This window comes from Varanus komodoensis, unplaced genomic scaffold, assembly GCF_004798865.1.
Source record: "Varanus komodoensis strain SLA01 unplaced genomic scaffold, ASM479886v1 scaffold2, whole genome shotgun sequence".
NCBI lineage: Eukaryota > Metazoa > Chordata > Lepidosauria > Squamata > Varanidae > Varanus > Varanus komodoensis.
Window position 1 is genome coordinate 22,151,841 of NW_025335568.1, and position 144,179 is coordinate 22,296,019.

The 144,179-nt window shown below is 41.5% G+C and overlaps 1 protein-coding gene across 1 annotated transcript; it reads right to left on the reverse strand.

The window, feature by feature from the left end:
* Positions 1-44,031: 44,031 nt before the first annotated feature.
* On the reverse strand, positions 44,032-96,601 carry PAPSS1 (3'-phosphoadenosine 5'-phosphosulfate synthase 1). Its single transcript, XM_044429220.1, has 12 exons — positions 96,177-96,601; positions 86,797-86,911; positions 85,474-85,709; positions 83,950-84,088; positions 80,348-80,466; positions 71,917-72,030; positions 70,320-70,431; positions 66,863-67,068; positions 63,570-63,705; positions 61,143-61,411; positions 53,089-53,318; positions 44,032-44,725 (listed from the first exon to the last, which is right to left on the reverse strand). Exons 1-12 carry the CDS (start codon positions 96,234-96,236, stop codon positions 44,587-44,589), a joined length of 1,875 nt encoding a protein of 624 aa, XP_044285155.1. The 5' UTR covers positions 96,237-96,601; the 3' UTR covers positions 44,032-44,586.
* Between the last annotated feature and the right edge of the window lie 47,578 nt (positions 96,602-144,179).

Consider the following 144,179-nt stretch of genomic DNA (forward strand, 5'->3'; position numbering starts at 1 on the left):
GCAGGGAACAAGGGGATTCCCACTGTGGATTCCCAGCTATGAAGTCAGAGCAATTTTCGAACCTCATAGCTGGCAATTCGAAAAATCCCATGGTCATCTGGGCACTGTCACACAGCTATGAATGTGCTGCACAACTAGCTTATTAACTTCATTTTCCCATGTGATGCAATTCCTTTAGATCTGGATAACCACATAAATGATCTTCTGCTATACTATACTCATCCAAATAAACAATGTTTCTCTGAGAGCTCATCTTCGCAAAATAGACTCTACACAACATACTGAAGAATCTGAGCTTCCATGACTTCTCTGCCAATGACTCACTCCAACAGGAGAGGACATGACTTTCCATGGGGCATTAGAATGGGCATCACAAGTACAGGTTAGGGGACAAGAGCCTGGAGAGCGGCACTTGTGAAAGGGATCTTGGGGTGCTGGTCGACTGCAGGCTGAACATGAGTCAGCAGTGCGACATGGTGGTCAGGAGAGCAAATGCCATCCTTGGATGCATAGTCAGAAGTGTGGTTTCTAGATAAAGAGAGGTATTACTGTCACGCTATATGACTCTGGTACACCCACAACTTGAGTACTGTGTTTAGTTCTTGGGGCCACATTACAGGAGAAATATAGCCAGGATGGAATCAGTGCAGCGTAGGGCCACAAGGACAGGGACCAGTTTGTGGAGGAAGCTGTATGCGGCGAGACTGAGGGAACTGGGTCTTTTCAGCCTGGAGAAGAGGATACTCCAAAGGATGACATATAGTATATGAGGGGTTGTCATGGGGAGGTAATCAAGACCATTTTTCTCCTGCGGTGGAGTGTGGGACATGTTACAATGGAGCAATGCTCTGGAAACCAAGGTTCAATTTGGATGCATGACAGAACTCCTAGGGCAGTGATGGCGAACCTTTTAGAGACCAAGTGCCAAAACTGCAACCCAAAAACACTTATTTATCGCAAAGTGTCAACAGTACGTTGTATTGGCAAACACTGCCATGTCATGCAAACCCAGGCAGCAGGCTTTGCTTGAATTAGACAGTCCTCAGAGAACCTGTGGCTTTTTGTAGAATTGTTCAAGCTTTTGCTACAAGTTTTGTCTTGTAGGACCTGTGGATGCCCAGCATGGCATGGCAGCCTCTGCAGATAAATTATGCCATGTCGGTTGTCTAAGATACAACCTAAGCTGATGAACATTTTAGCACATGTTGCTAAAAGCACAAAGCAGGATCAAGCAGTATTTCCAATATGCAAATATTATATTTCCGAAGGAATGCAATCTCTCGTAAAATAGGTCCTCACATCATCTATCCATAATGTTACTATCTTATCAGGATTAAATTTCAATTTACTGACTCTTATCTTATCCATTACCAAGTTCAAACAATTGGTTGTATCAAGCTTAAGCCCTGTTCATTTCAATGGTCTAAGTAGGACTAACATTTAATACAAACCAATGATTCAGTTTTCTTCCATTCAACCTGATTTAGATAATATCGAGAAATAGAGTTGAGTATCAACAGCATGCTGATAACACCTAAACTATATGCCTAGATGGATTCTGAAAATCATGCTCAACAGCAAAAACAGCAATCACTTGGCCGTAACATTTTCACACCCCCAAGATATATGAGTTGATCAAGCCTGTCTCTTCTATTGAGACACATTGTAATGCGTCTCATGCCATTGAATGGGACGCAGACTTCAAAGCTTTAAAAATACATGTGTCATGTTAATGACAATCTGACTTTTATTCATGCACAGCTGCTGATACGTGGGTGGATTGACTTCTATGATGACATGGAAGATGGTCCTGCAAGAGGTCCAATGGAGAAATAACCCTCAGGCAGAGCATAATTGGATTAACATCCTGAGTTAGTCACTCCTTCCTACAAGTGAGATCTTGCTACACAAGGCTTGCTGGAGATGATGAGTGGGAGCCAATCCCACCCCCAAAGCCTACAGCATTCTAACACTTAGAAGCCTTCGGAGACACTCCCCTGATCCTCTAGCATCTGTTTTTGTTCTCCAAAGTGGCCAGAAATTCCACAATCAGAAATAGAGTAACTAAAATAGCTTGGTGTTTTGTTTTGTTTTTCATTTTATTTTTCATCTGCCTCTGTGATCTTTCTTCACAGCATATGTCCTAAGCATGTGCGGGAGATCTTACCACCCACCCACCAAAAATTGTTTTATAGATTTGAACAAGAGTTGGGGACAGACACATTATTCCCCTGAAGCACAAAAATGGAAACTGAAAACAGACACAAGCTGTTTGCAGTGATTTCATTCAGAATAATAGGTAGGAGGTTGTCTTTCCTGGAAACAGTTAGAAAGTCCTACAGGCAAATTTCACCTCATTGTAGCAAAATGAGCAAAGGAGGAAAATCCTAGCAGTAGAACCTCTTCTCACATTGCTGGAGTAATGTCTTTTCAATACCGACATTAGTGGAGCAGTAGATATTGACACACATTAATAATTTGTGTTAAGTCACCCACTTAACCATTTTTGTAGTAATAAAACTATTTCCGCAAGACTCTCCAGAAGTCTAGACTTGATGTACATTTTGGAATTTAGGTTTCTTTATATAGCAAACCATCTGATTTCAAGTGGAAACATTAAATTGGTAAGTAAAGTAAACATCCTGGCTGGGATGGAAGAAGAAGCATCCTTTCAGCAGCATGACATGCAATTTTTAATGTGAGATGTCAACTCTGTTTGTGCAGATCAACACACCACTGGCGAGCAACATTGGCTAACACTGGTTAGCTCACTACACAGAAAGGCAATTTTCTGCATGCATCCTCAGATGGTCAGCCCTGAAAAGAGGGGCAGCACCAAAATTAAGCATGATCATGGAGGCAGAGAAGGGGCAAGTCCAAAGTGCAAAGTCACTTTCCATGCCACTCCATGAGACACACCCAACAGGCTCCGGAACTGAACTGGATCCTACCAAGGTTGAGCAGAGTGGTGGCTTTGGTGGAGCCTACCCAGATGACCCTAGGAAGACCTACCAATGACCCTCAGTTTTGGAAGGTCACTTTCCAGTTGCAACAACTAGTCCTCTCCACCTGAGGAAACCCATCATCTTCCTCTGCTTGAGGAGAGTTAGGGTTAGGAACAGGCTGGAGTGGGCAGAAAGTCCATTGTCAGTTCATCTCTCATCATCTCTGGCAATTGGTCATGCTGTCAAGGGTTTCTTGGAGCTGAAGTTCAAAATATCTAGGGATTACATTCTGCTCACCCCTGCCATAAGCACACGTGCCAAAAAACCACATCTTCCAGTTCTTCTGTTCAAGGCAACAGGAGCTTCTCAGTTTAAGCAGTGCCCTCCTTAGCATGGCCACTTATACAACATCAAGAAAGAGTAAATTAATCACTAAAAAGAAGACAAAAAGTCACCAATGTGCATAACATTTTGCATGTGTTCATGTATATGCATACATGAAAATTAAGACATAAAATCTATAATTATACAACTGTAGTAACTCTGATTTAAATAGAAATGCTATACAGCTCACTATTGTAAGGAAGATTGACCAGGTGATCTGTATGCCTCCTCAGCCTACTGTCAAGGTGTTAACTTTAAGACCTCTGCTGCTCTGCTGCTTGTTACCTTTTAACTGGAGTTGGGCTGGTGCATCTTCAAATGTAGGATGCATTTAAATAAATAACTGCCTCCTTGCAGAAATTCAAACACTTCAGACTCCTTCACAGTCCTCTGACTACCCTAAGCAGCTTCCAGAACAGGCTTTGCCCCTAGAGTTGGAGAGCCGTTCTCACAACTTGCTCTGTAGAACTAGGAAATGAGCAAGTGGGGAAAGGAAGCCTAAAAGGTGAAAAAAATCTGTTTTGACCTGGGTAATCCAGACATATATATACATACAAAATAATCTTGCAGGTCCCATTCATTTAGCATTAATTTGGGACATGAAAGGCACTATATCCTTTGTAAAAACAAAGGATAATATTAAACTTAATCTACCAGGTGTACAGCCTGTTGAGTAAGATGCTGAGTGAAGCAACAGATTCAGACAATAAAAAATCGGATTGGATCAGGATCAAAAGTTGTTCATGTTCAGGAACAAGCAGCCCCAAAGTTAAACTTGGATCCATCTGTGATTTCAAGCAAATGAGTTGGCCTGTTCAATGATGCCGCACCTGTTCCATTCACAGAGTGTTTGCTTCTTAGCAATCTGTAAAGATGGGCTATAAAAGGTCAGTGGTTTGTGAGATATACTTGGCTTGACATGAAAGTGGAAAAAAGAAGGTGAGCAGGAAGGGAAAACACAATATTGCATTAGTTTCCCTAAGAGGGGGAAGGGGGAAGCATGCCAGTCATTCCAACCTGCACTTTTCATATGGTTTCCACTATGTTCTCCATACTTGATCACATCCAGAAACAAAACCATCAGGAGCATTATTTTCTGCTGCCTTTGGTATCCGATAAATTGTAACTTTACCTAGCTGGAAGAAGAGAAATAGTTGATTCAACTTTGCAGCAATCCTTTCTCTGCAATTTCAGTGAAAACTTCCTTATCCAAGTGTTTCTCAGGGATCTGTTAGACTCTGAGTAGCCAGTGATGACTGACCAAAAAAGAATCATAGAATCATGCAGTTGGAAGGGGCATAGCAAGCCATCATGTCCAACTGCCTGCTCAATGCAGGACTCAAGTGACCCATCCAGATGACAGCTCAGCCTGACCCTGATTACATTTCAAAACTGGGCAGGATCAGGCTCCAGAGATCTTGTGGTTGTGGTGGACACCTTGGGGAAAGCTGTGTGCTTGAAGGTTTTGCATGGGCAACAGTGCCCAGAAAGCTGGACTAGATGGATTCTTGCTCTGATACAGCATGGCTCTTCTTAAGTCTCTCTCACTGCCATCATGCCCAGGCAGCACAGCCAGTGGTCAGGATTCTGGGAAATGAACTCCAAAACATCTGGAGAACACCTAAGTGTGGAGGGCCAGCACAACTGCACATTTATTTTTCTACCACAAAGTACTTTTGCCTCTTATCCTGCACTCAGATGCATGTGCATCCTGAATAAATAATCATGAGAATGGAGAAAAGGGAGAGTTAAGGACACATACTATGCATAGAAGGTGAAGTTTAGATTCTTTGGGAACAGTGCTATGCAAGAGTCAACCTTTCAAAAGCTATGAGGATGTGGATAGATAGAGAGAGAAGAGGCAAACTGTTTGAGACATAGAAAAAAATATACTGGAAAGCTCAGAATTAGAATGAGAGGTGGCAGAAACAGGGGGCAGCGGTCCCTATGGAGCAAAGAAACTAAAAATTAAAGCAAGGGATGTGGGGGACAATTTATATGCCCTCCAACTTCTTTGAATCCTGGTTACCATGATCCACTCTGATATTCCTTCAATTACATCTGAAGTTTGCTTGATGCAGGTGCCTATTTAATTGACATGGACCCATGATAAAACTTGAGGTAAATCAATGTGATGTAACAGTGGTCCAAAGAGGCACAGTAACCACATTGTGGTTTGAGCAACAATCAGGACAAAACCGCTACATATAATGACTAGAGAATATAAGAGAGGGGAACCTCATGCCCAGGACCCAAACCTGGCCTGCATTTGAGGTTTCCAAAATTGAAAGCAGCCCTTGGGCAAAAAGAAGTTAAACACACCTGCTCTAATAGTTAGATAGTCCTTCCACTGCATGATGCTCCTGTTTCAAGACAAGTTATGAAGCATATGGTAGGGAGCTTCTGCAGAGATTTCAGAATAAAGGTAATGTGACTATTTTAGAATGTATTTATTTATTACATTTATATCCCACCTTTCTTCCACTGTAGATCTTAGGGTTCCCCCATGGTCTACCCTCTGAGCACTGACCAGCCCAGATCTCTTAGCTTCAGCAAGGTGGATGCCTCGTGAGCATTCCCATGGCTTGGGAATTTAGGTTCTGAACTGACTGCAGCAGAGTAAGCAAGATGTGATCAGGACAGGTCCCGGGCTTTCAGCCATGGCCATAATGTGCAAACAGTCAATTATGAAGATGTTGCAGAAGACGTTAATAACTCTTGTATTTGGAAAGGTAGGAAAACGAGGACTGAAACATGCCTGAATGTTGTGAGCCTGAAATATCTCCAATAACAGTAGATACGTGTGGAACAAATGGTATCATTAAAATATTTGGACCCAACTGAATTATTTTTTCAATATATTCCATTTTAAAATAGAGCTACAAGAAATTTTAGAGAGAGTGGTAGATGATTAGATTCAAGGTAAGAGGTCAGAGGTATAAATATGGATCACAAGATTCTGAAAACCTGAAAACAATTCACACACTTGAGGAAAAAGTATTCCTGCCACAGTATTTAAAAACAGCAAACTTTCCTCATGTATTTGATCTTGCATGGTTGATGGATCCTAATGATGTGTGAGATAACTAAATGAGGTCACTTATTAACATTAATAAGTTATTCATTACTTACTGACTCTTGATCTAGCCAGTAGCTAGAACAGAACTTTTCCATGGACTGTTGCCACAGGGGCTGCGGTGTTCTCTCTCTCTCTCTCTCTCTCTCTCTCTCTCTCTCTCTCAATCAGGGTCCCATTTCCTCTCTTGAAAGGTGTGGCTCTTTGATAACTAGCAGAACCTGCCTTAAATTTGTATCATTGACATAGACTTCCCAAGTGGCTCCTACAAATAGGCACTAGAGTGTAATTAAACTGACAAAATTGCAGTGAGTGGAAAAGTTGCTTATCTTGTACTTGTCAGCATGCATATATACAACTTTCCTTTTTCTGCCAGGAGACCCTAAAGCACCACAAAATTGGAACCTCCTGCTTCACTTGATAGTTCAGCAAATAATCCTTCACTGTAGCTAAGCATTTTTTTTCCTGGCTGCAACTTCTTTCGAAACGGTCTCGGACAGCATGGTCTGGATCATAAATGCCAGTGTGATGTGGGGGTTAAGAGTGCTGCACTGCAGACCTGGAAGATCTGGGTTCTAGTCCCTACTCAACTATGAAGCTTACTGGGTGACTTTGGTCCAGAGGCAGACTCTCAGCCTATCCTACCTCGTAGGTTGTGGCTGCAGTGATAAAACAGATCTATGTAAACCCCGAAGGATTCCTCATAAGGGAAAAAAAAGTGGGATAGGAAGGCAATGTAATAATAAACTGATGTAACAACTGTTCTAGGGGAAAAACATTTTGCATTAATTAATGGGTGCCACATTTCCTTCCAGACTGCCAGAATAAACATTTCAGCAATTGCCAAAAATAAAAAAAAAGTCCCCAGTCCCCAGCTCTGCTCTCATGATCACTGAAGAAAATAAGCGATGGTGGCTTCTTTTCCACAATCCCTTGCATGCCAGTTGCTCACCACACAGTCTGCCTCACAGTGCATGGCTTGTCGGGTTGTCTGAACCCAGAGAGGCGCATGGAGGAAGTGACTTCCAAACCAGCTCAAAGCACTGCCATGGATTCTGGGTGGCTTGGAAGCCATTCCCACCGCATACCTCACCGGGTTTGGACAATATGACTAACCACTTGCAATTTGGACAATATGCCACCAGCACATGTGCGGTAGGGCTAAGAGGTCACATGGCCATACAAAGCAGCCACATCCATCCAAAGACAGCCTCTAAAGGGTAGGACAGTCTTTGAAACTTCTTACCACTTGGGTAAATGGAAAACATGCAACGCTGTGTAGTGTACCACCACCATACCACAAACAGTGCTACAAGCTCCTCCCTTTCTGTTTTCAATTCTTCGGATGCAGCCCAGACAGCTCTTTCACCTGAAGGCTGACGCTCTCAGTTACACAAAAGAGGTACTGTATCCATCACAAATAGAAATACCAAGAGTAAAGGAGGAAGGACTGCCCAATAAGAGAAGTTCTCTGTACAAGTTTGCTGTAATGCCTTAGAGAATCTGTAGCGCATGCATAATTTTGCAGGAATCTTGCACAGGTGCAGAGTTTTTAAATGAAAGATTAAAGCATTATGCATCTTGTTATGAATGCAGCACTAAGACTGCCCTACAATGGTACACTGTATAGCAGCACAACCAGTGCTTCTCATGTAATGATATTTGCAAAACTATAACAGTGCAGCCTAAGTAACTTGACAGGGTTATGTAAGGAAAGTCACAAGGAAGAATAAATAATTGACTCCAGAGCTCTTTCATTACTGCATAATCCAGTTATGATAATGAAAGAGGTTGATGTTTACAAGGTACATTCAGCTTCTTTAATGACTTTGGTTAAGTCCCTATCAAAAGTCATGAGAAAATCCTTTTAAATGTTAAAAAAACATTTATGCAAGGGAATAGTCCAACTTCTTAACAATGCATCCAACTCAAGGTCATCCATTTTTAAAAACAATTGCACAGTTTGTGATCTGCCAAGCCAAATACTGTTGACCACCATCTCAAGGCAATCCAGGTGGAGTCAGGAGCCAAAGTGGACAAGGCTGGCCACCTGCTGTGAGCCCACAGCTCTGACAAGAAGCCCCTCACCATTAAAACCTGCTTATTCCTCTGCTACTTTCTCTGCTCTGGAAAATGGCAGTGGCGGGAAGAGGCAGTGGGGAAAAGAATGGCCTGGTCTCCCAGTTCACTGACTCTCTGCTTCTCGACCATGCAAGTGGGAGCAATGACGAGAAAGACGAGAAGGAGCAATAGCAACAAGTGATGCTGGCAGTGAAAAGGTAGGATCCCTGAGGGAGAACGTCTACTGAGAGGGTCTTGCCCAAGGGTCCTCCAAAGAAATGAGGGGAAATAAACTCATGTCTGGTCTCATTAAAATAAGGACTGTCAAGCACCTGCCAGATCGCCCAATAAAGTAACAGCGATCAATTCTATTGGCCACTATGGATGGGAGCCCTCATTCCGCCCTAAGAAGACAAGAAGATGATTGGACTGGCTCTGCTCCATAGAACTAAAACACTGCCCCCACTCCCTTTTTCTCTTGACCCTGGAAATAGGCTGGGCAATAAATTTCATTGAGTTCACATGTTACTCTGTATGGATCTCCATGATCGTCCCCATGGGGACTGTCCATAAAGTATGTCATCCCTTTAAAGCTTGTTTCAACCCCTTTCCTTTTGCCTTGTCATAACTCATCACTGTAATAAAAATATTCCCACCCTCAACCCCAAATATATCATGCATGTCATGATCTAGGCCTAAGCATTCGTGCTGGTAATATATAGCACCAATTATTTGAACTAAGGAATGCCTTTTTTGCAAAATGTACAGCATGAGCAGCGCTCACTAGAAATGAGGCAAGAAGTAGCTCACACTTTGAAAATACCACTCTCTTGTTGCTTTGCTAGTTCAGCTACATTGTACATCATCTTTTCCTAACAGAGCATTTCCCAGTGTATTGTTCATCAAAAACTCTTGGAACTAACATACAGAGAGAATAACAAAACTGACATTCTGATCTCAACTCTTTAAATGGGGAACTTCTGTCAGCCCAAGGGAAAGTTCCATTTCAGAGAAGCTTTGAGGGACCACATGACTGAGAGGAGCAAGGCTGAAGGCAAAAGGGCAGCACTAATGGGGTGGGGACAAAATTATAAAAATTTCCAGCATATCGTAGAGTAAAGCTCTTACTGGTACTGCTCAGGCCTTCTCTACAGGAAGCATTTCTTGTGCATTCATGGTGCATGAATGCACAAGAAATGCACATGGTGCACCATCCTTCATGGCATCTCCTATGCATTGCAATCATTTCTGCAGCTCTTGTTTTAATAGAGGAAAGTTGGGTATTATCTGCAAATTACTCTATGAAATGCTGTTGCACCATCTTGTTGTTGTGTAATGGAATATAAAGAAAAAAGGAGGAAAGACAGACAGACAGACACATGTGCTCTCTCACACACAAACAACATGCAAATTAGAGCCAATCATAATCCTGTGAAGAACCCCCCAGTCTCAGTAAAATGTCAGGTTTACAGCCTCATATCGGGAAGACCTAAGGGAAAGGCATGACACCCATTTAGAATGATGAGGGTGTTGCACAACGCCTGGAGAACCAGCAAATGATCTGTGATTAATGGAACCGGGACCAAGGGAAGGGGGCTTGATCATCTGAGGAAGACTGAGGACTAGATTAGAACTCCAGCACAGACGAATTGAACCCTCTGCCTGAGGCTCTCCAGCCATGCTATAAAAACTAGACAATAGAGAACCAAGGGAAGAAGCATCCTCTACAGGAAGTGGTTGCTTGTTCTCTTTTACTGTCAGATAACTGCCCTGTGTTTGAAGAAGCATCCTGTCTAAATCTGGTTTAGAGATAGAGAACTGTAAGAACAGGTACCCTTCAACAATCAGCACCTGTACAGCAGGCTCCCAGGTCATGAGATCACAGTCTTCCACACTATAATGTATAAATAACAATTTATACATAGAAATAAGTACATACAAATTATATACCAATCAGTGTCTTTTCCAATGCATTTCTATTCTTTTTGCAATTCATAAATGGTCATGCTGTTTAGCCACCTTCTATTTCTCTGTCTTCTGTTTGCATTAAGCAGGAAAATCAGATTCTTCTTCATGATATCTTTCTATGATCAAATTCTGTCTCATGCACCATCAATATTAGTTGACCATGAAACCCAATGAAGGGTTCATGAAAGAGTTAACAAGTACCTCAGGCAGGATTTGGGAAAAAGGCCTCATAATCAAGCTGATTAGAACTTTTGATATCTTATCCTACTGTTCATTAGACAAATCTGTACAAATTGTTACCTCACTGAGAGACCAGCAGAATTAAAGGGAGCCTTTTACCAATTTTACAACATGCTCTCTCTCTCTCTCTCTCTCTCTCTCTCTCTCTCTCTCTCTCTCTCTCTCTCTCTCTCTCTCTCTCTCTCAGCTGATTCACTTGGATAAATTCTTCCATGTAATGTATGTTGCCAAACAAATTTGGTGGTGGAGGTGGGAATTAGTGTGAACACATTTCAAAACACACTAGGCTGGTACCCATTTCTATGATTGTAACTGCTGCAAAAGTTATAACCAAGACCCTGAAATTTGCATAATTTCTTCATTTATTGCATTTCTATACTGTCCAATAGCTAAAGCTGTCCGGAATATGTACAACTCTAAAATCCTAAAATGCAATAGCATAAGAAACATAATATAGAAACATTAAAATCATTTAAAAGTTTAAACTTTATTCAAATTTGACAAGAACACAAAGGAAACAGTTGTGCAAAGACCGTAAAATACAGCAATATGCTAAAAACAAACAAAAATGGAAAGATTAAAAAACTGGGAGGGTGAGGAAGTCTTCACCTGATGCTGAAAAGCTCACAGTGTAGGTATCAACAGTGTATCTACAATGAGCCTCCATTCCACCACTGAAAACAGCTTTCTCCTTGGTAGCCACTAAGGTTTGTGCTCGAGAGCAGCCTTTCCCTCGTTCTACATGAAACCACTGGGGGAGGTCATCAGGAGGTGTGGGCTGCGGAATCATCAGTTTGCTGATGATACCCAGCTCTGCCTCTCATTCTCTACCAATCCAGGTGAGGCAGTGGCTGTAATGAACCGGTGCCTGGCCGAGGTAATGGGCTGGATGAGGGCCAATAAACTGAAGCTCAATCCAGGCAACACAGAGGTCCTGTTGGTTGGCGGATCGGGCTTCAGGGAAGGGGACCTGAACCTAGTCCTGAATGGGGTTGCACTCCCTCTTAGGGACAAGGTCCGCAGCTTGGGAGTGCTCCTCGACCCAGAGCTTTCACTGGAAGCTCAGGTGACAACAGTGGCAAGGAGTGCTTTCTTTCAGCTTCGACTGATCCATCAGCTGCGTCCCTACCTGGAGGACGACTATCTGGCGACAGTGACACACGTGTTGGTGACTTCCCAACTTGACTTCTGTAACGCGCTCTACGTGGGGCTGCCCTTGAAGACGGTCCAGATAGTTCAATTGGTTCAAAATAGAGCTGCCAGGTTGCTGACGGGGACGGGGCGTTATGCTCACATGACACTAGTTCTCCATCAGCTTCACTGGCTCCCCATTGAAGTCCGGGCCCAATTCAAGGTGTTGGTTATGACCTATAAAGCCCTTAACGGCTTGGGTCCTGGTTACCCGAAGGAGTGCTTACGTCCATACATGCCCGCCTGCTGTTTGAGATCAGCGGGAGAGGCCTTCTCCAGGAACCCTCCGTGAAGAATATTTTATTTATTAATTTATTAATTAAAACATTTTTATGCCGCTCCATTCGCCAAAGCCTCGGGGTGGCTTACAACAATAAATAAAACCAATAAGTTAAAATATACATATAAAATTAGGAGGGTAAGTACTCGGAGGAGGGCTTTTTCTGCAGCGGCGCCCAATCTATGGAATGCGCTCCCCAGAGAGGTCCACCTGACGCCGTTGTTATTTGTTTTTCAGTGCCAGGCGAAGACCTTTTTATTCAAACGCTATTTTAATTGTTAATATAATTTATTTATTTTATTTTTCGGGCCAGGTCGACTCAGATTGTTTTATTCTGTTCTTATTTATTTATTATTGTGAGCCGCCCCGAGGCTTCGGCGAATGGGGCGGCATAGAAGCCTTCTAAATAAATAAATACTTCACCTTATTTGGTGGGAGAACCCAGTGAAGAGCTTTTGAAGATGACCTGAAGGTACATTCAGGAACAGATGGAAGCTTCCTGAGGAAATACGGAATGAGACATACCAGTGCCATTATTCAGGGTCATCGTATGCAGTATTTTAAAGAGTCCAGTGGAGCTAGTAGGATGATTGCTTTCCTTTCTTCTGAGGTAGTTCCTGACCTTCTGGAGACCCAGAAACTTAGAATCAAGTGGCAGTATAGCATCTCCTATTATTGCCTGAAGATCTTCGTTATTAGAGAGAATTGCTGATCTTTGCAGCATTTATACTGCATACTTATGTATGTCTAATAAACTATTTCTTCATTTGCACTTGCTAAATGTCTTAAAGATTGATTCTTTAGGCACAGTGCCATTCAATTAAAATATAGTAATGATCATAATAATAAAATAGTCATTCAATAAAATATAAAATGGTATAAAACTCAAACATAGCATTGAATGGATTCAAATACTAAAACCATCATCAGATATAAGACCTGGAAACTGTATCAAAGGTACCAAAATAGCAGGTTGCCGATATTAAAATGGTGAAAGTGCCTGAAAGAACAGAAATTTCTTAGCCTGTTGCAAAAAAATAACAATGACTAGGTTCACATGATTGTCACGGCTTGCTGTGGCTTATCTAAGCCATGAAAAGTTGCAGTGCCCATGGTTGCCAGGCTGCAGCTTGGTGAGGGTGGGCTATTGCCATGCTTAACTACCTCCCCACAGCCATAAAAGAGCACATGATTTCTGGGTGGTTTGTTAAAAGCTTCAGTCTGGTCTCACACCTGATAAGAGGAAATCTCTGGGGTGCTGCAACTTCTGGCCACCTTGGGCCTGATACGGAGCCCTGTGGGGTCCGCTGAGATGTCAGTTCAGGCCTGGAGATTTAGCTGCAACCTGACTTACATTTACCTGCTAAATACAGGTAAATACATTGGACTCAGAACTGCAGAACTGAATCTTTCTGTCGTTAATTTAAGTTAATAACTGTTGTAGTTCACATTGGTTTTTTATGGTTTCATTTTCCTGAACCACTTTGAATGATCTGAAAAATCAGTATAAAATGTTTAACAACAGTGCACAAGGGAAAAATACCTTTGCACGGGCTGTTTTTGAAAGAAAGAAAAGGAGGGAGAGGTTGGGTTTTTTTTTTTTTCTTTTTAAAAAATCAGGCATGATCTAGACATGAGGGGCACTTAACTAGCGGTTGCCAAAAAAAAAAAAAAAAGACAACCGTACATAGATGCAATCCTGTATCTACCCAGATCTACCCAGCAGCCCAATGGTATTGATACTTACTCAATAACACTGAGCACCTGGACATTAAGCCAAGCACACAGTTCTCCTAATCAGCGTTCTCCACTGCTGTACAACATTTTGTATTTCTGTTAAAATTGCAGTATTTCCAAATGTAGCTCTATGCATAAAAATGAGCACAGGAAAATTTTATACAAGTCTATGCCCTCTTCTTTGTTGATGCATAAATGGCCACTCTAGTCAGCTAAATGGATAAAAATGAAAGCCAGCTCTGAACTATTTAGCCTGATACGGTAATAAAGTTCTTGCTCATCTCATGCATATTTCTAAAGCATTGCTTCAGGACTCGTCTGATGTGTTCAGATTTATTATTTATCCATTTCCTCAGCAACCCCTTTGAAGTGATCCTGGGTTTAATTCTGTTATTCATAACATCTAGGTTTTCTGTAGCAAGTATAAAGTTGCTTGTCTTTTCTTTTGATCCTTCTTTACCTACTTGAGGGCATATCTGTGTGGATCCCTTGATCCAAGCACAAATTTATTTATTATGTGGGGCATAAACATGTGTTCAGATGAGAAGTCATTCACAAAGCTGATGAGCTGTCAGTTCATTAATACTCTAAATTAATTGTTTTAACATCCAGTTGAAGAAAAACATGCACATAAAGCCATTTGCCTGACACAAAAACATCAAGCTTCCAAACAACCCAACATAATGTTAAATAAGAACATTTCCAAATATCTCAGCTAAATATGGAAGGGGGCAAGTTAGTTCACATTACAGATACATGTAGCTGATTAAGTAGCTTGGATGCCCTCTGATGAATATTCAGACAGGAAAGAGAAATCTCAGAACTCCTAGTGTGCCCCACCCAGCCATAGGGCATATTGGTAGTTGTGGGACTTATTTCGCCGTAAGCATGCTTAGGATTGCCCTTTAGGGCAAAATCTTACGGTTGCCAGACTGACTGGTTGGTCATAGGAAAAGATGGATGGGAAAGCCGTCTGAAGCAGGGGTGCCTCTGGGCAGTTCACACATAATAAGGCATACCATGAAGCTACCTTTCTTGCCCTGTGTGCTGTGTTCACATATTCAGGAAGGGACCGCACATAAGCATTCTCCACACACCTCCATCTTCCCTCCAAATAACAGTGTGTATCCCATCAGCCCCCATGGCTGGGAACCAATCCTGCCTGTGTCACCTGCCTCTCCCCCATTGGCCCACATGCTCCCTTGGGCATGTTCTTAGCCAGCTGTGACTCCTTATTCCCTCCCCCTGCTCTGCAGAGCACCCGTCTACTCCTTAGAGTAGCCCAGCTGTTCTTCAGTTGCTGTTCCCTGTCTTTCCTCCTGGCATGGACCCTCATGCCTGGCCGGACCACCACCTGGCTGGATCTCCACAACGCCTGTCTTGCCCACCAGACACAGCCTTCCACACAAGTGTGCTGTCCCTTCTCATGAAAGGTCATGGAAACATGGCAGTGCAACCCACGAGGCCGGCAGGATGGGCACCTCAGCAATTCAGACAGGAGGTGCGTGGCCAGGCAAAAGGTAATCCGGCTGTGCGACAGAGGATGCAGACCAGGAGGGAAGACAAGGGGCTGAAAGGCAGCCAATCAGCACCCTGTCTGCTAGCAACTCAGCCGTTACTAGACAAACAGGGCACTGAAGAATGCCAGCTGGAGCAGCCATGGCTGCCAAGGCCAGTCGCTTCCAAACTCACTGTGGGAAATGGGAAACTATAGAAAAACACTGTAACCAGCTTCACACATAACAAGAAGCAATGCTGAAATGCGGAAATCTTAGAAAAAACTGTTAGTTCTCCATGGTGATTCATGGTAACCAAACGTGCCACACCTCACTATGCTTCTGATATTCTCACATGACAACAAATCATTCCTGCCATGACATGATGTGGGTGATTACAGCCTCTGTCCTCAGAAAGGCTGCCCTGTGCTCCTCAGCTGGTACAGTTCTTTCTGCAACTGCTGAAGGTCCAAAGATGGAAGACCATCTTTGGGACAGGAGGTGAGGAAGTGTTATGGGAGTGGAAAGGAAGGAGCAAGGCAACCCTGACTTCTTGACAAATCCAGGCAGGGCTTCAGCCTCTCCTCCTGCTGAGGAAGAGGAAAACAGAAAGGTTGAGATGCTTGTCTGGGTTTTTGAGCAGGAAGGCATGTGGAGGCAACCCTTCCTTCTTCACTCCTCCCACACTTGATAGGATGTGAGTAACCTTCCAAGCTTCATAGGATCACACCCTTAGTGGTTTAATTTTCAGTACTGTTCTCAGTGTTGGTTTTGTTAAGCATCTTGTGGGCTTAGGGCCCTGAAGGCAGGAGCAAATATTTTAAATAAATAAATGTTGCTGTTGTTTACTCATTCTGGGATGGAATTTCTCCAATCCATTTCCCCCATTTTGAACATCTGGCACTGATGTCGAAAGAGAGCAAGGCAGAACACTTTCATAGTCTTCCCAGATCTTGTCTAGGTTTTGGCATATGTTCCAGTGCTGCTGTCAGAGAAAGGAGAGAAAGGATGCTGGCAATGGAAAAAAGCACAGCACCCAGACTTCGCCCGGGTTCAGCATCCTCCAACCTGGTGCCTTCCAGATATATTGGCTATTCTGGAAGCTGTAGCCTAACGCTGCTGGAGAACACCAGGTGGGAGCAGTCAGAACTGAGTCCAGTACCTAGGTAATGCCAGGGACTTAGGGCCAATAGATGCAGAATGGCATGGCATGAGGTTCAACAATGAAATGAAATTTAAAAGCTAGCACAAGTACTCAGGAAGACGGGAATGCGAGAAGCTGCCTCATATTGAATCAAACCACTGGCCCACTTATTCCATATTATCAGCACTGTCTGGCAACAGTCTTCCAGCGTTTGCCTCAAGTCTTTCCCAGTCATACCCAGAGGTTTGTTTCTTTGATTTATATTCCAGCTCTCTACCAAACATATCACCACAGGTGGCTTAAAAGAAATCATAACAAATAGAATATTTATGTATTTAACAAGCATAACAACGCCGGCTGGTGCCAGAGGTCAGACTAGATGGCCCGGGAGACCCCTTCTGACTCACTCTGTTTCTCTGTTTCTAATTACAAATAACAGCACCCAACTCACAGGCCCCCTTCTAGGCCAATGGCCTTCTTGAAAACAATAGCATTTTCCTGTAATCAAAAGGACAGCAGAAAGAGAGTGAGTCTAGCCTCTTGGAAGGGGATCCACTGCCAGCAACTCTTGGTGATGGTAGGTCTGAAAAAATAGCCTCCCCAGAAAATCTTAAAAACCAGACAGAGGCAGACTGTTGGATAGCCCAGGTCTGATCCTGGACTTTGTACCTGGAAGACAGGAGCTCTTGATGGATTTATGTGCAGAAGTCCACTTCCGTATCTTCACAGTCCCTAACTGATCAGAGCATTTGCCTTTAAGGGATTTGCTATCTTATGAAAGATGAGAACATTGACTCACGGCTACATCTTGCTTGTGTGTTGAAACATTCCCAGTGCAAATGGCTATCTTCACTTTTGAACCCGTTTCAGGTCAAACTGTTTCGCACAAACATAGAATCATAGAGTTGGAAGGTGATATTAAGGCCATCAAGTCCAAGCTCCTGCTGTGTTACACCATCCCACTCAGATGGCCGTCCAGTTTCTTTTTGAATGTCTCCATTGTGGGAGAGCCCAGCACTTCTCTAGGCACCTGGTTCCTCTGTTGTATTGCTCTGATAGTGGGGAAGCTTTTCCTGATGTCCAGCCTGAATCTGGGCTGTTGCAACTTGAACTGATTGTTCTGTGTCCTACACTCTGGCGTTAGCAAGAAGAGATCTTGACCTTCCTTTTTGTGACAGCCTTTGAGGTACCTATCTTATCATGTACCCCCTCAGTCTTCTCTTCTCAAGGCTGAACATTGAACAAAGCACATTAGAGATTCCTTTCACATGCTTCCCCCACCACCCCCAAAGTAAGTTATTCTATGCACCATGATGGGCAAGTCTTCTAAAACATGGATGGCCTTTTTCTAGGCAAGGGATGTCCAGTTATTAATGTTATAGGAAAGACCAGAAAAAAAAGCAAATATCACATACATTAAGGAAAAGCTTCATGAACCATTTATCTTTAAACGCATTATCTGATGTAGTCTTCTAGCCTTCTAGACTGCATATATCTATCCCCCAACCCCTTTCTTGGACTTGCAGTCCAAATAAAGTTTTCTTGGCACTCATGATGCTTCTTGTATGGGTCTGACCCAGGGCTCACAAAATCCTGGAGCCCATGAAAGAGCTACTCAGAGACATGGAGCAGGCAACAGAAGGACTGTTTCAAAGGTTCTCCATCTGTGCACTGGGACAGGAGGGATCATGACAAATACACCAGCCTTCAGAACCAATGCAGGTTTCCTGTCTGAATCAGATGTTACAAGACTGTAGCTAAAAAGAGCAGAACTTTAATAATGCAAATTCAGTGTGGGCAAGTTCCAATTCCCCTCCCTAAGTTGTACAGGAATATGGAGTGATTCAACATGAACACTAAATCAAAGCAGTACATCGATTTCTTGAATATACTAATAAATGTTGGATTGAGACCAAACTGCTTAGCTTGTTGCTTTCAAATTTCATCTGCCCAGTATTAATGGTGACTCAGGGACTCGTTAGCTTATAAAATACTGAGAACATATGAAGAAATATTATAACAGAGCAGGAGGACACAAAGAAGGAAGGATTAAGTAGCCTTCCTTTGTATAAACAAGAGAAGTCATCAGCAGTCATTAAATGTTAGGAGTATCTTTTATGCATTTATATTAAAATAGCATTTCAGTTATATGCAGCTATAGAGTTGGAAGGACACCATGGTTACTGGGATATCTATTAATGCAGCATGTTACACATTCCACATTGTGAAATAATCAGACCTGCATGCTGACAAAACCAAAAGAACACATCTGCTGCTCACATGACTCTGTGACATGCATCCACAGTCATCAAGGAGTCACCTTCTTAACCTCTTCTCAGGAGGCACATCTGATTTTCAAGACAATCTGTTCAGCCTTTGAAAAGGGTAAAACCTGGAACAAGTAGGAGGAAAAAAAGCAGCTTATGGTTCTGAAGGCAGAACATCTTGGGAGACCATTAGAATGATGGCTACAGATCCACTGATGACTCATGCGATGGCTTCTTGACTGTGCTCAGTATATATGTTCTATTACAGTATATTGTCCTTTTGGGATTCTTTTGATAAAGCATTTCTGTTACAGGTCTGGAGCTTTCTATAACAGGGCCCTAGGAAAGAACGGCTTTCTTCCTCTCTGCCCTGTTTGCTCTGATTTGATGGACAAGTCTTTTGCCTGGACTATCTAGTAGGGCGGAGCATATTTATCAAATCCCATAAGGCAGCTACTGGTCCTCAGCTTTCACCAGTGGTCCTTCTGAGGACCTAGTCTCTACTTGGAGGAGATGACATGGGCCATGGATCTAATAGTTCTCCCATTTGCAGTCAATCAGCAGGTATCAACAGGGTTATAAAACACTGTATACAATATCCCTCAAAGTTCTTCCTGGTAGTGAACAGGAAAATGAAGGTCAAATATTAATAACCTGCCTTTCTCTGCTCTATCTCTTGTTCTTCTCCAAGTTTTTCTGAAGGTACTTCCCAGTACTCATAATGGTCATTTCTGGTCAGGTAACGGAAGATAGAGGTAGTCCTTTCCCAGCTCCCCACGTCACCATCTCTCTCTCTCTCTCCTATGCCTGATGTCAAGCTCTTGTGCTGGCAGTTCATAAATGACAATGCATTGGTGTAAAAAGAGAAATTATCCTGGCTGGTGTTTGCTGTCTTTGTCTCTGCTGTTGAATGATCTACCTCTGCAGTAAGTCTACTGTGCTTCAAGCAACAGGAATCCATTAAGCAGCCAAGGAGTTTGGTGGGATCTCAGGGACTGGTAAACAGAGCTCTCCAAATACTCCCAGAATCTTCCATCAAGTTGTACAGTCAACCTGACTCCTTGGTATCTTGGGGACCAGAAGACAATGAAACAATTGGGTTGATAACTAAAGTGCAAGCAGGAGAAGAGTAAAAATGCATGTTTTCCTAGAGCAGATGGGACTATGTCTACATAGTATTGCTCACTGGTGAGTCTGTGGAGGGAATTCATTGTTGTTGCCATATGTGTAACCATATTCCAAACGGTTTTTCAATTTGCATTAGTGCTACTACTGGCAATGTCAGGTTGTTTGAGAGAGCCAGCTCACATTGCTTCTAAACATGACTGGCAGAATTAGCATTTTTATGAAGGCAGCACCCACTTTAGTCAGCATTTCTCACTGGTAATGCTTTATTTCCTCAGAGTATTGTAAGTTTTACACAGGACAGTTGTTAAAGCACTTTGACTTCCAAAAATGTGAGTTTTCCTAAATCATTACAAAAATTGACCCTTGGTGATGTGAGCTGGCGCTGAGGGAAGTTGCTGCCCAAAACACGTGGCGGGACGGCTGGCAGCAGCATTCGTGAACGGCAACCTGCTTCTGACGAGGTGCATCTGATGAAGCAGCCTGTATTCCACTAACGTTTATACAATAATCCACAAGTCCACCTTTAAGGTGCCACAAGGATCTTTACTGTTTTTTTTGCATAAAACATCTTATGCAGCAGATTCACTGGCATTGCAGAGGGCATTGTAACGAAGGCAGGTGTTGACAAGTCAACTCCAGGAAGTGACAATGTGACAACCATGCATCCAAATTGCCCTTGGCATGGACGAATGTAAGCACTGGAGATGCATGTTTCTGCTGTCTCGATTTTCTTATTGGAAACATATTTGGTTAATAATTAGCTCAATATCCCGTTTGAATTTAAGACAGAAGGACAAATATAAACATCTGGAAAGTGAGTCTGCTCAGATTGTTAGGGGGCACATATTATGTTCCCAGTGTTTACTATACTTTAGTGTATTATATTTTGATGTTTTGTGAGCCGCCCCGAGGCTTCAGCGAATGGGGCGGCATAGACATTTTCTAAATAAATAAATAAATATAATTATATTTACCACCATCAATCAGACCCATTTTTAATGCACAATGAGAAGGGTGCATGAAGACTTCCACAATGGAATGGTATAGTGCGGAGCATCTGCATTTAAAGAAGGTGAAGAGATTTTTAAGGAGTGTATAAAAGGGCGTGAGTGAGGACACTGCCAGTCCCAGGCTTCTGAGGGGAGAATCACTGGGCTAAACGTCTTCACTGGGCCACCTCGCTCAGCAGCTCTACCTTCTTACTGCCTTGTCACCAGCTGCTACAGCTCATCTTCCCCTTCATCATCATTGCTACCACTTGCTTGCTTGACGGAAGAACAGTGAGCAGGGTAGCAGCAGCATCCAGTGCTTCTTCTCCGCTCTGCTTTTGTCTGGGCCAGAGCAAAGGGCAGATGAGCAAGCAGGCTGCAATGCTCAAGAAGAGCAGCCATCCAGGGTCTCTTGTCAGCAGGCCTCTGTCTGAATTTTGTTCAGCCATGCCTGCCTTTGGCATCATTCCTGAGCAAGGATTAAAGTGTGCCATTCATCTTCAAGAACATCACAAACATGCCCCAACTGGTGACAGTGGCACTATCACAAGCACAACCCAACTGAGCAACATGGTATGCTCCAAATGAGATTCTAGGGGTAAGGGATTCACATTGGATCTCATTTCAGTCAAAAGATGGGTCTTCCAACAACTCAAGGCATGCCCACTGATATTCCCTCACCTGCACCACCATTGCATATTGGCCCTCCTGCTTTACTGTACCAGTCAGCTCTTGAGCACTGGTTTCCATTCTCTGCCCACCCTGTCTGCTTCAGGTATGCTGCATTCCCAGTGCTCAGTAAATTTCATTCATTCAAGTTTTAAGTTTTGCTTCTTGTGTGCAGCTTTCACCTCCCTTCAACAACTACTAAAAGTGGAGGAAACTTGTCATCTTCTGCAATTTCCTTGCACAAGAAACCCCCTGCGACAACTGAGGTAACTGCAATATCTTTCACTTAAATATGTGAAGCATTCCTTTAACTAATCTGGAGGCCAAAGAGAGTGTAGTAAATGCGGCAAGGATGGAGCAACGGCTCCCCAGTCACACCCATCATGGGTTGTACTGGCAACAACAGCTGGACTGACAAATCTTACTCCAACACTACTGGCACATATGGCTCGCCTTGTGCCTCTGAGCACTCAGTGATGACTGCCAGGGTGGCAGAGTCAACTTCTGGAAAGATTTGGCTGCCTCAGCATCTGCACCCAGTGCAGCAGCAGCAGCAGCAGCATGACATGGCATGTGAGCAGGGCAACAATGGTACCATGCCTGCTGAAAAGCATGGGCCTGATCAGCTGTTCCCCAGACTGCTTGCTAGGTCAAGGGCCTGTCCCAAGAGCACTGTCTGTGGAAGGCTGGGAGAAGGTGGCTTTTGTGATATGAAGCTCATCCAGATCAGGTACACACAGCAATGCTTCGTGGCCACCAAGGCAGCATCTCAAGCGTATAGGATCCATCAGAGGTGATGGATTTGGTTCCTGTGAACATGCACGTCATTGCACTGCCCTTCAGGCTGTCTTGATATAAATTCCAGTTCAGTATTTATGCAGAGTCGAGTTGATTTGTCAACTGACGTGCTCTAACAATGTGGTACTTCTTATAAAATGAGGTTCTAAGATGGATTTCAAAAGAGGAACAATTCTGAAATAATTGAAAGAAACAGACAGACATTGGAAGCCATGTGCTGCCAAGAGAGGATGCCAGCTGCTAGAGAGCATTAGTGTGAGGGTGCCATTGCACTCCTGTTTTCCATGAGCTTCCCAAAGGCATTTGGCCGGCCACTGCGAGATGGGAATGCTGGATGAGACAGGCCTTCAGTCCAATCCAGCAGGACTGCTTTTATGTTCTCACCACCCTGGTGCAAACCGCACACACATTAAATACAGTCATATTGACACATTTGCAAAATGGAGGGGAAAATTGAGCAGGAACAGCCATAAGATAGCTCTGTGGAAGTAAGAACCCACTATAAACCATGTAAAATAACATCAAGGCAACCCAGTGGTCATGGCATGCCACAACATCTTTGTGAAATTATCTTCCACTGGGAGGCTGAAACACCTAAAGTCGCCCTCCAGCAGAATCTGTTGTGAAAACAATGGTGCTCTCAAGCACTGTGCTTTTGTTTTTGTAATCTTTATGCCTTGATTTGTTGAGGTGAAAGATATTTCTACCATGGAGCCAATTCACAGAACATCCCTCCTGCTTGTTCTACTCTTCAGATGACTTTCTGGAAGAAGAAAAGTAGTACAATAGCACCAGGATGAGGCTTGACTTTCAAAACAAGAGAACAATGCACTTGATACAATACACCCCTCTTTCCAATGGCTGTGTCCTACTTTGAGGAAGAAAGCTTCTAGTAACAGGCACCCTCTATATGAAGGATGTTCTAAGATCCATAAGCAGAAAAAGCCCTGCTTCCTCAGAATTGTAGCCCCTGGAAGTCAGACTGGGCCGGCAGGCAGCTCACAGGACCCACTACAGTAAGATGTTTCATAGGTCTATTTGAATTATTGTAATTATTTCCAATGTGCGTCTATGCATTAAAGTTCAGTCATGCAAGGTCAGTCTTACTCTGTGACCAGCAGGGCTCTCCAGGGGTTCAGGCAGGAAGTTTCCCATCCCCGTCTGGAGATGCTAAGAATCAGACCTGGGACCTTTAGTGTGCAAAGCACGCAAACACCGATCAACAACCTTTTTCTAAATTTAACATTCTCTTGTGCATAAGCACCTTCTCCTTTTCGGATCAGTTTAGAATAGCCAGAAATAGAAGAGAGTAAGCCAGGGTCCATGTGCAGAAGAGGGACGCTGGGCAAGGGTACCTTGAGGAAAGCTGCAGCGGCTGCCAAAACCAACTCCGCTGTACATTCTGAATGGTGACAGGAGCCAGTCCTCTTTCATAGGTCACTTAGAAGCATTGCTGAACCCCAAAGCCCTCCAGACATTCACGGATATATGGTTCCATAGTTTATGTTTTTGCATCTTTAGCAGACAAAGTCATCCATCTCACTGTGGAACTCTACAGAAAGGTGTGAAAATATACCAGGGCTATTCTGCTGCCTTAGCATCATGCAATTCAGCCACTTCAAGATAAGTTGTATAATAGCCACCTTGCCTTCTGGGTTAGGTCTGGGTTATTGGATGCATGAAAAACTATTTTGATAGGTACCAATGGGACAAGAAAATCAACTTCCTTTCTATGTACCCAGTGTGAATGACATCATACTCCAGGTGATTAGGATACGGATGCTAATAATGAGTTTTCTTTTTCTCTTTACTTTTTTTTTGCAGACTGGAAGAAAATCCTGCAGATCTCTAATATTCCATTTCAGATTTCCAATTCCCATGGTCATCAGCAGTAGGAAGAGAATTAATACTTGCTAATCAGAGCCGCATTCCATTGCCTTAAGCAGCACAGGTGCCCTTGCTTTACTTAAAAAGCAGAGACTGTGCACGCTCTCCAGCAATGGCCATTCTTCTCTCCCCCCCACCCGCCCCCACGATCTATACTACTGCTAGCTATAAATTCTTCCTTCCCAGCAGCCACATGGCATGATTTCACTGGCTATTTTTATTCATTAAGACCAGCTGCTTAGCAGTGCCTGAAGGTAAAGGTAAATAATAAATACATAGAAGCGCATGGATGCCTTAACCATATGGTTCATTAAAAAGAGGAAGAGCTTTAATGTTCCAGAGGAGCTGCTGACTCACACATGGTGCATTTCACCCACAGTACGACACCACACATGGGGCAGAGGGGCATGTGTAAAGGGGGACTTCAGCAAATCCTCCCGACATTAACTGGGCCTCAGTTTATAAGCACAATGCGAGTTGCTCTTCTAAAATTGCCTGTTTACTCTAACTGAACTAGGAGAAATCCAGCGTTTTTTCCACCACAACTCTTTAGGATGTAATTCTGAACACAACACAATTCATGATGAAAGAAACGCTATCAGAGCTTTAACATATTCCTCCTCTGTACATCCATTGTGTTCGCACATGCCCAAGTCTACAGTGGACCATGTAGTCCAAGATACTAGAGTGAAAGAATATTGTATACTAATTAAAGACACTTTATCCATTGATGCTTTTGTAGGAGTATACCCCAAGTATGTCCTCTGTTAAGTTTACAGAGGGCGGGGAGGAGAGCACAAAGCATGCCTGCATTGCATTTCTGTCATATATCATATGGATACACAAGGCAGATAGTCACATCTGGCTAGACCTCTCTGGGGAATGGCATTGGATCTGCATAATGACTGGGTTCAGACAACACATTAATCCACATGCAAGGGTCGAGTATTGGTTCAACATGGGTTGTTCAATCATGGGTTACCAAGTTGCCTGAACCCATCTGTACCAAGTCATGGTTTGCTAACCATGAAAAACCCATTATTTATTCCCATAACACTGTGACGTAGGTTAGACAAAGAATGACTGGTCCAAGGTCAGCCAACAAGCTTCTGGACTGAGATTGGATTTGGGTCTCTCCAGTTCTAGTGTAGTATCTTAACCACTGCATCACATTACCACTCTATAGAGTTCTTTCATGCTGTGTGGTAGCTGGCCAGGCAAAAACAACTTTATTTTTCAAACACTGTAACAACTGATTCTATTCTGTATAATTTAAAAGATATTTAGTTTTGATACAGTATTACCGTTTTAACACATCAACCCTTAATTCTCAGCTGTATATTATCATTACATATTGTCACTGTATATTGTTATATGTTTCTATATATTCCTGATTTACTGTCATTATTTTATTGCTATATTGTGTTTTACTGTTTTTATTTTATAAATAGCTTTCCTGTAATCACCTTAGAGAATCTGAAGGGACCAGCATTGCAGAATATAAATTTAATAAATTAATTAATAGCCACCTTGCTTGCTGCAGAGTCATATCATAAGTGCCTCTTGGTAGCACTATATGTATCTGCCTGGAGCCTCTGGAAATGATAAGCTTAAAATCAGAAGATTTTAAAATAAAAATGAACAATGCATTTGGGTGGCATCATATCTAATGAGTACTACATCTGCATTTTGTTATTCTGAGCACTGCAGATGCTTATAAAAGAACTTCATGTGCTGAAAGCATCACCTTCCTACTCCCACCTTTCAAAACAGAGACAAACATCTTGGATATTCACCATGGATATCAGGGCTCTGATATCAGAGGGTGCACCGAATTGCCCCATTTCTTCCAAAGAACTGAAAGCAGAAGAAATGCAAGGTGAATCAGACCAATGGCCTATCTGTCCAGCACCATCTATCCTAATGGCTAGCATTTCTGCAAGTCTCAGATAGAGGTTTTGCTAAAACCGGCTATTCCAGTTGACAACTGAGCCTGAAATTTGATCTGTGGAAAATATATACTCTACCACCCAGCTAAGACCTTTTTGCCAAGTCTGATCCCTCACTTGGGTGGCTCTGTGTCTTACTTTACAGAACACTGCTCTGTATTTGACTGGCTGTGAGGCAACTATCCTCTATCTGAAGATTTTCTCTGTTTGAAGGAATTTCCAGGGCAATAAAGAGTTCTAAGAACTGTTGCCCAACAAGAGGTAACACTCAGCACAATGAACAGGCCTATCATCCATCCACTTTGTGGTGAGATGTACTATATTTTATATTTAAAATATGCTAATTATTTCTACATATATATTTATAAATAAGCCCATGTACATTTTATGCAATAGCAGCCTTCTATTAGCCATGCTTGTCTTTTTTCTGATTCATCTCTTCTGGCAATGTGTAAGTGACCACCTCATCTTCCACCAATATTTAGCATAACTGCAGAGCTTCCTGGAAGCTTGCCACTGATTCCAGGTGGACTGATCCTGCTGCAGGAGAACTGAAAGGCAGTGTGCCTGGCATGAGCACAAGACTCTTATCCATGCCGGTCCCGACAGCTTGCAGGTTGTTGGGTCAGCATTCTCAAGCAAGTGGAGAAACTCATCTGCTGCATCTGATCTTCCCAGGTATTCTGTACAAAGTGGAAATGGTAGCAGGTAGGGCAGTGAGCCCTCTGCTGCCCTTACGGCCCCGGCAAATGCATTATGCAATAGTGGCAAGATCTTGGTGTCTGACCCTGTGAACTATTATGGGAGGGAGGGAGGGAGGGAGGGCAGCAGCAGTGGTTCCAGAACTGCCTAATCTAACCAAGGAAACTGGAATAGTTGGCATGATTGGAACAGCATGGAAAACAGCATGAAAAAGAGTGACATTATTAACATCACAGGTTGTCTTCAGTCTCCAACGCACTCTTTTCCCTCATTTTTTCCTCTACTCTTTTTCTCTTTCCCTTTTCCTGATGGATAAGGGATGTGGCGGCGCAGTGGGTTAAACCGCTGAGCCGCTGGGCTGGTTGATCGAAAGGTCGACAGTTCGAATCTGCAGATGGGGGGAGCTCCTGTACTCTGTCCCAGCTCCTGCCAGCCTTGCAGTTCAAAAGCACGCAAACGCAAGTAGATAAAAAGGTTCCACTTTGGTGGGCAGGTAACAGCGTTCTGTCCACTTCAGTGTTTAGTCATCCCGGCCACATGACCACAGAAACTGTCTGTGGACAAACGCTGGCTCCCTCAGCTAGGAAACCGAGATGAGCACCACCCCCAAGAGTCAGACATGACTGGACTTTAATGGTATGGGGAAACTTTTACCTTTTTTTTCCTGATGGAGGCAGTATGTTTTCCCCAGCAGAATGCAGTTAATCTCAGAGCAGCTGTTTACATGGGGAAAAAGCCACAAGCAAATCTCCATTCTTTCCCACCTCCTTGTTGCATCTCAGGGCATAAAAATCCCTCTCTCACACACACCACATGTGCAGCAGGGATATGCATACTCATATATACGCAGAGTTCTCCTCCTGGGGAACAGCTTCTTTCCCCAGAAAACTGATTTGAGAAGGGGAATGTATACCCATAGAAGAGCCACTGTTTTCTTCCCAGTGCTGTTCAAAAGCTTTAAAAGGCATCTCCACCTTGGTTGAAAGAATGCACAAGGTATGGAAGGAAGGAAGGAAGGAAGGAAGGAAGGAAGGAAGGAAGGAAGGAAGGAAGGAAGGGTCGGTGACATCTGGATGTTTTGCACTATATTCTGCATAAATACTAGTGTTATCTCAAACCATTATTGTACTTGAATACACAGTATTTGAGGAGAGGAGAGGAGAGGAGAGGAGAGGAGAGGAGAGGAGAGTGCCCTTGATTTCAAAATAGGCTTTGTAAAGGTTTGAACAATAATGAAAGCCCAGAGCAATTAACATTTTTAATCATCACAGGCCTTACAGGAAAGCATTTGTCATTTGTATAGCTGCAGCAAGAATGGCTGTCACTGCTCTGGAAGACATCAAATAAAAATTAGGACTTGCAGAGGTTGCTCTTCTAATTGCCCCAGAGACACTATGCCATTTGAAGAAATGTTTTCAGAATCGGAGGGGAAGCATATGCAAGATCCAGTCCTTGACCCTGTAAGCAGATGATGGAAGGAAATATTAGAGGGTTTTTGCCTTTCCTGCTGCCTTGCCCACAAGCAGCCAAAGCCACCCTGAGATGGAGTCAAAAGCATGACTAAAAGTGAGGTACAGAGCTGTTTCCGTTTGTGTTCAACACTTCACATGGGCTGATGCTTCTCCCTCAACTGGTAGAAGGCCATTTAGAGTTCATACTGTTCTGCAATCTGTTAAGTTTCAATAAAAGAACTGCAATTCAAAGGGTTGCCTTGAGTTAGATAACCAAAAGAAAAGGGGCAAAGGACCAGCTTATGACAGTAGTAAATCATTATTCTGAGTGATGCTTGCTCACAACTTAGGATCAATAATGCAACAAAAGGTGAAAGTCTGTTTATGAAAGCCAAAAGGAAGTTGGCTTGTGTCATTGCTAGAGAACATGATTTAATCTCATTTTATACCCTTTTAACCTTTTATACTTATTGAAAATAATCATCTCCAGACAGTTATCCATACAAATACTTCTACCATTGCGAATCTACTCTCTCTTGCAGAATTGTGAATTAAAGTATATCTTAACATGTCCAGTGTTAACTGAAAGTTATGCATTAAAACTCATCGAAGTAAAAAAAGTAAGCACATAGCAAATTCAAGAAGTCAACAGATTTGTCTTCCATGAGTGAGTCCCTTTTGACCATATATTGGTCGACCATCTTCCATGGGGAAACGAATAAGGAACAGCCCTTTCATTAGGCAGAGTAGTTTGAGTCAACAGCTTGGACAGCATGACCTTTCAGGTAAAGGACATTCCACTTTAAAAGCCAACCAAGAAAGGAACGTGCCCTAGAATACCTATGGGAGAAAAGCTACCGACAGTCCAGGTTTTTCAAAATGTTTTTGCTCGCAGAGTGTGGAATGATTAGGCAATGTTTTTAGCAACCCATTTTGCAGCCATTGTGTACTAGCAAACGGAACTATTTAATCTCCAAATCATTTTTCCAATTGGAAAATACTTGGTTTGGCCCTGGCAAAGGAGCTGCGGAATACAGTCCAGCTGGCTTCCTCACTGCTCTACCAATCTGGAACGCCAACAGAAGTAAACACTTGGTTTTTGAGAAAAGAAAACAGATGAGAGTCAAAGATCCCATGAGAAGATGCTGCCTTCACATCACTTCTCATTAAGACCAGTGCTGTGCTTTAAATTTAGCCATGAACAGTGCTGTGCTTTGAATGTAGATTTAAGATGAATGATGTGCTTGCTGCCTTCCAACTGCATGTTTTGATTTACCCTTTCACTAATTTGCATGGTCTGTGGTACAGAAATGTATTTTCCCAGTGACAGTACTCTGGATGGCAGAAGGAGCTGGTTTTCTTAGGGCAAAATAGGCTAGTCCCTGTCTGCAAGCTTGGTGCCTGAAATGACATGAATGGCATTCCACACTATCTAGAAAGAGAAAAATAGCCCATGGCATTTTGGAACCTGAAATGGCAAATCAAATGGCGCTCCCTCCACCAGTTTCATAGCACTCTCGAGGATACCCACAGAATTATCCAATTATAAACATCATGCTTTTTGTTGTTGTTAGTCGCATCGTGTCCAACCCATCGCGACCCCATGGACAACACTCCTCCAGGACTTCCTGTCCTCCAGCATCCCCCAGAGTCCACTTAAGCTCACACCAACTGCTTCAGTGACTCCATCTAGCCACCTCATTCTCTGCCGTCCTTCTTTTGCCATCTATTGTTCTCAGCATTAGGCTCTTCTCCAGGGAGTCTTTCCTTCTCATGAGGTGGCCAAAGTATTTGAGTTTCATCTTCAGGATCTGGCCTTCTAAAGAGCAGTCAGGGCTGATCTTCTCTAGGACTGACCAGTTTGATCGCCTTACAGTCCAAGGGACTCTCAGGAGTCTCCTCCAGCAGCACAATTCAAAGGCCTCAGTTCTTTGGCGCTCAGCCTTCTTTATGGTCCAACTTTCACAGCCATACATTGCAACTGGGAAAACCATAGCCTTGACTATACGCACTTTTGTTGGCAGAATGATGTCTCTGCTTTTTAGTATGCTAGATTTGCCATAGCTTTCCTCCCAAGGAGCAAGCGTCTTTTAATTTCTTGGCTGCAGTCCCCATCTGTGGATGTTATTCAGCCTTCCCTAATTCAGTCTCCACCTGATGTTTAGGGCTACAACTCTCATCAGATCCAACTAGTGTGGCCAATGATCAGTGATGCTGGGCATTGTGGTCCAAAATATCTGAGGGATGCCAAGTTGGGAAAGTCTGATATATTAGGTGACTAACCATTGGTTGGATCCAAAAGTCCAAGGTTGCTAATTTTCTACAATCCCAGCAGCAAATGCAAAGTAGGATAAACCATAGAATCTTAAACTTGGAGCAGGCTGCTGAGAAGGTCAAGTACTAATAATTTTAAAATGGTTTTATGTTGCATGATTTGAAAACACATGGGCATTACTTGAAAATACTCCTGAGTTTCAAGGATGGATTGAATTTCAGTGCTCTCAGCACTGGATATCAGGACTTGTACCTACTTTAGGCTTAAATACCAGCAAGATACCTATGTTTTACACTCATTATAAAACAATGCTTCTCTTCTAAACCTCTAGAATCAAGATTGCAACTTGAGTTATTGTTACACACAGTAAATGTGCCAAGAAAAACATCAGAATTTTAATAGTTTCATGTAGAAGCATCTAATCCATGCACAGATGCACACTGGATTCTTAATGCAATAAAGCACGAGCCATTTATGGCTGGATTTTTCAAAGAACATCTCTAATCAACATATAATTAAACTCCCTTCAGCTTTTACTTTTCAATTTTGGGCAGGAGATCAGAGTAAAAAGAAAGAAGTGTGTCACATCTGAACAGCAGGTCTGGTTGTTGTTTGAAGATGGGAAAAAACCATTACCATTCTGCTCATTCAGCACAAAGAGTGTGGTGGAAAGGGGTGGGGGAAGTTTATTAGTTCAAGTTATATCTTTTACTGAAAATTGTATAGCTTCAACTAATACATAAAGTAAAAGCAGTACCAAAAAAAAAAAAAAAAAAACTTCCAAGAAAAGCTTTGTTCAGATATTTGGGCACTCTTCCAGTTATCTAATCAAAAAAGACATAGATGGTAAAAAATGTGAACTTTATTCTACTGTTATTTCATTTTAAAATAAATTAACATATACTGGCCCTATAAAACAAAAGAGAGAAACATACTAACCAATATTTAAGACTTTGTCTTGATCCAAGAGAGAATTCAAGGTGGGATAAAGAAAAAAATCAATATTTGACATAATAGAAAAAGTATAGAATGTAAATGGAGAGGAACTCATTCCTATCTCCTCTGCATTAGTCAGACCTCACCTGGAATACAGCTTTCAGTTTTGAGCACTCAGGTTTAAAAATGTTGCTGATAATCTGAAGAGGGTTCACAGAAGGGCAACAAAGATGATACAGGGATGGGAAAATAAGTCTTATGATGAGAGGCTGAAAGAACTGGGCCTGTTCAGCCTTAAGAAAAGACGACTACAAGGTGACATGACAGCACTCTACAGGTATCTCAAAGGCTGTCCCAATGGGGAGGAAAAGACCCACTCATCCCAGATTGCAGAACGCGTTAACAATGGAACTACAGTACACCAGGTCCAGGCTGGACACAAGGAAGAATTTCCTGACACTGCAAGCAGCAGGACAATGGAACAAGGTGTGCGCTGTTCCACACTAGAGTCTTTCAAGAAGCAATCAGACAGTTATCCCACTGGGATGCCTGACTGGTGTCTTGCACTAGCAGGGGGTTGGACTCGATGACCTCCTGGCGCCTTCTCACCTGGCTGTAAAGAGAGTAAAGGTGTAACAAGGTGCCCTCTGCTTCAGATGCCCCCAAGCCTCTCCACTTGGGGGCTTGCATGTATCCTATGCATGATGTAGGGCACACTGGGGTGGACTCCACCGCTGCTGCTGTGCTTCACACCATGTTATCAAGATGGCCATTTTCAGCTGTCTAGCTTAATTCCCCAGAAAGGGGAGGGAAGGATGCTGCTGGCAGTGATGCCTTCAATGTCATGTGTAGTTCAGCCATCAGGCACAGCTGCATTGCACCTGAATACAGCTCCAGTGGAGAGGCATTTCCACCCTGCTACCAACTGTCCCTGCTGAGATAAGCATAGGAAAGGAAGCAGCAGCTTTTCTACAGTGCCCATGACTGGTGAGCTTGCAACAAAAGAACCTAATGCTTAATTTGCTCTTTTTTTCCTCCTTCCTCCCAACAGTCTTTCCTTTTGTGCTGTTATTTTTAATGGTAAGTCTGCAGGATGGGGATTGTCTCTTCTTATCTTCATGAGCTACCTTGTAAGCCTTTTTGGCTAAACAGCAGGATAAAAATGGTCCAAATAAATAAGACAGTGTGATTGTAAAACCATATGCTGCCTTGGCATTTGGTTTGGTGGTTTTTGAAAGCTGTGTTTCCAATGCATGTGAAGTTGATATGGGCAGATATATTTGCTTTCCCTTTTCCTGTCATGCTGCAGGATGTGAAGACTTTCATATGTGCGATAGAGGTGAAGTCAGGTCAGGAGTTGCCCCATATGATTTTTTAAAGATTTACATTCTACTAAATTTGCATTCTACTAAAAGGATGTTTTAGCTTCCACACCTCACAGTTTTAATGGGAAGTACTAACAATTGCTTTGGATATGGTTCTTAAACTATATAACACTGATGTTGCAGGTTCTACTTTTTAAATAAACTTAGAGCTACTGGTTAATTTTAGTGACAGAGATTTCTTTCTTTATGGATTTAAAAAAGGCATCCAGTGAGGCTAACAATGAAATCTACATTTATCCCCCCAAAAACTTATGGCTTTAAATAAAATCAACTCAAAACACAACAATGAAAGGCAGATTGCACCAGCCCATTAAAACCCCTGCAGCGACATGCCAAAAATTTGCCAGAATTAAGACACCTTTTTCTGCAGGCCAAAGCCAAGCCAGCTTCTCTTGGCAGGGAGTTCCAGCCTCTGACAACACCTTCCCCATAGTTTCAAACATTGTTTAGATTGTTCCAACAGAGGAAGTGCCCTTCTCTTCCTGTGAAAGGTATTGCAGGCACTGGCCTGAATGGGAGGAAGAAGTGCTAAAGCGTCTATGCTAAGGTCTCAGGCCAGCTTAGGGCCCTGCACCTTCTCTAGGGGACAAAAGCGGGGGCAAGACAGCTGCAGCTGCTGGCTACTTCTTTGAAGGGGACTTTGCTCTGGCCCTGTGCAGTTCTTGTGAGGTCAAGATGCAGAAGTAATAGACTCATAGAGCTAGAGGGGATCTTGTAGGCCATCCAGCAAAAGCTGCTGCTTTCTTGACGCAGGAAATCCAGAGTTAGATGGAAGGCTGTCAAGTCTCTCTGTTTGAAAACCCCCCAAGGAGGAGGAGAGCCCACACCCACTGGACAAAACGTCTGTTAAACATACCAAATGTTTCTCCTCATGTTCCATTGAGATCTACACTCCTGCAACTGAAGACGTATAAAAACTTGCTGCCCTTAGGGCAACGTTCAAAGAGAAGGACCCTAAGTCTCCAGACTCTGAGGATTATGGGCATCCTATGCATCTTTGCATCTACGAACCCTGCAAATTAGCTAGGTGGTCAGTTTCAGCTGTCAAGTTGGAGAGCTTTGGAAGGGAATGAAAGGAAGTTGAATTGCCCCCAAGATATGTTGCAGCCTGGCAGACTCGGTCTTCTCCCCTTCCTGCCCCTGAAACTCCTCAAAACCTCTTTTCCGAGCTTTCTCTGAAGCAATTCTTTCTGCACCAGCTGTTGGTAGCACCTGTGATCCAAGCATGGGTTCCCAGCTCCGAGCTCCTCTCTGACCTCTGACCTCCCTCTGGATTCCTAGGTGCTGTTTAGCGGCCATTGGATTGAACACTTGAATGATTTTGTAAGGTAAGCACTTTTCACTCTTCACAAATTTCTTGGAAATGTATGAGGATGGGGGAAGGCAGCAGCAGCAGGGATTATGCTTAGTTTCTACCCAACAGTTCATGAATTCAGCTTCCTTTAAATCAATGTTATGCAAAATTGAAGACACCAGAACTTCACAAAATGTGAAACAATATTTAGTGTTAAAAGTCTCCACCAAAACATCAACTTAATTTATAGGAGGGGGGAGTTGGCGGTACGTGCATTGAGTGTGCGCAAACATGAGACCTAGCTATTTTTAAGTTATAATATTTTTAATGGAAAAAAGTATTAGGAGATTTCCCAATCCACATGCTTTCTCTGCCATAGTCCAAACTCTTCTCATAATTGAAAAATGATGTTGATTGAAGGGGGGAACACACCCTGAATGCTGTGTGAGTTTAACTGAAAACCAAGCAGCCTTAGAAAAACAAAGTTCTGACATTAATGGCAGGAAAAAGGAGAGAGCCCCAAGCCAAGGGGTCAGATGCATGCAACGCTGTCACTGAAACCCATCATTGCTTGTTCAGCGATTTTTTCTTTGATTCCAACTTGTTTCAAGTAGCCTTGACCCCACATAAAAATCAACAGCTGATATCAACATACATGGCCCTTCACAGAGTCACAACAAAGAAAAGGTTGCTTTCCGCAGAAGCTTAAAATTACAGCTAAGAGAAAATCACATCCTAATTTTTATGCCCACGTGTGCAAACTGTGAAAATGGGGGTGTCCATTTCAGGGCAGAAGTGCAAAACTCACCAGTTTTCCTGCTAGCTCTTCTAGCTGCTGCACATTGTTTGGTTTTCCAGAACATCCTAGAATAACACTAAGTCACAATGTAACAATTCTAGGGTTACCAAAATGGTGGGTCACAGCAACAATGAGCGGGGGCAAGCACCAATGAGTTTCTCCCCACCCTTGAAAGTCACCTTATAGACCCAAGTGCAAGAGGCAGATTTAGTCCTTCTGACATGCACATCTCACACCTTTAACATTTAAAGTAAGGACAAAAGTTCTTAACACACATAGTAGGTCTAGCTCTACTTACAATCTAATGCTCAACAAGGAATGGTGGCAGAGCAACACAGAAGATGGAGACAAGGAAAATATGAGTACATTCGTAGTCATGCACAATTTCACTTTGGCCCCACTGGAGATGGTGACCAGAGGGTATTCCAGAGACTTCACAAAGCAGGTGAGTTTAAGAGAGCCTTCAAGTGTGAGTGAGAGCATGTACACCTAACATAGGTGCTTTGTGATAGAGTTCTGTGAATAACAAGCTGTATGCATAATAATCAGCCAAGAAGAAACAGTGGAATTGTTGTTTATGAGAACAGAAAATCTTTGAATGATACAAGAGAGTCGAGCTAGAGGAGTAAAGGTTCCAGGCAAGGAAAGGAACAAACATTACTGTTACTGACATAAATGTTAATTAGTCAAAACATGGAAAAGTATTATTTTAAAATGAAACTGTTAATATAAAAAACAGCACTTTGAAAAGGTCAAGGGCTCTTAGGCATGCAATTTCACTGTTCCTTAAAACTGTATCCTTCTGTATATGGTAAAACTCCGATCAAATTATATTTTCCTCAGGATCTTCTAATAATAGATGAACAAACGAAAGTGAGTATTTTAGAAGATACAAATTATTCTGTTATGAAAACAACGAAGATTCTGAGATACTCCTGTAAGGAAAACAGCAATAATTCAGTTGCAGAAGAGATTGATAACACCAACTTTCAGTTTCGAATAAGCCACATCTTCCTGTAACATTCCAAACTGAAAACTATGGTTTATTTTAACCATGGTTTACATCCTGGTTTAGAGAGGAGTTTGGTTACACCTACGTCAGCAGGACTCCTCATTCACTGCAACCTCTGTGTTAAATGTCATAGGAGCTATCCATAGTGCTGAACACCAGCCCCAAATTAGATTTGCCGCCATGGATAACTCCTATGAAGTGCAAAATTATACACTTTATTATGCCACTGCGATTATGCTGCCCCACAGAAATAGGGGTCACTAGGCTCCCCTTGCTGTTTTGTTAACTGTTAAAATAACCAGGGGTCTCTTGTGTCCCTTGGTCTCTAATGGAACTCCACTACCACTTCTGCTCCACCAAAATTCATCATTATACCACCAGCCAAAAAAATATGGTACCAGATTTAAGCTCCAAGCTACAATAAGGGCTTATACATTTTCCCCACCACACTGCCAAATTTCAGCAGAATGGTGGCAGCAGTAGCAGGAGTGCAGTCCACAGAGGACTCCCCAGAGTTGCCCTCTCCAGAACAAACCATTTCCAAGTTTGGATGTAATGGGAAACTGGCTTTTTCAAAATGAAAATTTGGTGTAACCTATCTAATCCACATGCAAAGAAAGAAGAGGTGAACGGTGCACAACCGTAGGTTCATAGCCTCTTGATCATGTAACAGTCAACCATGCTTACATGGTATAGTATTTCTCATAAAATAATTCAGGTTCAAATAATAAATCAAATTCAGAATGGCAGAAATTCAGTTTAAGGAATTAAACATTGACAGTAATGGCTTGCCCAACCCCATTAACAGCTCCCCATAGGAAGATCCAATAATCCAAACCAGTGACACCTTTACAAGCTTAAGGGAGCAATTATATTCAGGTTAACAGAGAGACAACGGCTGGCACTTGTAAGATTTTCCTAAGCCAGAACTTGTCCTGGATACAAAAATGGCAAAACTGAGACTGTTGCACTTTGGGCACAGCATGAGAAGGCAAGACTCAATGGAAAAGACAGTCATGCTAGGGGGAGCCGAAGGAAGAGGACAAAGAGGAAGACCTATTATGAGATGGATCAATTCCAGAAAGGAAGCCACAGCCTGGAGTTTACAAGAGCTGAGCAGAGCTGTCAAGGAAAGAATTATTTTGGAAGGCACTCATTCATAGGATAGCCCTAAGTCTGAAACAGCTTGGCAACATCCAACAACAACATGCATAAGACTGGACTCCTGGGCAACCATCCTCAGGTCATCACCGCCCCTGCTAGAAATTCAGCCATGGCTAGAATGCTCTGCACATGTCATGAATGTTGTATTTAACCTAAAATGTATCAAATGTGTTGTAATTTGCAAGGTAAGCAAGCACAACCGGAAAAGGCTTCTTGGAAGTCCTTGCAGTAACAGGAAGATGAAACATTTCTAGCAAAACAGAGAATTGCTTTTATGGTTTCTTAAAATGGAAAATGAAAATAGTTGCTGAAAATGTGCAGGACGAATCTCATTAGCACACAAGTTTTCGTGGAATAGGCATGTGTATTTCACACCTTGCCAGTGTCAGTTCTACAGTGAATATCACTACAAAAGTCAGGGAGGACTGTAATTCACCCCTCAGTCCCTCAAACCCCATGTTTTTCTAGAGGACAATTCAAGCAGATTTCTTGATTAAATTTCCAAGGGCATCTCTCACCATCTCAGGTCCTGGAGCCTCCCTCTGGATTATTAAGTTCCAGACAAGCACATCAGAGTCTTTCTGATTAATCTTAATTACATTTGAAGCAACCATTTCTCTTGATTACACTTTAACGGCAATAATCAAGGGAATTGAAAGGAGGGGCACCATCCAAATAACCATCTGTGAGAGACACCATTCAAGACACTGTGTTCTCAACCTAGCAGACGGTGGGAAAATGGAAAAATGCAAGGCTAGGGTTTCACATGACGTAGCTGCTCTTTAAAGGCTACATGAGTATTGAGGGTGAAATTCTTCCTAATGAAGAGATTCAGCTCAAGGCTTGAGTACTTCTTTAACCCCCACTGGGATTTACTTACTTACATTGGGTGAGGTGTATTGCACATAGTTCACCACAATGGTAAATTTGGAGCATAAGGAATTTGGAGAAGGATGCTTTGATTGTACCCAAGCCTCAAAGAATTTTATGGGGAGGAGGTGAACTCAGTGGTTTTAACTAGGAGATATTATCGTCTTTTAGGAGTTGCAGATGTGACTTTAAAACCTGAGGGTAGTTTTCAGGGGAATTGCCTCTCCCGAACTGCTCCACTCAAAACTTCAAGAAGCATAAATCTGGAGTTTGAAGGACAACCATTTCTGACATTATAAAAACAACCTTGACACAACTGCCACCCTGTCTCCAATTGCCTCCTTTTCTCCCCACCCCCACATTGCAATAAAGAAAAGATAGGGAAAACCAGCATTTTCTATGGAATGCCATTGGAACTTCCAGTTTGAATCTCTACTCTACTGGTCAGCAACCATTTTGCCCAAGGGCCTCTTTCAAAATGAAGTGAGGTAGTAGGGCAGGAACCCACTCGAAGAGAGTACAGCCCCTTGCATGGAAGAATGGCACTGGAGACATCACTTTCGCTTGTAGAATAGAAGTGCTTTTGCCTAGAAGCCTCCAGTTCCCCATCTCATAAAACCATAAGAACTTAAGAAGAACCCTGGGGCAACTGACCAAGAGCCCATCTACTACAGTGGCCTGCCAGCTGCATGTGGGAAGCCCACACGCAGGACAAGACTGCTGCAGCTCACTCTTCCTGCTCCTTTTCTCCAACATCTGGTAAGCAGAGGTATACTGCTTCTGATCCTGGATATAACAGATCGTCAGTTGCCACCGATGGCCATATCCTCCATAAATCTGTCTAATCCCATTTTAAAATTATCCAAGTTGGCAGCTATTACTACATCATGCGGCAGCAAATTCCATACATAGTCTAGTAAGCTATGCATTGGGTGAAGAAGTACTTTTTATGTGTCTTGAATCTCCTACCATGTAGCTTCATGGGGTGGACCCAAAGACTAATATTGTATCTACAGCCTGAATGATTTTGTACACCTCTCTCGTGTCTCCCCACACTTACCTCTTTTCTAAGCTAAATTGTTACAAACTTCCTTGTAGGGAAATTGAACCAGTCTATTCATCATTTAGATTGCCTCCCACCACCAATACCAATTCACACACCTTGTTCTAATTCTTGATCTCCTCTGCAAATGTACAGTTGATCAAGAAAACCATATTGTGAAACAGCACAAACTTCTAGAGTTATGCACAATTCCATGCATGCCTACTCAGAAGTCCAGAAGTGCTCACCCTCTTCTAAGTGCAATTGGAATTGCGGCATCAAAAAAGCAGTATTTTTCACCATTGTTTCATTTCCATGAATGAACACCTGTCAGGCCTGGTGCACAGTTGGAGTGACTGCATGGAAGAATGAGCTATGCAGACCTAACACCAGAGAAGGAACTTCATATCACCACCTGGCAGAATAGTACTTTCCAACAGATTCACTTCACGTTTGGTTGCAACTCATGTTGGGTATATAAACTGATAAGAAATAAACTAGTGTCGGGGTATGTCCAAACTAGCATCCAATTCTCACTCTTATCTTTCTGTTATTCCAGTCTGATTGCTCCCTTTCTTGCTCTCATTCTGAGGGACTCAGCAGCTATCACTTTAACTTCTGTTGGATTCTCCACTACACATCCCTGCTTGTGATCGGTCACTCTTCATCCTCTCCCATCTTTATAATTTAGATGTTGAGCTTTCTGGACTGCTATCAGTTCCCTTCCATGCAGTGGCAATGTAACTGAAACAGAAGGCCCATGGTTTTGAAAAGCCATTCAGAAATATATGAGGGTATTCCTCTGGTCCCTGGAGAACATCCAAGGCAACATAGGATTCTGTGGGGTCCCCACCACCTCAAGGATGTCAGCACTCCTACAATCCCAAAGGAGAATGCCTGAATATGATCCTTCCCATACCCCTTTTGTTGCCCCCTTACAACTCCTGCAGAAAGAACTGTGGTTGCCTCAGTTGTGGTGGCTGAAAGTACAGCTTCGGTCTACCCTTCTTTATATGTGCCAATTTGAAATTCAGCTTCCATGCTGGATGCACATTAATAATGCACACTCTCAATACATGTAACTTCAACAATCTGGAATTTCACAAATGACTGGTACAAACAGTTCTTGATCTGGAAACTATGATTACATCTCCAATTTGAAGCTAATCGTCATAAAAGTGGATTCTCTAACTGCAGCTGGAACTAATAATAATTCCTAAGCAACTGATATTAGCTGCAGTTGGCTCTAAAAAAATGAAAGGGTAAAGAGCAATGTCCACCATTAAAAATAGTATAGTGGGAAGGATACAACTGTTTGGGCTACTCTTATTCTCATAAACACAGTTAGCACTTGAGGAAGGGTAATATTTTTCTGCATGAATCTCTAAGCAACACTGACCAAAATCCAGATATATGTAAAACTATTTGCATTACCTTGCTCTACAGTTTCAAATTATCTCTTGCATGATCTCATATAAATACTAAACTACTTGGAGGACGAGATAAAACCCTGTGGGTAGCTGGAGTCAAACAGCTCCTGTGAAGTGGTGGAGTCAAACAGTCATCTTCAAGAACCACCTTCTGACCATCACCAAACAGAAAGGACCAGGGACACTATAAAATAAGCAATCCAGGTCCCAGCTATGCCAAGTGGTCCAGGATATCATGGTTGGAGGTGCTCAAGACTACTGAGAGTCCTAAGAGACCTAATAACCAGTTCATGGTACTGGTCATCCACCAAGGCAACAAAAGCATTTTCAGTCTTATAATCCAGCCAAAAGCCCAATTGAAATGGATCCAGACCATCAGTTTCAGCCAAATTCATCTGGAGTTGCAACACCACAACCTACTTGATCAACTTAGCCAAGAAAGGGACATTTGAGACCTATGTATAGTTAGCCAATTCCTGGGCATGCACAGGTTTAATAAAGGTCTTATCCCTCTCCTACAACGAGGTTTTATTTATTTATTTATTTATTTATTTAGAAAATTTCTAGGCCGCCCCATTCGCCAAAGCCTCAGGGCGGCTTACAAATAAATAAATAAAAATACATGAATAACAATATAAAATACACATAACTGTATAAAATAAGTCATCCTGGCCAAAAAACTTTAAAATAAAAATAACATTAACAATTAAAATGATGCTTGAATAAAAAGGTCTTCACCTGGCGCCGAAAAATAAATAATGACGGCGCCAGGCAGACCTCTCTGGGGAGCATATTCCATAGATTAGGCGCCACCGCAGAGAAAGCCCTCCTCCGAGTACCTATCCTCCTAATTTCCTTCACGGAAGGTTCCCGGAGAAGGGCCTCTCCCACTGATCTCAGGGGGCGGAGGGGCATATATGGACATAAGTGCTCCTTCAGGTTTAATACTCCTTCAAATTAATACTCCTTTCAGGTATTAATCACTTTCCTTAACCACAGCATCACTCCCTCTTGCCAATTTAATCAGCCAAGAAGGTCAGGGACTGAATGCACTGCTTCAGACAGCATATTCACATCTTCAAGATCCAGAAGCTGAAAATAATTCAAAAAAATTGAGCAGGGAGGTGCCATATTTACAACATTCTGAACTGCCCTCTGATCAATCAATCCAATCAATTTTAGCCATGTTTGCCTTCAAGCTCATATCAAAAAGGAATTGTGCCATTTTGCCAGCAAAGTATCAAGACATAGTATTTCTTTGAGCTTTCTTCCTAGGAAAACATTTGCTTCCCAGAGTCTTTATAGCACACACTTTGTGACCCTTAAAAAAGTGAATGAGACTGATTGTAATGCTTTGCTTGCAAATCTCCTAAGACAATCAAAGATAACAAAACTGAAACCCGCAAAAACATCAATTGCGGTTTCTCCTTACTGATTTTTATTGGTGGTATTATTTGCAACGTAGACCTCTGGACTGCATCCAGGTTTTAGTTTTACTAGCTTTATGAAACAATTTCATGTCTGGTAGTACTTACTGAGCAATCCAGGGTTTAAGATCTAACTGAGCATCACAGATCTAAGCCAGCATCCTTAATCTTCATTAAGCAAGCAAATTCACCATCCAAGTTCAGGACCCCAGATTCTGAATGTGAATTTATATAGCTTTAAAAATAAACAATTTGGAGCCTCCATCTTGGAAAAACAGTCTATAGCTAACCTTTTGCTTTTTTTTGTTGACCCCAGAGGAATAATTGACGTCACTTAAAGTAGGTTAGAGAAGAAAGCATCATCTGGAATAGATATCTCATTGATGAACTGTAATGGTTTTATAGCACTTATTCAACTCCTCACCCCAAGATTTAGTAAACTCCATCCACCTCATTAACTTCAGTTTCAGAGGAAAGGAAAAAAGCACCCCCACCTTTGCTTCATTTATTTTAGGGTTCTTCAAAACCAGCAGGAGATTCTTTTATTAGTTTCTACTCAAACCCTGAAACAATTGAGCTCCATGTGTCAAAATGATTTCTGATAGGGAAGAAGAAAAGTTCCAAGGTTACACTAGGATAAGAAGAGACATATGGTCCTTCTGAATGAGATTAAGAAGTGGCGATTTCAGCACATTGGTAAGGAACACAGACTGGCAAAAAAATGACTATTGTGAAGTCAGTATCTAAATTTAAAGTGAGCAACCCAAAACTGTTATTTGAAAAGATATAACATGATCCCAGAGGAGAGGGCCTTTTGATAGCTTATTATAAATCAAACAGTATTGGGAACAATTCCAAGGATATTCAGATTCAGACAAAAAGGTGGAAATTTTTGTTGGGTTACAAGAGACACTCAGGAACAGTAAAACTTGCAGGGGTAACCAGAAGTGCAAAAGCTTGTTCTACAACGCTTGCAGTGGGGTAGAAATATGCGTCTGTCCCATAGGAGAGATATTCTCTCTCTCGGGCAGATGTGCAAGCACTTTTATGCAATGCAGAAGTAATGCAGAAACTAAAAACAAAAGTCACTTTTTCTCTTGAGATATAACATCCAAACATGCTGTGGGTTTTCAATTGGAAAAGGTAGGTTTTCAATTGCTGGAATTAAGTGCCCAGTGATATATTTACTATAGTTTGCCATCATTCTGCACTGAGAAACCCTTTTTAAGGGCTAAAGTATCTTAAGAAGTTCGTATAAATATATGAAATTGCTTTAGAGAGAGTCAGGCTACTGACAAATCTAGTCCATTACTGTCTGGCACCATTCACAGGGGAGTAGCTGGAGTCTGACAGAATGAGGTTTCATATAGACTGCTTTGCACACAACTACAAAGGGCCAGGGAAGAAACAACAGTAAAAGAAAGCAGGGCCCTTGTCATGCAGTTCAGAAGCACCAACAATAAGGAAGGGGAGCAAGGCAAAGGCGATTAGTATGCCAGCCGGGAGGAGGCCTTAGCTCCGCCTTGGCAATTGGATCTTCTCTTTTTGTCTGTCAAACTGAGGGCAGTCTTCTCTTGTTAATTGTCCAGTATGCTGGCTAGTCCTCATTTATTTACTTACTTACTTACTGGATTTGTTTAAAAGCTGCCTGTTAGCATCATGCTCTCTGGGCAACCATTACACATTACACATCTCTGCTCCATCTGACAACTGAAATATACAATGGCACTTACCAGACAAGACTAGATATATTAGAAAGCCATAAAAGCACACATGCAAAAGGCTGACAAAAATAATCATCAGAAATTATGACCCCAATGTGATGTTCTGATTTTTGATGTTCCAGTCAAATAAAATGATCTCCGTTTCAAAGTGCCTTTTTGGAACTGGAATAAGGGCAAGATCACTAAAGCAAACACAGGTGTTTCTGCCATTTTTGCTGAGCAGCCCTGTAACCAATCATCACAGTCCACAATAACCTGAAAACCACTATTTTCTTGTATATTCCAAAGAGACTAGATAAATGAAACATGCATTCCTTAAAGAAAGTTTAATTTGTAGTATATGGAAGTCTGATTTGGAGATTTCGTACAAGAACGTAATAGACCACTAACAGAAAGTACAAGTGTAGTACCTCTTAAAAATGTATTAAATTTAGCACCTATTTCTAGTTCATATAAATCAAGACTGCCATATTTATCTTGGAAACGAGGAGAGGAGAGGAGAGGAGAGGAGAGGAGAGAGCTACATTATATTATGTGAAAGGAAGAAAAACTGCAGCAACACAGAAAACTACAGCGCAAAGAAACATAAAAAGAATATTAAAAAGGTTAGATTTAAAATTTTTACTGCAAGAATATTAATTGTAATAAAAGGGAAAACATTAAAACCAGGAGTTTGCTAGGGCCAATATGTAATAGAACCCATAAGACAGGCAGAGAATGATGCTAAGTTAAGGAGAAAAGGATTTTATTTTAGGGAAAAGGTTCCCAATAGACACTACACAAAGCAGTGCCAAACAGTGACTGTGTGGTCCCCCTTCTTGTTAATAAATCAAGCGTCAAAGATCGAGCTGAAGTTAATAAGCAGTCTAAGCTTTTTCCAAGGATTTGTAATACTCTGTCAGCACAGTCCATGCTTTAGGAGCCATGAAACCTTCAGGAGGATTCTGCCCTTCTCGAGCCAGCCTGCGCATACGAGTTCCTGAAATGAATTCAAAATCTTCATGGCTGAAAGAGAAAAGAACAGTTTCAGTGAAAATTTACTTCTATGTAAAAATAAAGCATGGTGCTCTGAAAGGGCACCTGCTGAGCAGAACAGGCTCTGTGGAATTGGCTATGCACACAGCCACACAAGTAGAAAAATCATGCCAAGATGAATGGGATATGCCACATGTAGCCATGTAGAACACTTCCGTTTAATGCGCCAGCCCCACCTCCTGGCCTCCTGTGCCTCTAACAGTCATCCTGTATTCCAAAAGGGAGTGGACAGTAGTGGTTACCTCCACCTGTGTTTTTTCCCAAAAACATTGTATGTACTTGTACAAACTCTGAAGTTCCCTCTGAACCATCTTGTGCCTGGATGGTGCCATGCTGGCTACCATAAGGGATGGTATGCAGAAAATGGAGTTCAGTATAACTATTAGCATCTTGTGTTTCATAGGAATAGGATAATTGCCTTCTACTAAGTCAGACCATCTAGCCTAGCACTACTGATGCTGCCAGATAGAAGCTCCTCAGCATTTCAGGCAGGATCATTTCCTAGCCAGGGACTGAGCAGGTGTTCTGTCTCTGACCAATGGTCTTTCTGCTGCTGGTATACAAGTTGCCAAGTATAAGCAGGAGAGGCAGATACTGCATAATCAACTTAGCATATTTTATTTGCTTCCCTTCCAGTCTAACTCCAAGAGTAAGGATGCAGAGCAACAAGCGCCCTTTACCACTCCAAAGTACCTGTGATTTATCCAAAAATAAAATGCACCACATTTGTTAACTCTATTTATTCAGCTTACAACATCTCTTTCTTACTCATTCTCTGCTGCTTTGTTTAAAATAAAAGCCAGTTGCTGACTTCAGATGGATATGGCTTGAAGAGAGAGGGAACAACTAAAGACAAATGCATATGTGGACAATGCATTGTTTGCCTGAATATTATACTACATTTAGCAAATAAAGAACTGCAGTCTTTTTACAGTATATGCAACAGACTGGTCATATAACACTTGATTGTTTTTCAGAATATGAATTTGCAATGTCCAGCACTGTTATCCTGTACTCAAATCTATCTTGCATTATTGTAATTGTGATTGTAGATTTGCCTCTATCCAATGGAAGTGTTTAGCTGTGGTCTTGAAGAAATTAAGATAGCACATATGATGGTGATGCTTGGCTGATAACAGGTTCAGGATGGCACGGTCCTATTTAATCTGTTCAGAAACTTCTGTGCTACCAGTTCATTTCTGGGTCCAATCCCAGAAAACCAGCTAAGCTGCTGTTGGGAAAATTATACACAGCTTGATTTGGGACCTTTAGAGGTTTGTTAAAAAGCCATTACCATTGCAAAGACACACATATTTTAAGTCTACTACCTATCATGCAATGATCTGAAGATCTAACTGGGCTTGCCATAATTGACCATAGCTTGTACAGTCAGCAATTTTGCATGAATACTTATTTATTTATTTATTTATTTTTATTAAAACATTTTTATGCCGCCCCATTCGCCGAAGCCTCGGGGCGGCTTACAACATAGATTTAGACATATAGGCTGCTTATATTAATGTATCAGTTTTAATAGATGTTAACCTCCTTCCCTGCAATTATCTTCCTTAATTCCTTTCCTTTCATTCATCAATGATGTTGTAAATTATTATTGCAAATGGATATGCTTGTTTTATTGATTGTTTTAATCTTGTAAGCCGTCCTGAGATGCGATAGTGAAGGACAGCTTATAAATGTTTTAAGTAAATAAATATGCTGTACATTGTTTCTCCCTCCCCTCCCATTTTCATGCCCCCCCTTTCTTTTGTTGTTATTTCATTTTCAAAGTAAAATAGCTATATAGCTTGGTTTGAGCCAAGTTGCATTACAGAAACCTTTAAAAAACTGCTATCAGTTGTTTTTGCTGCATCCTTTCAGAAACAGCCAAAAGGGAGTCTAATACATATTAATAAGGAATAATTTATTTTCACTTATCCAGCTCTTCAAAATATGTCTTAATGTGAAGGGGAGGAGAGTAAAGCTAGAATAGGAAACATAAAAAGCAGCTTCATGGAAGATCTGAGTCAGCACTGAATAGTGCAAATTAATGCTCCCCTCTGCCCAAATAAAACCCCTAAAAATGAATCAAGCAGTACACAATACTGTTAATATTGACATTATTAAATTTTGTATACACCAAAAACAATTATTTACTATCTGGCTGCTATCATTGGTATCATTAGAGTATTTGAAGACAAACACATTTTCAGATTAACGGCAAAAGTACAGATCAGTTTTAGAGCCTCTGAAATGGCAAACAAGGTATAAAGAACAAGTCATAAACAGGCGGTCACAATTCTGCAGAGTTCACCATGGGGAATAATGGCATTCTTATTCCACTTTAGAAATTTGAACAAGACCCTATTTTAAGCCAATTTTGAGAAGTCCCAACCAGTACCAGGAATATTATTTTTTATCTGTAAAATCCAGATGGACTAAATAGAGTCATTTGAGTTTTTGGGCACTGCCTATATCCTATACATCTGTACCGATGAATGGTATCATGTGCTTAATGTTTTTTGGATTAGATCATTATCCAACGTGGAACAACATATTTGAATTTCTAATTAAATATGCTCCATACACAGCTGGAGGATGAGCTAGCTTTTCACTTTGCTTGTGAAGAGTTCTGTAGAACTCAAGAACCTAAACACCTAATACCACTTACTGGATCAACTCCAATGGGTAATTTCTTTCAGATGACTTGCACATATGTTTCCTACTTCAGGGTTTGCAGTAAAACATGTCTGCCACTTTCAACAAGGAGAACTATGCAAGATAACATAAAAGTCCTTGGCTATAGCATTTGAGCTGGGATCGCCAGTACACACACATAATCACCATTTGTCATTAGAAAGCAGGATGCTGCCTCATATTGGGTCAGACTATTCTCTTTCTCATGTGATATTGTCCACTCTAATAAGCAGTGGATCTCCAAGATCTCAGGCAAAGGTCCTTCAATCACCAGCTACCTGCTCCTTATATATTCTACCAGTAACTTTTCTAGGACAGTCTATACTAGTGATTTGCCCAAAGGCCAAGCCAAGCAGAGTCTTTTGGTCAGTTTCTTGCACTTTCTTGCAAGCACCCTCCTCTCAGAAGGAAAGTCATGTCATCTGAACCTGAATAACCAATCCCATGGCCAAGGCCCAACAACCAATGAGTTGCTCAGCAAAAGTAGCAAAAACCCTTGCCACATTGACTGAGCTTTCCCTAGTCACCACCAGAGGCAACTGACCTACATGTTTCCAAGCAGCACTTGGGAGTGGTTGGCACTGGCTTGGTGTCTTCCCTGCCATAATCAAGATTCCTGGCATCTCCCCACACACCAATTTTAAGTCTTCTTTTTCCAAAATCATGAAAGCTGGCCTTTGTGATCTGTGTTTTGACAGTCACTGACAGATGACTCCCCCTCTCTATAAACCCCAGTAACTACCCATTTGAAATTCTGCAGCTCTCTTACTTTGGGCCACCTCTGGGGCATGCGTCATTTTCAGAAGAATGTTTCACCTATGGGGAAAAGCACATCCTTTTTGGATGTCCTTAAGTATGGAAAGCTCCTGCTGCCATTAATCTGATATTTGGTGGGCTTGACCCTGTCAAAAAAGATTATTAGAATTCAATCCAATTCTGCCAAGAAGTAAAAAGTTATTGGCAGTTCCCCTACTAGAAAATTAATCTATTAAAGTGAATAAAGCAAAACCTGCTGCACTTGTTTCTGAAATTAGGTAGGCATAATTCCCTCCGAAGGGAGGGAATACACTTCATACACATGAAGAGGGAAAAAAAGCTAAACCTGCTTTTTATTTGCCATGGTAGTCAATAAGAGGTGTAAAATTTTGGATTTTCAAATGCATTTGCTAATGCATAGGGAGACATCAGCTATCAAAACTCATTCAAAGGGATTTCTGAGCATCTTTTCCACATTCATTTTCATTCTTAATAATAATTATTCTCAGCAACACCATGTGGCTAACTTTTACAGAGGACTTCCAAATAAAAACTTACACATTGTTTTGAACAACCTAAACAATATGGTTGACTTGCCCAACTTTCCCTTGCGATGCTATACACCTCAGATGGCAATATACAAATCTGTTTAAGTGACCCAGATGGTCTTTCATCTTTAATCATTGTGATGCATGGCCAATTTTGTGTGTTTGTGTGTGCATGTGCGAGCATTTCAATTTCATTAACATTGCCAATACTTCTATAGCACTCTCAATGTACATTTAAAATAAAGTTCAGTAGTCTAGATCGTTTCCATGAACACTTGGCAAAATGCCACATATAAAATCTAGGAACAGGCTAACCAATGGTTTAAATAGCAATCCAGGACCAAAGAATGTATCTCTTTGCATGCATTCCTTGCACATAGGCTTAAGAAAAGTTTTGGGTATTTTTGGTTATAGCTTAAGAAATTTTTCAGTTATACACCTAAATGTGTATAACTTCTTTCAGATTCAGATGGTCAGGGGTTAAAACTCTGCGGTAGAGCAGATGTTTTGCAATCAGGTTGGTGCTTGGCCTTTCTCAATAAGGAGAGAAAAAGCCATGTCTGAAATTTCATAGTCTGGAGTGCCAACAGCAGGCTAGGACGACCAATGGCCCGATTCAGTATAGGGCAGCCTCCAATGTTTTGAAGAAAGAATGATCAGTTCACTCGAACCCTAACTTGTTACTCATCCTTGCTCTGTTGTATCTCTGCCTCCCAGCCCTGCATGAACAAGGCTAATATTATCTCTACAGGCAATACACCATTCAACTTGTACTTCATTCAATCAAGGGTTCCTCAAAGTGATGATACCCATATTTATGGAGAAAATCTGAGCATGGGAAATCTGGCAAGGGAAAATGGGACAACAAAAGCCTGCGAGTTTTTCTGGTCTGACATTCTGATTAAAAGAAAAAAGCAGACCAATTAAAGCCATACATTCCCCCAGAGCACCAATCCCTGTGTGTGAAGTCTGGGCAGCTTGCAAGCCTTTCCTCTGAAGGGGAATTTAAAGTACAGCTCCCTCAGCACCTTTTTCTGACAACGATTCACCCGACATCTGTGCTGCATGCTACAGACACCACAAAAAGTGACAGCTCTCTTTCACATGTTGCCAGCCATCTTCCTTCCAACTCAGCTATAGTAAACACATCTACAGCCTAATTAATTAAGGAACACTTGGAAGATTTTGATCAGAAAAATACTTTTCTGCCACTAGGCCTCATAGTGGAAAAGGCCAGTGCACACGGTGGTTTATTTAGACACAAAGGTAATTTTTCTACATTTCCAGACCAGAGAGACATGCTCTATGTGCAAACTGAACTTGCAGCATGTCCGTGCTTCATGACAAAATGCTTCTAAAATAAATTCTAGAAGGATGGTTATGTTAAGCTGCAGTAGCAAAAACCAGCCCAGTGAACTCTTTGTTTTTCTCCTCCTAATCATTTAAACTAAGCCAAACAACTCATATCATCTTCTTAAAGACAAGCTCCAAATATATTTTGCATCAGTTATGATCAATTGGCTAAATCCAAAGTTTCACTTTTTCCAAAATAAAAGTAAGGACTCTTTCTGGAAGAAGAAAAGACCAGTATACCCTCTCATAAATTCCCAGTTTTACCTAGAATATTTATGAAAATAGGGGCCAAATATTTTCCTTATTATCTCTATATTTACCAAAAATAGTTTGCATTTTAAATGGATGTGCTATGCACTGTACAAGGTTTCTGCTTTATACCTTGTATCTGTACTTAAGTACAAGTTAGATATTAAGCATTGTCCCTCTTTCATGATCCAAGAAACTGCAGGTAAATCAATGGTCCCTTGTTTAATAATTTGAGTATCCATCTTTCTAATTATATTTTCATAAGTATCCATATTTGACAGAGGCAAAGCCCATTCCATCAGGTCAGCTGGAACTAAAGAGCATTAAAGTTCCTCCTCTTCCAGAACTGTCTCCTCAGTAGTAATTTCCATAACTTTAAAAACTGACATCTGAATTTGCTTTCTTTCTTCTTCCTTCTCTTCTTCCCATTCTTTTTTTCCTCCTCATCGTATCTACTGGATTGTAAGCTAGTCAGCAAGGCCATATTTGCATTGTTCTGTAATCACTATACAAATTTAGTAAAAGTTTGGCATTTTGTAAGTGATAATTTTTATTCAGCCAAGTTAAAGTTTAGTGATTTTTCAGAGTTCTGGATTTATTGGGATGGCTACTTCTTCAGAGAAAGAATTGAAATAAGATGGGCTTTTTCACATTTAAGCATTTTGTGTTTTGCTCTAAACAAGACTATATAAAAAAAAAATGTTCATTACTATTGAGAGCTTGTGAGGCCTTTAAACAATGCATTGCTCCAGTATTAGAAAGATCCTTCTGCTTTCTTCTTACACAGCATGAAGCTTACAAGCCACCCAGGGCTCAAATGCTGTTTTTTATCAACGGTACCTTCAACAAGTCAATCAGCCCATTTCAAAAGTAACTAGCACGACTTTAATCTTTGCCTGTGGGAGTACTTAATTAGTCAAATATGAAATGATAAAAATCAGTGATTATTCAATCTTCCTAGCATGATTTCTGTTATTCAATCATTTTGCAATTTTCATATGCACTTAATTAGCAGCTGTGCTTCTTGAATACAAATTTCTGGCTTGCTAACCACAAAGCTTAATCTACTGTTGAGCATAACCTAAGTGATTTCCTTCCATTTGAGAAGCTAAATGTAAAAGCTTTTGAGAACTGAAACTCAAAAGACTTCCCTCTCTCTTTTAGAAAAGCAAGCCACACATTCTAGAAGGTAAGAGCTACGAGCGGTCATGTATGCCGTTTTTGTAACATTATTACTGAATGCATTATTGCCAATTCCTTTTCCCTGTGAACGGCCGTGCTCTGCGAGCTTTGCAATGGAATCTACAAGGCTGGTTTTCACCACACTGCAAAAAGAAGCAAGAGCCGTATTGTACCCCCTATAGTGTTGCAGGTTCCAGTAGACACAAAGCAATAGTTATTGCTCAATAAGATCCACAGATACAACAGATCCACTTATTAAGCATTTTGTGGTGGTGACCACAGATGTTTCTCAAATTCCCAGATGTGCCCATGGGTCCAAAAAGGTTGGGGACCCCTGTTTTAAACCTTGTGTGACATAGAAAATATAATTAACATAAATTAAAATATATTTTTAAAGAAGGAGAATTTAAAAGCACAATAAAAGCAATATGGGTAAATGTTCATATGAGTTGGAAAGTGAAAAAGCTAAAGGGGAACAAATAGATTTGTCAGCTACTTATCTAAGACCCAGTCCAGGGTTAAGTACCAAGATGAGACTGGGATGATCATTTGCCTAAAGCATGTCAAACCACAGAATCAGCATAGGGACTATTAATTTATTATTACATTTACACTGTTAATTCTTTCATATAACTCAAAGTAGCATGTAAAATAATTGCCAATCCAGGTACTAGCCAGATGGATCTTGCTTGACTTCTGAAAATGCACAATATAGCTAGATTTGCTCAGTGACACTGTAACTTGTACTACTAGAAAATATATTTTCTTCTACACTGTACATAAAAAGCAACACATATAAAATCATCCCCTTTTCCAGTTGTGAAACTGTGCTGCACTGCAGAGTATTAAAAGGCAGTATGCTTACCAAATGCAAAATAAGTGTTCACAAAATACTGCACCACTCCCTGAAATCAATGAAAGGGTGCTCTACTTACACATTCCATGCACAAAAATATGCCATTCTTATAAAAGATGCCACATACAAATAGCAGCAAAGTGGGCATTTGTCAAATACAGGATTAATGACATATCCAGAAGGGATTCAGACAAATATATACTTATCACAGATGGAGAAATTTCTGTAATTATACAATAATGTAAACACACATCTAGAAACGTGTCAAGTTATACAACAGTATCAAATGTAGCATGCAAACTCTCAAATGAAGAGACTTAAAGCAAAAATTGCAACATACTCTGTGGTATCATGAGTAGCAATATTTTATAGTATCAATACAGGAGCACGTTTTGGCTCCATTCCAAGGCCACCCAGAGAGACAAAAGCTTCAGAGCAGTGATAGCCAATTTGTTGTTTTGGCACTGAGGTCAGAAGGTACAAGCAGCTGAAAATTACTAATGGTGAGACCAGGGAGTGTGGGTTCACAAATCAGACAAAAATGAGCTGAACACTGGCCCTGAGAAGCAAGAATTTACTTGGAAGCAAAGTAATGTCTGCTGAGACGTGCTGGCATGCAAAACCAAATCCCAAACACCACCCCCAAAGTATGTTGTGGGACATTCATCAGTTTTTAAAAGTGAAAAATAACTTACTGATCCGAATCATAGTAATCCATGCATTTCTTTTTCTTGTTATATGCCGCCACTCTAAAGGGTACAATTTCCAGCGTTATCAGGCCTGGCGCCATAGTCAGTACTTTGGCACCGTGGGTTGGATCATAGAGATCTTTTCCAGTCTCGGGATGAGGCATGCCGGCAGGATCTCGGCCCACAATGTAGAAATTTGCTCCAGCTACCATTCTCGACCTGCAGTGCCACTGAACCTAGAACGAGAAATGAGACACAAAATTCAAAGCAGCAATAAAAAGGAGCAAGCATAAAAGCAGGATAGTGCTACACAAACGAAATGTTTTAAAATACAAATATTTTGTATCTCTAAACTAAGTTGCAGGGTCAGATGCTCACCAAGAACAGAGCTACCACAGCCATCCGCTTATTTATTCTTCACTCGTGCACGTGCACACAGTAGATGAAAGGGACAGGGTCTGGGCATACACACGGTGGCAAAAAAGGGTGGTATTCCGTAGCAGTGAGCCTGGAGCAGCTTTGCAAAGAGCAGATCAGTTAACAGTCGGATTCTTCTGCTAACAGCCTGAACAGACTATCACTCCAGAGGGAGGATAAAAACTTGCATTACTTTTGATCGTGTGAACATGAAGGATCTCATGCTCCTAGACAACACGGCCACCACAGTCTGGCAACAAGGATGGCTACTTTTCCGTATTTGAAGGCAGCTTCTATCTGAGGCATGTCTGGTCCAAAACGAGAAGACCAGGCACCTTGTTGTTGCCCATTAAGGGTTAGCACTTGGCCAGGAGAGCGAGCAGGCACACAGGTCACCTGGTTACAAGCCTCCCCACTGTGGTGAGGGCATAATCAGAGCACCAAGCAACAGGCCTTTTTGATTAATCTAACCTATCAATTAAATACTGCAGCATGAACCATGAGACTGACATTGAACAGTATTCAAGATTTTTTATTCATCTCTGAGTTTCAAAGGCACCCCTATTGCCACAGAGGAAAGAGAGGGAGTAAGACCCTCTAACTTTTTCCAGAATCTCTGCCCAAGAAAAATTGCCTGGTTCAATCTAGCCAAGAGATTTCAAAATTCATACCTTTTTAACATAGTGATTTGTTTTACTAATAAAAACTGTCTTAAACGAGAAACTCTTTATTTTAAACTGGATGCCAAGAAGATCACTCCCAGTAATAACTATAAAAGAGATGCAAACAAAACACACTTATGAAAGTTTTATAGCATTCGTTCTTCTCTCCCCCTTGCCCATTTGCTTGCAAGCACTTCTGATATTCAGAAATAAAAGAATTCCTTTCCCCAGATAAAAGCACAAGCAAAAGATATTTCATTAAGAAGAGATGTAGTTTTAAAAAATCAATTTCTGTGTCTGGATAGTGTTATTGTATGGTTTACCCACTAGCAGTACAGGATTTAGTTGTATCCTAAGGAGCATCTCACTCTTCAAGCCCCTGCCCAGTATCTGCTCTTGGAAGAGGGAGCATTTCTAAGAATACCACATACTCTTGAGATTCACCTCAGAAGCTCTTGTACTAGAGCATTTAGTCCCGCAACTGGAACACTTTACCAAATAGGCCCCCGTGATATTTAGACATCTCCCTAACCTTTTTATTTCCATACAAGCTTTCCCTGAAGTGTGACCTAGCAGCTATGGCAGGTGACTTAGCAGCACACTGTGAAGTCAGCCAACTTTTCTGTTGTTTTCTCTTGACTGGGCCCCAGTGAGAAAGACTGGGAAGTTAGCGATTTACTCCTAGGGCTTATCTAGGAGGCTCCTAGGGGGAGGCAAGTTGCTTCCCAAGGTCAGTGGGCAGGGCTTTACTGCCATAGGGCCTGAAAGTCTGCAGGTGGGGCAGAGCCTGTGGAGAAGATGCCTAGGGAGATGGCAGGCCACTCTGGGATTGGCTGTCAGCTGTCACCTTATTTTCCAGGGTGGGAATAAAAAGTAAGGTCCTTGGCATGGGTCTTGGCCTCCCTCCAGAAAAAGAAATTGTCCTAAGGCTTGTCTGATCCATTATTCCTGGGGTACTATTCTACATTAGCTAGGCAATGGGTGTTAGTTTATAGCTTTTTTCTTTTTTTTTCTTACAAAGTAATATGCTAAAGAGTTGCCCTCTTGAGAATTCTGACTATAATTTGTTTTGGTCTTTAACTACTATGTTTCAATTCTACTTTATTTTTTCCTGTCCTTTTTAAATCCTAGTCCATTGTCTCCTTCCCCTTTAAAAAAATTGCCTTACTCTTGCAGCTGTTTCAGGGGAATTCAGTGGTAAAGCCAGCATCCAAAACAGGGTAGACTATCGGAAGTTGGGCTCTTGGCAATGGGACCACAGGAACTTTCTCAGCCTTTCTTAACATACCCAACAGAGTGTGCAGTTACAGTACAAAGCACTAATCCATAATATATCATAATATACATTTATCCCCCCATTGTATTTTGGCTCCATTACTTTGTTGCCTACTGCTGTTCAGTTCTGGTTGGAAATAGATAATAAAGTTCTTATCTAGTTTTCAGACTTATATGTCTTCCACAGTCCCCACAATTAGAGTCCCTTTCCTTTGACTTACACATCCAGTTGAGAACTTCTTAAAATGCCTGCTGCTTGGTTTAGTTTAAACAAGAAGAGTGCTGAAAGAGCACTGGATGCAGCATTCACAAAGCCAGAAAATGTATGTGCAGTTTGTGCAACTCTCTCTCAGTGAGCCATCTGGACTGTGCAACACACAATGGTTACCACTAATTCTCTGCTTTCTGCCAGATGGCCTACCACATAGGCTGCTGCAGACATTATGTGGCTTCTGGGTGACAGGATGCTAAATCAGCATGTCTATCAGTCCAAGCATTCCTCCATCAAGCATCTTCCCAAGGGTGCACTTTGTTTCTTCCTACATGGACTGGATAATGTGGCTTTAACCAAACAGTGTGTGACTCGGATGTTTGACCACTATGAAGTCATGGGCCAGAAGCCACAGTTAAGGCTTGGCTGGAGTAATATCTGACAATCCTAATCAAGCTGGGTTTAAATTGTGGGTTAATGGCTATGATTCAGCAAGAGTGCACTCAGAATGCAGCCAAGGTTTTCCCCATTGACTCCTAAAAAGCAGCTTGGGCACACAGTCCTTTGCATTTCACAACCAACAGGAGCCACTTCAAACGTTTGCCTGGGAAACCTTTTAAGGAAGGGATGAAGCTCAAAAGTGGGGCACATGCTTGGCATGCAAAGGTCACGGGCTAATTCCTGGCATCTCCCAGCAAGGGCTGGGAAAGCTCCACCCCAAACCATCAAGGAGCCATTGTCCAGCAGCATCAGCAATACTGAGCTGTTGGATCAGCAGTGAACATTAGTCTGAAGTCATCGAATGCTGAGTAAAAGAATGTCAAGACACTAATGGTGTATACACACGCACACTTGGCACAGCCTTCATGGGACAAATCATTATCTATACAATGGGTACAAGAGTAAATAAATCTCACAGAGCTGCTGTACCAGTAAACCTTGGTATCCTGAAATGATGCCACCACCTCCACTACTTCAAGATACAACAGACTCTAGTTTATGACCAAGGCTAGAAATAGATGTGCAAAATTGTGGTTTATGTTAATTCTGGTGCATATATAACATTAACCATAGTTAGTATCAAAAGTTGAAGAGAATGCAGGAAATCCGCCTGGTGAAGAGGGCAGCTGGAACAATGATGGAGGGGCAGCATTTTATTCCTATTTGTCATAAGAAATGGGAAATCAGGGGAAAAGGAGACAGAAAAAGAAAATCTGTATACAGCCTTCACAAGCAGTATTCTAGTAATCTAAAACAGAGTCTTTGATCTTGATCATAAACACAGCGTGAAAGGTTGCCAATTTCTGGTGTGAAAGCCAGAAGAATTCTCACCAATGCTTTTGCAGAAAAGTATACCACACCCACTATTTTATTTCTGATAGTTTTCAAAGTCTGCAAGAGGCAGAAACTGTGCAACAAGTGGCTACTGCAGCATATAATCAATCACAAAAAAGGCAATCACTACAAGCAAGTGAACAGCAATGCTTTAAAGGCCCACACTTGGTAGTATCCCATAATAGGTCTGCAGATCATTATAAATTTCACTAAAGGTACCTTTCTGCTCTTCTTTTGATTAATGCATGGCATAGTAAGGCAGACAGTACGCTTCAGAGAAGACCACCACACTGAAAAACTTCCAAAAGCGAAAGTTAAAATGACCAAAGTACTACAAAAGTTTAAACACACATTCTCCATACACCAGCATGTAAATATTAAAGTCAGAGGCAAAAGGAGCTGCTGCCAGAGTGAACAAGTGGCAAACATTTTCACCTTGACCACAGAGAAAAGTAACATGCACCAGATTATGGTGCTGATGGAGAGAGGTATGTTGCAAAAACATGTGGTTTTCTCCTTGTTATCCCAATCTTTTAGGGTATGTATTACATTGGTATAACCTATTTGCACAGGGATACACAGCTATGCCACTTCACCTCCTGGTATCTTGGGTGGATTTGGATAATTATATGCTCCATGTCACTGTAAGGCAAGGCAAGCAAGCATTTCATCTTGCAGTTATTAAAAATTAAGAAAGTAAGAAAGTGCAGTTCCAAAAAAAACCTCAAAGAATAGCAAAGCAGAGTTAAATTTCAGCGAGTTATACGCTCATCTTCCCCAGTGTTTTTTAGCCAAAAAAAAAAATAGTGCATCTGTTCTTTTTAAATATATGCTTTGCTTTCATACAGGTAACAATCTATGGACTGTAAGCATAATCTCCTAGCTTATTTGACAACACCCCATAAAAATGCATATTAAAGGTTTCCAAAAATATGTTTAGATTGAGATTTAGAAAACATGCCTATTAAATCTTTACTGACTGAAAAACCATGTTCAGAGAGTTGATAACCATATTGGCTTAGCAGCTGTCTATTGTTCTGCAAGTCATTTGTGCTACAGAAACAAATCTGGTACCAATGTCTTCTAAATGACCTACAGAAAATGATTAAAGGAAGAGTTGTCTTTTATTAGTCGGCTAAAACACACTATTGGCAAGTGGTTTTCTGAGGTCATTGGAAAACACGGCATAAGTTAAGGAAAGTTTCTTATTTTATTTGTATTCATGACTGAAGACGGCGGGTATAGATTTTGTTCAACTCCTTGCTTCCATGTTCTCCAAATACAAATTCCAAGTCCATAAGTGGAAAACATATCCACGTATGCAACTTCATTTAGTAATGTACAACTTTCAGAAACCACAAAAAATATGGCAAGTAGCCAAAAGATGCAATATGGCACATTATTCATTTCCACTTAAATAAATGGGGTATGATCAGCCTATGTGCCAGATTTATAGCTAAAAGTACGAAGTCCGTAGAAGATGCATTAGCAATGTTCTTTGAAAGAATACCATCGTTTCATAGATGCAAATTGAAGACACTATTAAGGAAAGATTTACACTCTACTTATTCTCCCCTCCTGCAGTTACCACTATGTCCTCACTACCATGGCAACTCCTGCTGACTTCACACCCACCATCCACATGCTGTGGTTGCACATCTAAAAAAGGAAGCATTTTCTATGCAAGTCTGCTGCCCTCGTGATTGGGAGCCCTGAATAATCAGGATTCTAAGTCATGCAGAGAACATGTGTCTAATCAGGTAGTTACTGCAATTTATCCTCCCTTTTCAGGAGTGCTTCAAAGAAAGAGAGAGAGGCCATGTTGCTATAAGCCACCAGCTTACAAGGATACAACACACAAGCCAAAGGGAGTGGGAGAAAAAGAAGTGGAAGAGACAGGTTTTGCAAAGCCAGAGGAAGGTGGTGAACTGTTAGTGGGTCTTTCAAGCACAGTTTGGATTGGGCTGATCTTCCCTTGCTGGTGTTCTTCCTTCAATAGCAACTGGTGGTTCTCATTCCTTTGAGAAGCCCAGAGCATTCTACTCCATTTATAGTTCCAGCACAAAAGCCTCAGGAGCAGAGTGTTCTTCTGTTTGGCAGGAAGGGAAGAACAAACCCCCTGCTTCTTCTTTGGCTAATGGACTAGTCACCTTCAGATTGGCAAAGAGGATGGGGAACAGGAAGGGACATGCAGCTAGTGAGTACACCTCTCCCTATAGGAGAACAATCACTGAGAGAATGAATGAATGAGAACTGAGTTACCTTGCCCATTTATGAAAATCCTTAAGAAAGCCTTGACTTTTCATTTTTGCAAACTCTCTCAGGCATTCATTTGAGACAAACATGTTTTCGTATAATGTATGAGATGATATTGTAAAGTTTTGGTGCAAGATTTCAAGATTCTGTCATTAGAAGTCTTATTCCATTCCTGTGAATATCTGCAGGGATTCTGATCACAGACACCTGCACTAATCTTTTCACATTGTTGGCTAGTTTGTCTCAGCTGTACATAAGATTCCCTCTACAAAGTAGGCACTCACATTTCCATACCAGTATAGATGAGAAAGAACAGCTTGTACAAATCAGAACTATAGTACTGGCTTGTAGCAGAGGTAGGCAACTTGAACTATCTATCCAAAATTAATTCTAGGATGCCATTGAGGGTAAAATCTTCTCACAGTGGCATACAAGATTTACCAAGCAGTGTTGCTCATGGCAAGGGATGATGGAAGTTGTAGACAAAAACAACTAAGGGCAACAAGTTGGCTGTCCCTGATTTATATTGTTGAATATGCATTATAGGCTGTTGGTAACGAGGAAGCCTTTTATAGCTTGGGGTCACAGTATCTAAAGACTCTTGCTTCCTATACATTCCTGCTCATGCCCTAATTATTATCTGAAAGCTCACACACAATGAGTTTCGGTGGGAGGCTAATTATGAGTGGGTCTTTTTTGAGGCAGTCTCAAATTGTGGAGTACCTCCCTAGAGAGGTCTGCCTGACCCCTATTCTGGTGCCAAGCAACAACTTTTTTATTCAAAGGAAGTTTTTTCCTTCATCTTTTAATTGCCACGCACTGAGAGGAGGAACTTCAGGATGCAAACGTTGGGGCGGGAAGGTTTATGCCTTCCCTCCAGATGTGTGCTAATCCCAAGAGTAAGGGTTATGTGACTTAGTCCTGAGTAAGAAAGCAAGCGAGAGGGTCAGCTACACGCAATATAATTAATATAATGTGTTGCTTAATCTTGAGAGAGAGATCAAAGTGTGTTCACAATACTCCCTTTAATGTGTGTCTGTCTTCATCCTTAGGCAAGCAAGTCCAAAAAGCAAGATGCTTTCATAACATGGATAGGTCACAGATGAGAACGATCATCAAAGAAGTGGCAGCTCGCCTTTGAGTTCAATGTGTGGATTAAGACTTGGTTTTCTTCTTCTGTGTGTATTTTACCCATTCGTCTCCACCCCATGCCCAGCAAGATAAATGGCTTGAAGGCAAGTGGACTTTACACAAGTAAGCCAGAGGAGGACGTTAAATGGAATTACTCCAAAGCTAAATGAAACAAAGAGAGAGTCAGAGAGACAGAATAACAATGTAGCGTAACAGCTGAGATCCCATCATTAAGCAACTCAAGAGTTCCAAATCAAATATTGAGAGAGAGCCAGTTTACAGCACTGCATGACATGCTTTGATGCCCTTTGCTCAGCCAAGGGGCTGCCAAAAGCATGTTTTCTCTTCAGTTGTTTGCTCACACTTGTCTCAACTCCATGTGGATAAGAAGAAAAACATTGGAATAAAGACTGGCAGGAGGAAGAGATCCCAACTCTTCAGTTTTGGCCATAGTTCAATATGCTAAGAGCCTTTGTTAAGTCCCTTGAAATACATGACAGGAGAAGAGATGGCATCATAAGACGCTTCAACCGCAAAGGAACTGTTTCTGAAGCAGAGCACTGAAGGACCACTCCTGTAAGGCCTCTAGCCAAATTCTATCAACCCAGGAGAAGAGCCTTGAGTGCCCTCAAACTGTTTCATATTTCTGTAGCAAGGCACTTGATACTGAAGGAGATGTTACTGATCAATCAACTTCAAGAAATTAGTTGAAGCTACCTATGAACAGAACTAATGAATAAAAATAATTGGCAAGCTGTGGCAGGTTGCCTTACCTCAGTTGGTCCAGCATACATCATGGGAGAAGGAAATATAGCCACCACGGTGGTCTCAGGATCCAGTATTCCTTCCTCCAGCACTGCTGCATGTTGCTTCATTCGCCACATCAGAGGAACATCATCATCCTTCGTCCAACCACCAAGAGGATGCAAGAGTAGAACTGGGCGTCTGTAACCTCGACTCAAAAGCTGCTTATGAGTATCTTGCATTAGCAAAGCATGCCCATTGTGCACAGGATTGCGCAACTGGAAAGCAAAGACGGCATCTAAACAAAAAGGGGAGAGAGAGAGAGATGTCAAAGGGTTTAGAATTACTGATTTATGCTCTGGCAGTCAATGATGAACAGTCTGCAATATTCTGTACACTGCATGAAGCGTGATTCGGAGAAAAGCTGGAACCCCAACACAGCTGGGACATTTTTGTGTGTATGGAGAAGGGGATATGAGTTCATATACCTTCAGATGTATATCAACTGGTTGTCTACTGGACTATGCCAAACTTTTGAGAGATGAGAACAAACATAATGCAATGAGCTCTGCTAGATCAGGTAGTATCGCCATTTAATGTCTCTAGAGCCTTCTCTGAAGATGACCTTTTGCCAATGCCCTGTCCCCAGAATTTGGTATTTCATGGAGTCCAGCACTGTAGGATTGACAGTTTTCATCACTTGATCTGCAGTGCCTTAATACTGTCTGCTAATATGACTTGTGTGGCATGAGTTGTGACATAAGGATTTAAATGGGTCAGCATTAGGAAACAGCTGTAAATGAAATGTGAACAAGTGCTACATGTATGAAAGGTGCTTGTATAATCAATATAGTCTTTTTTCCCACAGGGAGATTTTGCAGGCAAAGACAGAACTGAACACCCATAGCTACAGCAGTAGCAATATCTTCCCTCTCCCCAACCTATTTTGAGTTTTTTTTGCCAGTGATACATTTGATAAGTCACCCACTATACATGATGAAGCAGAGAAAGGAAAGGAAAGAAAAGAAACCCCATTCCCTTTCATTATAAGGAAGAGAATACATGCATGAGTGAGAAAAATGCAGGGCTAAAGAAACATCTTTAAAACTGAGCTTCCGACTCAACTACAGCTGGTCAGCAATCCAGCTTAACGATACACAGAAATCTTTCCAAACATGAATTGCTAAACATCGGACTAAGAACATGATCTTTATTCCTTGAAGAAGAAAAAACTTCCTTGTGTTCAGTGTGTATCCACAGGTGTTCTTTTGGTTTTGCCAGTTACTCCTTATTTTTAACTACAGTAAAGTACAAGGACTAACTTCTCATTTTATGTTTGATTTTTCCACAAGCAACTCAATATCTGCAAGAGTCAAGACATTTAGGCAACATTTTAAAAATCAAGCAACTAAACTTTCTTATTGACTAATCAATGGAAAACCAGCCAATTTAATTAGGTGATCAATTGAATACAAGCTATTTCTGAGAATTTTGACAAATCTACTGCACGTTATTGGAGGGAAAACTCTCTCTCACTTTCCCTGCTTTCTCTGTTACAGGAAACAAAAATAACTCGGGGTGGGGGGAGGGTTTCAGCCTTCAAACTCAACCCTACCAATTAAGATATGCATCCACCACTTTACAGCTAAAGCCATAAGCGATTCAATAAATATATATATTTCTGCTCCAATTTCAGTCTCCACGTCTTTGAGTGTCAGGCAGGAGGCTGCTCTTGTTCCTTCAACTAGAGCAGCACAGAACAAACAAATAAGCTGCCAGACTCTTGCTACTTGGTCTGTTACTTATTTTTCTAACACAAAACACTAACGGAAACAAATGTACTCACAAATACTGAAAAGCTAGCAAAACTATTCCCATAGCGATTTTTTCAAGAAAACTGAAATACCTTTCATCACCCTAGACATTCCTCGAGCTTCATGTGCTTTGTTCCCTCACAACCAGTTCTTGGAATTTCTTTGTCTGTGCTTTTTTAAAGGAAATTCAGGACAGTTCACAAAAGGAAAATGGGACACACTCAGGGAAATGGCAGCGAACAGAATAAACAAAACCTCAAGATCCACCCAGCAGGCTGAAGGTAACACAGGCTACAATGCGAAGACAGCCACAGCCAGGCAAGATAAAAGGATACACACAATCAGAAAGATGCTTGGAGATTATTATGGCTGCTGATCAGACTTTGGAGAAGCAAAGCCTGCCTGTTGAAAGGATGATGAGTAGCAGCAACCTTGAGAATTATTTCAGCTGTATTTCTCCTCCACTGGCAAGTACTGGATTTTAAGAATACAACCACAGAAACTGTGGTTTTGTTGAGAACAAAAATCAAATTCCACTGCTGGTGTACTGCTCTTCGGTGGAAGAGGCGAAGACAGTGAGATTCTGGACAGCAGGAGAGGGATTTCTCATTCATATCGCCCATCTTCATTCCAAGAACTCACCAGCATTCATGTCTTTGAACTTCTGCTTTAGCTCAGCAGGTGTGAGACGGTACTGATCAAGACCATCATTCCAATAAATACGATCAAGGACTTGCAGATCACCACCCACAAGCCAGTCTCCCTGTTCCATGACCATCTAAGAAATTTAAGGAAGAAAATGGTTTTGATCAGATAAAAATGGAACAAAGGAAACAATTGAATAATCCACCGAGATAGTCAGCTGTACTGTACATCTGAAAAGAACTACATGAATGATTGCCTCCCTAAACCAATATGTGTGCTTTCTAAATGCATACATGTACTTAAACCTAAGAATAATATTTGAAGTATGTGACCGGACTATTTAATTCATTTATATCCTACTTTGAGGCAAGTAATTCGAGGCAAGTAATAACAACAACTGACTTAACATCTTAAACACATCAGAATTAAAAACACAATTTAAACACAACAAATCCAAGAGATAAACACCAGCCATTTAAAAAATCCCTTCAACAGCAGACCAGTTTACAGGCTGCAGGACTGTCTAAAGAAAATCACTGTTCCCTGCTTGGCAGGAGAACAGAGGAGCCAAATTTGCCAAGCCCTTGACAAGGAGCTCCAGAGGCCAGGAATAACAATTGAACAGGCCATCTCAACATCCCCACCCAAATCTGACGACAATGTCTGCGCCTGATGACAATGGTCCCAAGGGAAGGGTGTCTGAACACCAGAGCAATTATGAGACAATCTGGTCTTTCAGAAAACTTGGTCTCATTGTCATATGTAGCTAGTGTAAGAATTCCCATAGCCACTCCTATATTAAGCAGCTTTTCAAACAAATGCTGCCTGACAAAGGAACTGCCACCAGTACGCTTTTAAGAAAAAGACATTGCATGGTCCCATCCTTAGGCTTGCAAACTAAAAGAAGTCAACAGAAAAGACATCGGAAGGAAAAGGAAAAGACAGAGAAGTTCTGGCAGAACAAAGGGGTAAGATGCAGCTCCTAAGTCGGCTGCCTTGTTGGTGCTCCTGTTTGGATAGAGGTGCTACAAGTGAACATGCAGCTCAGCCTTGCTCAACCTGGTGCCCTCCAGTTGCTTTAGACTCCAGCCCCATCAGCCACAGCCACATCACTGCCAAATCCTGTCTCCCCAACACAGAGGGCTCAGCTTTCAGTAAGATTTTTATTGCACTAGCATCACTAAATTAGCTTTGAGATTTCACAGTCCCAATACAAATCAGCAGAGAACATTATACAGCAGAACTGATCCTGGTTAAGGAGCTACAACCACAGATCCAAACACATTTCAGTTTAGAATGCAAAACAAGCCCGAACAAGTTCATAGTTCCAACAAAGAAGCAATACAAAGAAGCTTTTCAGGCTAGAAAGATGTTACATCCAGAAACCTCCATGGTCTCTGGTTTTCATTTCAATATAGGGTAATTGCTGCTACAAGATCACTATCAGACATTTGATCCTAGCAAGAACGCCTAGATCATAATGCACCCTGCACTTCACAGGACATCTCTGTTTCACCCTCTTGAGCTTGAGCTTCCCTTCAGACACATCCTTTCTACTGAAGAGTTCTCAGCTGCTTTCTTGTTCCCATGGAAGACGCCCCTGGCTGAAAAGCAGCGGCCTCCATCAAGGTCCAACCTCCCAGCTGAGCCAAAGCTGAGTGTCACCCCTCCTGCCTTCTGACCATGGGGGAGGCCTGGAGTAACTGAATGCTCAGTTATGGCTTCCCACAGCTACTCAAACTCCGCATCATGGGCTATCTGGCGTGGCCCGCCCCCCCTCTTGTGACACAAGATCTGACCACAGGTAATACACAGGCACAATACGAACCATTACCTGAAATGTCAGGATGACAGACTGGGAAAAGCTACTTTGGCTCACGGCGAAAGCCAACATGAACTTTCCTTCCACTCACTGGTTGCAGGGCAATTGGCAGTCAGAACTGTCTGGCAGGGAGCGGGTAAATATGCCATTTCTTGGACCAGTGGACTAAAATCCACTTTTGCCAATCTGATCTCTGGCAGCTTAGAGGGTGTGCCAGGAGCAGCAGCCAGAATACTTACCACATTAAGACTCTGAACTATAACCTCAATTAGGGTCACAGTAACAGTCCAGAGATCCTATTAAATGTAGTATTGAAACTGTTTGTTGAAACAGAGGACAAGCAGAAGGCTGGGCTCCAGTGCTCTGAGTTGGCTGAGCCAAGCCCTGAGGCAGAGAAGCCCAGCTGTTTTCCTGTCATCACTGCCGAGCAATTCATTTTTGTGTACTTCCTGTATGTCTCTTGCACACAAGGCTACATTTATAAACCACAGGAGAGGACAAACTTCTCTCTGATCTTCACTGGCAGTCTACAGGGCTCATGTTAAATCTGTTCTGTCGTGTATACGTGTCTTTCTCTTTCTCTCTCTCTTACACACTCACACATTCCTTCCAGTCAGATTTCCACATTCTGAGCAGCTACAGAGCACACATATATTGTATAAAAACAGGAAAGAAAATTATCAAGGAAAGAAGGAAATCTGGTTCAAATCTGGTTCACTGGTTGCATCGGTGTTCTTCACTGCAAGGACTGAGGTCTCCATTACTTTGAGTGTGGCTTTCTACCCCCGCTTTTTCACTTGCACGCTCTCTTTACAATAAATGCTCACTCCCTAGCATTCCCTTGTTGCTTTAGTGATGGGCTGGCTGCTATGATCTGGGTTACCAGAGAAGGCTCTGTAGGTAGCAAGTCAGGAGACCAGTCATTGTACAGCAAATAAAGCAGCAGGAGGTTCGGAAGAAGAAAAGAACACAGGAAAAAAATCAGTCAACATGTTGCAGTGTGGGAGGAGTGCAAGAGCCAGATACAGTAGGACATTGAGCAGGTGGCTAGAAGGAAAACTGAATGTGGAAGACCAAGGAAGACAGTTATGTAGACCTGAGCTGAGAGATTCTGCTGCAGTGAATAGAGCTCTTGCAGTGATGAGAAAGAGACACATCCCAAGCTAGGAACCAACTGGGCTGGGTGAACTTGCCTGCCTGGTCACAAACTGATTATGAAGGCTTGCATGGGCAGCGTGGTGGGGAATGGGGAGCAGAGGCTCTGAAAGGCCTCCCGCTGAGCCAGATACACACCAGGCATCACCACTTACAGGTGAGAAGAGCACCCTACTTCAGAGTGACCTTGTGGCACTGCCCAAATGGCTTATGCTCGAATAATACTGAAGATGACAGCTTTATATGGATGATTCTTATTTTGATAACAGAACCCTTTTAGGCTACAGAAAGAGAACAAGAATGCAAAAGCTACCTTGATGTAGGGGTGCTCCTTGCATGTTGTTCCCCACTGTCTAGCACAACGCTCTTCTTTTCGATGCTCAAAGAACTCTGGATTGCGGACAATAGCCACGCGCCGGCCTTCATACAACAAAGCAAATGCTGTGCAGCCATCTAGTCTCTCTTTGTCTTCCTGTGTAGCTGTCAGCACTATAGGCACTGATAGGTTAATAATTCCCCCTGAAAAGGACAAACGGAACAGGAGATAAAACAGGAGTTTTCCATTTGGATTATAAATTTCTAGGGTTCTTGAATAAAGATCCATTCTATACCCTAATTCCTTGAGAACCTGTTGCTCTCTTGGCACACAAAGTTTACATGTTCTGTTCAGTTACCTACATGCTGCTTGAAATTAACAAATGGTCAGCATGAATGGATGTTCCATGCTCTTTTAACAGTTAAAAGACTAATACTGCAACACTGGGAGGACAGATATTCACTTCCTATAATGCAATGGTCTGAGGGCCTTACAACATTTTCAGTATTTGAATGGATGGCGTACAAAGGCCAGGTTCAAATGGTTACTCAAATGGATATCTGGTCTGCTTTTGTTGAAGCTTATGCATAACTATTTTCATACATATGCATTTCACATATAATCACTGATATGCATATAATAGTATGTATATATGTTTCTCTCTTTCTCCTGTGTGCATACTTTTATCACTTCTTGCAGAATTTCTAGATTTTCATTCCTTTCACTGCCAATGTAGCTCAAGACACAGAGGGCAGGTTTATTGCTTCTACTGCTTTACAACAGTAAGTGGGAGATCCCCTGCACTGTGGCTGAAGGTGCATCATGTTACCCAAGGATCTTTCATTCCAGTATCATTCCCTCTAGAAAATAAATACCAGCTGCATGATCCAAACACAAACAGCACCGGGCTGCCACTGCAATGACTATTTTTCCTCAGCAATTCACAGCTCCCTCCAGGAGAAAGATCGCCTGTGACTACTGTGACTGCCTGTGACTACTACAGGAAGCAGTCAGGAAGGTTCCTGCATTTCCATACCTGGATGGAGCCATCACTATGTTTAAACAGCAATCCTCACCATATAGCTTGGCATTATGAATGAGGTTCACTTTAGCCATAAGAGATAATGTGAGGGAGGCACACCTTTCGTCCTAACGATGCACAAGACTGGAAGCCGGGAGATACACGAGTGCAATAGAAAAGATAAAACATCTCTTGAGTCATTAAGAAAAACTAACTGTGTGGGAGTGAACATTTATTTATGTGTGCATATTTATTTCCAGAGAGCCTTCTGACTATGGGGCAGCATACAAATGCAACAAACAAACAAATTTCTCTTTAGATCTTTTATATTCCTGCACTGCTACTCTAATAATGACTAGCATTAAAAATACATAAATAAAAAGACATGACTACATGCCATGCAAAATTTTCTAGGCAAGAATGTTCCCAAAATAGGGAACTGCAAATAAGAATGCCCATCCAATATCCAAAGGCAAAGGGACCAGCTGTCATGCGCCAGTCTTCGTTCCACCCGCAGGACTCCTTTCCCAAACAGGGCAGAAGGCTTTCTAACACTCCACTATGTTAGAGGCCTGGTTTGTATTAAAAAAATAAGAGTGATGCAAGAGTCAATAACCACAGACACAAGCAAAATTAAATACTGGTTATTAGAGAAATGTGGCTTAATGGTATAACATTTATTATAAGCTGACTACCTCTCCTCACTCCTAAACTAGAAGGTGCTGTTACTACCTTCAAGGTGGTTCAGGATGCTTATGGACTAATTGCTAAAGATATCTGATTCTTCCCCATTCTTTTCCCTTTCTCAGAAGGCTTTACAGAATTTCCCACAGAACTTGAAAATAGAAACATAGAAACAGAAAGGGGTCTCCCGGGCCATCTAGTCTGACCTCCGGCATCAGCCGGCTCCGCTCATGACATGCCCACCATGTGGACGTCCAGCCTATCCTTGAACACCTGCACCAATGGGGCCTCAACGACCACTCGTGGAAGCCCATTCCACACTCTCAGGGTCCTGACTGTCAGGAAGTGCTTCCTGGCATCCAAATGGAACCTTGGCTCCCTGGGCTTTGCAATGTCAGGTCCTCTTTGGCCGACTGTTATCTCTGGGTCACTTGGCCTTGGTATTATACAGCTAAGCATTCAATCCCACCTCTTCTTCCAGTTTTGATTCTGAATCCAAGACAACAACCTTTGAAGGCTGTATTATCTGAGAAAATTTCACAATCCCTGCATACCAAAGGACTATGGGGATGAACTCAACATTTCTGTTGAAGGTGTTCTTTTTCCTTACACACACTTCAAAGAAATCATCTAAATGTATACATTTCTAGAACTGCACTGATATCATTACTAACATATTTAGAATGCAATGCCTGTCGAGACAGAAAAAGAACATTAACCAAAGAAATGCAATTCTGTTATAGTGACTTGAAGTTTTACTGGGAACAAACCTAGAATTCAAGCAGCTCATTCATGTTAATAATCGTATTTGGCTAAGTTTTACCACAAAATGATTAAAGTATCAAAAACATCACTGGATGCCACATATTACTGCAAAATGTTGATCTACTTTTCATTGACAAAACTTACATTGAGACTGAAGAATTTAAATCCATGCTAAGTTGTTGTTAGGTTATTCTATCAGCATGGCACATGGCTTTTGTTGTTTAACTAAACTTTTCTGTAGTGTTAATTTAATGCTACAGTACACATGTGTGATCTGTTTTAAAATTCCAAATCATTATAAAGAAAGGTTATGCACTTAATACTTCAAGCTTCAAAAACTGCCAAAGTGCAGCTGATTTTACTGTTAAATAATGCCATTATCTAGAATTCTACTATAGAAGCAAATATTTGGTACACAAGGTTAAAAAATATATATGGAACAAACATTATTCAAATAATGGTCCAGGCATCAGAGATATGAACTCTTCTTTTATATCTATTTAATTGCTTGTTTCTAGTGTTGGTGCCCATCTCATACTTAGACCTTTTATACTACTTACTAAGAAGTTTTAAAATACTCTAATAGAATTGTCAGCAGTGGTCAACTTGTAGAATTTAAAAGTACAGTGGCAGAAAGTTATTTTGGCATAGAAAAATAAGTCTTGGTTATGAAATAGAAACCCTTACATAGGACTGTCCAGAGAAGGAGCAGTTTAGCCTTTGGTCATGGCAGTAGTGGGGAAAGGAAATTCCCATACATGTGTGGTGGAGGAGGAGAGGTGAAAAGATGGAACAGCAACACCAAGACAGAGAGTGGTTAACTGGCCAGTAAGAATCCAGATTTATTGTTAATCATTCATCAGGCCATAATAAACAGGGTTGCTGGGGTTTTGCTTTTAAAGGATGAATGGAGTAATTATCCACAGTCTCTCTACATAATGAGTAGAAGTGGACTCTGTTATACTTAAATTTAAAGTGTCTCACCATCCAACAGACAATCAAAATGAAGACACTGCAAGTATTCTCTCTCTCTCATGAAGCCATTAAGAGGAGTTGCCCAACCTTCTGCCAGAACTTGCACCCACTGCATATCCACCTGAAAACAGAAGTGTTGATAGCATCAGGTAAGTCCCAAATTCCTGACACCATTCAAATCAAGACCTGTGACTACTTGTTTCCTCATGTGGTTTTTGCATAACTGAACCTATTAGAATTTTGAGCACTTTGCATTCGTATGTGAAAAATGGTAGAAACAGGATTGTGGGTGCTGAAGAAGTCCCTATATGGGAACATAGTAAAGATATTTTATCTATAGGTGAAAGGAAAAGCATGCAAAATATATGCAATCCAGCAAAGAGATACAAAACCCGCTTGTAAGAATGAAACTGCAACATTTTATTTAGTTATAAATCCACTCACTAAGACTTTTTAATTTGCATAATTGTTCAGGAAACACATGCAAACATTTCAATAAGCTTGAGGTAAACCAATGCCCTGTAAACCAAACTACCCTGCCAGGCTTTCACTCCCTTTTCACCCAATCCAAACCCCACTATATTCTGCTCATAATATGATTCATGGACACATCATAATAATAAGTATTATGGATAAACCACATATTGCATGAAGAATACAGAAATCATAATTCTGTACTCTCAATTCATTTCCCAAGGAAAATATACCTCTAGCTTTATACTCAGCTTGGAAAGAAAGTTAAGCTTCATTCCAGCCTCTGCTAAGCTCACACACACACACACACACACACACACACACACACACACACAAACACCCCTTGTTAACTTCACCTGCTAGCCATTTCACTTATCAGTGAACAAATATTCTGGGATCTTTGGAAGTGGTTTCCAAAGGGATATGAGCATAACTTGACAAGTTATTACCAGTTACTTAACAGTTATAAACAGGAAGGCACATAGAGAGCTATCCAAAACAAAAGAAGAAACTATGGTACACATTTATCATCACTGAAAAGACAGAAACATGCAAGCACTTTAAGAACTGGATGGCTACAGTAATCATCTAGTTTCAAATGTGTTTGCATTTGTGTTCATAAGGGGCCTATAATCATCAGGTGCTTTGCTTATGTAGACCTAACAGAAGGATGTAAGCGATTAAATTGCATGCATACTACAAGGAGCTATAGTCAAATTCAGGCTCATAGAAAGAAAAGTTAACCAAGTAAAGAACAGACATAAATCTGTAAACCAAAAGGCATAAATCTGTAAAGCAGCAGAATTCGAAACTAATTCATGTGGAAAGAGGACAATGCATAAAACACAGAAAATGTGATAAGAGAAATGTAAGGCTGGAAGTAGAATACTTACTGAATTGTTATTTATCATTCAAACCAAATCACAGAAGCATAATCCAACTTTGCCAGACTTGGAGATAGCCACATACCTGTTCATCTCAGGTGGCAAGAGGAACCTCCAAGGCAAACTGGAAGAAAACTTGTATAATCTGGAAGTTACTTGGGATATTATACTAATGGCTAACACATGAAATGGGTAAGCAAGAATAATACTTTTTTACTTTTATTTAGTCATTTGTAAGTATGTATTACCTTATTTATTTCCAGGGCTGGTAAAGTCTCTGCATCTGTTTTAGCCAATTTAAGTTTGTTTTCAGGTACATACAGCTCTTTAACCTCATAAGAGGCATCCACTGGTACAATATCCTAGGAAAAGAAGAATTGTTGTTAACAGACAAAACAGCACTAATATATTTAAATGGTGGTTCAGTAGAATAATGCATTTTAAAATTAAAAATGAATTCTGCCAACCAGAGTCGGATTTAATTTGCAATTGTGCTAGTACTTATTCACTTCAGTGATCTGCAGAAACACTACTATTTACTTAGTTCTAATATTACTGGAAAAGCCAGCAGTAGCTTGGAAAATTCTCGAGAAATGAGTTACTCTGTGAAATGATCTCTTTAATCAAGTAATGGCACATATTCCATAGTGTTCTGCATTCTCCATGAGAGTATACAAAATAGCAGAAAAAAGGAAAGCCCTATTCTAGAGAGGGTGCACGTTATATAAACACAAAAGAGCAGATGAGATGCATATTGAGTCATTGTGTAATCATAGTACACCAAGCCTGGAAAAAAAGACTGGGGGCAGGTGCAGAGATATAAGTAGGTAGGGGAGCAAATATGTTCGTCTGCTATATCAAAAACAAGAGTTTGACACCTTAAAGACCAACAAATTAACTATGGCATAAGCTAGCCTTCTCCAGTCCTGTGCTCTCCAAATGTGTGCACTGAAAATTATGAGAATAGCAGCCCAACAGAGGCTAGGGGAGGCAGGAATGTGCAAAGTATGAGGGAACTGGAAAGGATCCACAATGAGCTAAAGAGACAGAACTAGTCTCAAAACACCGAAACACTAATTTTAGTCTTTAAGAAACCCAACAAATGGGAAGTGCAGCACCAAATCTGTGGTGGTTAGAATGTTGGAATGGGAACCTAGAAAAGCTGGGTTCCAGTCCTCTCTCAGCTATGAAACTTTGCATTCTTTGGGCCAGTCACTCACTCTCAGCCTAACCTGCCTCACAGGGCTATTATTTTGAAGAAAAAATGGAGTGGAGAAGGAACAATGTAAACCTCTATGTTCCTCATGAGGGAAAATGGTGAAATATAAATGCAGTATAACAATGTCATCCTCATGATCATAGAATCATAGAATAGTAGAGTAGGAAGGAGCCACCAGGTCCAACCTCCCACTCCATACAGGACTCTTCTCAGGTGGCTGCCCAATGACATCCTTATTGTAGGATCGTCCCGGGACCATTTGGTAGTGGACAGTATACAAAAGCTATTAAATAAATAAATAAATAAAACCTTGGATGAATGCCTCTAGTGTGGGAGAGCCCACAACCTCCCTAGATCATTGGTTCCACTGTCATACTGCTCTATCCATCAGAAAGTTTTTTCTGATGTTCAGGCAGGTCCTGGCTTCCTGTAACTTGAGCTGTTATTCCAGGTTCCATACTCTGTGGTGATTGCTCAGAGATCCTGTCTTTCTTCTTTGTGACAACCTTTCAAGTACTTGTAGAGTGTTATATTATCTCCCCTCAGTCTTCTTTTCTCAAAGAAAACATGCCCAGCTCTTTCAATTTCTCCTCATAGGGCTTCCAGTCCCTGAATCATCCCTGTTGCCCTCCTCTGAACCCTTTCCAGCTTTTCTGCATCTTTTTAAAACATTGGAGCCCAAAACTGGCCACAGTACTCCAGATGAGGCCTAACTAGTACTGAGTAAAGGGGAACTAGTACTTCACATGATTTGGAAATGATACCTCTATTAATGCAACCTAAAATAGCATTTGCCCTTTTTGCAGCCACATCACATTGTTGACTCATATTCAGTTTGTGAGCTACAATTCCAAGATCCTTCCCACTTGCAGTATTATTGAGCCAAGTATTCCCCATCTTGGAACTGTACCTGTGCTTTCTTTTTCCTGGGTGCAGAATGTGACATTTGTCACTACTGAATTCCATTCTGTTGTTTTCAGCCCGGCACTCCAACCTATGAAGATCATCTTGAATCTTCTTTCTGTATTATTTAAGAAGGTGGTACTATCCCACCCTGTTTTCTATCATTTGCAAATTGGATAATCAGTCCCTGAACTTTCTCATCCAGATCATTAATTTGAATGTTGAAGAGCATTGAACACTGTTGTTTCAGCCCAGTATATTAACAATGCTCTTCTTCCAGGGAATTATTTAAGAAGCCTTTAGACAACTCTGTCAGGACTGTTTCATACATTTGAAGACAGTATTTTCCTGAGAAAGGCTAGCCTAAGCCATCGATGAGCTGTACTCCATTAAAGCTTATGCCATAATCCATGTGTTGGTCTTTTAAGGTATCCCAAGACTTTGTTGTGTTAACCAGTGGAACCACTGCAAAGGGTCAAACATTATGTAAGCCCCTGATAGCTATGAAGCAGCTCCACCACCATATGCTTCCACGTCTAAGCAAAACTACCACCAAAACTGGCCTCAGACAACTTCGGAAGTCCAACTCATATGAGGTATTACTTAACTTTTCCAGCAACACTGAAATCAGCTGCAGCCACAACAAAGACTAGGGGTCAAGCTACACATTAAGTTAAGCATGCATTAAAAAACACTGTCAGTATCATTCCTGTGTTATTATGAAGAAATAAGCCAACCAGGAGCTGATGCTGGGGAGGAGAGTGATCTCTGCCCTATAGCAGAAGGGAAAGGTAAGAGAGAGATCCTAGAACACAGTCATCCATAGACAACATAGGCCCAAGACTAAAGTCCTGTTCAGCATTTGTCAATGCACACCACTGACTTGAGAAGTTACTTCTGTTTTCAAATCTTAGTTAAAATTTACGTATCCAGGTGTTCCATTTAATCATGGGTAAAGGAGGCAAACCAAGGTAGGTAGGATTTACACTTTCTTTGCAAAAGGTATCATTTTAGGAAAAAGACATGATCTACAGGAAACAGCTATTATGGAGCACCTGACAGCCAGTAAGACAATCCAGAGATTGCAGGCTTAACTAGCCTGCTGTAAAGACAAAACAATAGCTATACATCCATTTTCATTTCATACACACCCTCTTTAAACATGCTATGAATAAGTGAGCCACACCTCCTTTACTGTTGCGTCTAAAATGGGAGGGAAGACGGGAAAGATGTGTATATTCCCAAAGGAACATGTAATGCCTTCAATACATGGAGAGAACAGACTTTTATGCATCACTCTCTTCCAACCCCATTTTCACGAGAGACCCCAAAGTAACAACAAAGTAAATAAAACCCATTTGTGATTTTTCTCCCTTGCCTTCTAAACTTTCTATCAAGATCAATTTGCCATCCACAATGTAGCGGCCTGGCCTCATAGCCAAGACAGACCCAGCAGCATGGCATAAGGCGGTTGCACCACACAGCCTTTTCAAGAACACATTTTGGAGAGAAACAGTGTAACACAGCATTTGCCAAATTATACAGAAAAGTACGCAGACAACCAGAACAACATTCAAGTGGGAAAAGAACGTGATGGAGTCACCACAAAGTTAATTTTTAGCCAGTGACGTGTCTAAAGAATATTCATAACGAAAAACAGTTTAGAGGTTTGGTCCCTAAGCAGCCCTCTTTCCTTTCCCCACTCCTCAAGAATAACTTTTTGTCCTTAAGAAAATTGTTGATTGTGCTTTGATTCTGAAACTGTTGTTCCTTAAAAGACAGCCATTCACAAAACGTAACACAAACTTCAGTCTGCTCCTATGTGCTTCCATCCCATACAAGTTGCAATATGCTTTGGCAATATGCTAGAAATTGGTGAAGGGATACAGGAACTATATACACTGGGAATTTTCCATCCAAACCAAATTAGTATCATTTGGGTAAACAGTTTAATAGAATACTTTGGGTACAACACTGGGAAATTAATTTGAGGAAAAAATAAAGGCAACCGCTGTCATATGAAAATGATGAATGGTCTATAGAAAGCAGTTGAAGAGCATCCACCCAAATATTCAGAAACAAAACAAAACATGTACTGCCACCTGGCATACAGAGAGGGCATCTCATAACATTTTGCAGTTTTAATTTGGTGTTCTGAAAGAAAACATACACAGGAACACATACACACACTGTAGCTACTGACAGACAAAGGCATCCATGTTAAAGGCATCCACTTCAATAGCAGTGACATATTCCCTTCATTCTTAAAGAACTTTTAAGCATGAGCCTAATTGCCTAGGGAAACTTTGGAAACAAAACCCAAACCAGTTTCAACAACCAAAGGGCTCAAAAATGGCACTTTTTCCATATGTGGTCAAAACCATTCTAACAGCTTAATCTTTAGAAGGATAACTGATTTCATAGGGCTCCATTCATGGTCTGAAGGAAGATAAGGCATCCACCATGTTGAAGCTAAACAGTTCTGGGGCTGGCCTGAGCTTGGAAAGGAGACCACCTGGGAACTTCCTGTAGACACCATGGGTTCCTCAACAGGAGAAAGGAGAGATATAAATATAACAAAGATTAAATCCCCAAGTAACTGTGCTTTGACATACATACTGTGCCTGTGGTGAGCAACAAGCCTCATACCCAACTAAGAAACTGTAGAGGTGGATAAGGAGTGCTGCACAAAGTGTACAGTGATCCCTCCCCTGTCCCCAGCTGTAAGATAGAGAGGAAGGCTACTGCAAACAGGTTTCCCTTCCTTTAGCCTTTTCTACAGGGGAGACCAACACCCTAAGTCAGCTGTAAGCAAGATAGTTGGTTTTCCAGAATGAAAGGCAGGCAGGGCTGGTGGGTTGCCGGTGGGTAGAGGCAACAGGAATTGTAGGGATGACTCAGGGAACTTTAAGGTTTTGAGAATCACAATTTTAGGCATGGCTAGCCTAAAAAAGAACAGTAATTCAGTTTAGGATGGTACCTTAGGGTTTCATGTCACTACAATGTTATAATAAGATCCCATGGCAGCATTTTTCAGCCTCTGGTCCCCAGCTCTCATTGAACTAGAACTCCCATCATTTCTAGGCAGCATGATTCATGGCCAAGTATGATGAAATTTGCAGCCCAAAAGCACCTGGAGACTCAGGGCTTTGTAATACTATGCATGTCTGCTTAGCACAAGTCCCACTGAATTTATTGGGGCTTACTCCCAGGAAAGCATGCACAGAATTGTAACCACAGAATTTCAGGATTGCACTAGCTTTACAGAAATGGGTGCTATTTATTCCATTCTCTGCCAAAGTGATAAACTTAGCTAAATTCCTGACGAACAACTAAAATGGACACCACACAAGTCCCAGCCAATGACAGACCTGAATCATAACAAGAATTCTAAAACAGGCAAATGGATAATAGCCAAAATTTGTGTATTAACAATTCAGATACAAGACTTCTGACACATAAGATGCAATGAAGCTTGCTTCCACAATGTATACAAAAGAAGTCAGAGAGAATTAGTATTCATCAAATTTTCAGACAAATGAAAATTTTCATTAACAGCTAAGCACAACTGTTTTATTCTAAGACTTCATATTCATTTTAAAGTTAATAGTACTTTCTCCAACCTCTACCCAAAGGAACCTAGAAATAAGCTTCCTCTGTTATAAACATCTCCCATCTTGAAAGTATTACTCTGCAGGAATACATAGCCATGAATTCCTGCTGCAGAACATGAAATATTTTACTGTGTTTTTATCTTTAAAGGCTTTATTTGCATTCAGGCAATTTTACATGGGGATAAGAATGCATTTAAGAATCATTTACACATGGCAATAGTTTAATCCTATTAGCATTAAGATAGAACAAATTCTACCTTGTTGTTTATATTTTATATATAAAAAAGACATATTGACAGGACTAATATAGTCAAAACATCCAAATATGCTGTGTTTGTTATAAAGAAAAGATAATGACTGTGGCTAAATTAGTTTTTCTAAGCAAACTACCAGGAATTGCTCAAACTTTTAAAAGCTATGAAGTATCTAAAACACCTTCTATGTGTGCTTCAAATGTACAAGGAAAGGTAGAGGTACAGGTCATGGTATGCAATTCATTAAAACATTCTATTGTTATGCAATACAAAGCATTTCTCTCAATTTCAGTCCCGTTTTGTCTTAAGCCAAATTTGTTCTCCAAAGCTTGAGAATCAGTCACATTGTGCAACTAAAGTCTGCTATCTCAATTGAAGCAGACATATGCAAAAACAGTGTACATACTTGAATTTTGCCTTCAACCCAACAAAATTTTAAACCTGGGTTTGGAAGTTTTAACTTGTACACAGCATAGAATTTCAGAACATTAAAGATTTCATGAACATGATAAAATGTTTTTTAAAGTAATTTATAGGATTAGTAAATCCAGTGTTACTGGTATGTATAGACAGAACTTTCAAAACATCAGTTTAGATTAAAAACAGAGGCAAGAACCTCACCTCTTCCAGAGGCTACTTGATGAAAAGGCTATGTTAGATGGCCCTCTAGTGACTACTTGAGGTTGTGCTTTCATGTGGGATTATTAAAGTTACTTAAAAACGGATATATTCAACATTTCCATCCCTCCTGATTTCAGCATACTTGTCAAACATGCAAAAGTATTTATCATTAGTGTCAGTTTGAAAATTCAAAATCAGACACCAAAGGAGAACAAAAAGACTTCTGTTTATTTCACACAGAAACAATGCTTTGTGTAACGTCTTTTTTCTCCTTTAACTGAGCTGTCAAAACAATATTTGATTCCACATTGAGAGCTTAAAGATATTTATTGCATCTATTAAAACTGGACACAGAACTTCCATGGGAGCAGGTCAACAGTATGCACATTTTAAAAGCTATGCAGACCCCAACAACAGTCCAGCTGAGCCTTTATCAAGAATATCCATTGACTTTCATAGGAAGATAACACAAAAAATAGTCATCTACAGGAGTAAATTGAATATTTGTTATATTTGTACACACAAGCCAGGTAACATCAATTGTATTAGATGAAGAAAACCCTAGATTTAGTTAAATCAAATTAGCGAAGGATTTATCTCCAAATCAAGGATACCGAGCCTCTAACAGCCATGCACATTCTCCATGGGCAGTGTGTCCCGTTGTACGCATAGGTAAAAGCCAGAACTAACACAGTTAGGGATGCTTAAACCCCTAGATTTCAGCTGTGTTGGTTTACAGCAATAATAATCTGGTTCTTTTGACAAATTATTATAATTATTACCATACTACATTTACATCCCACTTTTTTCATGCTGGACTGATTCAGAAGCTGCCTATTATTAGCCAGATGCTAAACCTAAACCAACTTTATTTGCCACTCAATATTTTTCCTTTGATCTGAATGTCCTTGTGAATATTGTAATCTCTTCCTAAGGGGATGCATTTGCCAACTGTCGGAAAAATAAGCCAGGGAGGAGACTACCTAAATCTCTAGTAATAATGTGCCTTCACCTAATATATCCCATGAGATTGGTTGACCCTTCCACAGCCTCATCTGATTCAGATGACTCAGTAATAAAGAGTTGTGTGTCATTACTATGCTGGTGAAGCCCCTGACCATGTTGCTCACCAGTGGTTTCCTCCCACTGGTGGGATGGACTTTTCCCTCAATCTGCAGCCCCTTATAAATCTGCTGGGAGGTGGGGGTGGAGGGAGTGCAGTGGGAGTGCAGTGGGGAAGAAAGAGCACAGATATCCTGTTTGGCAAGTGGATGTCCTATTGCATGAAGTTTGGATCCAACCCGATATTCCTACAATATGTCCTTTGGAATAATTGCTTTGGAACAGAACCCTTTCCTACTGTAAAGTTCTCAGTTGTCAAGTACTACAGATACTTCCATCCATGGATTCAGCTTGCAATCTCAGTACATCCAATTTCATGAATGAAAAGTCAGTGCGATGTGAATAAAATCAGTAGACTTGTGGTTCATATTTTATAATATTCATGAAGTGCTGTTATACCTTAATAAGTTAAAAATAAACTTTCTACTGGGGTAGTCTAATGGCTTTTGTGCAACACTAGATAGGTGTATCTCATTTGTTGCCCATTTTCAATAAAGACTGAAACATCTGAAATAGCTGAACTACTGTCATCTTTTACATAGCTCAGAGCACCCTGAGCTCCATTTGTATCATAGCAAGCACCATCTCAGAAGCAGCATTTGCATGTCTAAGAAAGCAAAAACTTACTGAGTTTACACAATATGACAATCTGCACTTAAAGTTAAAATTGGGTTGAGTGGGCTGTCATTTAACCGTGATTTGCTGTGTTATGTCTAAAGACTGTATCCATTTCCTGTAATTGTTGGATTTTCTTGTATTAAAGATCATCCAGCTACTTTTTAAAGCTACCATCTAAGTAGTCATGGGCTTTTTTTTTTTATTTCAGTCTATCAAAAGCTTTAAAGCAATAGATCTAATGCAAAAAAAAAAAAATCAATACAACATGACATACTATCTTTACAATAAGCTTGTATTATGAAGCTGACAACTTTATAAGACTCCCTACCCTCTCTTGCAGAAGTTCCACAACTTGTTGAATGCAGTCATTGACATCACAGGAATCTGTTTTGAGTACCAACTCAGGGGCTTCGGGCTTCTCATACTCTGAGTCAATGCCAGTAAAACCTGCACAGAAGACAGAGATTAATAAATTACTGTGTTTCAGATGAGTCTTCTTTTCCCCCCCGGAGGCTGACAGAATTTTCAATCGTATTGTAGCTCTCTGGGGTTAAACTACATGCTGTTAATTAAGTCATATGAAGCTCCCCATCCAGTTTTTATTTACTCTAAAGCCATAAGTGGGGGAAATTGTTTCCTTTACTGCCACCAACTTGACTTTTTAAGGCACATGGAAGGTACCCCAAAAGTCAAATCTAGGTTGTTTGCAAGTTAAATTTTACCCTTTCTACAGCTCTGTAGAATTTAGAAAAGTCAAATTCTGTTGTACCCACATGTCATTTTCTTCACAGAAGCTTTTCTTTCCAAGTCACGGCAGACTGCAACCTACTGAGTTCAAGAGTTAAACTGAATCTGAACTTCTCAAAGTTGCCCAACCCCTGTGTGCTTAAGTAAGCTGTGCCCGATCTGTGCTGGTACTACCACATAGCTAAAAGGCATTTCATCGTTCTCTCGCCAGTCATTTCCCACATGCATTCAACTAAATAAAGGGAAGAAGTCTCAAAAGGAATCAATTTTCAATTCTTAAACTTCTGAGCAAAGGGCCCTGCATATTCACTGTAAAGAAAAAGAAAGTGAATGATGTGCTACATAATTAAAGAAATGTGTAGAGTGAAAATTGTAATGTGTGCTTGGCAAGTCTACCCAGGCTTTTCCTACCCCTTCCAGGAATAATGATGCAACTGTAACTGAAAGGCATCTTGGTCTTATTATTTACAGAACAACATACTCCTCCTGTTCCGTAAATATTTGGATCAGGAGCATGGTAACTTAAAAGCATGATGCCTAGGAGTTCTGAAATAATTTCCTCTGTTCCTGTGCAAGGTTAGCAAAAGTGTGATGTTACACAGAGTGATATTAAGGACGTAATGCTATGCGTGTTTAAACCAGGCGTGGGCAACATCAGCAGTCACAGAGCCACATACCTACCAAACCACTGGGCCCGTATCTCACTTCTGTTGCTACAATTACTCCTGCAGCACAACCCTCACTTACAAACAAAGCACACAATCCCCACATGGCTTGTTTCCTTACAAATTGCCACCATTTTTGGCCACAAATCTGCAAATCTGGCAGTAGCATGGAAAGATCTCCATCCCTGGGGAAAAAAAAGAGCTATGCTAGGCCTCATACAGCTGTCATATTGCCCTGGCCTGTTCCACACAAAAGCTAATTATGAGGAATTAACAATAGACATAAGCTTAACAAGGTGCAAGGAAGAAACAAGCTGGTAGCTAAATTCCAAACCCATCTATTGTAACATGGCACCCAGCCAGCTGAAATGTAAAATCCTTGGACTTTCTGGCAACAATAGTACATTTGTTTATGCACCACAGGTATGTTGTTTAGAACAAAAATAAAAATCACAGGGCAACTCGCTATGCACAATACTCACATACTAAGCTGTCAAACTATGATCTATTCTTCTAATGAGCAAAATTAGCTATATAGTCTCCCTCTGGATATCAGCCTGAAGAACGACAATCAGATATCATCTTTCAGACTGTAGGCAAGTGGTCAGTGATGTGAAGCAAGCATTTTTTTTAACTTTCCAGTGTTTTATTTTTCTGCAAAAAAATCTGTATTTCATAATATAATTAGTAATAAGAAATGGATGCCAACTACACACTCATTAGGCAAGCTTGGCAGTTTCAAAGTTGTAAATGAGTGGCTATGAACATATCACATACTAATAAAATTTAGCCACCCAAAGCACTGTATGTCAAAAGTTTTCAGTTTCTTAGGATTTCCCTTGAATTTAAACGATGTAAACCAGTTCAAAAATTTCTAGAAGAGTCACGTTATTAGATAGCAGGAAATCCCAAAAAGACATGAAGAAAGATGGTACCATAATACAACCTTTGCCAATTCTTGCCTGTAGAAGTAGTGTCAATATTAGTGTTCTGCAATGGCACAAATATGACTGTATCCTCTACGGTGACTAATAGAAGCATAAACCCTTGATGTACATAGACAAAGTTAACTCTGGCTATTAGTCCTACAAGGACAGGATCTTTATATCCACCACTGATTGAAGCAGGACTGGACAATTGTGGCCTTCCAGATGTTACAGCCTACAGACCTCATCAATCCAAGCCAGCATAGCCAATGAGTGAGATATAGTGGGCATTGCAGGCCACCACATGTTTTTTGCCAACAAATTGGCCATCTCTAGTTTAAGGAATGGAAATTCCCAAGATGTTTGGGGCTGGAATAAAAGTCAAAGCATTCAAAGAACAACAATGCCTGACAACATTCAAGCATCACCTGTAAACATGGCTTAATTTCCTGATGGTCTCCAACTAAAATTCTTAAGTCTGTTTGGAAGTAGCATCTGAGTCTATTTCATGACAATAAGAGAAAATGGTACAGAATTAAAAGGGAACCAGTTCTTATCACTTAAGCATACTCTGTTTGCAGTATTAATGCTGATGGTCACTAGAATATCAGAGACAATGTTCCTATAGATATCAAGCTCCCCTATCCACAGCAGTACCCTGTGTCTCACTCAAAAGTTACCCTTACTTTACAATAAAGGAGATTATTTGTTTGCTTGTTTGTTTGTTCAGAGCATTTGTATGCCATCCCATTGCACAGCCTCGGGACGGCTTACATAAATAAAACATAATACAGATAAAATCCAGATCCATCAGATTAGGAACTGATCCCAGCACCAGCTAATTAACTGACAAGTTTCTTGTTGCGAAATTGAATGTCCTCAAGGCACTAGAACTATCATACCAGTTAATAATCACCTTGCATTTCTAAACAGAGTCCTTTGGATCCTGACATTACAGATTGCAGACAGCATGCATGGCATTCCGTTATGACTACTGCAATTGCCAGTACAGCAAAGAATACAAAGATGCTCCCCTTTAGATACAATGGTATATCACTACAGGGAGTATTTGCATGCTTAGAACAAAATATGCTTTTATAGCAGAGGCTCCCAACCTTTTTGGACCCATGGAAACATCTGGGCATTTAAGAAACTGCTGTAAGCAGTAACACAACAAGGCCTCTGCACAGAATGTGGACTGTCACACAAGGGCTGCCATCAGATAAGCTAGGGAGATAATAAGAGATAAGAAATTGTGATGTGAAGGAGGAAGGAAATAGCATGACTAAGAGAAGAGGTGGAGAGAGAAGTAGCAAAGCTAGAGGTTTGGTGGGAGGTAGAAACGGGAAAACAAATGGGTAGCAGAAGAGCCAGGCTAGAGGCTAAGAGGGGAAGAAACCGTGAGCTAAAGAGCTGGAGAGTGGGATAGAATTAGTGAGGCCAAGACAGAACAAGAAAAAAGACTTTCACATCTTCCAAGGTTTTTATTTGAAAAATTGAAAGGAATATTAAGTGGAGAATTTCAAGTGTAGATTGGTAGATAGGATATGGTAAAGTCCTTAGCGCAGAATAGTTTTGACATGGAAACTCACCCTTAATTTCTCCAGCACGAGCTTTTTTGTAGAGGCCTTTCACATCTCTCTGCTCACAAACATACAGTGGAGCATCCACAAACACTTCAAAGAAAGGCAGACTTGCAACTTCATGAATTTGTCTAGCATTGTTGCGGTCCTGAGAAACAGCAGAGGGAAAAGTATCAACAGAAAAAGAATCTTCTAATATGTATCATATCTAACTATGACTGAGTTGCATATGAACCTATGCAAGCTATGGTTTAACACAAGCAGGTTCCCTTGTAACCTTGGTTCAGTAGCAATAAATCCACTAATACGGACTGTGGCTCAGTGCCTCCAAAGTGTGATACAACAGGCGACAGTTCTTCTCTCATGCTTCAAGACTGGCATGGGGTGCAGAATTGCCACACTGTGCTTCGGAAGATGGGAGAATCGCCAACACACTGCATGACTACTAGATTATTTCCCTCACTGTTCTCAAACCCCATTTTAGCTAGGGTTGATGGAAGCAGTAGTTCATCCCATCTGGAAGGTAACAGATTGGGGAATGTTATTATAGATATGAACCAAGGGCATTCTATAAAAGAGTTTTTGCACTATCCCACAATTGAGCAAGAATTCAGTTTCCCCAACTAGTGCACCAAGGTAAGAATTGTAAGACAGCCGCCAGAGCCTCAAACAGGACTGCAAACTAGCTGACCATTCTAGAAAGCATACTTCCTTGTAGAATTGCTGACAGCATCTGAAGCAGAGTTTTGGTTGTGTAAAGACATTTTATTCAGAGTGACTTCTAGCATTTAAGCTGACTTTTTTCTTCAAGTTTTAAGTGGTGGGTTCCTTTTCTTTTTCTATTTATGTTTTTTTTTCTCAAACTGACTGGCGTATATGCTTTAATTATACCTTTCTATATCATTCTGTATTTTACTGTGGTTATGCAACTTGAGCACTGTTTATAGTGGAAAGGGTGGATGTGAATATGAATAAAACATCCTCAGTGCCGAAAGCAGAAGTGAACAGGACAGGGCTTCCCTCCTTCTCAGCTTTAGCCTACATGAACTCTGGACAGTGCTGCTGGAGATAGAGTGGAAAGGGCTGAGGATTGCTGCAGGCAGAGAAGTTTATGACCACAGCTGCAGAGATAAAAAAGAAGAAGAATAGAGAAGGAAGTGCAACGTTCCTACATCCCTACCAAACTGCCTGTACCCTAAGATCTTCATTCATGGAGCTCTTTGTTCATGGAGTTCCTCCACTGGAGCTACGCCTTTCTGCTACAACGAAGAATTTTCTTAGCCAGTACAGGAACCTTTTCCTTCTAAAAGATACTTTGATTAGCAGCAATCATTTATGATGACAAGCAGGATCCTCTGTATTTCTGCCCCTGTAAGAACGCACCCACTGCATTCGGCCCCTACTGGCCTGGACTGAAAAGGCTATACAATGGTTCATTATAAGCAAAGGGATGAATTATCTGGCCAAGTACCTGAAGCTGTCGATGAGACAATACAACCTGAGTACTATATAATGCAGATACACAGTGCTCACCTGGGCATAGGGAGAAATAAAGCTAGTGATGCACACCAGGCCAGCATCTGCAAACAGCTTGGCAACCTCAGCAATCCGGCGCACATTTTCTTCCCTGTCTTCTGGTGAGAAGCCTAGATTCTTATTGAGGCCTTGCCTGATATTGTCACCATCTAACGTATAGCATGGAATGCCATGGCACACTAGATACTCTTCCAGGGCCATGCTCACTGTGGTCTTCCCAGCTCCAGACAGCCCTACACAAAGAAAGAGAATCTGTATTAGGGCAACAGCCTCCTTAAGTGTCACAAAATAAACAGGAGCACTATATTTTCAAGCCTAGATACCTTGTGTGTAAACCAATAAACATAAAGGTTTGCTTAGCTTACACAGCTTACATTGTCACATTCCTGTGACAATGGCCATTGCCATCCAACAATGAGGGAGTAAGAGCAGAGGCAATCTTCTTCTCTGCACTGCATGTTCGCTAGATAGACCTAGACATCTCAGAGGGAGAAGGCAGGAGGCTGAAGCAGCAGCTCATACCATGGCCCTTCTAGTCTCCTTCCCTCTTTCCCCTCCACACATACTATGCATAAGTAATAGTGGATCCAAGCTGGGACCTAGGAATCTCAAGTACCCTATGGACCCTCAGAGACCGGGGGGGGGGCATAAACTGCTCCCTTAGAAAAGTAGAAATACAGCATATTTACAAAGGTAAACTACACAAAAACATCCAAGTAAGTGTTTTTAATATTGAAGCCTTGACCTCATGTTTCTACAGCTTTACCTTAAGTGTAGCTTTCTTTTAAAAGATGTTGTTTGTTTGTGTGTGTGTGTTTCTTAGAAATTAAGATTTATCTTTTTACAGTCATCTAAAAAGTAACTGTTTGCACTTCCATTTTCAATCAGATGAAGTGGATACTCTGTTCATTACTGTTTAAAGTTTATCAGCATAACTCTCTCTCTTAACATTAAGAACATTAGCCACATTGACTGCAGGGTTTCAGGACCTCTGGGAAGTGTTGGCATGAATAAGGTTCCAAATCATAATGTTTATAATTCTTCCTAAACTTTTCCTGTGATCTCTTTGCAGTAAGTTCATACTATTTCCCTAGCATATCAGCCTTTTCAAAGATTGCACAGCATTACATGAACATATAAGCAAAAATGACTGAAAAGGGGCACCTGTGGGAGGGCAGCTAATTTGAGAGAAGTTTTGCGCTCCTGGAAAAAAGAACTGGACACAACTTTAGCTGCTACTTCCTGCCTCCGTCATCATTTTAAATAACACAAAGAGAAAACAAAACTAAATGGAGAAAACTTGTAGGTGACAATATTTACCTGTTAGCCAGACTGTGCAACCTCGAAAACCACTTCTGGTCCCCACCACTTGACCCCTCTTATTTCTACTGACATGGTGGGCTTGATAGGTGACATTAGTAGCTCTCTGCATTCCCTGAAAACAAGATAAACAGGTGAAGTGCATTGCCAAAACTGATCACATATAGACTAAATATGGAATCAAAACCCATCAATTAAGAACACATGGCTACCAAGAATGGAATAAAAAAATGACAAACCAGCAGTAACTTCTTAGCCTCAAATGCATGTATAATGCAGCAACATGCAGTTTGGGAGGTAATTACCTTCGAATTTCAAAACACTCAGTACTGCCTGTTACAATCTGTTGTTATAAGCTACTTATTGTTGGTCTCAGCCACTATTTTAAGGCATTTGGGCACAATCCTATGCATGCTTAAACACAGAAAAGTTCTGTAACTACCAGCAAGCTCCAGTATAATTAGGTTTTAGCGTCTAAGTTTAATAAATTGCATTTGTGTAACTGCAAAGTACGCTACGTACATCACTTGCTATTAGCCTTACAGCAACCTGGGAAGAAAGGATTATTCCAATATTACAGATAAAGGACTGCAGTTAACAGATGGTTGTTGTTTGTCTACAGAGAGCATGACAGATATTAATTTTAAGCAAGGGATTTCCCAAATCATAGCCTAGGCTACCATAGTACACCATATTTGCTTCTTAGACTTATATCTGTGACAAGAGCCCCAAGGAAGTCCATAGATAAATCATCAAATTAAGTTCCCAAATCATTTTGAATGGATGTTTCAAGCTTTTGAAACATTGGTATTTAAAGAAACAGTGGGAGTTAAACTATTCCGAACATCCGGAGTTAGGTATTGAAAATGAAATAGCTTCATGCAGAAGTCATAAGTGCAAGACAAAATATGAAGAAAACAGAAATAAAATTTTCTTTTCAAAGCCTTCAGTCGCTCACCATTTATCACAACACTTTTGCATTTCCTGCCTAAATCAATTCTAGCTGCTGACAAATCTTTCAAAATAATTCAAGTAGAAAATATTGTGTCCAAGTCCCATATTCCATTTGTTTTTTTGTAAATCCAAAGGATATCATCCTATCCTATACTCAGGCAAAAGGAAAAAATCCCAGCACCTTCAAAGGAAACCTATTCCATGCCATTTTCATCCCACTCTTGTCCAAGGAAGGCAGTGCTAGCATATGCAGCAAGCATCTTGCTTGAATGTTTATACTTGGGCCTCCCAATTCAAATCTGACACCTGCAAAATACCGCGTTCAGACGCAGCATGCCTGCATACATGGGTTGCTGAGGAGCTCCAGCAGGTGGAAGTCTTGTATCCATCCTATTTAGGGATCCTCTGGGGAGCTTGTTTGCCCCCATGTGAAGAGACTGAACCACTACTGAGCAGGTCCAGCATGGCTTTTCTTATGCTCTTACTCACTGACAATAACCTGCAGACTTGAGCCTTTTTAATCAATTAAGTAAGGTTTGAAAGTGTATTCTAATCTCACAGCATGAAATAACCTGCTGCCTCTGGGAATACAAGAAACAGGAGCAAAACAGTATCCTCCATCTCAAGTACTGAGACATAAATGCCTTTGATGCCGGAGGTAATGTGAACCTACATCATTTGCATCTCTCACACATGACCTAAAATGCAGCTTTCACTCAGTATTCACACTTCTCCACATTTCGTAATGCATTTCTCCAATGCAGAAACAGGATATGACTGCCTTAAAAGTAGGAAAATGAGAAACTGAGAACGCCTTAGAGATTGGTCCCACCCTGGACATTACCGTATCTTGTGGAAAGGAACCACCTTGTAGAGGGTAATTCTATAGTATTACTATGTACAGGATGAAGAAGTCCTTCCTTATATCTGTCCTGAACTTTTTACCAATCAGCTTCATGAGGTGCCCATGCATTCTAGCACAATTATTAATTTGCATTTATGTCCCACCTTTTTTCCTCTTGTGAGGAGCCTAAGGCAGCTTTGCATAACTCAGTTTCATCCTCAAAACAAGAACCCTGTGATGTAGGTTAGGCCAGTAAGTAATCAGGCCAAAGTTACCCAGTAGGCTTGGTATTATGACTGGGTGAGAGGGATGCTCCATATCTGCTTTCTTCACACTGTGCATCGTTTTATACAACTCTATCATTTCCCATTGTCAGCACCTGCTTTTTCTACACTTAACGATTCCAAGAACTGCAATGTTTCCTCACAGTGGATCATTCTAGATCTTTTTGCCTGCTGTTCTCTGCATCTTTGCCAACTCTACAATATCCCAAAATGTGGTAATAAAATGTCTGCAAACTTCCATTAAATAATAGTAGTTATCAAGTAGCAGTTGACCATTACGAAGTGAGAAACTCTAACATGGCCCCAAGTAGTGGCAGGGGAAATTATCACATACACTATGGGCTAATTCACATGTAAGAACAGTTCATAGGTTAAACATTCCATGGGCTAATGGGGATGAGTACCAGCCACTTTTGCTTTTAACCAACAATGTATGGATGCCCATTTTTAGGCTGTTCAGCATGATGTAAAAATCAGGAGTGCTGAGTTGTTTGGTTACCCAACAATACACCATGCATTAACTGCTGGGTTGTGTAGCTTCTATACAGCCTGTGAATGCGCCAGTCATAGATTGTTGAATGAAAGTAGAAGTGGAAGGTGTATTAAGAGGCAACACATTCATCTTCTCTCTCTTTTGGAGGCAAAGACATACGTCTCTACAAATATCAGCATAAGGTCAGCAGATTAGGACACAGTAGTGAATTAAAACATTTCTTACTGAAATTCTACACTATTGGTTAACATAAGTGGCATGAATTTTATACAGCAACAAGCGTGGCAGGAGGTAATCTTCAAGTTTTGCTAGATTAAGATAATTATGATTGCAATTGATAGGGATGAAAGGATTATTTGAAACAAGGAAACAGGAAGAGTAAGAAAAGTAACAAAGATAATTCCTTAGCCAAAAGGAGGAGGCGGCCGAGATCAGATAGCAAGAGTGAATTGTCCCATAGACAAGATAACAGGAAACTTGCTCAATGACCTCATGACTATAAAACACACCCTGCATAGGAAATAAGCCCATTATAATTCACCTGGGAGGGATGAAGTAGGAGGAAAGAACAGGTGGCACAGGATAGGAGGACAGAAAAAGATTTGCAACCTCTCAGTACCCTGGCCAATGAAGGGAAAAAGAGGCGGGAAGAAGCAGCCAGGGACAGGGCAGAAAAATGGGATATGAACATGTGCTTGGCGAGCTGGCAAGGGGAAGGAAACTCGCCACTCCCTTTATCGCAATAAAGTTTCAAAAAGAACTCTCTGCTTGCCTCGAATATTCTTCTCTTCCTAAGGAAAGCAAAGAGTGTTTCTAACACAGTTGAAGGAGTTAACATTCAGGAAGCAGAACACTTCATATATTGAAGAAAGTCCAGAAAGCCAGTAGGCTATGCCTGCCTCCTGACTTCAGAAAATATTTACCTGCCATGCCAAGCAGTAAGAACAAGCAATTCTCTAGTCTAATTTTCCAGTTGCTTTCTTCCAAATACATACATAATACAAATATTTCACTGTCATGTTTCTATTCCTCTATATAATGGAATAGAATGGAATGACAAATGGAAATAACAGTACGAAATAAATGACAACTATACACTGCCCTTCTAGTAGCAGCCTCCTTGCCTCCTATATTCCTACTTTTTAGTCATCTAAACATTTTGTCCTGCAATTATGATGTGACAAAGGATCAAAGGAGACTGAAAAAGAACACCTTCCCTCAGTAACACCATGTCCTGCTTCAATGCATTTTGATGTCCTTCATTTAGGCAGAACCTCTGTAAAACATTGCAACAGGCATCCAGACCTTTGCAGAAAGTATCCAAATCTCTAAGCAACGATAACTTTTTGGAGCCATGCTACTACCAACTTTTGTACCAGATTCCAACTTCAGGCCAACTTTGGACAGCTACTCCCCAGCCTCCTAGTTTTATTGAAACTAAAGAGAACCGGAATCATTCACATTCAAGTCACATATCAGGCTTTAGAAGGCTTAAACAATCAGAAGCACAAGTTTGTCATGCGAAGAAATCCAAGGTCAGGGCAACAGTTAATGTGCTGAGGCAATATGCAGAACCTAAAGCAAATCTAGTTTTTTTTAAATCTCAAACACTTGACTGTAATCAGGGAGGGAGAACATTTTTGCTTCTTCACTCCAAGCTATTCCCTAGAAAAAACTTTAGATGGGGTGGGGGTCCTCCCCTGCAAACAGCACCCTTCTAGGCTTTATATTCGTTTTTGCATTTGACATGCAGTTGTACCTTATAAAAGCTTGTAGAGAAAATATTGATGCAATTGCATTCTACTGGGAATGAAAAGAGGTTTCTAATTAGACACTTGCCTGGGGGTAAACAGCAAGTGCACCCAAGCATGTGCCGGAGTGGAAACGACACCTGCATTTTGTCATCTTATAGCTAGTTACAAATATGAGCAGCCGCTGATTCCATATGAGGAGCAGTAAGAGCGTGCCATTGCTCTGCACCGAACTATTCTGGTTTTAGCATAAACCATCTGCATGGCACATGTGTACATACACACACAGTGTCCTATTTTATATACATCCTGTCCTGCTTAGGATCAACAGGTACAGAAATATAGTCAATCAAAAATACAGCTAATCAAAAAACGTCAGCTAATACTCTGAAATAACCTTGCCTGCTGTTTCCTTTTATCAATACTCATGTTTGTGAAAGGTTAGCATAGCTGTCAATTGACTGGTCCCTTATTGTCTGCTGACTGCCTATTATTTGATCAAAAATGTCACATGCAGATGACAACTCATCTTTTATATATTTCTGAGATGTTATTAGCAAATGGGCAAAATGAAAACACCTTGACCTAAGCCTGCAGTAATCAGGGCAGAAGTGCGAAGTGCCCTTGAGCCTAGCACAAGACTCTAGACAAATGGATTTCTAACTAAGTCCCTAGGAATCCTGTCGTTTTCTTCTTAAAAGCTTTGGAGATCTGGAGAGGAAGGCTAGAGCTGTTCTTGCCAGAACAACCAGAGAAACTGTGAGCTGATGACCAAAGCAAAAGCAGACAACTGCAGCAATAGCGGCAGCCCTATACATGCTTAGATAGCGGGGGGAAACCCTACAAAAACAGCTGGCTGTAAAATTCTGGGATTTAAAAGACTTCACTGTCAAGATATGCATAGAATTATGCCCCAAATAGCACACAAAATGTATGGCTGCTCCAAAAGAAACTAAGAGAAAGGTGGGATACATCACAAAAGTCAGGCATTTCCCCTTGATTTCAGGAGGTGCAGCTAATCTAGGCTAGCCATTTCAATCTATACTGATTCCCTACAGATGGAACAATCAAGGCAATAAGTGAAGTTACAATATTCACACAGAATCTGGAAATGCGCTGAGAAAGTGTCGAACACATGGCACTTCCCTATAAGCTAGGGTTCCCCAACCTGGTCCAAAGCTGGCTATGGAAATTCTTACCAATTCTGGAAGTTCTAGCCCAACGCATCTGGATGACACCAGGTGGGAGAAAGCTGTTTACTAGAAGGAGAGGAGGAGAAACAACTCCCCTACGCACAGACACACACCACTCAAGTAACTCACACGGCAAGTCCCCTTCTCAGTTCAGAAGCAAACTGAGTAGCCACTTTGCAGCACACAAACACCTGACTGCTCCTTTTCCTCCTCTGCAGTGTGATTTCCCTACTTCATGACCTTGGCTTGTCCCTACCATGCGGAAGACTATCCATACCCAACTTAAGCCAGGCAAAAAGGGGCATTCTGTCTGCTTCTCCATTATTCTCTAATCCTGGCCCACCATAGACAGGGCTCTTTGCTGGTGGGGGCAGGGGGGTGACATCCACACCTGCCAATCCTATGGATGGTTTGCTGCTCTTGGAAGCCACCAGTATGAGGAAAAAGCAGGACAGTTTGTTCTGTGCTGCTACTCAGCTGTTTCCTAAGCAAATACAGAATCCAGGAAGGAGAAACCTTACATGTACTCATAACCTGCTGCACTTGCTACTAAGAATCTAGTGCTCAAATTCACTACTTTCTTCCTTCTTCCCAACCCCCTCCTCCCTTTTGTTGTATCTTTTCAACTCCAAGTGTTTGGGCAAGGACAGTCTTATTTCTTAACTTGCAAGTTGCCTTGGAAGCCTTTTTGATTAAAAGACAGTATTGAATACTATAAACAACAGAATTGCTTTGGGGAAAGTCCTTAGATGATAAGCCTAAGGGTAACTTGCACTTTGTAAATAAACCCAGACAGCAATAGCCACACTGTCATGATGGAGAATAAAGTTGCCTTGCCACTTGTATTTGCAGTTTTCCTTTCTTCCTCCCTCTCCTGGTCAGAGGCACTGGGGGGATGAGGGCACAGAACATTTCTACTGTCCACACTAAACATGGTCCAGATCATTACATTATCATCACAGTGATTTTCCCAGTAGGTCCTTTTAGGATCACGGGCAATTTCTGCTCCTGGGGAATGTCTTTGAGACGGACGTGTCAACAGAACTCTTCCACCTCCAAGGCAGGCTTTTAAGTGTATGAATTGCTGCACACTTTCCATTACCTCTGTTCTAAGCTCAGAAGAATGACACTGTCAAATAAAAATGCTTTCAGCAACCAAAAATGTTGTAAGGTGATTAATTAAATCTCATACTTCTATGTTGTTATCATTTCTTTGTTTATGAAATGTCAAGTCACAACTTAAGTATCAGTCCTTGGCAACTTTTAATGCTTTAAGTCTTGCTGCTGTTTGATGTTTTTGCATCAGAAAACAAACAAAAAAGCTCCTGATGCACTTACTTTTGGCATAGCCACATATTTGTACTGGAAGATGTTGAGATGTGTGAATATGTTAGAAGGGATATTAAGATACTTCCTTTTCTTTTCTGTAGTTTTCTTTCATGCTTCTGTACAGTGTTACACCATTATTCAATACCAAATATCTATTGCAGAACAGTGCTGAAAAAAAGAACACTGTGCACAGGCTGTGACTCTGAAAAGAGGGGTTCTGTAGTGTGGTGTCCCCCTTTTTGTTTTGGACCTTGGTTTATTTATTGGCCTCAATTTGCCTTTTGTGTTCAATTGGTTGCTGCTACAACAGAAAGAGATGTGTTCAAACAGTGCTTTTCCAACTTGCATGGATTGGATTCCTGCCCAAACCTTCATCTACTGGGACTCCCTGCCTCCACCTATTCTGACCCTCGACTCTGGCTGCAATCAGTTGTATTGCTATGCTCCCCATCAGCCCCAAGGGGCACCAGCCACCACTGCTGGTAGGCATGTGTGTTTTCGTGACTGTGTGGAAAGACGGGGCCCATTTCTCTCAAAACACAGCACTCCTAGTTAGAAAGTTCAGAGTAGGAATATGATAGGAAAGAAAAGGGGTTGGAATGTGGCCCAGAAATTTCAAGGTTCATGAGAAGGATTTGTTGGACAACTGCTGAGAACCAAACTGCTTCAGATTTTTGCAAAAGAGACACTGTAAAACAGGGAGGATCTAAGGAAGATCTGTGTGGATTCATTAACCCAGTGAGTCAATGTTGAGCTAAATCAGATAATTCCAGCATCCCACCACTGACTGGTCCACCAACTTTCCCGAGGGTGGAGTCAAGCCTTTTGGCAAAGGAAGGGAAAAAGGGGTCTTCAGTTTGTAATACTATTCTGATACTATTTGAAAATAAGCTTCTTATGAAGCACCCTGTATCACAAATGCTGTCTACCTCAAATAAAAGACTGCATTTCAAAAACCTTCTGTTTGGATCTTCTGGAAAGGGAAAAGCAAAGAGATGCACACATGTCAATATTTTTTTTTATTTAAGCAACATTTTAAATGCTAAATACAATTGAATTTTATCTGGCCAGGGCGGCTTATTTTATAATGTGTGTTTTAATTGAGATTATTTTATATGGATATTTTAACTTATTGTTTTATCTATGTTATAAGCCGCCCCGAGGCTTCGGCGAATGGGGTGGCATAAAATTGTTTTAATAAATAAATATAATATAATATACATGTATTTCGGAAGGAGATGGGCCTCAGTGGTGGAATGCATGCTTTGCATGTGCCCCAGCTTTCCTCTCTGGCCCCTCCAGTTACAGCTGAAAGATTCCTGTCTGAAACAACACAGAAACACTAGCAGGTAGTATTAACAATAATGGATTAAATAGGCCAATAGTATAGGCAGTTCTGCATCATCCTACATATAAAATAAAATAAATAAAAGAGGAAGATGGAAAAATCTTCCATCTTTTGGGGAGGACAAGGAACACATGGCAACAAGCGGTAGCCAGACTCAGAAATGCTAACTTCTCCTCTGTGAGGCCTGAAATGCTGGCCCTGTAGCATTGCCCTTTTTCCCCCAAACAGAAAGCAGAAGCTTCTTCAATGACAATTCAGAACAGACTCCTTCTCACTTTGAATCATACTGTTTCTTTGAACTGCCTCAAGACACACTTTTATCTCCAGATAATTGCAGCTATTACATGTCATCAAAGCCACTGTCTCTTTTCTAGCAAAGGCCTCTTATTTTGGGGACTGTGCCTGGCAGTTTGCTAGTCTTTGGCCTATACTGCAAATTGACCCATTGGCACCTTCGTGATGAAAACCCAAGTTTGTTCATGCCTGCTTTGACAGTGCTCTCATTCAAGCAAAATCCCACAAAGAACCTCAGTCTCTCAAGCTGTCCAAGATTTATGAATGGTCACATTGTACATTTGAGAACCCTAGCCTTTCCTGCCTCAAAAAAAAGGGAAAAGAAATGATGCTGAAGGAGGCAGCGAGCAGGTTAATGTCTCTACTTCTCAGCCCTTCTGGCACCTATAACTTTTACAGCAAACGTTCATCAGGGTGGAGGCAGCCAAGGCAACAAAGAACAGTGGTATTTGAGCTTATTCAACAAAGAGGTTCTGTATACAGAGCCAAACGCAAGAGAAGCAATTTGAAGTATACCCTCACTCCATACACACACACGTCCTTTCTCCCTTTAAAGAAAAAACGTAGAGACGTCAGTGAAATCAGCTGAAATGCAATCCTCCTCCTTAGGCATCCCGAATAGCTTGCATTATTCGCCCCCACACAGATACCGCCCATTCGCAATCCGGAACATCTTGTGCAAGAGAGAGCGAGGGGCCAGCGAGCCCCAGCTGAGCTTTCCTCTCAATTAAGGTCCCTTAAAGTTAAAGGGCAGGCAGAGAGAAAAACAACCCTCTCCTCTTCCCCCACCGTTTCCCCATTTTTGCATCTCTTTCTCCCCACCAGGTGAATCTGCAACAGTTACAATCGGTACCTAGAAAATTCCATCAGCACCCAAATCTCGAACTTACCCAGCTCTGCACTTTGTTACTCAGCTTGACTTTTTTGCACTGGCTGGCGGGTAAATCCATCCTGCAAGCGAGTGCAGAGGAGAGAAAGGCAGGAAAAAGCCGCAGGCAGAGGCGCCAGGCACAAGGCTCCGACGCAGCGTGGGGAGGATGAGAAAATGAGAGAGAGGGATGCGGGTTTATGCGCGTAGCTTGGCTTAGACGCCGGCGCGGCGCGGCGCTGCAGGTCCTTAAGGGGGCTGAGAAAGGCAAGAGGAGGAGAGTGAATGGCGCGGGCGGGCGCGCTCACCAAGCTGAGCGACGGACCGCAAAGGCGGCGCAAGAGACGGCAAGGAAGGGGGCGAGGGACGGGCTCGTGGGCTCCTCAGGAAGCGCCACTGCCGCTTCGACTGCCACGTCAGGCGACGGCGCCTCTGCCCTGCACATTGACGCTCAGCGAGGTCCGAGCCGCGCCGGCATACGAGAAAAAGGAGATGGCCGGTGCTTCCGGGTGTGCCGCTCTAGCCGCACTGAGGCGGCTCTCTTTTGTCCTGGGAGGCCGTGAGGGGCAGAGCCTGGCTCTGGGAAAGACGCGCGGCGCGGGCGCGGCGCGGTAGTCGCTGCAGGGGAGCGTCGGGATAGGGCGCTGGTTTGCGGGCATCCGTCGGGAGGGCAAGATAGTATTGCGTTCTGATCATCAGCAGCTCGCTTCTAAGGGTGCAATCTTATGCATGTTTCGACAGAGAAAAAAAATGTTTTAAAAATCTTACAATTCCCAGGATAGCTAATGTGGGATTGCATGTTGAGACAAGAGATAAGACATATGGTTCCTAGAATGCCTCAGCCAGCTTATCCTGTTTCGCCTGCAAAGGGCCTACAGCTCCCAGCATCCTTCTCCAGTCAGCCATGCTTGCTTTGACAGAAAAAAAAGTTTTAAAACTTTTAGCATGCATAGGGTCACATCTAAAAACGGGTTGATAGATTCAGTTGTATTTACGCAGCTCTTTTATTTACTACATTTATATCCTGCCTTTTTTCCCTCTTCCAAGGAATCCAGAACAGTTTACCTACTTTCGATCATATCATTGCAGCAAACCCAGAACACCTGGTGAGCTTCATTATGGAGTAAGGAGTCCTACGCTCTAACCACCACACCATACTTGCTGGTGAATGCAGTAATGATTGGTGTTATGCACACACATACTGGGTTACTATTTTGTACATGGCTCCCACTGGGGCAACTCAGGTTTCTATATATATTCCACATACCTTAAGTCTGCCGCACTGGATGTATATAAGTAAGGCTGCAGTCTACATTCATCTGGGAGTAAATCCTATTAAAGTGAGTGGAATTTACATCTGAGTAGATATACTCAGAACTTGCTGGATTAGGCCATGGGGTAAAAGAAGATGTTAAGGTATGCTAGACCAAGCCAGAAAGAGCCATTGAATATAGCACCCTGTCTTTGGCAGTGATCAGTCAGATGCTTTGAAGTCCAAAAGCAGGACAAATGGAACAGACTTTTCGCACACACCCCTTGCAGTTTTCCACTGTGTTCTCAGCAGCAGGGAGGTAGGTAATTTTAGGCCCCAGACTTGAAATGTAAGCATATGCACATTCACGCACAAAAAACCCTCCCACAACTTTCAGAATTCCTAGCTAGTATGTATGATACCCTGGATCTTTCCTTGAAACAGATGTTGGAACCTAAAAGGAAAGGAATTAGACTTCTTTGCCACAGATTGGAGTGTGTGTGTATTAGATTTAGGATGCAATCTTATAGTCTACAGCAATGTCCACCAGGGATTACAGGATTTTCAGCTCTCCCTTTCCAAGAGTGGAGAAAGAGGGCCACCTTTGGAGTGGGTGGCCTAGAAGCCTGCTCCATGAGGCTGTGGGATGGCCAGTGCTCCTCTGACTTCAGAGAGGGTTAAGAAGAGGTTTTTGATGAACATGGCAAGTAGATGTTGGTTCCCACAAGATCCCAAATCCTCTAGTTTCCATGATAGCAAACTGCACCACCCTGGAGCTAATACTGTCTCTCTCTCTCTCTCTCTCATTGGAAGCAATGAGAAGAGATGTTTTTAAGACCCTAAAAACTGACCTGGAAAAGGATAAGGGCACCTCACCACCTCCACCCTGCTGGCAAAAGCTGGAAATGGAGAACACAGGCAGAGTCTCCACTTTAATTTCTACCACCCCTTCCCCCATAGGATTGCTTTGCTGGGTTTGGAAAAAACAAAGGGATATTCAATAAACAGGGAGAGAATATTTGCTTTGCTAATCCATTTCCAGGAAGCCACAAGTTCAAGGCATGCAAAGGTAAACTGACCAGAGTCATCAAATTGTTTTCTGTCTTGAAGAGCCTTGATACCGATCCGGGGATGCTACGCAATTCTCTCAGCTTGAGGAATTTTAGCTTTGGACTTATGTGTAATTGCAGTGGCCACTTGATAGAACTTGAAAACTTTCATTATTTAACCCTTCACCAGTCACCTCAAATCATTGCCTGTTATCATGTCAAGGAATTTCCATTACTGGGAGGTGTTAGTCCCTCCCTCCCTTTTGGAACAATTGAAAGTGTTGCCTATTGCCCTGTGATTTGTGTGTGTGTGTGTATATACAGAAATATGTTCTAGATTGGATACATGTGAAAATCAGCAACTGTTTGCTGTTTCATCAAGTTGTTTCCCTATTTATCTGTTTCTATACCACCCCACAGCCAAAGCTCTCTGGGCAGTTTGCACAGTCGGTAAGAACAGAAAAGAGTACAATAAAAATCATAACATCAGATAAAATATTAAAGTTTAAAACAAATAATAAAAACATGCAATAACAAGGAGTATAAAAAAGAGGGGAAGGAGAGAGCAAGAGACTCAGTTAAACACTTGGTGATCTCCCCTCAGGTTTCTGGCTGGCTGTGGAAGTCATTAAAAGCTTCAGAAAAGTGGGTCACCTTAACCAGGTGCCAAGCATATGACAAATTTGCTGCATTTTTCCATATTTTTGGAAGATATTCATTTGAATGCCTTCCAGAATCTCCAATCCTTGACAGCCCTGCTCAGTTCTAATAAACTCAAGGATTTGGCTTCCTTTATAGAATCATGCCATCTCATATTTTGTTTCCTTCATTTTATGCCTTCAACTTTCCCTAACATTACTATCTTTTCCGGTGAGTCTTGCCTTTTCATGATGTGTCCAAAGTACAACAGACTCATTCATCATTTTCGCTTCCAGGCCAAGTTCTGGCTTGATTTGATCTAAGATTCATTTGTTCGTCTTTTTGTCAGTCCAGGGTATTCACAAAGCTCTCCTCCAGTACGGTAAGCATGGTCTCCAGTGCTTGATGATATTTTCTAGTTCCTTCATTGCTGCCTTCCAAGGCTCAGACTGCACCTACACTATACTAGAGCAAGATTTGTGGGCCTAAATGGCAACAGAACACTTCTTTCACTTTTCTGTACAGCAACTCATGATAATTCTGAGTTATATTTCTTGAAAGGCAGTTACCTAGCTCTTATTATCCTGGCACTGACATTTGTCCAAAATATTTAAATAGCACAATGAAACTGAATGGAAGGAGAACTTTTCCTAAGGTTTCATCAGCTGTTTTCAGTGGGGTTGCACTGAGCCTTTCTCTAGTGAGGGATATTCAGCATTTCACTGTTCTACCCCTTCTCTTGAACAACTGCTCTTTGACAGATAAGTGGTTCTTTTCTAATGCCTTTTAACCCACTAGATTAATAATAATGCAATAGCAGTGAAAAGCAAACTTTCAAAAGCATGCTTAAGATCAATGTTTTCCCCCTTTGCACTTATTTCCCTTAGGCTAAATATATCCTTACATCTAAATTAGAACAAATAAATCTTTAAACCCTCACCCATTTACTACACTGATTAGGAGAAATGCAATCAAAGACACAATTCATGCACGTTTCAACAGAAAACATGCCTACAACTAATTATTCAAAAGCTTAGTTTCTGACAGTAACAACCATGCTCTTAGATACATGGGTATTTTAGATCTTTTGTCCTAACCCCCCTTTTCCTTCATCTATGCCCAATTAATTCCACCATCCTGTATCTCCTCCAACCTCTTTTGCACTCATAGAAACCACTCATAGTATTATTGTTACATTTCATGTATATCTTCCTTTTCTTTTCTTTTCTTTTCTTTTCTTTTCTTTTCTTTTCTTTTCTTTTCTTAGGAACCCAAGGCAGCTCCATTTCATCTTCACAACAACCTTGTGAGGTAGCTTGGTCTGAGAGTCTGTGACTCACCCAAACTCATCCAATGAGCTTCTTGGACAACTGGGGACTAGTACCCTGATCTCTTGCATCCCCAGACTAACACTCCATCATATGACACTGTGATCTCACCTTTGATAGCTAAACCTGTGTTCTGAACTGTTCTGGACAAAGAACAGAGCAAACAATATATATGGTTCTCATGCTGTGGTTGAAAATGTTTCAGAATTACTTGCTCTAAACCACAAATGTACAATGTACAACCACAAATGTACATCACCCATCTGAGACAGGGTGATGGAATAATTCGTTTAGTCGATATTTTAATGCAAACCTACCTAATTCACACTTCCTAAACCAAAATATACCTGTCCTTCAGTATGTGCATTTCTCTATTGTCTGCAACGCAGTTCTTTGGGGAGGGCGGTTAATATAGTAAAAAATGTGTATATTTGGGGAAAGTGCACACAACTATGTTTATACAATTGAAAATAAGATATGAAAATAATACATGTATTAAGAGAAATACACATAAAATGCATACATACTTTTGTTTTAAAACATCACATGCTACTGTAGAAACAAAGTGAATAACGTAAAAACAGGCTCCAAACAAAATCAACAGATTCATCCACCCCCAGCAAGGGACAAGTGATTTGCCCCAAAGGACAAATGCTATGGGGTAAAGGTGGATTGGGGTTTGAGCACTACCAACACTATTGCGCTCCACATTTGCAGCCACAAAATTTATTTCACAGATTCCAAACCAGTGCAGCTGAGCAGTAAGAAGCTTGTCTAAGAGTCCTCCACAGAGCAGCAATGCCCACCCGGCAGGCAAGCATCAGCATTTTATTTTGTTTTATCTTGCTCTCTATTACTGCACTGTCGCCATTACTAAAACTTCAGGGCCTTAAACAAACAAACAAAAACCCTAACCAAACCAAGGTGACAATTGGCTGAGGTGCTTTCATTTCAGATGTCAGCTCCACCAATTATGCACTCCACAGATGAACTCACACTGTTAATAAATTGGGTGCCTTCAGCTGCAGACGTGCCTATCTTGTGTGAGTTGAGGAATCAGTCGATAATTGATATGCAATTCTGAATTTTGACCACCAGAGGCCTTATCAGCTGTAAGCCAATATCTTCACCTTTCTTTAACCTGGTGTTTTGGGCATCAGGTCTGACGTAGGAGGTGGCAGCCAAGGAAATGTTAAAGGGAAAAATCATAGCTTTCATGGCATCGCTCTCTGCCACATTTTGGTATAGGTAATTAAGACCCATTCCCTTTGTAAAGAGATCCACTGCTTGCAGAGAAGAAAACTGCTGGAACTGGCTGGTTTGGATCAACACAGCTATCTGCAATTTTGGTTTCTCCTTGGCAATGTAGCTATGGAGGCAGTTGTGATGGGAGGCTGCCTTTCAGAATTTGCCACAATATCACTAACCCAGCAGTAAAGCCAAGGGGGCACACAGGGAGTGTGTGTGTGTGAATATGTTGCATGCTTTTCCCAAGGTGGCTTACATGATAAAAGTCTCACACAGCAGAAAAAGCAAAGCTGAATAAAATCAACACACACCAGCAATAACACAACAAAATGCTAACATGCAATTGCAGCTAAAACCCCAGAACAGTCCAGGAAACGTAACCAGGAGAAGGGCAGGGAAAGCGCGTGCGTCTGGGGAGCCTGTGTGTCTGAGCCACGGGTCTGTGCATGAACGGGGTTCGGGAATTCACCGGGGGCTGTATGCCAGCAGTGTTGGTCAGGCCCCTGCCTGGCACGTGGCCTCAGACAGACTTTCCCAGGTCCATTTTGTCTCTCACGTGAAACAAGGTCCCCTTCCTCCGGGTTTTACAATCACAAATAAATGGCTCTAAATGTGTAATTTCAGGCTGTATTTTTATCTACGTAAGAGGCTGTTCACTAAGCAGTTGGTTGGACAAGAGGATCTACAGGATCACCTCGGACACCATAGTTCTATAGCTGTGAGCTTCCTTAAGCAGCTAATATACATCTTTTCCAGTATTAAAGGATTCTCAAGCTTGTCTTGGAACTTGACAAACTGGAGCAGAGCTGCGTTGATGCCTGTTCTCCACTAGGGGTCACTCAAACAAAAAGGTTTTGCGGGGATAGCAGCATTCCTCCTAATATGGGCCCCCTGAGTTCTGCCTTCATGTACTTTATATGTATTTAATGTTCCCTAAGCATTCCCGCTCTGCTAAATAAAATTCCAGCAGTCACCGCAATGAATTTTGGTGCTTTTCAACCATATGGAACCAGATTTTAATAAGGCAACGCTAAAATTAGCATAGATGGGTTTTAATTATGTGTTTTTAAGACTAACTTTTAAGACTGAAATTGTATCATGAAATTATGACAAAGAAAAAGTATTAATATGCATAAATTTGTATACATGTTTTAAATAAATAATAAATGTCAGTGAATATATATGAAGTGTATCTGTGTGTGTGAAAATAGAAATGTCTTACAATTATACATAAACTTCAACAAAAGCAGGTTTGATATCCAAAAAAGTATGCATTCCAAGGTGATGGCTCTATGCATTGAAAGCAATTACTGAAAGTGTTGTAAGATCCTCAATCCATAACATTGTGGGAGGTGAGGGTTTATCTCTCCAGTATGGTAGTATGGGCCTATTGGCTGTAAAAAGGACACAGTTAATCATTTAGATTGATCATTTATTAACTTGCAGGACACAGATATGTAAGTGAAGACAGCATGTGCATCAGCAAATATTAAAACTATTCCAGTACAAAATTTATCCATTGTAATATATAATCACCTCCTCCCTTAAAGAAGCAATTACTGGACATTGAGAAAAGATACATTTAAAAAAACAGGAACTAATTGTGCCACTGGCAATTAGCTGAATTAGCCAAAACCTTATTAAAGGAACATTGAAGCATCAAACTGACACGAAACAAACGTTTTTGCTGAATTGAGCCTAAGATCAACGGATGTAACCAAAGCAATCCACTGATTAGGGAAAATGGGACAATCCAGTTTTCTATTCTTTTCCTGTCCTGAATATCGGCTATTTTCACCAGCAACAAATATTTATAGACACAGATTCTGGTTTGTTTTCTCTGTCCAGCCTCAGTAAGTGCTTCCAGATCAGGGACTCTGATCAACTAAGAAACAGAAAGAAAAACAATTTTAGATGAACCATACAAGAAGGAAAGGAAGGGTTTCTGTCCGGTTTTTGTTTGCATGATGGAAATCATGTTAATGCATAAGTGTTTGGGGACAGTATGCTATAGATGTTATTGGTAACCATAATGAAGTACAATAAATAAATGATAATATGTTGATTAGCTCATGAGTGATACATGAAATTCTTTGTGGAAATTAAGAAGATCGCATACTTGCAGAAACAAAGTCAACAATACTCCTAATCAAGATAGATACCATCAACACTTCTCCCACACACGCCATAGGGTACAATCCATATGGAGTTAAATAATTCAGTTCTTGTTGCTTCAGACAAAAATCAATGTCAATTAGAAGCGTTTAACATCGACTTGATAATGCCAACTATCATTTTCTGTTTGGAGCATTTAGAACTTCATGTTTATCTGTAGTGTGAAGATTTGCAAACTGGAGGATTGGGCAAAGTAAGAGAAGATGCCCCTAAGATTGCAGAAAAATGACTGCCCTCTGAATTCCAGTAACTTCCCAGAAAACCATGCATAAAACCAGTCTTGTGCTTCTGAGAAAATGAACTAGATCCATTTTCCCGTCAGGGAGCTCTGGGGCAAACAGAGTCTTGCTAGGTGGTCACCACATCTCATGTCTTTGAAGCACAGCTACAACCAGTCTACCGTTTCAGTAGCACTATCCAGCAAAGAGTTCAGAGAAGATGCCAGCAAAGTTTGGCTGACAGGCTCAGCAAAGCCTTCCACAAAGGAAAGATGAGCCTTGGAAGACCCCCAGTTCTTTTCTAGGTCAGATTAAAATCTCAGCCAGAGAGGAATTACTGCTGGATTGTTCTCAGGATTTCTTCCTATGTCATACAAACTAATTTTGATTTCTGACATTAATTACTTTGCTCAGTAGGAGCAGAATCTTGGAGAAGGTGGTCTACTCCCTAATCTTCAGATTTTACTTCTGCTGGATCCACCACCACTGCCAGCAAAACCATGGCAAGAAAATGCAGGAAAGTTGCACTTTTCACTTGTGTGTTGGCAAAGAAAGGGCAAATGGGTGGTAGCTTTTGCCACCACTTAGGTTGGTTCCAGCGAATTTCCTGATATCTTCTGGGCTGTTATTTTTGTTGTTGAACATTCCCAAGTTAATTGACAGCAGCTTCCGAGAGATTCCACACCTCTAAGTAAAAGGGGAAGGAGACAGTAGAGGGCAAAGGGGAGAGGAAGAATGTAAAGTGACAGGGAAGAGGTTTAGTGATTCAGAGCAGAACTTGACAGTTTTCAGGGTGAGGAAAAGGATGGAAGAGAGGAAGATGTAGATGAAGGTGGCAAGCAAGTAGCAGGTGAGCAAGAAACTTTCTCTCATTATGCTACATCACCAACTCCATTTGTGAGTCCCCTTAATTTTAAAATGTATCCACTCCAATGCCTGGAAAAAGCTATTCAGAATTTATTCTGACTTTGGGACAATTCTTTTCAACAAGGCATGTGGATCTGTTCTCCCCTGCAGAGGAAGGCAGGACTCACTCCAACGGAGCAAAGCTCAGGGAATCAAGCTTCCATTTAGATGCCAGGAAGCACTTTCTGACAGGACCCCGAGGGTGTGGAATGGACTTCCATGAGAGGTCATTGAGGCCCCATCAGTGAGGATGTTCAAAGATAGGCTGGACATGCACATGGTGGATAGAATGCGCTCCCCAGAGAGGTCCGCCTGGCGCCGTTATTTGTTTTTCGGCGCCAGGCAAAGACCTTTTTATTTAAGCGGCATTTTAACTGTTAATATTATTGGATTTTATCTGGCCAGGGCGGCTTATTTTATATTGGTATTTTTGTATTTTTAACCTAATGTTTATATTTGTTTAATTTAATATTATAATTATTTTTAACTTATTGTTGTAAGCCACCCCGAGGCTTCGGCGAATGGGGCGGCATAAAAATGTTTTAATAAATAAATAAATAAATAAAGTCGTGAGTGGAGCCGGCTGGAGCCAGGGGTCAGACTAGATGGCCCGGGAGACCGCTTCTGACTTGCTCTGTTTCTATGTTTCTATTTTCTTTTTTAAGGGGCTCATGATCTTAAATATATTTGTTTTTCATTCTTTAGTCAGAATCATTACATGTTAATATTTATGACCAGTCAACTTCCTAATACATCATTCTCTGTGTTGAAATTATACCAGTGGTATGAGCAAAACCAGAAGGGATCATGTGGGCTCCAATGTTCACTGCCATATCAACCATTTTGATAGCATTTTCCATCACAGCTAGACATAATAAATGTGAGGCACTTTCCAAGATTGGGCTTTTTAACCAAGGAAGCACACAGTGTGCTTTTCGAGGAACTGTGGAAAATATCTTCAGGAATGTTTCCTAAGACACATTTAACTAGAGATGAGCAAAGAGTTCACTGGGCCTTAATTTCTAAGCAAATTCAACTGAAAAGTACTATGCAGATTAATGTGCAAATCAGAACAGAGTTCAGCTGAAGAATCTGCACTGCAGCCCATCATGTGCAAAGGTCAAAGAGCTGTCATTGAAATCTGTTTTTTAAAACAATAAATATCTGCTTGTAGAAGCGAATGATGGGGCTATGATGGGAGGAAATGACATGCTGTGATACCATAAAGCGTAAGTTGGCAACCACAGACCCAGGGATAAAACCGGCCTTGTAGCCCACTTCCATTCATGGCCACACCCTCTTTCTCCTCTCAGAGTGGTTGATGGTTTTCCAGCTTTTGCATGTTTTACTCCATTCTAAAAGGCTGACCTGTCTCTGCTAAAGTGTAGTTGCTGACAGTAAGGTAAAATGGGTAAGTCAGTCTCTCTCTCTCTCTCTCTCTCTCTCTCTCTCTCTCTCTCTCTCTCTCTCGGGGCGGGGGGGGGGGGTGGTATTTAGGCCAGACTCCTTTTGTCTTTGGTCCTCAAGAGCTTTTCTGTAGCTGGATTTGGCCTGAAACTAAAACAGGCTTGCTCTCCTCTGCTGTACAGGAAAAAGATGGCTACCATCTTGGATCTAATGGGACAACCATCATTTTTCCCCATACACAGAATTTCATGCCAAAGTATTTAAAATCAGCAGAAACCAGACAAAATAAACTTAATAGTGAGAATTTTGAATGAGTTGTGCACTGTATTTAGTCAAAACTTCTATCCCTACTTCTATCTAGTGTTGTAAGCCGCCCCGAGGCTTCGGCGAATGGGGCGGCATAAAAATGTTTTAATAAATAAATAAATAAAAATAAATATCCTGAACGTTGGTTTTGGTTGTTACAGGTTCATGGTGCAATAATGCTGAATGTTCAGAAGAAATAAAGCCAGTGGGGAAGCACTGTGGATTTCCTCTGGAGAAGAATCCTGCTGGTGCAGCAGATGTTGGTATAGCATGAAGGATGGGCTGCAGCAATCACATGAGTTGTAGTAATGCCCTCCTTTGTGTTCAGCAACTTCACTGGGGAAACTTTGTTTCCTCTTCCATCCTTTTGAAGCAACCTAATGCTGTTCTGAAGCCTTTCTCTGGTGTGGTTTGAAAAGGATAAAGGTTCTCTTCCAAATATCCACTTTTTTATTACTTCTCCGTTCCCCTTAAATGTCAAAGCATCATCACTGAAAAGACCCTTCTCCTTGTTGCCACCAAGCAGAATATTCTAATGATTTTGAAAGATTTGTTACATTTTTAAAAATGGATGTTAACAGGGACCAGCAGATATACACATATAACACCGGTCCTTTGCCATCTACATGGGCTCCCAGTTGAAGTCCAGGCCCAATTTAAGGAGTTGATTATTACTTATAAGGCTCTGAATGGTTTAGGGCCCGGATATCTGAAGGACTGTCTCCTTCCATATATACCTGCCTGCCCCCTAAGATCTGGATCAGATGTCCTTCTTCGGGAGCTCCCTTGAAGGAGATCAGGAGAGTGGCTACCCAGAGAAGGGCCTTCTCAGTGGTGGTGCCCCAGTTATGGAACATGTTTATCAGAGAGGTGGACCTGGCGCTGACACTTTCTTCATTTCAGTGCCAGGCCAAACCCTTTTTATTTTTCCAATATTTTAAGTTTTGATGTTTTCTAGATGGGTTTTAGTGTTGCTAATTTATGTTTGATGCTGTGCTTTAACTATATTACCATCCTAAGACTTTCAGAAGGATGGGATATAAAAGCTTTTAATAAATAATAAAATAATAAATAAAAATTGTGATAGTGTCATAGAGTAGGAAGGGACATTAGAGATCATCTAATACAGAGCCATATAACACTCCATTTGAGACCTGCCACCAGGTTGACACATTTAATGAGCAGTTACTGGGTCAGGTTGTTCAACTAGCTATAAATACACCTAACAATAGTATTTTACTAGCATTTCAACAAGGATATCATTACTCCATGCAGGCATTTACTTAAAAGAGTGGTGGCAGGGGGCAGCACATACAAACTCAGGCCCAGCATTCCCAGGCATAAAGATATCTCCAAATACCTTCGCATGTTTGATGCTAATTTCTGCAGGGGGCTTTGAAAGCCAGGATTCCTTGTCACAGAAAAGTTTGTAAGCATGTTCAAGGGTTTTGTCATGTGATTTGTTAAAATCAATCAAGATACACTGTGTCTGCTACATTCCCACGATCTATTAAAATCTGTGTTTAAGTAGATAAGCCACATGGCTCCTGTTAGGACAAAATGAGCAAAAAGCTCTGCCATAAGTTTGCTGCTAAAACCTTGATCCCGTAAGAAAAAACTTTACACTTAAGATAGGATTCCTGAACTGAACAGGCATCCATGTTGCCAGTTTTGTTTCCCATGTGCACCTTAGAAATGCTAGTGGGCCCATCCTGAAAGTTCTTCCTTTCGAGGCACACCTTGGACTTACTAATGTTGGCCTGTCCCAAAGGTTCTTTTTCTCTTGTGTTGTTCCAGCCCCATTCCACCCTTTTGTTTTATTCTCATGTGCCTCTTAGCAATGATCTCCCACCTGTTTGCCAACCCTCCCCCAAACTGTATATGTAACTGATAGGTTATAAAAGCGTCTTGTACAGACTCAACCCTTCAAAGGCTACCTTTCTGCTCCATGTATTTCCTCGTATGTCTGAATGAACTGTATTTTTTTCACCAAGTCTGTATAGAATACAATTACTTTTGTGTGGGGGGTATATTGTTCTTTGGATGTTTCCTCTGCAGGCAAGGGGTGAACATCCCCCAGAAAAGACTGAAGTGGCATTTTGCATATTGGGTTGGACCCAGACTTGGTCATCCTAGAGTAGATCCAGTGAAATCAGTGGAACAAAGTAGACAGGAATGAAGTTCCCATTGATCGAGCATGTACACTGCCCAGAGAGCCGTAAATTGGGTTATAGATTGTGATATATAAAATTCAGTCATTCATTCATTCATGTTCTTTTGATTGTACACCCCCAGTGTTCCTGTTCTTCCTGGTTTTTCTTGTCATAGGTAGCAGCAACTTCATAACATTTACATTACAACCAGTTAAGTTATAAAATTAACCACCTCCCACCTCCATGGCAACTTATCTGCTCAGTTTTGTGCAGTTTTCACACACAGAATCCATTGTAAATCTGTGTTTTAAATATTACCCAGATTTCTCCCCTCTTGGCTGTAGACTGGGGTTGAGGATCCTCTGGCTTAGGGGATAGATGTAGCCCCCCAAGTAATTTCATCTGCTCCTGGGCTTTTTCTGGTGGGGGGGTCCTCCCTACCCTTCCCAGGAAGGTCCAGAAAGGAAAATTGTGTTTACAGACTTTACTACTGTAGCCAATATATTCCCTGTTAGAAACAGCAGCTGTGTTTACATAAGGGATAAAGGAGAAATTTGTTCTGTTCATATTTTAATGCCAGTTTATCAGATTGCATACTTGAGAACCACTATCCAACCCAAACCTCAGTTATGTTGATAATACAATTAAGAACCTATAAACAATGGAGAGATGTTCAAGTGTGGCCCTTGATTTTATCCCTGCCCTGCCCCATGAGTATGCCTTGAGAGGCAGTAAAATGGGTTCCCAGCCCTTGCTTTACATGTCTGAGATTCGAGGATGGATCTAATTTTTACAGTTACGGAGAATAATACGGGGTTTTTTCATTACCTTGTTGTGTGATTCAGTATGTTTGATAGGAATAGCAGTGAAGTTTAGCCAAGGGTCAGAGCTGAAAGAGGCCATCAAAACATTTTTTAGACATTAATTTATGAAACTGTGTTCCAGTGGCAGATCAGGCTAAATCCAGCTGCAGTCCAGCTTTCAATGTGCAGGCTCTTTTTTCCATCAAAATAGAAATAAACAAAAATCATATAATTTATTTATGTGGCTATTATAAAAACATCTATCTTTCCTAATGTTGTGTACTCCCCATTTCAGCAAGTAGCTGCAAGCCAGACATTTGCAGGATTTAGTTCCCCTTGGATGGAAGTACTGCTGCTTCTGTAATCTTTGCTTCTTTTGGAAATACACAAGCAGAGCACACTTAAGAAAATTAGGTTGTGACAGGAGAAAGCAAAATAACTCACTCCTGCCTCAGATTCAAGAACTGTTGGTGTGGATGGGCCCCTACATTTTCTTCCACTGTATAGGAAAAGAATGTATGAGAATTTGTTGAGAACAGAGAGTAAATATTTGGAAGAGAGTCATAGGCATCCTAGTACAATGTAGCAAAGAGAAAACTTCTAATGGGTTTTTATTAAGATAGTTGCTGTGGTGACTATGATTCAGGCTGTCCATTTATGAACTGCCAAGAATGAGAAAATGCATTACTAAAAAGAGGATAGTGGTTTGCATAACATTTTCACTTTTGTGAATATTTAGAAATAATTGCTATTATTTAAAAATAAATTAAATGCATCTCATCGCGGTGGAGAAGCCTGTGACCAGGTGACCTGCACACCTTGTTTGGTCTGCTTCCAGGTTCCAAGGGATCATGGGAAACTTGAAGGCCTCTGTTGCTATCCCTCCTGGCCAACACTACAAATAGCAGAGAATCTGCAATTGGCACGCATAAACTGGTCCACATCACCTCTTGGGCTTCCTCCAGTGGGCAGTTCTTAGCTTAGGTTCAAGAAAGATTTCACTGTGTTATCTCAATCTGAGTTATCTCTGAAATTGGAGATAAGATATTTGCCTGCTGGGGCACGCTGGCACCACTTGTGGGTAGCAGTGAGGATGCCAAACAGTATGAGGCTGATTCACCCACATGAGGAGAAGACCAAGCAATCTCTCTCCACTCCCACAGGTAGGACTCAACCCCAGACAATCCTAACAGGGGCGAGATACAGTGGGAGTCATGAATGCAGTGGGGGAGAGTGAACAGTCTTCCATGCATCACCGCAGCTGCCACCTCCATTCTCAGATGGGAGACAACAGTGGAGATGTGGGGCAGCCTGCTCTGTCTCCATGGCTGCTTCCTGCAGAGCAGCAGGAAGAGGAAGAGGCAGGTGTCCTTAGGGAGCAATCCAAGCAGCCTTGAATTTGTGGCACTGGTAGGGTTGCTTTCTAATACACAATTGAGTTACTCCATGAGGAGGAGGTTGAGACTTCTCTGTCTTTTCTTAAAGTGAGAGGGCATCTCTGAAATGCTGTTATTCACAGTCCATCTAAACCCACATGCAAAAATGGTTTGCTCTCTGAATCCCAATGAAACTGCAGGTAACAGTCACTCTGTCCCTCTCCCAAAATGGTATTGGACCAGCACTGGGGGCTAAGCCTAGCTACGAAGGCCATCAAGAAACTTTAAGGACACAATCCTATGTATGCATATCAAGAGAGAATATAGCCCTACAGCTCCCAGCATTCCCCAGGCAACCACTGGCTTAAATTGCAGCTATTCAGTGTATTAAATTCATGTATGCATTGTCTCATTAATGCCAAGGTGAGCATTAGCTGTGCTGACTAAGTCTGATGGAAGCTGCAGAGCAAAACACCTGGAGGTTTCCTCTATTGACCATAAAAAATCTCTGTGATAATAGAATACAGGACTGTGTAGTGTGAGGCTAGGTTTTTTATTTTTGAAATAAGAATAGTTAGGCTCCTCTTGTTTCGACGGACTCCCACTAAAGCAAAGCCACCTACATCTACGTCAACGTGCTGCAAATGTGTTGCATTTCACTTGCAAAACATAACAAACTAGCAAGACTTAAAAACACTATCTGCTATGACATGACTTGTCACTGCATCAAACAAGGCCTGCTAGTCTCCAGTGCATAGTCTTGAGCTTCAGTTGTTTTGGTTTCTGGGGTCTGTGAAGACTTCCAGTTACACATATTCACACATATGCAAAATGTATGCACACATTTATAATTGGACATGTAGAAAGAACTGTCAACAGTCCTTCTAAAAGAACAGAGGCTGTAACTTGTTTGGGTTTGGATTTTAAGTACCAAATCTCAAGGGGGATTACTGGCTACATAACAGACTGCATTACAGGAAGTGCCTGGTGGACAAGACCCTGGAGAGACACCATTTGCTTGTTTCTAAAAACTCTCCATGGGCAACAACGATTGGCAGGTGTTGGCCTATAACTAGTCCCAGAGGAATCAGGCAAAGGGAGATAACATGAGATCTCAGTGTCCTTTCAAAAAAGGCAATTTATGTAATACCTTCTTCTGGAAGATGAATGCACAGAAGGATATTGGTTGTTTATAGAAGACTTCTTCAATGTCATGTTTCTTCTTTCCGGCTTCAGCATTGAAGCGGAAAACTCTTGTAATAATCCCTCCTCCCAATCTCTATTTCCCCCTTTCTCTCTCTTCCCCTGCCCCACTTTTTTATTATTCAGTTCACTGTTTTCCCTTAATCCCTCTTTCCAGCTGCCTTCACCCTTCGGAACATTTCATTGCTGGCATCTGGCTTGCTTATATAAAACAGAACACTTCTGGAACACCCATTTATCTCTGAAGGATAAACAGTTTATTTCATAGGCCTTTTTAAGAGGTTGGAGACACATCTGTATCTCTAAGAAAAGAGATAACAGCAAGGCCAGGGGAGTAAATGCAGGAACACCTAATGTGGATCTGGAAAGGATCTGAATGTCATCACGTTCCCCCTGCCACTGACAAGGCATCCATCTCCTCTAAACTTTCCTATACAAACTAGGTGAGCTCCTCTTATACCGATAACACAGCCAAGGATTTCTGTTTCCTTGTATCTTCAAATTCACACATTCCTTGATCCCACTCTTTTCTCTGACACCAGTGGGCAACTCTGTTAAAAGTTTTGGGCTCTTTTTTGCCCAGCCAGGATACTGTGGATCACTAATGGTGCTTCAGTGTCTTAGGTGTGCTCCTAATGTACCTTGGCGTATCTTCCACCTCTAAGAGCAAGTAGTATATGCCCAATACAGTTTAAATCAGCTGTCTTGCCTTTACAACTGTCATCTATCAATTACCCTACATATTTGCAGCTGCAGCCATGTCTCAATTATTCGTTAGTAAAGGTACACAAAGGTTTCATTTGTGCTTTGTAGAAGTGATGCTATAAGTACGAATGCTCTTGACTACCTACCAGTTCTTAATCAAATGTCTATTACTATTTCATTGCAATTATATTCTGCCTTTTATTATTATATTATTATTATTATAACATTTCTATGCCGCCCCTTGCCGAAGCCTCGGGGAACCCAATGCAATTTATGTAGCTCCATTTTTTCCTCAGAACAACTGTGAAGTAGATTACGTTAAGAGTGAGTGACTGGCCCAAATTCATGCAGTCAGCTTCATGGTCAAGCGGGGACTAGAACTTGGATCTCCCAGAACCCCAGCCTATCACTCTAACCACCATGGCATACAGGTTCTCGTCTATCTTGAATTATTCTGCAATTCTCCATTATAATGGAACAGAAAGTTGGGGGGAAAGCATACCAACACTGAACTTTTGTTCTCCAGAAACCTATCATGAGGAATCATATTTCAAAATGCTAGTGTATCATGAAAAAGACAATTCTGTCACTAGATGAAAAGGAAAGAAGCTGGTAGGACAGTAAAGAAAAAGCAACCTTAAGCCAGATGTAGTCCTCTGTCCCCGCAGCAAAATCACTATTTTGCAGCTTCCCATTGGTTTGTCATCTACTGCTTTTGCATCTTAAACCCAAAAATAATGACAGCTCACCTCCTGACTGCCATTTCAAGCATTCTCCCCGGTCCATTTAAGGCAAGGACAATGTGGCTGAGAATTATGGGAGCTGCAGTCCAGCACAACAGAATGGCACCAGGATAAGGTAGGGTTATTGAAGCTATATGATACCAATCACTTCCCTTGGGATAATGGATTTTCACCATCTGTATAGCCTATGTGGCAGGAAGTTTTCTCCACCATCATGCCTTCCAGATGTTCTGCTCAGCTCTCAGCATGCCTGACCTCTGCGACTTGAAGTCCAACCCATCGGAAGACCTCCAGGTTGGGGAAGTCCACTGTATGGTAACGACAGCATTGCAATGCAACTCTGCAGTCCCAAAAGTGTAGCTCGGGCTTCCTTGTTGCTGACTGTGGCATCTACACACTTGCAGAGCTCCGTTTTCATGACTGGCAATGAAAGCCACATGCTTTCATGGTGATGGTGATCACAGCCTCAGTTTGAACAATACAGCCAAATATAATATCCATGTCATTTAATATGCTTCTCTAAGAGAGGAATGAATTGAGTGCTCATGAAAACATACAGCTGTTCACGATTCTTCAGATGATTTTGTGATCCTCCAGTTTCCCTTCTGTTCTTTAAAAGCATTCTTTAGACTGGGGAAAAAGTGACATACTTTCTGAAAGCAAAATGAGTTTCTATTTGTGTACTTAAATTATCTGCCATATCACAACTCATTGCAAAGGTCATACAGCAGAAATCTGGGAAAGAAAAGCTCTTGTGGAAAGTTCTAATCTCAATTCTGTGGTGAAACCAAAAGAGTGAAAAACTTCATGAAGAAAGGTTTGTAAGCAGGAACCAGATAAACCAAATGTCAAAGTCAGCCTTCCCAAACCTGCTACTTTGCAGATGTGTTGACTTAGAACTACCATGATCCCCAGCAAGCAGGGTCAGTGGTCTTACCAGCTGGGCATTATAGGAATAGTAGTCTCGCATCTGCAAAGCACTGGTTGGTAAGACTGTTCAGATTGCAAGATGTATGTGTGTTTTTCTTGATCACACTTTGTTCACTTTCTTTTCTATCCTTAATATATAGCATTTCCATCTGCTTTTTCTCTATCATTTATTTTATATTACTATAAAACATCTTATTATTAATTTGCTCAGCAAGTCTATTTAATTTCTAGCACTCGGTAGCGTCATTATTGTTTACTTATGTAACACTGTTTATAGTACGGGATATTTAACTGAATTCACAAGAGCCCCATGAGGTTTTCCCCTTCACAGTGGGTGAAAAATTGCAGAGCCTTTGATCCATTCCAAGTGTAACACACAAAGTACTCTTTTTCTAGGTTGTATCCTACAAATCTAGGAGGACCTAGAAAAAATAATCAAATATAAGGGTGTTTAACTCGATACCTGGGGCAAGATAATGGAAACCATTGTATTCACAATCACCATGTATAGCTGTGAAAGCAGAGCAATGAAGAAAGCTGATAGGAAGAAAGTAATGTTTGAAAGCTGGTGCTGGCGGAGAGCTTTGTAGATTCCCTGGACTGACAGAAAGACAAGTGATCAAACCAAGCCAGAGCTTTCCCTAGAAGCAAAAATGACAAAACTTAGACTGTCATACTTCAGACATATAGTGAGAAGGCAAGACTCACTGGATATGACAATTGTGTTAAGGAAAGTCGAAGACAGAAGGCAAAAGAAGACCAAATATGAGATGGATTGACTTCTTAAAGGATTGAATCCATAAAGCCTTGAACTTGGATGTGCTGAATGGAGCTGTCATGAGCAGGACATTTTGGAGGGCTTTCATTCATAGGGTCTCCACAGGTCAGGGATGACTTGACAGCACATAACAACGTCCTTCAAATCACACGCTAGTGCAAAGAGTAGAGACGAGCTATTTAAAATACATTTCTGCAGCCAACATCCAATTGCTGGCTTTTAGCAGCAGCAGAGTAGACAAGTAATAGAAGAAACTTGCTAAAAGGTGACCTTATAGATCAGTTCTTCTTATTAAACAAACATTGTTAAAATTAGAAGCTTGCTTAAATATTTGCACAACCCAAAAAATAACAGAAACTGAGTGACTGCTTTAGTGTATGGGTTGTTTGTTTGGTTCTTACTGGCAAGGATTTAACTGCTAAGAAATGTAAGAAGCATCCTGAAACTGAGTCAGACTATTTACCAGTATTATGTACTCTATCCTGACTTGCAATGGATGTTGAGTTTCAGGCAGGTATCAGTCTTTCTTATCGCCTGCTCCCTGCTCCTTTCGTTTAGAGACATCTGGGCTTGACCACAGAGCTTTTTTCATGCAATGCATCTGCTCCTTCAACAGCTGCCATTTGTCTCTTCTCCTCCTGGAACTCTGGTCATCAGGTGCTCTTCCACCTCACTGCTGCAGAGGCCGAAGTGAGTCAGCAAGGCCTTCTCTGCCAGCCATCTTCCCTTCTGCAGAGGGAGCAGAGACCACCTGGTAATTTTGTAACTTCTTTATGTAACAAGATGAAAGATTGTGATTGCTTCTTTTCCTTCTCCCTTCACGATTCTTTCTTATCCCACAGGTACACCAGCACCATCAGCACTGCTTTTACATTGCGTCTCTTTGACTCTATGCCACGGGTCCTCAAACTTTTTGAATAGGCAGCCAGTTGAAAGACTGCAGTGACCATCATGGGCCGGTGAGGTGGGGGTGCCTGGGGCGTGGGCCTGTGAGGTGCCTGGGGGTGCATGTGGCAGTGGCTCGCTCACTTGGAGATCTCCCAGTGAGTCCAAAATCATCTCCGAGCGAGCAAGCCACCACCTCCCCGCCCGCACAGCAAGCGCGCGCGCAGGCAGCCAAAGGCGGTGCGGGCCGGATGGGTGGCCATGTCAGGCCGGATCCGTCCCGTGGGCCGTAGTTTGAGGACCCATGCTCTATGCTGTTGTTAAAAATAGAAATCACCATATGTGTTTTGGCAGAAAGAAGCCATATAAATATAACTGAGATGCAAACTGATGTGTCTTTAGACAGAATCAAGTCTTACATTCCCCAGTTGTCCTGGCTGGGGGGTGTGGGCTTCTTTCTGTCTGAACATGCACAGGGTTGTGCTTGCAGTGAATAAGTGATACCAATGGTGTTTGCATGACCTGGGAGAGGAAAAGAAGAAAAAATAATAGCTACATCTTCCATGAAGTTGCGTTTTTACAAATGTTTGCTTGCCTATTTCATTTGCCACCGATGAAAACAGACCATTTAATTATTGGCAGCACAAGCTTCTTCAGTTTTTCAAGAATTTATTTTATCCATATGCAGGGAAGTCTTTGAAATAACTGTACCACTCATATTGTTGGGGTTGAAAGTAAATTCATAAGTCTTCTAAATGTCAACCTTCTGATCTTTAAATGGGAAAGAGCATTACATTTCAAAGAAAATCAACCCACATGTCTTTAATTTTGGTACAATCACCAATGGGTTTATTTTTATTTTATTTTATTTTATTTTTGCAAAAGAAATAAGGAGCAAATGACAACTATAGCTTTCCATGTGGCCACACCCAAGATTTTTTCCATGCTCCAAAGTTAGTCAGTCATGAAGGAGGTCTTTTAGTTCAAACCCTTTCAAAAAGTTTTGAAAATCACAGTCACAGCATTGAAATAACACCAAGAGATCTCCTTTCACAGTTATACAAATATTTTAGAGTTTCCCCTATAATGGAAAGGGCACTTTGATTACATCCTTTGAAGTGTTCTGAATTCTAAATGAAGCTCTTCTGTTCTCTCTCTGTAGAAAAAGGAAAATTACACAAGAATGGTTTACTACTCCCACATTACACAAAAACCATGGACTGCAGTTGTAGATTCCTTCTCTTGATTGTTTTTCCAATCTATATTATCAATAATAGGGATGCATCATTTATTTATTTATTATTTATTTTATTAAAACATTTTTATGCCGCCCCATTCGCCGAAGCCTCGGGGCGGCTTACAACACTAAGTTAAAATAATTATAATATAAATCAAAAATATAAACATTAAATTAAAAATACAAAAATACAGTATAAAATAAGCCGCCCAGGCCAGATAAAATCCAATAATATTAACAGTTAAAATGCCGCTTGAATAAAAAGGTCTTCGCCTGGCGCCGAAAAACAAATAACGACGGCGCCAGGCAGACCTCTCTGGGGAGCGCGTTCCATAACTTAATAATTTAGTCACTTAATAAATTTAGTGAATCAGGAATATCTGTTGAATGGTTAAAACATGCCCCGGTTGGTTTTCTATTTATTTATAATGCAAGCACTAAGAAAACCACAAGTGACAGGTTCATATCCCCCTTCTCTCTCTCAGAGGAAGTAAAAAATTCCCTGAGATTATGTTTGCTGCAGATGAAGGTAGGGCACAGGGCTTAATTTCAAAAGTAATCTGTGTACACAATGAGGCATGGGGTACTCTGTGCCTCCCACAATGGCCTGCTGGAGTTGATCCTCTTCACCACTGAAGGGGGCTTGGTCACTTGCCTCTCACTCGGAAGCATGCAGAAGCAGTGGAGAGAAGGAAGAGTAGCCAATGCATGGCCCACCAGCTCTCCACCTGTCAAGCAAGAAAGTGGTGGTAGTAATGAAGAGAAAGAAGAGGAGGAGGAGCAAACACAGCTTGTGGCCATGGTGATTCCGGTCTTCAGATGTGGCCTCTTACTTTTCTTGTGCAGTATCCTGAAGGTATGGAGTCAACCCTACCATTAGGCAGACTGAGACAGCCATCCCAGGCAGCCTATGCTGTGTGGTGAGAAAGGGAATGAAGTAATTAATTAGTTGTTGTGTTTTTTACTGCCAGAAATGGGTGCAGGGCCAGCAGTGATGAACTAACCCAGTTGCCAACAGCACTTGTCTGGCTTTGGATATGATGCAGTTTGAGTTGAGTGGGTCCAATGGATGTGCTGCCTGGGACAATAAAACGTCTTGGCCCAGCCCTGTGACGGTACCTCTCCTGCCTATGATAGCAAAGTGCTTTTGTAGGAGGCGGACATAGATAAGCAAACCATCGGAGTAGGAGTCATGTGAGGCATTCTTGTGTAAGACACTCCTTAGGAAAAGCTTCCATCTGCAGCACTATTGTTCTGCTTGCCATCACAGTTGAATCTGTGGCTCTCCACAGTGGGTGACTCACTAGCGCCACTCCCTGAGGCAATTACATAATTCTCAAAGCTATGTGACCATGCTTCTGTGTTAGCAGAAACCAGATAGGAGCAGTTAAGCAAAGTTTAAGAATTTTAAAAGCAACAGTGGCATTTATGCAGGAAATATGTCTGGGATAAGGAACTAGAATAGTGGAGTGCAGAAAAATGACTTCTCGTGCAGCCTTCCATGAGCCAAATGATGTGAGAGCTCAACAGAACTGAAAAAGGAAAAAAATCTCGAAGTAATTGTTCAGAGTAATGCTCTCCCCCAGGAGATTCACCTGGCACCTTCCTTATATTCCTTTTGGTGCCAGGCAAAGATCTTCCTTTTCAAAAAATATTTTAATAGTTAATGTCACTTGACCTTCTGTTTGGTAATTTTATCTGTATTTTATTAACATTGTGTTTTAATATGCTGTAATTAGTTTTTAGTGTGTTTTATCTTAGGACTGTGAACCTCCCAGAGGTTCTGTGGTACAATTGGGTGGCAGACAAATGTTTTAAATGAATAAGTAAATGTGGACAATAGGCTAAATCTGAGCCAACAATGCAACACAGCTGCCAAAAGGGTACATGGTATTTTGGGATGCATTAACAGAAGTATTACTTCCACATCACAAGAAGTAGGAGTTCCCCTATTGCTCACTAGGCAGCCCTCACCTGGAATACTGTGTCCAGTTCTGGGCACCAAGACTTAAGAAAGACGCAGAAAACTTGAAAGGGTCCAGAAGAGAGCAACAAAAATGAACCAAGATTTGGAAACAGTGCCCTATAAGGAGAGACTGAGAGAGCAGGTCATGAGAAGAGAAGACTGAAGAGGGACATGATAGCCTTCTATAAGTACCTCAAAAGGTGTCACAAAGAGGAAAGTCAAGATCTCTGCTTGCTGATGCCGGAGTGCAGGAAGGTGTAAATTGGTGTCCTGCAACAGTAGGGAGTTGGACCCAATGGCCTTCATGGCCCTTCCAACTCTATTATTCCATGATTCTATGAAAAGATATGAACACACACCCTGATATTGTGCCAAAGAAGCAGGAGGAGGATCTTCCAGTGCATCTGCCAGGAGCTGTCCTTTCTGAGAAAGGTGTTCTCCCACAAAGCATTCCCTTGCACCCCAAAGATGCTTGGTTGCCCCACACTTGATCCCATTGGAGGAAGACACAGGACAGGTGAAGCATATGGACCCAGCAAGACTTGCATATTTCTCTTTCTTCTTTTATTTCCAGTGTATTCATTTCTTACTTCTGTACTTTTGGAAGTTATTGAATAAAAACTTTTATGCAGCAGTTTTCAGAATTTCACAAAAGAGGACAGATACAGTGGAAGGCATTGGTGGGGGGGGGTTTAAAAGCAATGTGTTTAGATTTATACAGAAAATACTGATTTTGTGAAAATACAGTTTTATTTCTATCCCACTTTTTTATCAGATTCCCCAAAGCAGTGAGTATCGTTCAATAAATATGACAGGAAGAAGTTGTTGTTGGTGTCTGACTGTTTTCCATCTCTTGCTAGATTCTCTCTCACAGAGCTGTTGGCTGGCATGGCCCTGCTGATGGAGTCCAAGGTGGCATTCCAGACTGGGAAGTGGGTATGTGACCATTCCTTTGCCTCCTTCCCTCTCAGCCCTGATTTGTACACTCAGTTCATTCATGGTCACTACAATGGAATAGTAAGGTAGTCCTTAGCTACATTTTCACCCATTTTATCTTCCTTGCCCTCCCTTATTCATTCCTCCTCTCTCCTTGTTTTCTGCTTCGCTGTTGGCAACTAGATTGCAAGCACCTCTCCTGCTTCCCCAGTGCATGCCATCAGCAGTCTGCCTGTGCCCACTGACCCTATTTGTGCATCTGGCCTGGACCTTGATAGATCCTGCCTTTGACTATATTGCCACTGCCAATGAGAAAATCTTAAAAGAGCTTGTGAAAGTGTCAAAAGAAATTGGGGTCACCTTGGCGTACCAGGTCACATTCTTGACATTGTTAGACTCAAGCTGAAAGGTCAGGACAGACTGAAGACTCCTTCCAGCATCTAGTCAGAATCATGCCAGGTCTACATCCCCACAGGGGCCAAGTGACTAGCAGTTCTACTGCCTGTTCATCTGCCTTTGCTCTGGCCCAGACAACAGAGATGGCAAGTAGGAGGAGAAGCAGAAAAGGCCATTGGCAGCTTGTTTTCTGGCTCTTCACCTATCAAGTAGATGCATTGATGGGAAAGCAAATCAGAGCACTAGCTGTTGGTGGCAATGGCAGTGAGAAGAGAGGGGGGCACTGAGAATGCCTTGCCAAAGGGCCCTCAAAAACTGAGAGCTGGCATGGATTCTGAGTCAGGTAACTTCCACAGAAGCTCATTGCAAAATCTGCAGGGCCAACTCTAGAATCCACTGACAGTATTTTATTTCCCTTTTTGGATGTCTGCAGCTTCTGTAGAAGCCAGGGCTAGCATTTCATATATAAATATTGTAGGACTGATTTCATTTCTCAAGGAAAATGAAGTCCTATTTAAATAATTTGCACATTCAGAAGAAGAATTGCTGAGGGTCCAACACCCAGCATCATCTTACAGAGTGATAACAATGCCAAGGAAGACAAAAGATTCAGGCAGTCAAAGTTGACAATCAAACAATTTTAAATAATAACTGTATATCAGATTGGACTGATTATATACTGGAAAGAGGAATCTCATTAGACAAGATGGATGGCTAAGTGATTATTTCTGATACCGAAACACAGTAAATTATTTCAAAAGGCTAGTAAAGGGAAAATATGAGCAAAGTTTCTTTTCTGTGCCAGTAGGCTTGAAATGTGAGTAAGCAGATAAATATTTGGATTTGGTGTGAGCTGGCTTTACTTCAAGAGAAATGAGTTCCATAGAAAAGAACATGTTATACCACACAACTGTAGTCCTCATGCACACAACAATTTATATGCAATGATAGCAATAGAATTTTTCCATCCTGTGATGCAGCACTGGTTCCAGATTTGAGGAGCTCTTAAATGAGTGTCTGCAGGTTAGCCCCCAGTATACTGCTGAGTTTTATTGCTGTACTGACTGTTCTGGGTAGGTTGGGATAAGACCTGGAGCAAATCCATTTGTTTTGACCTTCTGCTTCCCAATAAGCAAACAGAAGGTCAAAACACAGTATTACCAGTTCATGAGAAAAGGACATTTCAAAGACAGGATGAGCCACACAAGATATCAGCTCAAGGAGAGGCAAACTTAGGAAAGCAAGGTTTCAGGGCAGCAGGAGCTGCAATACTGGTAATTAGCTGGTCTCAATTGCGAGCATATAAACTAGTGTTTCCAGTTTCCTGGAAGGAGTCCTCTTCAGGAAGAGTCCTTTATTCAAGAGGAGCCTTCCTTTGCAAGCAGGCACGCCTCATGGGGGTTCTTCAGACTTGAGATGCAGTTACTCTCACGAGCTGGAACAATGTCACCTCACCTTGGCCTCAGAGGCAGAATTCCCCTCTTCTTGTGAAAGATGGCCCTGCTAGTCTTCTGACATGGGCTGCTCCCCCACGCCGTTTGTCTCTGGAAGGCTAGCTCCGCTTCTGAAGAGGATTCCTGCCAGCAGGTATGCCAACAATGCAGCCAAGTCTGACTATATTCCTCTGTGCCTGTGCCTGATGGTAACAGACTTCACTGGGGCATTGTGGTGAACCAGGCAGACAAGTTCCCAACACCCTGACATTCCAGATCTTGACCAGGCCTAAATCAGATTCTTCCATCTCTGATCAGATTCTTCCTCTTCCTCCACAGCAGCAAGGGAAGGCTTGACATCTAACCTTTTCAACACTACTGAGTGCGATGGAGTGGTTTGCTGCCACATATTGGCAACAAAGCAGCAATTTATTGTGTGTGTGTGTGTATTTCTTCCCTCGCAGTATGGCCTGTTGCAGGGAGAGGGATCTGGAGAGATAGAATAGAACAACAACCTCCTGTTGTTGCCTTAATCATCCTCTTAAAAAAAGAAAGAAAGAAAGACTAGCAGCAAGTTCTTTGTCTGACCTAAAGCCCCCAGCCTTTGAGCCCTCAAGTCCTTTGTACCCAGTCTTGAACTATATAAGTGCCCCGGAGGTTGGACAGCAGCTGTTAATTCTTTTAGACCATTGCACTTGTGAGTCTCAGCTCTGAGAATAACCCCCAGTACGATTAGCTTCCAATACTGTTCCACACAACTCTTTCCTAGCATGATTCTGTGCTCCGTTTTTATTAATATTTATTACTCAAATCTACACACCACTTTCCAGGAAGGTATAACAGTGATAAACATGAAATACCACAATATCAAAACAGCAATAAATATAATAAACAGTAACACAATACAAAATTAATCAGGAAGGTTGCTTGTCCTCCTGTTTGCTACAAAGCATAGTTGGCTAGGTCACACCTAACGGAAATTGTATGATAGTATGGTGCTAATCCACATGTCCATAGTCTGCTGTTGGGAGTGCTAAGGATTGGGTCCTGGGAAATCGGTCTCAGACTGCTGGCTGCATCCCAGACAATTTGGAATCAGATTGTAAAACAAATTTCAGAGGGATTGCGGAGGATGGGCTAGGTCAAGATTCTGAGATGAAGGAGGCAGAGGAGATTATCTTAAGGCCAGGTGCTTCACCAAGCCAGGCATTTTCTGGGAATGACCAAGATATACAGGCAGGGGTCTCTGAGAATGAGGACCTCTCAGATGTAGGCCAGGCCCCCTCCTGCCCTCAACCCCATGGCAAGGCATCAGCAGAGGCAGGAGGGCCACTCAATGAGCAGTGCACAGAGAGGAGGTGCACTCACCTTCAGAAAGCCCCTTCGGAGGGGATGGGGCCACACCATGTTCATAAGGAGAGTTCCTGGAGATAAACACTAGATCGGGTTCAACAGACTGCTCTGGCGTGCTCAGAGATCCCTTCTTGGGGATTTGTACTTGGAAGCGATAAAGAAAGTTTTTCATGGAAAATGGTCTGTGGCTTTTGATGCTCAAAGGAGGACCATCGGCATACACCAGCCTGCTGCTTTCCTATTGAACCACATTATTTGCCCAGAGAGGAAGTGTTAACCCTCTGGGAAAGTACACACTAAATTCAGCACCAGGTTCCTTATATTGCAGGACTGCTGCTTGATCTGCAAAGCCACACAGTCTGAACCTGCAATATATTTCTATCTTTGAGTCTACCATAGGTGGTCAAACAGAGTATGAAACACAGAAAACTGGCTATACAAAATCTCAAATTGAGCACAAGCACTTTTAATCTTACTGGAAGTTGTAAAAGAATCCAGATTTTATTTTTAACCAACTTGTGGTGGCTCCAGGAGCCCTAAAAATGTCTAAGCCTTTATGTGGTCTCTTCATTATCACTGTGAGTATTATATTATAATGAGTATACTAGTCTGTGTGTTAGGATTCATTTACTAACCAAGCCAAACGGTGAATGTGTGTGTAGATATATATGAGAATTTCATTTTGATGTTTGCCCCATTGGTAAATGGGCATACTATTTTTAGAAAAAGCTGGCACATTTCTGAATGTGTATTCACATTCACAAAATGTGTACTTTAGAAAAATGCACACTTTAAAGTGCGTATTTTTTAAGAAAAGCATGCGTTTTCACACTGTCATCTATAAAGAAAACACACATTGGGGTCACCATTTTAAAATGCTTACCAAAATGCAAATTGAAAATGGGAAGAAGGTAGTCAGAGCTTCAAGATGGAGCTGGGCAAAGTTTGGTGAGCTCAAGCAGCACTGATCTGTGTGTTGTTATCCAAATCTGTAAAGCTAACGGTTTTAGAACTTTAACAAGTGTGTGAATTGTATACACATGTGTACACTGAGTGTAAAAAAGCATGTGGAAATAGTCATGCCAGCATGCTGAAGCCATGGGATTTGTCCAAGGGAGTCTAAATGTTGACATTGGACCTGCTGTGACAAGTAGAATAAAGAACAATTTGACATGATTGGGACTCTGAATGAAATGATAATCATGGTCTAGAAATATATTTGGATTAAATATTTCATTGTAAATAAATGGAGTTATCATATAATTGAAATGTACTCCAGTGAAAACCAACTGTTCTAAATAGTAGATGGTTTCACATACTAAGTGGAAAAAAATGAAACATCCATGTGAACTTAATTGAAGACTGTCAATACTAATTCTGGGCTTGTCCTTCTGTTTACTAAAATGAGACAGGCAGTTGTACATGAAGGTAACTAAAATAAATGTTTGGTCAGTAGCTGTAGAACGGTGGGTTTACCACAGGTGTTATTAACTCTTGTCAACAATGTTTCCATGGCAAAATGCTGCAACTAGCTATGTTAAACCATGTCTGTGGTCCACAGGAGAGGCTCTTCCATAACCAGAAGTGTGCAAACACCTCAGGAGGCAAAGAAATAGAAATGGTGGGAACTATTTACACAGTTAGCAAGGCCAGATTAACTGCTAGCAATCTGTCTGTTGTTTATGATAAGAGAGTTGTGCTGAGAACTGCCACACTGCAAGACTAGGGTGGGGCATCTTTGTACACTTTACACACGAAGGTGCATTTCTCTTCTCTCCAGCCTCACCACCAATGCAGCCGCCTTTGCAGGATTCCTTGAGTGAGGGCTGGCCACTAGGAGTGAGGGGCAGCCTTAGCAGCACAGATGTACCATAGCCCGGCAGGGTCAGAGAGCACAGAAGCCCCTGCCAGAGTGGCCAATGGTCAGGAATGCTGAGAGCTGAAGTTCGAAACATCAGAAGATCTACTTTCTGCCCACCCCTGGTCAAGGACACATGCAGGTTAAGTTTCAAAATGACTCCTGAGGATTTGATGGGCAAGAGACAGGCAATTTGGTCAAAGACAAGCCAATAGTTAGGCTTCAGGGCAGGTGCTCAAAGACAAGCCAATAGTTAGGCTTCAGGGCAGGTGCTCAGAGCTTAGGGATGCCAAATGAAAACGATGTAAATGACCCAAGATGGGCAGATGGCCACTTTCTGGATTGGTCAGACTGGAGAGTCAAACTGGGTCAGTTCTTCTGCTCAAACATATGAGTTTTCTTCCTGTCAGATTTCTTCACTGTCCAGCGTTCACAGCCACACATAGTGATCTGAAATGCAGTAGCGTGGATGATCTTGGCCTTGGTCTCTACTGAAACGGCCTTACACTTAGGATATAAATCCAATAAATAAATAAATAAATACACTTGATGATTTTTTCTAGTACTTCCATTGCTACCTTACCAAGGCTCAGTCTTCTAATTTATTTGCTGCAGTCTCCGTTTAAATTGTTGACTGAGCCAAGGTATGTACAATCTTTCACAACGGAAAGTCTTCCTTGTTGACAGTAAAATTGTATAATTCTTCTGTTTATTTGATATTCAGGTGCAATCCTGCTTTGCTATTTTCTTTCTTCACTCTCACTAGGAGTCGTTTTAATTCACTGTTGCTTTCTGCCAGTAATATGGAATCATCACACTGATCTATCTTCCACCAATTTGCACTGCTTCTTCCCCTGATCCTAATCCAGGTTTCCTTATTATGAGGACAGGGATATTTTCTGAGGGCCTGGGTCAGAAAGGCCTTTTCAGTATTTGGCATTCCAGTTATGAAATGCCTTACACAGAGTAGCTGTCCAGGAGTATGCATTACAATCTTTTTCCAGATGATTCAGTGTCAAATAGTTATGGTAACTTTTAGTTCTGCTCTACTAGTGTCATTAAAGGTACATAGGGAGGGAGGGAGGGAGATTTTCTTCTGTTTTAGATTCTGTTTTCATGCAGTATTTGTGTACTGAATAGGTAACTAGTTGGTTGGCTACTTTTGATACTGGGAAGCAGAGAAATAGCGAATATGGCCTGATTATGGATCTCCCATGGATCTGAAACTTGGTCCCAAGTGTTTGATAGTCATACCATACAACACTGGTACTCATAAAGATTCCAGTGTCGTCCTATGAATCTTGAACGTCCATGATTTATGTGCTTCTTATACAAGATCCCATCCAAAATCAATGAAGATGTTTTTATGCCAATTTTTATAAATATCCTCATAGTAACTACTACAGGATGCATTACTATCCCTTGCATACTTAAGCAGGGGACACGAGCATGCTTTGAATACAGATTGTGTTCTTTAGGGGATGCATGAATGCTGGATTGCACAAGTGTTTAAGCACTGCTGGAAGGGAGAGCTGAGGGACCATGGCAGCTATCAAGAATACGGCTTATCATACATGTGTGGCATGGTGAATGAAACCAACCACACTCTTGATGTTCTGCCCTGGCAGGACCTCGCAACTGTGATGTAGAATGTAAGAAGATGTCTTAGGCCAGTGGCCTACATTTGCTCCCATGTAGCCCAATATTGTCTACATTGACTTCCAGAGGTCCTCTAGGATGTCAGGCAGGAATACAATTTTTCAAGAAAATGTCACCCAGCAAATGTAGGGTGGTCTACAAGGGGAATACATAAATAAATCCATCCACTGGGACAGCTGCAACAAAGATATGCATACCTAGTTAAAAGCATCTGCTCTGAAGCACAACTTATAACCCAGGTTGCTTTTAGTTCAGAACACAGAAAATATCAGAGGCAGAGATGCCACAGGGATTCTGCTCTCCCTACAACCCAGTTTTTCTGTATATTTTTGTCAGCAATGTCTCTCAGCCAGGGTAACAAAACATAGGTCAGAATTCCCACAGGCCAAACTGGAGCAGTGAAAAGTTTCAACGTGGCCATGTATCCTACTTAACTGATGATAGTCCTCTGTGTTTGTGGCATCCTGTCACATGACAATTCTTTGTTTGAAGAACTGTCCAGTCTACGTCCGGTTTGAGGAACAAGAGCCAGAAGAAGTATCCAGGTAGCAGGCAAAGTAGGTATGCAGGTTACCTGTGTAGGACTGTGCTCTACTTTTTTCATGTATTGCCATTAATAAGACAATTCATAAAAGGTAGAGAGGCAACATCTGGGTACAGGACAACCTATGGCCAGCTTCAAACCTGTGGCCAGGAATTGTGCTGGCCAGTGCATCTCAGATGGTTACCTGGAAGAATTTACTCTCAGGAAAATGTCTATTGGATGCCCTTCATCTGTGGTGCGGAAGGAGTACAAAAAAGAGGGATCCCGTTTGCATAAAATTTGGTTGTGCCTACATGTCTGTATATATACACAGTGCTTTTTTTTGTCACAGAACGCATGAGAATGGAGTTCTGGCACCTTTTTTCAACAGATTTTCCCAGTTTTAAAAGTAACTTTTGAAAATTTGATGTTTGGTCCATGTGGATTTGAATCGCCCTGTTGAGCGTAGCAGGTTGGCAGCAAAATCATTAAAATGGTGCATGCGGGCTGCTTGTGTGTCGAATCCGATGCATGCGTACTGCATCCACACTGGTTGTGATGGCGCTGCTCAGCTTGTGGCGCTGCTTGGCTTGTGATTGGTCATGTGGTCGTGCGCTGAGTGCTTACTGTGGGCGGCGACCGTTATGTTTCGTTCCACAACTGATGTGTGTGGGTGTGTGTACAGTGATTGACTACGTGTGAAAGGTAAATAATTTCATGAGTTCCGGCACCTTTTTTCTTACAAAAAAGCACTGTATATACAAATTTAGAAATAATTGTATGGTAGATATTTTTATATTATACTGGAGAGCTGCTGTGATGTGGCAGTTAAAGTGTTGGACTTCTGTTCCTCACTTGTTCATGAAGCTTACTTCGGGGCAGTCATCAATGCTCGTGGGGCTGCTTTGAGGATAAAATGGAGAGGAGTCAAACTTTGTAAGTTGTGATGCATTGTTTGCAAAAGATGATGATGATGATGATTGCAACTTTGTATTTATATCCTGCCTTTTTTTCCTCTTTTGAGGAACCAAAGGTGGCTTACATAGCTTCATTTTTGTCCTCACAACAACAGGTAGGTGAGATTGAGAGTGAGTCCCCCAGTGACCTTTCTGGCTGAGTGGGACCTGACCCTGGAAAAACAGGTGACCCATGCACCTGTATGCTCAGTCTGCTACCAGGGCACTCACTGGTAATGGGCAATAGGTCTTCTGGGGAGGATAAACTTTTCAAATAGAGGTCACCTTCAAATAGCGTTTGTGAGGGAAAAAAACTCGTACACATGCCCCCTCTGCCTAAATCAGCCATGCTAATAGTGGCTCACTGGCGCCAATCTGTAAGGAAAAACTCAAGCTGAATATGTTAACTACATGGCACATAGTTATTTACCACCAGAATATCTGTATGTTAAACAAATTGGTCATCACTGTCCATAAATACTAAAAAAAATGCATTAGATGTGCCACGTACCTATATGCCAGTATTTATGGTCTAAATAGAGGCTTTGTACAACTGTGTTACCCATAAGTTTGCTGCCCAGAAACTGCTCTATAATTTTGTATCTAAGATTTGCTCAGTGAAAAAATATAAAAATAAAAAGAAGAATTCTCTTTTTAAAAGACCTTTCAATTAAGGAGAGAGCAAATGTTTGATCTTGCAACCCTGAAATTTGCAACAAAACCAGCAAACCAGCAAGCACGTCTGATTTTTGCTAAACACACGTACCATTTCACTAAATTGCCACACCCTAACTCCCTCCACACACACGCACATCTCAATTAGTAACCTCAAGTCACCTCAAGACTGGACAGTGCTCATAACCCCAGGACTGGCTTAAACATTGTGCTGCATGGAGTGTTCCCTTACTGGTGGAGCTGAAACTAGTGCAGAATACAGCAACCCAGCTGTTCCGGAATGTCCCTTTCCAGCATGCAGCTCCTTTGCTGATGGAACTGCACTAGCTGCCTATTTGCTACTTGGCCAGGTTTCAGGTATTGACACATAAAGTCCCAAAAAGTGGGGACAAGGATACTTGAGGAATACATTCTTTCTTGCAAACCAGGCTGGTCTTATTTATTTATTTATTTGGAGTGCTTGTATGCCGCCCCATTCACATAAGCCTTTGAGGTCATCAGAGGCCATGCTCCTGGGAGCTCCATATAGGCCTATCTTCTCATTCACCTGTTCAGGCGTGTCTGACTATAAATGACACTATGGGCAAAATCTCTACATACTGTTTGATCCCGTGCCACCTCTTTCAGCTGAACTATACTCTTGCCTGCATCCTCTTTTACGGAGTCTAACCACTTCACTCTTGGGCGACATGGTTTTCTTTTGCTTCTGAGCATTCCAAACATTGTATAGACCAGAAATGGTGCACCTTTTAGAGACCAAGTGCCCAAACTGCAACCCAAAACCCACGTATTTATTCCAAAGTGCCAACACTGCATTAAACTTGAAAACTGAAGTTTTGGTTTAGAAAAACAAAATCACAGCCAGTAGAAGCAAATATATATATATCCTTGGCAGAGAACTGACCGGCCATGAGAAAGCTTGGATAAGTCATGGATAATGAGTCACAGCACATGACATCATCGCCAAGCGCTGCTACTCCTTTCTCAGAAGCGCATGACCCCTATGTGCACTGTTATCCGATGCTTATCCGCTGGGGCGATGCTGGGGCAAATTGGCTTGCATGCCAGAGGAGAGGGCTTTGCATGCTCGCTGTGGCACACGTACTATAGGTACGCCACCACTAGTCTTAACCGAGCCTGGTGCACTGCTCTAACCATAATAGAGGGCTAAAGTTCCATAGAAAAGAGGGTGATTTTGAAAAGACCTCACTTGACTGGCTTTTTCTGCACAGCTCATCATTTCTCCCCATTCTAAACACATCCCAACCATCAAAACCATGCCAGGACACCTTGTATTTTCAACCCTAATCCTACGCTGCTGTACACCCTTAACCCTAATAGAGGAATAAAGTTCCATAGAAGAGAGGTCAATTTTTAAAAAGCCTCCCTTTGGTGGCTTTTTCTGCACACCTCATCATTTCTGCCCACTCTAAAGACATTCCAACCATGAAAATCACGCCAGGACACCACGGTTTTCCAATACTAACCCTACCCTGAAGCCCACTGCTAACCCTAATGGAGGGCAAAAGTTCCATAGAAAAGAGGGACATTTTGAGAAAGCCTCCCTTGAGTGGATTTTTCAGCACAGCTCATCCAATCTGCCCACTCTAAACACATTCCAACCGTCACAATCATGCCAGGACACCTCCTTTTTCCAACAGTAACCCTACACTAGTCCATGCCCCTAACCCTAGTACAGGGTTAAAGTAGCATGGAAAATAGGGGCAATTTGAGAAAGCCTCCCTTGAGTTGATTTTTCTGCACAGCTAATCCTTTATGCCAACTCTAAATACATTCCAACCATCAAGATCATGCCAGGACACCAAAGTTTTCCAATCCTAACCATAGCCTGGTACATACTCCTAACCGTAATAAAGAGCTAAGTTTCCATAGAAAGGGGCGATTTTGAAAAAGCCTCCATTGAGTGATTTTTCTGCGCAGCACATCATTTCTGCTCACTTAAAACACTTTCCAACCATTAATATTGTGCTATGACACCTCACTTTTCCAAAAAAACCCCTATCCTTGTGCAAACCCCTAACGATAATAGACGGTTAAAGTTCCATAGATAAAAGGGCCATTTTGCAATAGCCTCTCTTGAGTTACTTCTTCTGCCCGGCTCATCATTTCTGCTCACACTAAAAACATACCAACCATCAAAATCATGCCAGGACGCCTCATTTTTCCAAACCTAACCCCACCCTGCTGCATACCCTAACGTTACTATAGGGCAATTTTGAAAGAGCATCCCTTGAGTAGCTTTTTCTGCACAGCTCATCATTTCTGCCCACTCATGGGAGGCATTCTCAAAATCGCCCTGTTTTGTATGGAAATTAACCCAACATTAGGTTTAGAGGTATACATCAGGGTAAGGTTAAGGTTTGAAAACCTTGGTGTCCAGGCAAGATTTTGATGGTTGGAATGTGTTTAGAGTGGGCAGAAATGAAAAGCAGTGCAGAAAAAGCCACTAAAGGGAGAATTTTTGAAAATTGTCCTCTTTTCTATGGAAATTCCACCCTCTGTTAGAGTTAGGGGTGTGCACCAGGGTAGAGTTAGTGTTGGAAAAACTTGGTGTCCTGGCATGATTTTGACGGTTGGAATGTGTTTAGAGTGGGCAGAAATCATGAGCTACGCTGAAAAAGCAACTTGTGGGAGGCTTTTTCAAAATCATCCTGTTTTATATGGAAATTACCGCTATATTAGGGTTAGGGGTGTGCACCAGGGAAGGGTTAGGGTGGGAAAAACATGCTTTCCTGGCATGACGTTGATGGTTGGAATGTGTTTAGAGTGGGCTGAAATGATGAGCAGTGCAGAAAATGCCATGAAAGGAAGGCTTTTTCGAAATTGCCCACTTTTCTATGGAACTATAGCACTCTCTTAGGGTTAGAGGCGCACACCAGGTTAGGGTTAGGGTTGGAAAAACTTGTTGTCCTGGCATGATTTTGATGGTTGGAATGTGTTTAGATTGGGCAGAAATGAAGAGTTGCGCTGAAAAAGCTACGCATTGAAGGCTTTTTCAAAATCGCCCTGTTTTGTAAGGAAATTACCCCTATATTAAGCTTAGGGGTGTGCACCAGGTTAGGGTTAGGGTTGGAATAACTCGGTGTCCTGGCATGGTTTTGATGGTTGGAATGTGTTTAGGGTGGGCCGAAATGAAGAGCTGCGCTGAAAAAGCTACTCATGGGAGGCTTTTTCAAAATTGCCCTGTTTTTTATGGAAATTACCCCTACATTAAAGTTAAACGTGTGCACCAGGGTAGGGTTAAGGTTGGAAAAACTTGGTGTCCTGGCATGATTTTGATGGTTGGGATGTCTTTAGAGTGGGCAGAAATGATGAGTTGCGCTTTAAAAGCTACTCAGTGGAGGCTTTTTCAAAATCGCCCTGTTTTGTATGGAAATTACCCCTATATTATGGTTAGGGGCGTGCACCAGGGTAGGGTTAGGGTTGGAAAAACTTGGTGTCCTGGCATGATTTTGATGGTTGGAATGTGTTTAGAGTAGGCAGAAATGATGAGCAGTGCAGAAAAAGCCACTAATGTGAAGCTTTTTCAAAATTGCCCTCTTTTCTATGGAACTTTAGCACTCTCTTAGGATTAGGGGCGCGCACCAGGGTAGGGTTAGGGTTGGAAAAACTTGGTGTCCTGGCATGATTTTGACTGTTGGAATGTGTTTATAGAGTGGGCAGAAATGAAGAGCTGCGCTGAAAAAGCTACCCATGGGAGGCTTTTTCAAAATGGCGCTCCTTTATATAGAACATTAGCGCAATATTAGGGTTATGGGTGTTCACCAGGGTATGGTTACAGTTGGAAAAGCGAGGTATTCTGGCATGACTTTGATGGTCAGAATGTGTTTAGAATGTGCAGAAATGATGAGCTGTGCAGAAAAGGCTACTCAAAAGAGGCTTTTTCAAAATCGTCATCTTTTCTATGGAACTTTAGCCCTCTGTTAGGGTTAGGGGTGTGGATGAGGGTAGGGTTAGGGTTTGAAAAGCGAGGTGTCCTGCAATAACTTTGATGGTTGGAATGTGGTTAGAATGGGCAGAAATGATGAGCTGTGCAGAAAAAGCTACTCAAGGGAGGCTTTTTAAAAATGGTCCCCTTTTCTATGAAACTTTAGCCTTATATTATGGTTGGGGGTGTTCACCTGGCTAGGGTTAGGGTTAGAAAAACGAGATGTCCTGGCATGACATGGATGGATGGAATAGGTTTAGAGTGAGCAGAAATGATGAGCTGTGCAGAAAAAGCTACTCAAGGGAATCTTTTTCAAAATGGCCCTCTTTAGCCCTCTGTCAGTGTGAGGGGTATGGACGAGGGGAGGAATAGGGTTAGAATATTCCAACTATCAAAATCATACCAAGAAACTTTGTTTTTCCGACTCTAACCATACCCTAGTCCACACAACTAACCCTAATAGAGGGCTAAAGTTCCATGGAAAAGAGGGCGATTTTGAAAATCCGTCCCTTGAGTGGTTTTTTCTGCACAGCTCCTAATTTCTGCCCCCTTAAAACACATTCCAATCATCAAAGTTGTGCAAGGTTCCCATTAGTGGCTTTTTCTGCGCAGGTCATCATTTCTGCCCATTCTAAACACATTCCAACCATCAAAGTCATGCCAGGACACCTCTTATTTCTAACCTGAACCCAGTGATGGTGATCCTTTTAGTGACCAAGTGCCCAACCTGCAACGCAATACCCACTTATTTATCGCAAGTTCCAACACTGGAAGTCCAAGCTCTCATATCCTTGGCAGTGCACTGGCCAGCCATGCGAATGCTCGCACAAGTTACCTGGCGCCACTACTCCTTTCCGAGCATGTGCATGGCCCCTATGTCTTCTGTTGTCCGATGCTTGGCTGCTGGGGCGATGCTGGGCAACTTGGCTCGCATGCCAACAGAGAGGGTTCTGCGTCCTTGCTGTGGCACGCTTGCCATAGGTTTGCCAGTACTGGCATCGACCTATAGTCTGATTGAATTCTGCTTGGAAAAGAGCCTTCAAGTAGTGAATCTATTTCTGTGGAACTCCCTGCCTCTGGAGGTGCTGTTTCTGGGGCCTCCTGGACACATCATTATTTCAGGGTGTTTCCTTGGTAGACCAACATTTTAGCTTTCCTACTCTCCTCTAACGTCTTTTCTCTAGACAGGCCTCTGAGCTTATCCTGTCACATGATGCTGCCGTGGCTGGGGACTTATGCTCAGAAGCATTTGCATCTGGTGGATCCATGTTGGATCCTCTCTCTACCCTGCCCACCATCAGGGGATAGGTAGCCCTCCTCCCTCTCTCTCTATCCTCTTCCCAAGGTAGCAGCTCAGACTTGAATGAAGAGCCCCTGCAGAGCTTTCCATTGAGGCTGAGAAGCAGTGAGGTCAAGTCAGACTTTGACCACCTTGTCTGAAGTTGCAACTCTTTCTCCAGCCTCACAAATGAAGCATTCGCTGACCTGACATGGTCTTCAGGCCACCAGATTGATCTCTTAAAAATTGGTTTAGATATTTATTCTCCTTGCAATTCTTTCCATATATATTCCTGATGAAGGATTCAATCTATTTAATGTTATTCTGTGTTGCTGACATTTTTATGCTGCATTTGTTTTATTTACACTTTAAACTTGCATTTCAGTGCTTTGTTGATATTATTGTTGTGAGTCACCCAGAGAACCTTGGTTGGCATATCAGTGTTGCATGCCAAGGTTTTCTCCTTTGAATATTCAGAAGCACAGGCTGCTTTCCTTGCAAGGCATTTTTTTATTGACCTATGACCACAGATCACCCAGAATGGATCTTTGAGCATGCACAGAGAGGTTTGTTGAACCCAATCTAGTATTCACATCCAGCAGCTCTCCTTATGAACATGGCTGGGCCACATCCCTTCAAGAAGGGCTTTCTGAAAGTGAGCATGCCTTCTCTCCGAGTGCTGATTATTTAATTGGACTGCCCACCTTGCCATGGCATCAAGAGGCAGGGATGCCTGGTCTGCATCTGAAAAATACTCATTCTCAGTGTCCCCTCCCTCCAGTTGTATATCTTGGTTATTCCTAGGAACTGCCAGCCCACCTGAGGAGCCTGGCCTTAAGATAAACACATCTGCTTCCCTCTTCTCAGTGTCTCAGCATGGTCCATCCTCCCCAACTCCCCTTTGATCTGCTTCTTCTTCCAATTCTGATTCTTCTGAAACTCAGCCAGCAGTCCTTGAGAAAGAGTGCCCAAAGGAGCCATCCTTCTCACTTCCAACAATCATTATGATTGATATATAAAATGAAGAAACTCTTCTGTCAGAGCATGAGCCATTCTGATCTATGTTTTGTGCTTACAATTGTATTATTTGTACTTAACTGCTCCTGTATCACAGGCCCACTTTTCTGTGCTCTAACCCTTGCCTATTGTGGATACAGAGCAGCAATTCAGTTAATTATAGTACTGTTAGAATTTCATCTAACATTCTTAGGTACAGCTAAATGCATAAAATTATTATTAATTTACTTCTATGGCAGTAAATTTACTTTTTGTTTTCAGTCAGAGTATAGCAACCCAGTAAAGAATTTGCAGATATAAACAATCAATAATTGTTGATTATTATTGAACATCAAATTTTGATGTTCTGTTCAGTTATGACCAAATTTCCCATGAAATGTTATTCTTTGACATAAGCTGAGTGATAGAACACTTCACATGTGGAAGATTCTATAGCCTGTTCGAATAATGTTTCTTCACATGTTTAAACTATAATATGTTCACCCTCTTTTGCTTGGCTTGGCAGCTCTTTTCTACTGTAGTCACTGCTTAATATTAATTCCCCATCAGCAATTGCTGAACAGGACTCAGAAGGGCCAAAGCTCTTTAGAGGCTCCTTATAGGTGGGCCATGGCTCCTTGTAACAGTCCAAAATTAGGCATTTTCCACCATTGCATTTGCTTGTGCCATCAACATCATTGTAAGTTGTGCTGTTGTGCTGACAGAGCTGTTCGCTCATCCCTCTCATTTGGTATTTACAAGCCACAGTAGGATTAGCAGCAGCAAATCTTAATGAACATGGTGTGAGGTAGCTAGCATAGAGTAGATGCTTAAAAGGAAAATAATGCTTGACAACAGCTTTCCCCACTCTTTGTCCTCAAATCAAGTCTTCTGACTCCTGTTATGCCTTACCTTATTCCTGGATATTGAAACTCATGGTAAGTCCTTGCAAGCATGATTAATCAGAATTAAATGCACTACAGAACTGACAAATGACTCAGCAACAGTCCTATACTACAAGGGCAGGCAAATGGAAGTGTTCCAAGTGAGAGATGCCAGAGCATTTCCATATGATATCTAATTCCAATTATTTGTAATTTTCCTCCCAGGCTCTTTGCAGGCACCCCCTTAAATTAAATTAATATCCTGAAAACAGGCTACAATATGGCAATGAAAGCAGATCACATGTTTTCTGGGAACAGGCATAACATGGGTCCTTTACTCCAAGCTCAGCAATATGAGTAAAATGTTCTGCTGGCGTTTCATAATGTTTTTGCCCTAACGTCTTCCACTTTCCTCACTGTCCCAAATTACTTCCCCCTCCCGTTGTGTCAACCTGCCCACAATTTATGTCTTTTGTTACCACTCCATTCACATGAATAGCCATGGAAGTACCACTAAGAGAAAGAAAATTTGGTCTAGACTGTGACCTCTCATATGCATCAGGCTGGTGACATGCTGAGGCAGCTCCATGGCTGCCATGCAGTCCTGGGCCACCCAGGATAAGGCAGCCTCTTCGTGGAAGTTGAGCTCCCCCAAGACGAACATCCTGGGGGTCCTCAACACCAGGTCAGAGACTGCTTCTGTCAGCTCAGGCAGGGAGGCTGCTGGGCAGTGGGGTGGGTAGTGCACCAGCAGGATCCCCATGCTGTCTCGATTCCCCAGTGCAGAGTAAAGATACCCTAGGTCTGCACTCGAGGAGAAGAATCATCATGTACACCACACTGAATCCCTTGAAGCAAGGACATAAATGCAACAAACTAATGAAATTAATTTATGCCTTTTACCTGTGTTGAATTCGTTTATTTTCTGTGTTCTTTTCATTCCTGATTTGCATTTATAGCCAGACATGGCAGCACATCAGGCATGACTTTTAATTATACACAGATGAGACTAAAACTTTGTATACTTGGCTTCCTGTCTCCCATCTCTCTTTTTTTATGCATTTTGAAGGGGAGAAGCTTTGAAATTTGGACTTTGGTCTCCCCATGTGACCATGAAGCTCACTGGGTGACTTTGAGCCAGTCACCGACTCTCAGCCTAACCTACCTGACAAGGTTGTTGTCAGGATAAACGAAGACAAGGTGGCACTGGATTTCTACCTAAATTAGTTCCCAATTTTAATTTACACGTATGGATTTTATGCAAATCTGTGTCATCCTTTGCCCTCTTTTTTGATGATGCATTTCCTATTTCTTTGGCACGTCATAAGTGGCCACCCTATCAACATAACACAGGTGGTGGTGCTTCACCTTCACAGCTGCTCTGGTACCGCTGCTTCTGCCATCGCCACTTACCAGCTCAAAGTAGCTACTGTGGCTGAGCAGCCAGCAACACGACTTGCGCTAGTTTGGGCTCACTTATACCATCACCACAGGCCAGGGTGATATGAGCACTCCTTTGTTTGCAGGCATAGTACTGCCAGCATCTTCTTTCTTCTCTGTGGACCATATCCCTGATCCAGGGACAGATGCGTCAGTCTTTGGAGAGGATGGCTCAGAAGCAGCTGTTATAAGTACCTTGACTAGCACTTCTGTATGGGGCTGAATGGTTTATGTATGTAAAGACAGCTGGCTGACCACCATCTTGTTAGCTATTTGGCTTAGAAAGTAATATAATTTTAAACTACTTCTCATTTTAGGACTGCAACATAAAGAAAATAAGGACTCAGGTACTATTTGTCCTATGGTAAGAACAATTAGGTTTTCGGTGCAACTGATTATGGCATAATTATTCATTTTCTCAGTAGAAATTTAGATTTCTTCTATAACACAGAAACATTTTATGACCAGGGCTTGAGTTCAGCCTGCTTATGGTCTAAATAAGAGACTTTAACTTCTTGTATCTACATGTTTAGAAAACAACAACACTGCAAAAGGTTGGGGAATTATCAGCCCTGCCTTACAATGCAGGTGGGCCAGCTGCAGAGGATTAACAAACTGAGCACAAATGGGAGGTCTGGCCTTAGAAGGAAGTGAGGAAGGAATGGAGTAATGCCATTTGGGTGGAGGTAATCCTGGGTTTAGAGGGTGAAACAAGGTATGGTTGGTTGAACAACAGAATGGAAGGTGAGCTAATTTCCTCAAAAATATACCTTACCATGCTTTACAGTTAAAGCTATTATTCTATACACACTTACCTGAAAATTAGAATAACTCTATCAAACAAAGGGTATCTTTCCTCTAGACTGGTAAAATATTTCTTCTACCAGATCTCCCGGGTGTAGAGAAATACTGATTTATCACTCTCTCTGAAAGGGTATAGTTAGAAGATCCCATTTACTATATTGTTTTGCAGCTTTCCAATTTCTCTGAGCAGTCTGAAAATTCTGGACAGCAGGCTCTTTTGAGGGTTAGCATCCTTGTAAAAAGCACTGTAAATTTTAGTTTTCAATAATATTTCTTATTCATAAAAATGCAAATGGAACATAGAGCAAGCAGTCAGGCATGGACAGATGGTATTGCTTTGCAAAGAAGTTCTTGGCAATCTGCAACTCACTTACCTGCAACTCACAAATGCAATTGAATGCCATGGGGCTTACCTCCAAATAGATGCACGTAGGAATGAGCTGCAGGAAAGCAAATAAGCAAACCGTACAAATAAGCTGTAAGTGAAGTGTACTTTCAGCAGCAAAACTTAGATTTGTTTCTCTTTCATCAGCTTTGTTTATAAGGAAACATTCTTATGCATTCTCCCCTGTCCCAAGCTGTAAGACTCCCAGGGGGAAGGAATTACCTGGGTTTGTCTTCAGGCTGCAAAGAAAATTCATGGGACACTTGTGCCATTTCTGTAATATTTGTGTTTATTTACAAATGCATAAGTTGAACATAGGTTGGAAAAACAATAGCATTCCAAAAAGCACCAGATCCACCACCCCATATCAGATCCTAGTATGGTGGTGGATGATGCAGTCCTAAAATTTGAATTAATGAAGCAGGAAGGAAGCCTGTAGCCCCTAAACTGTGCCCCTTTAAAGTTAGAAATAGTGGCTTGACCTCTGAAGAGGCAGCTAGAGACCTAACCTCCTTTCTCCTGCAACTGGAACAGAAGGAACTGCACCAGCTGCCTCTCAAAGATCAGGAAGATAACCTCACAGGGTTATCACAAGCAGGCATTTCAGTGGGCAGGGAGGGTAGGAAATTGTAGAAGCCAGGATGCAAGATATCCTGAGCATCTGCCAGGATTCTTCCCTCCCTTTCTGAAATAACTTTGCTAAATGGGTAGAAAAAGCCCATCTAGTGAGAAAGCCAAACCTGGCAAATAAGGAAGTGAACATCCTCTCCATCACCCTTCATAGGATAATCATAAATCTCTGGGTTCAGGGCCTTGCAGCCATCAAGGGTATAGCCAATAGGGCCAAGTCCTTCAACTCTGCAAGCAAAGAGATGGGAGGCAGCTAAACAAGGATCCAGATGTACTGGTATTACCAACTGAGCAGCCCTCATTCTCCAGTTCATACATCAAAACACCTGATAACTACCCCAATACTTCTCATACTATATGTCACATAGGATTTTGCATGCCCTTCCCTTGTGTGAACTACATCACAGATGCAGATTTAACACTGTTTCTGCCTTTAAAGTTGCAATTTAACAGGATTCATTTGCTTTTGCCAGCTGTGTGACAGATAGACAGGGTGTCTACTTACATACCACCAAAAAAGAGGACATAGATTTGGATTAAATGTACATATGTTTTTATACACACATAGAGAGATCAGGAAATAAGTACTATAATTTTAACTGAAACATATTTCACCACAATGTAGAGGATTATGGGCTGGTGACCTGTGTGCCTCTTAAGTCTGCTGTCCTGTTGCCAAATGCTGATGGGCCCCTGCACTTCCTTTTTAGGGTTATGTTTACACAGGACTGGACTCTGCTGCTTTTAAACAGAGGACTATCCCCTGTCAATTCTTCAAATAGAAGCTTGCTGTCTGTACGGTATGGTATATGGCCACCTGAGAGATTAGCAAAAGTCTTTTGTCAAATTAAATGAAGTGAGACAGGGGCATCTTGATTCAAACTGAGAGTAAGCTCCAGGCCTTCTGAGTTACGGCAGAAGATACTCTTGATACAAAGAGCAACCTATAGCCAAGTAGTGCAAGTGCCTGGATTCATACATTGTTTCTACAACAGGCATTTTGTGAATAGCAAGTTCTGCTGCAGAACCCACAGTAATAACAGCACAGAAAAAATCTAAGGTTTCTTGGTTTGTGCTTGGAGCCATTTGTGCCAGAAGCAGTGCAAGAGATCTGAATTTCGCTAGCAGAAGATCCACCAGAATTCTGTTATCCTATTTCTGTATATATAGTAGAGCTGGCCCTGATGACAGACAGAAATCTAGCAAGGGCAGATTTCTTAATTTTTCAATACTAACAGTAAAACACTACCTGTTGAATGGCAACTGAACGGAAGCACCTGAGAACTCTGTCTGAAAAAATGTAGAGCACCTCCCCATACAGATCTTATGATTTCTTGGATCTGCCGTGCAAACCATGAGAGGATACGTGGTGGCAGGAGGCAAGGGGAAATGGAACTGAATGCGTATGTTGTGTACTTTGTGGGGATTAGGTGAGACTGCTGAGATGAAGATTAGTTCTTTGCTGCATTGTAAACTTCCTGTAAGGTCTTTGTGCTCTGATTCATTACCGCTTGCAAATTGGTGGGGAGAGTAATATCTTCTTATTTGATAAGAATATTATGAGGACAGAAATCCACTAATGACTCAGCTGCTATGAAAGTTCTGTTTTAACTGTTCTGTGGAAACACCTGATTTATAGCAGAAGTGGAACTTAGAGGTTCATATTTTACTAGTAAACATTCAAATGAAAACTACTCAAATGATTAAACAGAAGGGTAAAAACAATATAATCTAAATTTTATTGTTATTAATACAAAACTGTTTCAAATGCCTGAAGTCCTAAGAACAGCTTTTTTCATCTTTTTCCTCCCAAGCTTGGTGGCTCTCTTGCATTTATCCACAGTGCTAATTCAAAGAACTCCCTGGCATCTTTCTGGAAATCATCACAACTTTAATGTACAAGCTAGACTGTGTCCATTTATAGTAATACCATCTCCAATAACACTATTGCTGATCTCATGAAAGAAATGCCATAAGGGAAAAGAAATTGGATTTGCTTCAGCTCAGATGAATAAAAAAGACTAAAGTCTTGAAAGGCAGCTAAGAAATGTATTGAATAAATAAATAAATAAAAGCTCACCCTGGAATTTTTTTTTACAGAAAAACAAACTCCTGATATTAAAGAACATGTGCACAAAATTGCCCTTCAAAATTCAGTCACTAGGTGTACGCTCCTGTTAAGCGTAGTTTTTCCTTACTTATGAAAACTTTCATTTCAATTTGTAGATAATACCATTTGTTTATCTTATCTGCTTCAAATGTCACGAACCTTGGCTTATTGTTTATGAATATTGTTTTGGTGCATGCTGCCCGATTGCTCTTGTTTAGCACATCTCGTAGCTTCCATCTTCCACCTGTGGTTCATTTATCATTACTTGCAAACTGGGAACTCTGGGAATTCTTCCTAGACAAGCCAAAGATTTAAACCTTGGTTTAATCTTGGCTGATGGCTCTGGCTTGTTATGGGGAAAGATAAGCCAGAGTTCCCAGTTTTCAAACAATGAAAAACAAACCATGGATGGTGTGTTCATGATTTGTTTAGTTGCCCTTGTCTGTAGAAAGACACAAGCAGAAGTGAACCCTTATTATCATACCCAAACTATTTATCATCATACCCAAACTATTTAAATTATTTTTATTGTAACAAGGAGATCCTTTGCATTCATTTCACAGCATATTGCATGAGTGCAATATTAAGGAAAGTTTGTGTTTAATTGCACAATAAGGTCCTTTTTTCTGCAGAGGGCAATGCAAATTGTGGAAGTTGTATATTTTTATTAGTGTTACACATTAATTGATATGGTACAGAGTACAATACATAGACGAATGTTTCATAATCAGGGCTGCTACTGTGAAGACTGCGCTACTGGCAACTTCAGGTTGAAGGACATAAAGACTTTTTAATAATTTTTTTATCCACTCCATGGGCAGTATCCACCTACATGAGTATTATCATAAATTATGTTGTGCTAGCATAAGGACTTCCAATGCAACAACCTGTTAGCTGACACAATGGGTTTCCCACTAGAGATTGCTTAGTTAAGTTTCATCAAATTGTCTCTGACTTATGGCAGTCCTATGAACAAATGCACTCCAACATGCCCTGCTCAGCTCTTGAAGCTCATTACTTACACTACCGCATTTAATTTACATTAGTATTCAGCTTACATTGCATACTTCCCTATGTGATAAATTGATGAAATGGGAAATGACAGTTAAAATCCTTGTACTATAAAAATACACATATGCCTTTTAATTTGTTATGAAGCTTTCTGCAAAGAAAAGGATGTACATGGTATACATTGGATTAGATTCAGAGGTGTGCATAACAAAACTTTGATTTCCTTCTCCCTGCTGTAGCTCCTTAAGCTCCTGAAAATCTGCTCAGGAGGATTAGAAGATTCCCTGGAAAGGAAGCAAGAGAGGTGGTGCTGAAGGCTAGGGACTGGATGAAGAAGACATCAGTGAAAATTACCTTCCCTATTCCACCTGTGGGATCATCCAGTTTGCAGGGCAAAAGTATCTGCCAGATCCAACTCACTTCCATTAGCAGAGAAACCCTTCTGTTTGTGAAGAAGAACAAATGTGTACACATCTTGTATAATCATATGGCTTTAGAAGGTATACTGATTCTTTAGAGCCAAGGTGATGTAGTATGTGGGACCAAGATCCAGGTTCTTATCTCTACTTGGTCATAAACCTCATTGGGTTTGGGCTAGTCACTGATTCTTAACTAATCTGCTTCACTGGGTTGTTGTGAGAATGCAGTAGAAAGGATAATAATGTATTCTACCTTGGGATCCTGGAACATGATATAAATGTAACAAAATTCAGCTGCCTTTGCCATCTAAAGAGGTCCCTGACATTATGTCAGCTTTATTGTGTCTACATAACTTTTGCTCCTTATAGGTTATTTAATCGATATAACAGATTTCTGTGAGTTAATACAGTATTGCAGTGGTAGTTCTCCTATGACCATGTAAAAAAAGGAGAGTGTGGAATGTGCTGCAAAAGATAGTGCAGAGTTAATTCATCATGTCTGAATATGACACAAGAGCTGTATGTTGTACATTAACACATATTCAGTAATTTGAATAGAAATTAAGCATTGCTGGTACCTAATACTGAACCTTATGCAGGGCAAAAAAATGGCTAGGCTAGGCAAGGAACAACTTTGGGGCGAGCAAATCTTTACACTGACAGGAAGCTACTGTCCAAAAAGTAGGCTGACCTATTTATGTAATCATTTCCTAATCAGTCCCAGACTCCCAGGATAGGGTACACATCTCTCATCACAGCAAGTTTGTGAGGTATGTTATCATGAAAGCACAACTAGCTGAAGGCCACTCTGTAAAGGCTCCTTCTCTGTGGAACAGATATGTGAGTCTGTGTTTCTGAATGGTACACTTTTATTGTTACACCCAGTGTTGAGTGTAACAGTAAAAGTGTACCCTTTGGAAATACAGGAGTCTGTTAATTGAAGGCTCTCCTCAGCCGCCTTTGAACCCTGCTGCATGAAGGCCCCTGTGGCTACTACTAGTTCCAGCTTCTCAGCTGCACAA

What these genes read in the sequence shown, in the direction of transcription:
- PAPSS1 (XM_044429220.1), bottom strand. Translation starts at nt 96,236, where the DNA reads ATGGATTTACCCGCCAGCCAGTGCAAAAAAGTCAAGCTGAGTAACAAA. An exon ending in TGGAACTTCTGCAAGAGAGG is followed by an intron (nt 72,031 to 80,347) that starts GTAGGGAGTCTT and finishes TTCTTTTCCTAG; the next exon opens with GATATTGTACCAGTGGATGC. An exon ending in GATTACTATGATTCGGATCA is followed by an intron (nt 44,726 to 53,088) that starts GTAAGTTATTTT and finishes TTTCTCTTTCAG; the next exon opens with CCATGAAGATTTTGAATTCA.